Source organism: Prosopis cineraria, unplaced genomic scaffold (genome assembly GCF_029017545.1).
Source record: "Prosopis cineraria cultivar Desert tree isolate PC_DT_omini unplaced genomic scaffold, ASM2901754v1 PC4, whole genome shotgun sequence".
NCBI classification, from domain to species: domain Eukaryota; kingdom Viridiplantae; phylum Streptophyta; class Magnoliopsida; order Fabales; family Fabaceae; genus Prosopis; species Prosopis cineraria.
In genome coordinates this window covers 17900499-18044677 of record NW_026555335.1, presented here as the reverse complement: position 1 = coordinate 18044677, position 144179 = coordinate 17900499, and the positions used below count along the sequence as shown (strand labels likewise).

The 144179-nt window shown below is 30.2% G+C and overlaps 3 protein-coding genes across 3 annotated transcripts; 1 reads left to right on the top strand and 2 right to left on the bottom strand.

Annotated features, from left to right (window-relative positions):
• Nucleotides 1-104896: 104896 nt before the first annotated feature.
• On the top strand, nucleotides 104897-111730 carry LOC129308786 (pyrophosphate-energized vacuolar membrane proton pump-like). The gene is made up of 8 exons (XM_054950150.1): nucleotides 104897-105215; nucleotides 107191-107765; nucleotides 107855-108234; nucleotides 109502-109588; nucleotides 109675-110005; nucleotides 110101-110511; nucleotides 111075-111134; nucleotides 111260-111730. Exons 1-8 carry the CDS (start codon nucleotides 104960-104962, stop codon nucleotides 111461-111463), a joined length of 2304 nt encoding a protein of 767 aa, XP_054806125.1. The 5' UTR covers nucleotides 104897-104959; the 3' UTR covers nucleotides 111464-111730.
• A 3315-nt stretch (nucleotides 111731-115045) lies between these two features.
• Nucleotides 115046-121080, bottom strand: LOC129308081 (codeine O-demethylase-like). Its single transcript, XM_054949077.1, has 4 exons — nucleotides 120762-121080; nucleotides 118123-118370; nucleotides 116413-116737; nucleotides 115046-115521 (listed from the first exon to the last, which is right to left on the bottom strand). Exons 1-4 carry the CDS (start codon nucleotides 120984-120986, stop codon nucleotides 115279-115281), a joined length of 1041 nt encoding a protein of 346 aa, XP_054805052.1. The 5' UTR covers nucleotides 120987-121080; the 3' UTR covers nucleotides 115046-115278.
• Nucleotides 121081-133615: 12535 nt separating this feature from the next.
• LOC129309449 (jasmonate-induced oxygenase 4-like) lies at nucleotides 133616-137693 on the bottom strand. Its single transcript, XM_054951031.1, has 4 exons — nucleotides 137400-137693; nucleotides 136161-136408; nucleotides 135031-135358; nucleotides 133616-134043 (listed from the first exon to the last, which is right to left on the bottom strand). The coding sequence occupies exons 1-4, from the start codon at nucleotides 137682-137684 to the stop codon at nucleotides 133801-133803; spliced, it is 1104 nt and encodes a 367-aa protein (XP_054807006.1). The 5' UTR covers nucleotides 137685-137693; the 3' UTR covers nucleotides 133616-133800.
• Nucleotides 137694-144179: the final 6486 nt, after the last annotated feature.

Here is a 144179-nt window from a genome sequence, read left to right as displayed (position 1 = left end):
TTGAAATTTTAAGTTGCCTACTGTGCCGTGCGCCACAGCGTATGCCACAGCTCATGACGCAGCAAGCAACAAGTTAATTTGACTACCCTCGATGTCTCTCAACTTGATCCGACTTTTATCCTAACTCAATTTAGAGCCAAATATGACCGAAAAATCTAATTTGCAACCCAAAAACATAATTAAATAAATTAATCATATTTTTAACTAATTTATCCTTTAATTAATCAATTTTTTTAGATTAGAAGTTTTTCAATATTACAGTAATTGTGCATGTTTTGTTTTATTTAGCCTAAGATATGTGATTAGGAATGTTTGTAAGGGGAGACACTTGCTTTTGTGCATGAAGCATAAATATTGTTTGGGCATTAAATGTTACATGATCTTCATTTGGTACCGAAATTGAATTACAATTGGTACTAACATGTTGTATATAAATTGTCTACATTTGGACTCTTAGATCTTCTTAATTGGAGGTTTGAGTAGTTAATTATGTGGGTTGGAAGTTAATTTATGCATGATGTTCACTGTGCTGATAGCAAAGGTTTGTTGTGGCGAAAATCGATCTCCACCATGATGAAAGTGTGTGGGTATGTTGGCTATGACGAGTAAAGTCATAGGTGTAACCTCTCCCAATATCTACTTGACATTAGGAGGGGTTAACATAATCACCATACTTACAAATCCAAATCGTACTAAAATATTTTGTTTGAAAAGCTTGGGCCCAAGACTTGTTTGAAATTCATCAAAATTTGCTACATACTGATACAAAATAGAGCATAGCACAGCAGAAGGTAAACTTAGCATTCATTAGAGTTCATGCATGCTCTTAAAACAAAGAAATAAGGTAAAAAATGTGCCATAAAGCCACAAGATACTCTTTTCTATGTCATGCACTGCAGCATAAGCATGCCATGCATCGCGGTGCATATTATAATTTCTACAAATGTCATTTGACAGCTAACAAAGCAAACTTTCAACATATGCCGTTTCCTCATACGACGTCTAATGGGAGTAGTTTGAGCACCCACATGAAGCTTATTGCATAAGCTAGCTAATGAGATAAGTTTGGACATAATACCACAGTCTAATCAAATTTTAGACACCCAGGGTGCAAAAAGTTACTTTTTCTAAAAATTTAGTACACCCAAGTGCTTAAATTAACCATATTATTTTTAGACCATTCTAGGCCTTGAACTAAGTCTAAAAGGACCTTATGCACCTGATTAATCACAATTTATAACATATATACACACAAATTAAGATTTGGCAGTTCAACAGTTCATTTCCATAAATATAAATTTTTTTCACCACCAAGTGCAATAATGCACAATGGGCCATAATCACCACAATTTCACTACTAACTTACATGTTTTTACATTCACAACATATTTATAAATCAATCTTAGCCCACGTTACTCATTTCACCACTTATTCACCCATAAGGGCTAGGATTCACAAAATCATTACTTATATCATCAAATCACAACTCAAAACATGCATGCAAATTCTATGACAACTTATATACATAATATTCATATTAATTCGAGTTCATTACACTAATCTCTGGGATGCATGGCATTATCAGTACTAAACCAACTTTGAATCTTTCCCTTTGCCTCGATCACTACTCTGATTTGTAAAAATATAACCACGAGAGTGAAATAATAATCTTAATAATAAAATAACTCTCTACTATTAATTATCACATGTAACTATAAGCAAATATAGTATAACATACAATTAAACATAGCATATAACATATGTTTCATTTTAGTAAGATTATATTTCACCATTGGTTACAATTTTTATAAACTATTTTCTCATCAATTCACTACTAATAACATATAGCATGATCACTACCATCCGAACTTTCAAATCACCCTAACTTGAAACTATAAGCTCACCTTAGACTAACACACACACTCATTGGCCTTAAGCTCACCTTCAGTTGTAAAATACCCAACCAAAGGTGTTCTATCTCACTTTTGGACTATGGTTTCTCCCATTTCATGCAATAGGGTGTCATTGACTTTAACACCACATCACATTGATACTAAAGAGTTTGAATCTCCAATATTGCACATCATTAGGCATTAAGGAGATAATTTCCAATTCCACACCTCAATAGGTACTAAGGAGATACCATTCTCTAACACCGCACCTTACTGGGCACTAAAGAGAATATGTCATATGATCTTTCAGTACCTCTCCTTACAGGTGAACTCCCATCCCTAGGATCATGCTTTCATACAGATCACAATTTCATACATATAAACCATTTATATATGTATATGTATATATATATATATATATTCATAAAGTATGCTATTTACTAAAATCAGTTCTTTAAAAATCCATGTCATGCATTGAACGTTTATTTGACAAATGTGGTTATTTTAAAATATTTTCATGCATTATTATTCATACTTTCAAACAGTTATAAAAGATAATCAATTAGAGAAAGTTATTTGATTACCATAATTCTTTTGTCACAAAAAAGGTTACCCATTGACTTTCTCAACTGCTAACCATATGTTACAAGCTTTCTTTCTCACTCTACACGTGAAATATACCAATGTACATACAATTGGCACAATTAGTCAATTAGTCCAATTGACTAAAAACATGTAACTATTACTATAAACCACCTCTAACCATTCATTTACTGTCACTTATCCAATTTAGGTCTATCACCACACAAATACCACTTTCTATCACTTTAACAATCCCATTTTACCTCTACTCTATTTTCACCCCATTTTTTCTTTTGATTTAGGGCTAAATCAAACTTATAGATTCAAAGTTCTATCGTTCAACTCCAAATTAGTTATAAAGCTTTAATTTAAATCTCGAAAACAATTTTATTACTACAAGGTAAGAAATAAACTTTGAAATTTTCTTGATTCAATTTTTCTATAACTCATACCAAGAGAAATTATTGTAGAATTGGAGGTAAGGGCTGTACCAAGTTTATTCGATAAGTTACTAGTCGAAAATGCCTTACAAGCTCCCAAAAACACTTGCCCTAGTTGATCCTTTCTTCTTCTCTCTTCCCTTTAGTGATTTTCTCTCTTTTCTTTCTAAGCTCAAATGTTGATTCTCGACTTTTGAAGTTATTTTTTAGTCTATGTGTTATGATGCAAGTAACAGTGAGGAGAATCCTCACTGCGCATACACGCTTCATCCTGAAACGCGATTCTTCCACTCATATCTGCCCGTTTAACACTCCAATAAGCCAAAATATCAAGTAATCTTTCAAATTTCTAATCATTTCATAATTATTAATTTACCCCTGATTAGCAACTAATTATAAGATTAAAAAATCAGGATGTTATAATGGGCCATGGCAAGTAGGTTCTTGTGTCATGACAAACTTGCAACAAGATACGATGAGTGTGTCAACTCATAGTTGGAAATGACGAATGTACTTTTAAATGCAGAAAACTAGTACATTTTTCCCTTTAGCGTCCAATTTGGGGCCTAAACTATTTTTCCCTCAACTAGTACATTAAACTTAAAAGTCATGATTGATCCTTAAGGTTAAAGGTTATTAGTTAATGGAGTTAAATGTGGTTAATGACAGAGGTCATTACACCTCTCACATAGATCTGTCTAATAGCCTAAGCTACTGAATTTGTTGAAGTCACACGTCAACTATCACAAAAAATGAGGCCCATAAGACATTGTTCCATGTTTGTGAGGATTGAACCTCATGGTAGCGGATGCTCTAAGTGAATAACTTAATGAGTGAAAATGCTATGCGAAATATTTTAAGACACTGGATGCTTCTTAAAAAAAAAGTTTTAGGAGTAAAAACGCACCTTTAATTTAATTATTTAAAGTTTTTAAAATTGGAAAAGAGAATAGACAATTAGATTGTAAGGGCAAATTAATAATTTTAAAACTTTTAACATAATTACAAATAAAAATTAATTATTTTAGAATCTTTAATGGAATATTCTTAATTATGGTAAAAATTGGACTAAAGTATAAGTTTTCAAATATGTAATTTTTATGAAATAGAAGGGAAATCTCTTTATTTTATTCTAAAAACAAATAGTTCAGATCTAAATTTCTATTTGCAAGTACGAAAAGATGCATTCTATTAGCCCGGGCAAAATGGTCAACTTGTTATTTCCACTGTTAAAGATAAAATGAATTTTTTATTCTTGTTGATAAAAATCAAAAGTTCAAACTCAACTAGTATTAGTGGGGGAAAAAACTCTACGAGTATAAAAGAATACTAGATATAATACTAAAGAAAGTTAGTTAAGAAGATATGATTGATTGTAAAGCTAACTCTTATGCTCATGATCTATTTTGTAATTATTTCAGGGCCCCTTCTACATAATAACAATTTTTAATTTTAATTATCTATGATAATTAGGGGAATGGATGGACAAGCTTAAATGAAGTTGGCCAATTTTTTAATCAGAAATAATGAAGAATAATGTATTGGTCAAAATTTTTTTTTTGGCCAACGTATTGGTCAGTTACTTATATTTATTTTTATAAAAAATAATAATTTTAAATTTTTAACTTTCAGTTCACAATATAGGATATCCGACATTGGCAACTATTTCCCATTCCAAAAAAAATAGTTAAAATGTTAATATTTTAAAATTTGTATTATTTTTTCAATTTTACCTTTTTTAAACTATATAATAATATAAGTACTTTAATAATGACAAAATTAAAATTTCAATGGACCATTTTGTTAAAATAAATAATAAATGAAGTAAGGTTATAATTAAAGAAAGAAATAATACAACTCTTAATCTCTTAAGTTTGGAGAACTTATCGATTTGGTCTCTTAAATTTAATTTCTGTCATTTCAGTCTTTTATGTTTTATAAACTTGTTTAAGTAGTCCTTAATCTTATGAGAAAAATTAAGGCCATTAAATTATTTTGACATTGCTAATACAATGATGATGTGGTAGCCATATATATTAATAATTTGATAAGCAAGAATCTTGACTTGGATAGTAAAAAATGTCACGCAGATTAAATTAGGAATTATGAAAAAATAAAAGTAATAACACCTCAGCAATTAGGTTTAGGAGTGGAGAATTGGCTTATATGTATCAGTTAATCCTTGTATATATTCAACATTACCAACCTAATTTACAAATCACCTTTCTTTAAGATTAGTTTGTCTTAAAAAACTTAGAAAATTAATTTGACAATTGAAGCAAAACTTAAAGACTAAAATAATATAAATTAAACTTGAAGGCCAAATCAATAAGTCCCCCATACATAAAGGATTAGAAGTTGCTTTATTCCTTAAAAAATTATAAAAACTACCAAATACTTTATATTTTGAATTAAACATTACTTTTAAAAAAATGTCATAGGTTGTGGTTTTAGTACTGTTTTGTATGAAGCCATTTTGTATATTTAGCTTATGAATAAATAAGGAAAAATGACAATAAAATCATATCAAAATATATAAATGATAATCATGTCTCTCGAAATATTATAATTCTTTTAAAGTCTCTAGATACCTTTCTGACATTAATAATTTTAGTTAAATGACTAAATTTTTCTTTGTTTGAAATAAAAATAATGGGTCTAGCTATATTTTTTCAATTACAATTTTTGTTCTATGAATCACAAAAATTGAACGAGAAATTATAACTTTCTATGTGAAATTTCTTTTATGGTTAATAATCAAGTTTTGAAATTAATCAGTTACAACCACAATTTTTATTTAAGCAATCATAACTTTAATTTTGTGAATCATAAAAATTAAATAAGAAATCACAACTTCCTATGTGAAATTTCTATTATTGAAGTCAAGTTTTGAAAATAACCTATCACAATTTTTATTTAAGCAATCTCAACTGTTATTCTATGAATCATAAGAATTGAATAAAAAATTACAATTTTTCATATGAAATTGCTTTTATCACCGAAGTTTAAGTTATGAAAATAACCTGTTATAATTTTTGTTTAAGTAAATATAACTTTTATTTTGTGAATTATAAGAATTGAATAAATAATTATAACTTTTCATGTGAACTTATTATTTTTTATTTTAAACAAGGAACAATTTAGTTATTTAATCTAAAATTATTAATGTCAAAAAGATACTTAAGGATTTTAAAGAAATTATAACATTTTGAGAGACCTGATTGTTATTTATATATTTTAGTGAGATTTTATTATTATTATTTTAATAAATAATGTTTGCCTGAGATATGTCGCTTGTCTCAGGTTTTATGCTCCTTTTCTTCTATTATTTTTATGTCTTTTTTTAAATCTAATTTTGTAAGGCTTATAAATTGGTCAAAATAATAAAAACTATCACAATTTTCAATTTCTGCTTTTTTATTTTCAGGTATCATCAAACCTTTTTATACAGCATTGATGACATTCTAGTTGCACCAAAACTATATGACTAAAACACAATCCTTCTCTTTTTACTTTTTATCTTTCTCATTTTATCTTCACTTTTCTAATTTAATATAAAATAAGGATATAAACTTAGTTTATTGTTTAGTTGATGGAAACATAAAGTATAGTAAACTTTCTTTTTAAAACAAATAATATATTGAAAGGGAAATTTGACAGTAGCACTGAAGGATCAATTATCAAGTTTCATTGCACACCCATGGAACAACATAATGAAATTATATTTGATAGTAAGAAGACCAAACTACCCCTTTTATGACATATGAATTGACAAGCACCCATGCATGTTTTACCAAATTTGACTTCTCCTCCACTGATCCCTCCTTTGTGCATATGAACAGTTTAAATTTAAAATTTTTAATTTTTCAATTTTATATTTATTAAAAGATGAAATCACATATTTTTTTTTTAATAAATTTGCTAGATCACTAGTCTAGACACTCTAGATTTAATGTTAATGATCTAAATTTAATATTAAAATACTCCTTCTATTTAAAAATATAAGGCATTTTTTGAGAAGTTGGATGTTAAAAAATATATGGCATTTTTAGTCTTGCAAGGTGTAATTATTACCTTTTTTTCCTTCTAAAAGTACCCCTATTGATGACTGACTTTATATTTTTGGTTTTTGAATCATAGACTTCAGGCAGTCAAAACTCAGATGAAAAGTACTGACTTTATATTTATTGTAAGGTGTTTAATAGAAGTAAATATAAAAAGATAAGGTTATTTTAAAAGTAAATAACTACTTTATTAGATGATAAGATTCGATTAAAAATTTTTATATTTTTTAACGGAGAAAGTCTTTTAAAATTTTCATAAATTAACTGTACATATTGACTTTAAACAGTTCAAACTTAAAATTTTTAATTTATAATTTTTTAAAAGATTATTTTTGGAAAGTTCATGATTGAAGATTATATTTATTTTTAATATTGTATTATTAAAATAAAATTTTATAAAAATTATTAAAAAATTTAATATTAAATATGCACTATCCAAAATAAATTTGTATAGTTAATTTATAAAAATTATAAAAAAATTAATATTAAAATTAAATCAGTCGTATTAAATCTAGTCTATTCAAATTAGTAATTCAAAACAATTTATAATTTTTTATAATTTTTTATTTTAATAAATAAAAATAAGAATAAAAACTTTAAATTTAGTCTGTCATGATTCGCAAAGGAGGAGTGGCAAAAGGAAAGTTAGGGAAGGAAAGCTAATTACACATGACACACACCACTTCTCTCTCATTTTGTCTTCACTTTGCTATTGTTAGGAACCATTCGATGGGCCACATAATGTCTAGTTTTTTTTTCTTTTTTTGTTGGTGAGGGGAGGGTAACATTAAAACAATGTTACGTACTTACGTTACACATCACATGATTCAACAGCACCAAACAGTTAGCATTTTCATTCATATTTATCTATGTCTATATCTATATATTCGTATATAATAGCAAAATAACAATAAATTAATTGCTCTGAATTGGCAATTAAAAAAATTATCTATAAGTCTTATGAAATAAACTTATCTATAAATAAATCTCATAAAATTTAAAAACTACAATCAGGTCTCTTGAAACTTAATTGTAATTTAAAATTAGGTTATAAAGACAATAATATCTCAATTAAACATATATTACATTAATCAAATAATTAATTTATAACTATTTTGTCAGCAATTTATAATTATAATTTTAACTTTTTACAACTATAATTTCACATATCCAACATTTAAACAATCATGTGTTACTAACAAAGTTTAAAATTAATTATTTACAATTATTTTATTAATATTTATAGCTATAATTTTAACTTTTTATAATTATAATTTTATATATCTAATAATTAAATAAATCAGTTTAACTATTAAATATAATAAAGTATTTGTAAATTATTTGATTGATATAATAAATATATGTTTAATATGGGCATTATTATCTTTTTATACAAACTTAAAATTACATTCAGCTTCCAAAATACTTAGTTGTGATTTTTAAATTTTGTAAGACTTATTTATAAATAAATTTACTCTACGAGAGTGATATGTAATTTTTTCTTAAATAAATTAGTAACAAATTTGGTTAGAAATACAAAACCAATATAGTATGCAACACTAGATCGTGACGGAAAGATGCTTAATCAAATGACCAAATGAGTGTAATATTGACCAAAAAATGGAGTGAAAAAATTGAGGGAGAGGAGAGAATAATTAGGGAAGATGCCGAATATGTGAGGGATTATGCCGAAGATGTGGGGCCATGATGGAGAATGAGTCAACAAAGTTGGTCATTTGATAATGATTTAATTCATAATTCAACAAAATTATGGGATCAAATTTTTTAATATAAAAATTTTATTAATAAATAATATATAAATACATATATAAATACTTTTTAAATTTGGAGGCATATGCTTTGACACGAAAAAATTCCCACCCAACTCACCCAAGCTTTCTCCTATTTAAAAAAAGGGAGAATGAAAAAAACAAGAAAAATTAATCATTTTGTTTCGATGCTTTTTACTCGATTATATTTTTATCTCTAAATTTTACCTTAGTACAATTCACTTAGGCACTGTTTGGATAAGGGTTATGACCTTAGATTTTAGTTCCAAGGATGTGGGCTAATGATCCTCTTTGTTCCTCTTACAACATTTAGGCTTTTGTCTCCATGTGTAATTAAAAAAAATGAATTGCAACAATTTTGAAATATTAAATGATATATTGTTCTACAATTTTTTCAAGGTGGCTATAATTCCTTCAATAATATTTTTGAAATAAAAGTGCATTTTAATGCTACGTGGAGTTTGAAAAATAAGTCATATTATTAATGGTTAATAAATAGGATGGCTTGTTAAGATTTTTATATTTTATATAGATTATTTGAGTGTAAAAAAGATGAGTATTTTGGTAAAATTAGATTATGATATCTATAATGATTTATGAATAATATAACTTTTTATCTATTTTATATTATATATAAATATATAGAAGTGAAAATAAATATTAAAAATAAAAATTATTGATTTATTTGTCTTGGAGTGTTTTCATTAAAAAGATCATAACTAAGTTGGCATTTCAAAAATATTTAAATTATTTTTTTTCAATAAAATCTTATTTTTGGGGGAAAGAATGGAAACCTCAACAAAGTCTTGCGAGGGGTGACTTCATAGGAGTGACAGAGCAATGCGATGGGAACCATCCCACCATTCTTAAACGAGAAAGCAAAACTTCTCCATACTTTCTCATCTTAATTTATAAAATATTTTTAAAAGTGAAGGGATGTTTTAAAATATAAAATACTTTAATAAGAAAAATAAAATTTTATTAATTATATTTTTTCAATGTTATCTTTTATTAAATGAGAGAAAAATGAAGGATTAATCACAAAGATATTTTAATTCACACTTTTTAACTTCAGACGCAATTATTAATATTAATTAGCATTTTTTAAATCATGTAGATTGATTAAAATTTGTTTATTTGAGTTTAACGAAAAGGATTAGTTCCTTACAAGTTATAATATAATGAACTAAAATTTGAATCTCATCGAGGTAGCTACATTTAGTGTGCCCAATCATATCTCAAACAAAATTATTTATAATAGAAGAACCTAGCTAGCTTGGGATGTCAAACCTCTCCATTTCTTTATTATCATTTTCCCTTCACTATTTTAATCATAATCATTGATATCACTGCATTAAGTAAATCTATTTTAACCATAGATTTGATGAACGGCTATAATTGAAAAAATTGAGGGAATAAAAGGAAGGTAATTAAAGGAAGAATCACATCTAAAGATCTATAAAGAATGTTATTAATAAACAATGACCAAGAACAAGTCACTATTTAAAAATAAATAAATTCATGCTCTCACGTAATAATAATTTATTTTATATTGATTTTTATATGTCAATAATTTTCTTTATAAGTTTTTAGATATAATTTTTTTATAATTAGAGAGATGGAGGGATTTCACATCCAAATAGCTTGTTGGAGGAGCTTGGAAGTGTAATAGTGAAGTTCTACGATGGCGAGACAGACAACATGGCATATAAGGGTTTTAGTTTTGGTGCTCATCAAATGATGAGAATGACCATCTAGATTTTTCATTTGAGTGGTCCAGATTTATTGATTTTATTTTTATTTTATATCTTAAAAAATTATAAAATTTTAATAAATCTTTTGTATCATTAATTTGGACAATGTAGATTTAATTTGAATTTTTCAACTCAATATTAATTTTTTAAAATTTTTATAAATTAATTATCTATATTTATTTTGGGCAGACTTGATCCAGAGTATATTTGAATAATTAATTTATAAATTTTTTTAAAAAATTAATATTAAATTGGATAATTATAATTAAATCTGTATTGTTTAGAATAATAATAAGGTAAATTCATTAAAATTTTATATTTTTTATTTTTATAAATGTAAAATAAAATATAAAATAAAATTGATAAATTTGGACTAAAACTCAACGCGGCATATAAAATAGTAGACTAATCAGACAGATTAGCAAAGCGTCACGTTTCCCGCCTCTTTCACTACTCCCAAGTCACAAGTCACAACAAAAACGTAGACCAAAAATCCAGCACACGCATTTCGCTATTAGGTTTGGCTATGGGCCCACTCACCCTTTTCCCAACTGCTTCCTGCGAACCGAAATTTAAAAGTTGTTAAAACTTAAAACTTTATCATTAAAATTTAAAGTTTATATAATAGCCCTATAGTTTAAATTTTATTAAAACTCTCCCAATATTTTTCAAAGTTTGAGGAGTTAGTCCTTGCAATTTTTGGTTGGAAGTCCTTGAGAGGTCCAGATGGCAACATCGAATTTTTTTTTTTTTTGCCTAATGTAGTCAATGGGAAGGTGACATCAATGCTGTTTACAGGTTAATTAAGTTTTGAGTAGCGGATTTACAGAAAGTTTGGACATGATTGGTTTACACGCGTAAGTTTTATCCTATAAAAGGTTAAAATATATATATTTTCCCAAATTTTGAAATAGTTGTACATTCACTTTTAAAAATTAAAATTAACCTTCCAAATTTTTTGTCTTTTTTTACTACAAACTCTCTCATTATTATTTGTTAATTATTTTACTAATAAAAGTTGTAATGTCATATTAAAAAAACATATAGTACTTATGTGGCATCCTAGTAGGTAACTTTATAAAAAAAAATTATCCATAATTTTTCTATTATTAGTGGTGCATATTTTTCTTATTTTAAGGGATAAATTTTTATTTATATAATTCCTCCTTAATTTGTGTTGAAAAATAATTAAAATATTGTTCCCATGTCAAGTACCATGTGTACTCGCTCCCAATTATAATATAGGATATTTTTTAGAAATCTTATTTAGTTCAAAATATAGACATTTGGTAACTTTTATAATTATTTTTTCAAATATACTCTATCTCATTTGTTACTCTTTTTGAAAAAAAACATATTAAAATTTTAACTATCATTATCAAAGCACTTATATAAAGTATTTAATGAGAGTTAAATTAGAAAGATGTACTTTTTTTTTAAGAAATTAAAGTTTCAACCAATATTTTTTTAGAACCGTAACTTAATTATTAATACCCTATATTTTAGTCTAGAAGGAGCATCCCATTAATCTTTTAATGGAACATTCATAACTAATCTCTGAAAATGCCATTATCTCTTTATAATGGCTTTTTCATCCTCTCTATTGAATTATACCAATTAATAAAAGGTAATTTTGAAAAGTTGTAAAAAATTTTAACATTTAACCACTTTTTAATCTTAAAAAATAGTTAATAGAATCTTATAAAATAATCCCAACTATGTGTAAGATATGCTGGTCATCCAAGAAGGGGTGAATTACATGACCTTTGATATTCCTCTCGTAGCACTTGACCCTAGAAACTTGGCATATGAATGACGAGAGAATAAACAAAGTTGATGAAGGTGAGAGAGATAAAGAGATATATATATAAAGAATTTATCTTGGTTAAGTTCAATTCACTTAGCCTACATTCATTTTCCAAGAACCTCATGAAATTTTTTACCATAACACAAGTTTGATTCAAGCACTGTGAAGCATGTAACATCCTATTTTTTTTATATAATTGTATATTAATTGGTTAAAATTTACAATTGATATGTTTTGGCATTAATGGTTGACCTTGCCATTTTATTCTTGTGGTGGGTTTTGAACGAAAGAATCTACTGAGATTTTATTAATCAATTGGGATATTAATGTGTTGATTAAATAGATATATGCATGTAATCCCAAGCGTTTGTTTTAATGATGTAAAGATCATGATGGTGAATTGTTTAATGTAACTTCTCCCAGTAGCAGTTTGACACCAAGAGGGGGTAACCTACTCATCACATTTACATACCAAACTTTACTTAGAAAATTTGTTTGGAAAACTCAGGACCCAAGACTTATTTTGCAAATCATCAAAATCCATAAGACATCAAACCAAAGCACAACGGAAGGTAAACATATGTATTCAACACACCTAAGTCATGGTTTAAAAATAAGGAAAACAATGTCAAAATTTGGGACGTGCATCGTGGTGTGCACCATATGCTCTGTGACATGTGGCACAGAGCCATGGGCTCCCCCACTTTGTACCATGTGCCATAATGTGACGCGCAGTGTGCCGTGATGCACATGACAAAAATTCCTACAATCATGTGACAGTTCACATAATGAACTTTTGACGTGCATTGTTTCTACTTATGACGTCTGGTTGGATTAGTTCAAACACCCATATGAAGCTTATTTTATAAGTTAAATAATGAGATAGGTTTGGTCTAATCAAGACTTGGACATCTAGGTGTCAAAAACTACATTCTCTAAAAATTTTGTGCACCCAAATATTCAAATTAATCAATTTGTCTCATTAGAGCATTTTGGGCCTAGAACCAAGTCGAAAATGACCTTGTACACCTAATTGATTATAATTCATATTACACATACGCATAATTCAAATTTGGCTATTTAATAACCCATTCACACATTAGGCAACTTTTCACAACTTAATCTAAAAACACAAGTTTGGCCACATTTTCCACAAGTTCACAACAATTTCACATGTTTCTACATTCACAATATGTTCACAGCTAAACGTTAGCCCATGTTACTCATTTTACCACATATTCACACATATAGGCTAAGATTTACAAAATCACTACAAATCACAACTTTAGACATACTCATATCATCTCATAGCAAGCTTTTAGTTCATAATATATTTGAGTTCTTGGTGATGTCATTCCAATTGATAAATGCAAATGCAATTTTCATGGACTACATGAACCATATATTTCATCCCTTCTTGGATCAGTTTGTTGTTATGTTCCTAGATGACATACTGGTATATTCTAAGGATAAGGAAGAGCATGAGAGACATTTGAGGACCGTGCTAAGGATTTTAAGGGATAATCACTTGTATGCCAAGTTGAGTAAGTGTGAATTTTGGCTAAGAGAAGTTTGATTTCTCGAACATGTAGTGTCAGCTGATGGTATCTCAGTAGGCCTTCACAAAGTAGACACGGTATTGTAATGGGAATGACTAGGTTTGATAACTATAGTGCAAAGTTTTCTAAGCCTAGCTGGGTATTATTAAAGATTCATCCAGGAATTTTCACAGATTGCTATCCCTTTAACTTAGTTGATAGGAAAGGGTTAGCTTTGTATTTGGGATGAAAAGTATGAAGTTTCTTTCATGAAGCTTAAAGAAAAGTTAACCTCAGTGTCAGTGTTAATTATTTCTGATCCACAGTTGCCTTGGGAGGTTTGTACAGACGCTCTTTGAAAGGTCTGGGATATGTATTGATCTAGATAGTTGTGACCTTACAAGGAGAGTTATCCAACACATGACTTAGCATTAACAGCTGTGGTGTTTGATTTTAAAATTTAGTGACATTATCTCTATAGAGTATAGTTTAATGTGAGCAGTGATCACAAGAGTCTGAAATATCTTGTAGATCAAAAATAGCTCAAAATGAGATAGAGGTGATGGATGGAATTTTTGAAGGACTACAACTTCAAGTTTAAGTACTATCTAGGGAAAGCCAATGTGATGGTAGATGTGTTGAGTCAAAAGTAGCCATATATAGCTAGGTTCATAGTTCAAGAACACCAATTATTGTTATCTTTATTATATGTATAGCTTGAGGCATCATATTATTCTCTAAATGTAGTTCACTCTACTTCTATTTCTAATGAGTTTTGCAAAGAGATACAAGAAGCTTAGTTGAAAGATAGGTTCTTGTTTAATATTTGAGAAGATATAGAAGATGGTCATACCACTCTTTTCTAGTTCAGTGATGATAGGTTCATCATATACAAGGACAAAATTTATATACCACTTGATGAGGGAGTTAGAAGAAGATTGTTGGAAGAAGCTCACTGGAGTAGGTATACGATACATCCTGGTGTGACTAAGATGTATCAGGACATAAAGAGGCATTGACGTGGCAAGGCATGAAGTAAGATGTTATTGAATTTGTAAGCTAGTGTCTTACATGTCAGAAAGTGAAGATTGAGCATCAAAGACCGGCCAGGATGCTTTAATCTTTAGAGATTCCTCAATAGAAGTGAGATAGCATATCAATGGACTTTGTGTCTAGTTTTCTAAGGACTCAGTCTAGATATAACTCTATGTGGGTTATTATGGATTAGTTGATGAAGTTAGCACATTTCTTGCCAATTAAAGCCACCTATGATGTAGGAAAATATGCAGAAGTATATGTGAAAGAGGTTATGAGACTACATGGTGTACCTAAGGACATAGTGTCAAATTGAGATACTTGGTTTACTTCAAGGTTTTAGGGAGCACTACAAAAGGCTATAGGAACTGAGTTAAGTTTAGTACCTCCTATCATCCACATGATGATGGATAGACTGAGCATACAATATAGACTTTAAAGGATATGCTTTGATCATGTGCCCTTAAATGAAAAGGTAGGTGGGACAGTCATTTTTCTTTGGCTGAGTTTGCCTATAATAATAGCTTTCACTTAAGTATTTAAATGGAACCATATGAGGCATTGTACGAGAGAAAGTGTAGATCACCCTTGTATTAGGTTGAGTTAAGTGGGAGAAGTGTAATTGGTCCTGATATTGTGGAATAATATTACAAAGAAGATTAAAGTTATTTGGAAAAAGTTTCTTACTGCCTAGAGCTATCAAAAGAGTTATGCTGATAAGCAGTGTTAGCCATTAGAATTTGAGGTCGGGGACTATGTGTTTCTCAAAGCTTCCCCACTGATCGATGTTGGTAGGTCCATGTAGGGCTAAGAAATTATTACCTCAATATATGGGACCATATTAGATTCTGAGTAAAGTGGATCTTGTAGCATATCAAATTGCTTTACCTCCACCTTTATTCAAGAAAACACAGTGTGTTTCACATATCACAGTTGAAGAAGTATCAACCGACTTCGTCACATGTGATTGAGGTAGAAGAAGTTTAACCATAAAAGAATCTTACTTATCAGGCTGAACCGGATTGAATAGTAGATGTTAAGGAAAAATATTTGCATAACAAGATCATTCAATTAGTAAAAGTATTTTGGCGAGGAATGGCTCTGAGTGATGCGACGTAAAAGATAGAGGAGAGCATGAGGATGCAATACCCTCATTTGTTTCCATGAGGTGAGTTTATAGTTGCATTGAATTTTAAGGACAAAATTCCTTTAAAGGATGGGAGAATTATAACATCCTGAATTTCAATCTAGAAAAACTAGTTGCTAATCAAGAGTAAATTAATAATTAGTGGATTGATTATGGTTTGAGTATTGGATTAATATATGGTGTTAGTTGGTTGTTATGTTAATAGGATCAAAGGGTAGAATGGAAATTCGAGTTGAAACATGTGAGCATAAGCGAGATTAACCTCACTGTGCCATACACTATAGTGGGAATTGCATGTGCCATGGTGCATTACACAAATTTTACTTAAAATTGATGTGATTAAGTCATGAAATTAGAAGAGGGAGTAAAGGAAAACACATCTGGAGAGGAGAGAAAGTTCATCTCTGCTAAGGCAAACATTATCTAGCTATTAAGAGTTTTCTTCGGCTAGTAACTTGTTGAGTAAGAATCATACAGCCTTAAGCTACATTTCTACCCTATTTTCTTTAAATTTGATCGATTGAGAAATTGAATCAAGAAGTTTTTAGGAATTGGAATCTAAAGAAAATGTTTAAAAGGGGTTTTTAAATGTTAAACTAAGGTTTTGTGATTGGTTTGAAGTTAAATGATTAAATTTTAAGGATTAAGGCTTAATTGACCTATGTTATTTGGTTAAAATAGAGAAAAATTGGTAAATAAATGGACTAGGATGGTGTGATGGTCATTTAAATAGCCTATAGGGCCAATGATTGTAGATAATGAACTTTATGAATTTGAAAGGTGATAATTGAACTACTTTGTGTATTAAAGGATTAGGTTTAGTCAAATTGATGCCTACGTTAGGTATTAGTAAGTGATTGGAAGATGTTCATTATATAGATTGAGCATTTGAAGGTTTCTTAAGAAAGTTGGACTGATTTGAGAGTTTCAGTGCGAATGGTAACCTTTGATAATAAGGTTAAAAAGGTAACTGGAGTAACCTTTTACTTGTTTGTTTGTGAAATTGTTTACAAGTATGTTATATAACTGTATGCATTATGATTTATGAACTGATAGAATAGCAATATTGTGAAAGGAATATGTATGTGGGTGTGTGAGTTATTTATGAAATGAATGTGAAGAGATATATGCATAGATATGTGCATTGCATTCATGAGTATACATTAGACTAGGCTAAGGGGTTACGGCCCTACTTTGTGTAAGGTTAGGAAGTCTTAAAAGTCTTAAGTAGAGAGCTTGACTCCACCAAGAAGGACCTAGGAGATCTTAAAGGTCTTACGTGTAGAGCTTGATTCTATGATGACAAACCTAGGATAATGATCTATAAGTATACCTTAGACTAGGGTAGGGGGTTATGGTCCTATTTTATGTAAGGCTAGGAAGTTTTGATAGTCCAAGCTTTGAGAATACTCTGTTAGGAGGGACTTAGGCGACTACTTATATGTGAAGAGAATACCTGGTCTAAGACAAAGGTATGGTGGGCCCTATTTTGTGTAAGACTGGAAGTCTTAGTTTGAGTGTAGAGCTTACTTCGCTAGGTGAAACTGGGATTACATGAACATGAGCATAATGAATGGATGAATATGAATTCGTGTATATGCATATTATACTATTTTATTGAAATGCATGTTGCTTTATCTCTTGTTTATGATTTTACTTACTAACTGGTATTTAGGTTATATCCAAATTACTGGGATGTATGTCTCATTTCTACCTTTTTACATAAGTGAAGAGAGCATGAGAAAGTTGAGAATGAAAGCAAGGAAAGAGTAGCTTCGCTTGGTAGTGGTATGACTACTATTGTAAATAATGAACGTATAAGATGTTGATAGAGTTTGAGTTACCAACTAGGATATATAAGTGTATGCGAAATGAATATGTGAATGTGTATATGTTTTGTGATTAAAAACTTGCTTGTATATGTGATGTTGTATTTCACAGAGGGTACCACAGCAGTGGGTAGGCCTAGATGCAAATCAAGCAAGTGTATGTGATTGTATAACTTATTCCACTATGTATTGATGTGATTTTATTATGTGAAATTATGTGTGTATATGAGAACTTGACACAAATGGTGAGGCTAAACCCCATTTGAAAGAGTCTAGTATATTTGTTATTCCTGATCATATAGTAAGGCTTAGCCTCATATTGTAATGACCCTAAATTTTTAAATAAATAATTCTCCTAATTGATATTTTATTTAAATCAGTTTTATAGGAAAAGGAGAGTGGTGGTTTATTATAACTTATGCTTGTACCTTATTTGAAGGTCTAAAGTTCAAATTCTCTTGAGTAATAGGTTAATTTTATTTTGTTTTAATAATGGTAAAATTACAAAAGTACTCTTGTCTTTTGTATTATAAAAGAAAAAAAGTTAGGGGTCATTCTTGTAATTTTTGTAATTAATCTTGGTCTAGATTTTTTTTCTCTTCTTATGTGAAGAACAAAGCACCGTAAGCATATATTCTTTTTCCTTCTCTCTACCGACAATGAGCTCCTTTGAGTCCTTCACCATCGACTTGCTCCCTTCACGCCGTCAGCCTACTTCTTCCTTCATCATGGTTGTTTCGCAACTGGAAGTGGTGAGGCTTGGTTTATTTTCTCCTCTCCTCCCCTATTTTGGCTATCGCACAAGTTCAACACTGTGTGTGAGAAGTTGAGTTGCCAGAGACAAGAAATCATTGCCTTTCCTCTATCCTTCACGTCTCCTCCTCTATTCGTGCTTCTACTACGGTCACCGCTGTTTTGGTGGCTGTGGGTTGCGTCAATTTCTTTCTCTCCTCTTTCTCCCTCAATCTAGCTTTGCTCGTTTCTCTTGTGGGTTTTTGTTCATCTATATGGCAATATATTATTGGCCTGCAAAATTTTCTTTCTTCTCCCTTGTTTATGTCGCTTATCAGTATAGGAAAGAATTTCATTTTTCTCATTCTTCCTCTACTACGTTTTAGTGTTGATTGCTTTTGTGTTGTGTGTTGAAATTATGAGTTGATTATTGTTGCTTTTTTTTTTTTCCAGTTGTTGTGCGTGATATATGGGAGAAATTAATAAGATTGAGCAAGCTGAAATTTAAACATGGAGAGCATGTTTGATAGATGATTTCACTAAAATTGTTACGATTACTTGAGGAAGATGAGAGTGGGTTGAATGTTAATCGAGCTTAAATTGATTCTTGAAAGGGAATTTGATTGGGACAGTATGATGAATTTAAGTATGAATATTTGGGGACTTGTTGGGAAAGGGGTTGAAGGTTAAAAAAGTTTAGTTGAATGAATTGGAAACTAATGCATACCAATTGTTTGTTAAAATGTCCAATAGAGAATCAAATCTCACTTAAATTATTAGTTGTGGCTAACCCTCATAGAGAAACTATGATAGAAATTATGATGTTAGGGAAATTTTGAATTATTTAAATTGATATTGGTGGTGTTAATGTTCGAAGGGAGTCTATTAAATTTGTAGAAAGCCTTTTAAAACCTTATTATCATATTTTATAGGGTATTTGGAAGAACATAAATTTGAAGGATTATATCTTTGGATTTGGGGAACCATCAGGTAAGTGAATAGCGTCCTAATGGTTCGTTATCAAATTTGTTTTATTAAAAAAATATTATTTAACCATATTTATATGTTACATACTCTTTTTATATAAACCTCTTGATTCCTTAAAATTAAATGATAAATTATTTTTAATTTAGTACTTAATAGTTTATTATTTTAATTTTATCATCGATAGTTGAATTTGGAAATGTTTTCTACATAAATGAATTTTTAGAAATATTTGGAATTATTTTCTTCAAAGGAATATCCGAAGGCAATGGCTATGTTGACCTTCATGTAAGAGAAATTATGTTGATTTGATATCCATGCATGTTTGATTTCAAATGTGGGATTTAATCAAAATGCTGGCTGCTAACGGCAGTTTTCGTTAGCCCTTAGCACGCCATGGTACACACAGCTAGCAGGGTGTATTGGAGGTGCTAGCCTCGTGTGCCGGCCAAAACAGTGGAATGGAGGATGTAGTTTCGTGGATATAATTCACGCTTGTTTTTCGTGTGCTTTGTGCTTGCGCCTGTTTTTCTGGCTTCTTGCCACACCGGATAGGTTATTTATCCTCATAGACTATGTGTCTACGCTTGTTGATTGTTCTGATTTAGTCTTGCTAAAGAAAGAGTTTTTATGCTTATTTTCTTTAAGTTTGATTTTGAAAAGCAAACGATTATTATTTTTATGGTATATGGATTTTGTATTGAAAAACATAAGTCCCAAGGTGTTTAAGCATATGAGGAATTTGAATTTCTAATAATTTTAATTTAATTCATATCTTCATACTTTATATACTTATATAGTTGTTAGTCCTGATATTTACGAAGATGCATTTATATTATCACAATTGATTACTTTAATAAGTTTATATTGACTTATTGATTTTACTTTCTATTATTTATTTCAACTGTAAATTGGGACGTTATTCACTGAAAATATTTTTGGTCTCAGATAACATAGTTGGTGACATACCTTCTATTGACCTCTAATGGGGCTCATTGCTGAATTAATTAAAAGATCATTTGAGGACATCTTGTTTTTTTCTGTAAATGTTTAATTATATGTTATATTTTGAAATTTATGATTAGGTGCTCCATGTTAAATGTAGATAGGATCCTGACCTGTGATATATTTATTTATTTATTGTGGAGGAGCAGAGCTCCGCATTCCTAACTTGGACTGTATATTACTGTTATAAAGATTTCAAGAGATCCTATTTACAGGGGAGGTTCTGCCAAAATTTTTACAAAAAGATTTAGAAATCTTATGTGTATATGAAAATATTATAATGACTTCCTATCCTATTTCAAATGGATTAAAATATTATATTGAAGTTTCCTTGATTAAGGCCTAAGAGATATATGCTTGTGCATATATCCTATGCTGATTATGTTCAATTTTTAGGGTGTGACACATATAAGGAAGTTTGATGATTGAAGTAGAACAAGTATATATATATATATATATATGCATATGTAGCCTCATATAAATCTATAATGTGTAATGTGGCATTGAGAGGTCAAAAATGAATAATTGATGTGATATATGTGCTTTGATGTGTTAATTAAGTATATACAGTCCTTTTGGACTTAGTTTAAGGCCTAAAGTGGTTAGATGGGAATAAAAAAAAAATGAGAATTGAACATTTAGGGTGCAAGTTTTGAAAAAAAAGTAGCTTTTTACACCTAGATGTCCAATTTAAGATTGGACTATTAGATTGAGTCCAAACTTGTGGTGGAATATATTATATGCTTTGTATGGGTATTTGAATGACTCCAATCAAATGTTGGATGTGGAAATAGCACACAGTGGAAGTTCATCTTCTAAGCTATCATGTTGTCATATGCGCCATGGTGCATGGCATAGAGAAGAATAGAGCACATTGCTCTATTCCACATGCCACGACGTATGGTGGTGTACACCGCAATGCATAGCACTTTCGTAGGAAGAGATGTGTTTCATTGAATTATTGAATTGTGCTTATGCTTTCATTAGTCCTCTTATTTGAACATGTTTTTTATGAAATCAAGATCCTATATTTTGAGAACAAATTGAGGGCTATTACTTTGATATTACATGATTATTGTTTGATGATTGTGTGTTTGGGATGGTAAAGTTTGGATGAGATAAGGACTTTATAGTTTACCCATATTTGTTTACGTAGGTATGTTTATAAGTGATTTGTGAATTTTAGGGAAAAAATTCTTAAAAGGAGGGGAGAACTATAACATCCTGATTTCCTAATTCTAAAACTAATTGTTAACTAGTGAATGATTAGGATTTTGGATGACAATTTGGTATTTTGACAATTTGGTAAATGATTAGGATTACATTTTTAAGTGAAGCAAGTGTGTACGATAAGGAGTTTCTTCATTGTGCCACTTGCCACGACACAAGCTATGCGTGCTACAACACACAGTGCAGAAAGTGGGATAATATGATGCATTCAGCTCGTGATTTCAGAAAGGAAGGGGCTGAAGAAAACGAGAGGAGAGTAGGAGAAGATAATCTACTCAAGCAAGAAGAATTGAGACCTTTGGAGATGTTTCTGACTAATAGCTCATTGAGTAAGTTTCATACCGCCTTTAGCTTTAATTCTACCCTAATTTCTCTTAGTATAAGTTATAAAAAAATTGACTTGAGAGGTTTTAAGGGGATTAATTCTTACCCATTAGTAATGAAAGTGTTCCTAAGAATCAGATTGAGGTTTTGTAATTAGTTTAGAATTAATGATAAAGCTTTGTGCCTATATGCTCAAATTGACCTTAAACAAGAAGAAAATGGAGATGATACTGTGAAAGAGACGTGATGGGATCAATGGAATGGCAGAAAGGGGTAAATGGGGTGTAAAGAACTTAAATTGCAAGTCAAAGGAAAGGAATAATTAAATATGGTTTTAAGTAGTAATTAGTACTCGTAGTTAATTTGATTAATTGACTAATAGTACTAATTATGTATAGATTGTCATGTTACACATGTATCGTGAGAAGGAGAGATAGTGTGGTGACCATAAGTGTATAAGAAATCCATGAGTAACCATTTCTTGTGATGAAAGGGTTGAGGTAATTGAATAACTTTTTCTATGTGGTTATCTATTGTAACTATTTGTAAGTATTATAGCTATTACATGAAATTACTTTGAATTGTGCATGTTTTGAGGAAAACAAGTGGTTGTGCATGAAAAAGGATTTCCAGGAAATGAATTTCAAAGGAATGGGTTTTGTGGAAATATCTGACTATTTGGCTATATATATATATGGATTTAAAATACAAACTACTAGGAGGGGAAGAGTTTACCTATAGATAGAAGTAATGAGAAGTCTATACGGCACTATTCACCTTAGTGCTTGACAGGGTGTGGTGTTGGAGAATTTCATCTCCTTAGTATCTATTGAGGTGTGATGTTGGAGATTATCTCCTTGGTGCTCATGTCAAGTGCAGTTTAGAGACAAGAGCTCCTTAGCATTTTTGACATGCAATGTTGAAGTAACGAAACTCCGATTATTGTGGTAATAGGGGGAAACTGTAGTCTAAAAGTGGGAGAAAATACCTTTGGCCGGGTGATTCTACCACTAAATGTGTGCTCAGGTGAATGAGTGTATGTTGGCCTAATAAGAGCCTATGGTTTCAGTTAGGGTGATACAAAAGATTGGATCACAGTGATCATGCTAGTAGTGATGATTTGTTGTAAAAATGATTTTATGAAGTGAAAGTATGTTATATACTTTATTTGATTACATATATGCAACATTTGTTTACAACTACTAATAAAAGTTAGTAGTAATGAGTTATTCAGTTATTGAAATTATTATCCACTATTATGGGATGGATTTTTAACAACACTTATTTTGGATTTTTTATGTTAGTTATAAGGGCATTGCAAAAAAGAGGAAAATGGGAAGTCCACTTTCCATGTTGGTTAAATGGTTATTGTAGACAATTGACATGAAAATTAGGTTATTTCTAGAAAATTGAAAACCAATATTAAAAGTTTTTAACATCGGTTTCTATATAACTGTTGTAAAAAGTTTTTTTTTTAATTTTTCAGTTTTTCTTGACATCTAGAACTTTCAACCTATAAAATGTATAATTTATACACCAATACAAACAACCAGCCAATAAAATTACAATCACTATACAACAAATTTTTGAGTTATAACTATAATAACATAACATTTTTTCCATATAGCTAATATGTTATAATATATATATATATATATAATTATTCAACTATTAAAAAACTATAAAACTTTGTTCAACCTCTCCACTTTGAAAATGAATAACATAATATTCACATTTTGTGCTTCCTAGTTGCCTACAACATTGAAATAAATGACAATTTAAAATTAAACCAAAACACGTGACGAATAATTAAATATTAAAATTAAGGGTTCATACTTACATTCGGAGAAACCCATTTCACCAATGATTTTTGCTTGCATTCCCCAAACGCAAACAAGAAATATGTCTCAAGTGCACAATGATCATTTACAAATGAAAAAACATTAAAAAAAATAAATATCTCAAGATGTAAAGTTTTGTATAGACTAAAAACTTACTTGTTGAAAATCCATGTTAGCTCCTTACTTGGTTTTCTACCTAGAGAACAAAACCAATATATTATACTTTGATTTAGGCAAAGAACGCAAAGCAACTAATGATAGCTGTAATATATAAAAACTTTAATAGATATTAAATAACATGAATATATATACATGCATACAAATGCATGAATGAAAAATACTTTCTTATCAATAATTGGACTAGATAAAATGGCATTCTCCTACTTGACATATGATTCATCACATATGTCATCATTCTATGTACTACATTGTGAGCTTTCTGCATAGCTTTTAGGCACAAAAATCTAAATGTGTTTTGTTTTCTCATTGCACAACAAATATTGTGGAGGTACCTATCATTAAAATGATATCAAAATATTAGCGGTAACAAAATGAAATGAAAAAAAAAATGAAGAAAGTAGGAAGAAAAATTACAAGATTCTCAATTTAGCCCATCATATATCCATCTCCTTTAAATCTAAGAACTTCTTGAGATCTCTCTTGTCGAACCTAAAATCATAATCATTTTCCATAGCTATGAGCCTTAGTGGCATTTTAACAATAATTCCTTCTTTTATGTCTTTATAAATCTCATACAATTGTGCTAGGCAAGAAAATTTAATAACATTTTTAGGTTCCTATTACAACATAAAATGAAAGAGTTAAATAAGCAATTGACTAACTTACACAAAATAACATAATATTAACTTGTTATTTACATCTGGTGATATTGTCTTGATTTCTAACACAAGATGTTTAGGCCATAGAATGAAAGAACCTTTTGCTTGGCCTATTGTTGTAATCTCAGATGTGGAAAATGGCACGTGTTCATTATCCTCATCCTTTCGAACACGTATAATTGTCATCCTAACTTAGTCTGCTTTAATCTTCTGATGATGAATTATGGACCTAAGCTTGTATACTTCATCTTAGGAAACAACATGTTTTTTTAGAATTTTCAAATAAAGATAATAAGAAGTTCCTTTATTGTTGTCTAGTACGAGGGGATCAAGATTAACTAGTGCCAATGTAATTGTCCTTGGTGGATTATTGCTAATTTTTGTGCTTGGTATAAAAGGGGACGTCTAGATGAAATACATATCTCTATTAAATTAAATTAAACACAAACTATGTTAAATTAAATTAAATACAAACCTGAGGTGTACAATCAACTCCTAGAATTGTCATGCCATTTACTATAGATTTCATCCCTTCATGAAATTGGGCCATCACATCTTCTCAAAATGATTCATGAAACTCCTACTCAACCTCTTGTTGAACCTCAGCTCGAGTATCATGCCTAACCTTGGCCACTGACTGATGGATCTCATCTTTGGACATACCTCCTTGAGAGTTTCATAGAGCTAGTCTAAAGTATTGCTTAAGACCAACTCCTCTACCTATGCCTCTAACTACACCAGGATGTTCTACCTTTCCAATTGTAGTTGATAGTATATCCATTCTTCTACTTGGAGTGAAGGAACTTTGGGAAGCTTGCTTCTCAAGTGAATCCTACAATATATGAGACAAGTTATTACTTAATCTTAAAAAAATTAATCATAATTATAAATTTATTTAACTACTTACAATCTTTTCAGCAACTGCAACAGTATCTGGAGTTATATACTCCCCCCTCTTGATCCTCCTAGTCTTCTATTTTCTTTGATAAGTTGGTCATCATAGGGGCTGAACAACAATTGTGGGGTCCAATTTTATTGCTTCCTCTATTTTTTATCTTTCTTAATCAACTTATACTTAACTTTTCTATATCTCCCACAAGACATATAATGAGGATATAGATTTTGTGATTATATTGCATTATTTATGGTGCTTATTTTATATTCAAATGAAAACAAATTAAATCAGTGAATTATATAAAACAACATTAGATAGAAATTAAGTGATAACTTATCACATGAAATTCAGGGTTGTTCTAGGATACCATAAACTATCTCCAAGTGTGTTGATTAAGAAAATTGTACTCTTGACAAGAATTCTGACTTACCTTCTTTGTATTTTCACGGATGTACTCTCTATGCAGTGTTGACTTGAAATCCTTCCATTACTTAGCAACATTCCTTAACTAATGTTTCTTCATATCACTAGTAGCAGGAATATCATAAGTTAGCTACGAAGTAATTAAGCATTAAGTAAGTTAAAAGTTTCAAAAAATACTATAAAAATAATAATAACAAATGTTTGTGGTATTGACTAGAATTTCTTTCCAAACTTGATCTTTAATAGCTTATGGCACTTGTCTCCAATCCTTGTAAAGGATACTAAGTTTATCACGAGCTTCAAGGCCAATAAAACTGATAAATTGATCTCCCTTGGTGCCAAGTGGAATGAAATTAGGGTTAAGTTCAACATGTAACCTCTCTGTAATCCCATGATGTATAGCTAACTCTCTTAATTTTGTTAGGCCTCTACCCTTTTATTACCAGGTGAATTAGTGGTATCATCACCCCTTCTAGAACCTTGATCCATGTGCCTGTTGGAAACAAGATAAGATATATGGATCATAAATATAAAAATTTAAGCAAAAAAGCAAAATCAAATATAGAAGAAAGAAATTAAATTAAAATAATAAACAAAATAAAAAAAATTACTTTATTCATTATCCCATATTCCTTCACAATGAGCATCTCAAAAGGTATATTCATTGTCTGTCTCATCTACTCTACTTGATTGAAGTGGATTTGTTGTGAAAGGGGGAGTCTCATCAACATCAAAACTAGAGTCATCATCACCATCAGTTGCTTCAATAGTCTATCTTTTTCCTTAAAGAATAAACAATCACATATTTGCTAGATCAGTCAAAAAAACATCTGTTTTACTTTATTTGCTAATAAAGGGCTCATCAATGTGACCTAATCTAATGAGATCCATTAAGGTAAATCCATCAATCTTATCTATTTGGATGTCATTCCCACAAGCCCACTTACATTTGAATAATAAAATTTTGAATTTGATATAGTTAATCTTCCAAATCTCTTCAAAGATTTCATAATAAGGCATGGGTGGCCATCTTGGCTTTTTATCTTTTAAACTAAAAAATTGGTGAGCTTCAGCCACCACCATTAATCCGCTATTCTACATAGTGTTTTTTTCATCTTGGGCTTTCGTATAGAATAAATATTCATTTATGTCAAACCTACTCCAACATACAACCTCAAAATGATGCCCCTCAGCTAACCATTTTATCGTATTAAACACATTGGGCTTGTTGCAAACCTTTTCCTTAAAGCACTTGTAGAACGTCTTGTTATGGTTATTAGCTAGCTATATATCCTTCTTTTTTGGATTTTTGCCCTTTAACATCTTCTTGTGAGCATCTAAGTAACACCGAACATCTTTCATGTTATTCAAGATGTAAAGATGAGCTTACAATACTTCTTCATGACACATACTCTTCACTTTAACCCCTCTTGTTCCCTTACCTTTAAAACTACTTCCCTTATGGTGAGATTTTAGAATTCCAATAGCCTTAAACCTATTTACATTTTTGGTACAAAACTCAATAGCCTCTTCTTGTAATAGATATTTCAATAATTGAAGCTTTAGGATGATATAGATTCTTTGAATATCTCTTTAATATTTTCATGTAATGCTCAAATGGATACATCTATTTAAGATAGGTAGGACCATAGAGCCCTATTTTCCTCACTAAGTGAACAATTAAATGTATCATAATATCAAAAAAGTTAGAGGAAAGTACATCTCTAGTTGGCACAAATGATATAACCTTCATTTTCCAATTCATCTAACTTATTAGGGTCAATGACTTTATTGCAAATAGAATTGAAGAAACTACATAGCCTTGTAATTGTATGCATCACATCATCTTTCAATATGTCTAGAATAGTCATCGATAATAGTTGTTGCATCAATACATGACAATCATGAGAATTTAAGCCTATTAGTTTCAAATCTTTCATCGACACAAGATTTTTCACATTAAAAGAATATCCTTGAAGCACTTTAATACCATATAAACACCCAAATAAGCTTACTTTCTGCTTTTTTAAAGTGTGTGGCCCAAAGGAGGTAGATGAGTCCTCTTTCCCTCTTCTTGTCGAGAAAATAATCATTCTCTTATTCCCATCTTGACTAAATCTAGTCTAACATTTATCCCATCCTTGGTCTTTCCATTAATATGTAGGAGTGTATCGACAAGACTATCATAAATATTTTTCTTTGCATGCATCACATCAAGACAATGTCTCATATCAAGACACCGCCAATATGGAAGATCAAAGAAGATAAACATCTTTTTCCATAAATTATTCTCACTTGTAATCTTTTGATTCTTACTAAAGGTTACATTAATCCTCTCCACTTGTTGGTAAACTTGCTCCCTAATTAATGCCTTGAGAACTAATTCCATATTCTTGTAAGCTAGCATTTTTTAAATCTACGATAAGGGTGGTATCGACTAAGAAATCTCCTTTGACTAAGATAGACCATCTTCTTTCCATGTTTCAAATGTTAAGTGTGCGCCTTCTTTATAAATAAGACATGCTTTACGCCCCTTGACACTATAGTCGGACAAGTTTTCATATGTAGAAAAGTCATTTATTATGCAAAAAATCATGGCACATAGTCTAAAGAATTGTTTTTGGCTTTATAGTGATGGTTGGGAAGTGTATTACTATCAAGAGACATATCAACCAAACATTTAAGCAACTAAGTAAAACTCATATCAGTCCACCCATATCTTGCCTTCAAGTTAAGCAATCTCAACAATCCCGTCAAACATGTATACTTTTTGCACCCTGGATACAAAGGCTTCTCTGCAAGCTCTCATATGCATGTGCTTGTGCAAAGGACTCCATTGCCATATTACGAATCATATTCTCTATTCTATTATACTTGGCATCTTCACCTACTTCTTTCTCTTAGAACATAAAACTCAATCCATTAGTTTCACCATGCCTTATTCATTTCCTATACCTTAAATTTATCCCATCACAAAGTAAATGTTCTCTTATTTTATCAGTACTTAATCGGCTCCTATTTAAACATTTCACACATGGACAAAAATATAGTTGATTTTTACTAGGAACATTTCTTTTGGCAAATGCAAGAAAACATTTCTCATATTATTCACTTGTTCTCCTAGAATTCATCTAACCATGATCCATTGTATTGACTACCAAAATATAAACTTTGTAAATATTAAAAAACATTTGACAGAGCTTCCCTTTAAAATAGGATCTCACAAAATTTTAACAACAATTAAATTCAACTCAAATCTCAACAACAATGAAGTTCAAGCCTATAAATATTAGCAAAAAAAAAATTTACAGTAGAGTTTCGCCTTAAAATAGGACATCCTAAAATTTCACTAATTACAAAATTCTATCTAGCAACAATAGGAAATATAACAATTCTCAAACCATACTATCATAATTATATATTTTATCAAGTATAAAGAAAATTCACCATAGTAAATTTAATTCCCCAAAATTAACATAGGCTATATTATAGTGAAAGAAAAATAATTGAAAATTTTGTGATTATCAAAAAAAATTTTAGCAGAGTTTTCCCTTGAAATAGGACCTCTCAAAACTTTAGCAACAATCAAATTTAACTCAAATCAACCCAAATCTCAACAACAATGAAATTCAAGCTTATAAACATTATCCAAAAAAAAATTAGCGATTACAAAATTATATCTAGCAACACAATTTGAAACACAAAAATTCTCAAACAAAATTCATCATATTAAATTTGATTTCCCTAAATATATTCCTTATTATAAAAAATAAAATAATTAACAAATTATAAAAAATAGTTTTAGTAAACAAATAATGAATAAAACAATAAAAATTCATTCTTACATACATACACCCAACTAATATAATTTTCATAAATAAATAAAAATATAAAAATATAAATGAGAGACTTATGAGGAATCAAAGAAGAAAATGCAACTCAAAACCTACTCCAATGTTCAACACATTGCAATGGAAGAGGAGGAAGATGAAATCACATAATGGAAGAGGAATAAGATGTATCTTAAGAAGTTTTAATCCCAATGGAAGAAAAGGGAACAAGGAATCACGTAAATGAAGTCTAAAAACTAAAAAAAAGAGAGAGATTAAAGGAGGAAGAAGACCCACAGTGGCAACATTGGCGTTGGCAAAGTCAATGGCTCAAATAGCTTCATGGGATCAGTGGTTGGCTTTACAGAGGATGGCTTGGCAGTGCTTTGACTCACGGACAACAACAATGGCTAAAAGAGGAGGCTTTATAGTGACAGAGAAAAGCTACAGAGGAAATCGAATGCCGAAATTGCAAAATAGCAAAACTAGATGACAGTACAGTTATTTTAAAAGAGGAAACAATGTCATTTTTGAGAAAACTAATGTTTTTTCCCATTACTACATCAGTTACAATTGTAATCGATATGGTAAGTCAAAAATAAAAAAAAATTGTAACTTACCACATTAATTACAATTGTAACCGATATGGTAAGTTATATGTAGATACATTTTTTTACCTTATTATTTACTAACCAATACAAAAAATCTTCAACTTTTTTACAATTTTGCCACCTTCTTTTTTTACAATAGATTTTTGTATAACTGATGTAAAAAGGTGACATAATTTGCTATTTTTATAGTAGTAATCTCACCCCATGATTACATTGTTATATGTCAGAGTAGTGAACTGGATAAAGGAAAAAACTCAAGGCCAGTGTAGTGGTGCTACTGCTGTGAAAATCAAGAGATTTTGTAATGAATTTATTGTTGTCCATTTGTAAATGAATAAGTTGCCATAGGATCTGTGTGTATATTTTGTGGTGAAATATGTTAGCTTTGTGAGTCTTAGTCTAATTGTGTGAAAAAGTGGTGAAATGTGATTGTGGGCTGAGATTGCTTTATGTGTGTATGTGAATATGTTGATAATGGTGGATTTATAGTGAAATTATGAATTGATTGGCCAAGAAAACGTTATTATGTATAATTGTAAAAAAAAAAAAGGCCTGTATGTTGTCATATGGGTGGCTTAACAACCAAAACTTGATTTATGTGTTTATATGATGATATTGTTGTTCAATCAGGTGTGAATAATCCTTTTGAACTTAGTTCTAGGCCTAAAATGGCCTAATGAGACAAGGGGGTGATTTGAACACTTTGGTGCTTGAATTTTCAAAGAAAAGTAGCTTTTTACAACCAAATGTCTAAATTTAGATCAGACCATTAGATCGTATCCAAAACTAGCTAATTAGTTAGCTTATAAAATAAGCTTTGTGTGGGAGCTTGACTCTTTTTAATCAGATATCATATATGAAAATAATGCACATTGAAAGTTTACTTTTATGAATTTTCATATGATAGTAGAAAAATGTCATGTGCACCATGGCGCATGACATAGAGGAAGAGCCTGTGGCTCTATGCCACATACCATGGTGCATGTGGTGCATGCTACGGTGCATGACCCTTCTTTTGGTTATCTTTTTTTGAATTCAAATCTTATGTTGAGTGTGATGAATGCATGAGATTGTCATTCATTATGTATTATCTAATATGTGATTGACTTCAAATGATTCTAACAAAAAAGTATTGGGTTCCTAAGCATTTTAAACTAAATGTTTATATAGTTGTGTATTATATAGTGTGGTGATTTCATTAATCCCTTTTTATATCGAATTTGTAGCAAGATTATAGTTTGGTATGGGGAAAGGTTACATTTAAAGTATCTTGTTTTTGTTTTACAATCGCTCCATATATTTTATAGGTAGGATCCTAGTTTTTAAAGTATTTTGGCTTGTATATATATATTGTTGTAGAGTAGAACTCTGTATGATAGCTGGATTTTTTTTTGCAGGTTATAGAGATTTCAAAAAATCTAACTTTTAGAAGTGACTCCTAAAATTTCTACAATAAGTTTAAATATTTTGTTTCTATTAGCATATACTTATCAATATAAATCATGATAATATTATAAATTTGTAATTATTATGATACGTGTTTTATGAGATAAGGCTTATAAACTATGAGGTTGCTTGTATTCCAATCAATCACACTTTGAATTTTCTAGCTATGACAGTGTGAAAGTGTGAAAATGGTGTTTGGGTATTTGACTCCTTTGTATGAAATTTTTTAGGAGAGAAACCCATGGCATTAACTAGATTATGTAAAGAGCTTTCTGTAGATACCTATATCACCTTGATCAAACATCAAAAGAAAAAATGAGGCAAGTCGGAAGTTTCCCTTACATGTTGTCAAAATTTTGTGTAGCATGCTATGATGCATGGCACTTGCACCGCAACATGTGACATAGAGAGGAACAAGCTGTGATGCATGAGCACATACTGCAGCATGTCCCTCTGTCATTTCTCCTACTTGATGTTTTTCCAACTAAATTTGGGAGTTTTGACTACCAAATGGTATCTCATATTTGTCCAATCAATTTCTCCCTCTGTACTTATTTTTATTTTGTTTTAGACTTAATAAAGTCATATTTGAATTTCTTTTATGAATTTTAACTCGGGATTCCAATTTTTGAAAGAAATACCTTTAAATTTTGAAATACTTCTAAATGGTTAACCATTGTTGGGTAATCCTTTTGGATTAATTCCATAATTACTAGTGATGTCTTTGTTAAGTATTGAATTAGTAAGGATGACCTTACATCTATTAGACTCAATATTTTTTCCATTAAGGCTAATTCTTCATTGATCAAAAATTTGAATACTTTACCCAATATTTAGCTCCAATAGAGGAAAGAAGTTTTTCCAATTGGGTTACATGTTTTAGACTTAAAGCAAGTTTATGTTTTGATATTATTACCATTGAAGCAAAAACTTTGAGCCATTTGAAGAAATTTCTAAGTATGTAGTTTTTAAGAAAATATGGATTAAAGAGATAAAACTCATTTAAGGCTTAATCCAAAGTTTAGAAGCTATTAAACTGAATACAAATAAGTTTATAAATAATAAAGAGTGATTTCAAATTAAGTTTGAAGGATAATCATAATGTAAAACAATATTCAAAACTGACAAAATTTGATCAAGGTAGAAATTTCAAAGTTTTAAGTGAAACTTTGAAGTTTTTCAAAGATAGATGGAAACTTTTAAACCAAATAGTGAAACATCAAAGTATTTAGGATCAATTGTCAAGTTTGAGTGCAGAACTTTGACATACAAGAGAAACTTTGAAGTATAGGACGAGCTTTAAAGTTTGAAGAGGTTAGATCAAAAGGCTTCAAACATTCATAGCAAGGAAACTTCGAAGTGTAAAGTCAAATTAGGAAGTTTTTAGGAGAGATGCATAGAGGCTTCAGAAAATTTGAAATTTTGATTAAACTTTTAAGCTTGAGAGAGGAAAAGTTAGGAGTAGTAGAAACTTCAAAGTTTTCAAAGAAAAATTTGAAGTTTTGAGAAACTAAAGCAGAGTCACAAAAACTTTGAATAAATTCCACAAAACTTGGAAAGAATGGACAATAGCACAAGGACGGAATTTTTCGAAGTTTTAAAAGAAACTAAAAGTTTTGAAGTTGCAAAAGGAAAAATTTGAAATATTGAATAGAAACTTCAAAATTTTTAATTGAAACTTCAAAGTATTGGGGAAATTTTCAAGAGATAAAAAGAATTATGGGCTTAGACTGTGGGTCAACTTATAAACATCATAACTCTTTCATTTTAAATCTAAAGTAAGTAAAAAAAACCTATGGTTGAAAAGCTCTGAATGTTTAGTTTTCAACGAAAGATGACCCAATTGAAAATTCATCTAATTCAAGAGATATGATCAAAATAATGAAAAAAAGTCAAGAACTTTTTTCTGAAGTTCTGGAAGCTTCAACAGCCAACTTTGAAAAATCATGTTTATTTCATATAAAATTCATATTGAATAAAATATATGTCTTTGAAAATATTTATAAGTCTATTTGTAAATGAAAGAATTTTTACAGGAAAAAAATTCATAAAATAAAACATATAGTGAAAATAATGATTCAAAATTGAATATCTCCAAACCTTTTAACTCAAAGCATAGACTTCAAATATTAATAACATAACTACACTTTGAGTAAATATAATTTTTAAAAAACTTTAAGGAATTATTTTTCAAATAATCTTTATTAGCAAACATTTTTTAAATCTTGTGAGATACAAATAATTAAAAACAAGATTAAGAATTTTATATCTCACTCTTCAAATTAGAACTAAAATGCATGTTAATTATGATTTAAATTAAATGCACAAAAAAATAATGAATTTAACAGATAGATTAAAAAGCCTAAGATATTATACTTATTCAGTCCAAGGCAATGATATATTCAAGCTTGTATATTTTCATTTCCTTGAGCTTTTCTTAGATCATTTTTCTCTTCATCTTTATATTCTTCATTCTTGAGTGAAGCATGCTAATAATAACTTTAATAGCTTTCTCTTCATATTTACTTTCATTTCTACTTTGAATAACTTTTAATAATATGTTATAAATGAAGTGGTTAGTTTGAGTATCAATATACATTGAAATAAATATAAAAAGTTGTTATGCCTTGCATACGAAAAGTCTTATACTTTATAATGGTCTTAGATGTATAATCATTTTTTGATCAATACATAAAGGAAAATATGATTTAATAAAGTATAAAATATATTTTATGCACATAAATTATTTTTTTTTCAAAACTCATATTGTAATACCATACCTTACTAACCTAAAATTTAACCTAATACCATGTTATGAAAGTTTAAAATCTATTCCCAAATTTATTTGTTATTTTTAGATAACCATAGTAGAAAAAAGTTAAACTTATTTTGAAGAGTTGCTATAGTTATAAAAATATTTGCATAATAAAAAATTACTTAAAAATTAACTTTGGTAGAAAATAATTGAATTAGTTAAAAAGGCTACCAAAGTTATAAATATTTAACCTTACTATTTAATTAAAATCATAAACAACACCCTACCATGGTAGATAGAAATGAACTTACAAATAAACATTCAATTTCACTAAGTCTAGGCTTACTAAGGCCCGTAGAAACATATGTCACATCCTTTTACAAAGACTCAAATATTTATTTCAATAAAGGTCTTGACATTAAAATTCAATAATAAAATATTTACTTTAGATAAATTAGTCATGCAATTCTTAAGGCCTCTAGCCTCAACTAACTTCTCTTATCAATTGTCAATAAATAATAAACAATTTAACAAAATCAAACCCAAATTAAGAAATGAGCCCTAAATTGGAAAATAATTATTCTACAAATTAAAATGAGACTTAAGGCTTACTCAAGCTTTCAAACACTTTTCTTTTGCTCTGCTAAGCTGACAAAACATGTTGAAGAGAAGGATAAGCACTAACAACTTAGCAATTCAAGATTTTACCTTACACATACAACTAACAACCACATAAGATAACATAACATAGGCACACATTCAATTCCATTATGATTATTCAATTATGAGCATAAAAGCTTAAGGGACATAATTCATTATCATTAGATGCAACACATGATCATATGCAAGAGAGGTGAACCCCTTATTACTTCATTCAACTTTATATCACTAATTGGAACCATATCCTTATATTCATGATATAGCTCACATGCTAAATTGACCAAAACATTTCTAAAGCTCGAGATATACCCAACTGAAAGCATAGAGCCATGCCCTAGACTACAGCTCCTCTCTTTAAAAGACTTAACTAGGAGGTGTTATTATTCTATGTTCTCCTTTACAAACCTAACTAGATAAGCATTGTAGAATGGAGCACTAAATAAGGCCAACCATTATGCACAAAGCAAAAGAAAACCACATGTTTATTAAATCATATATATATATATATATATTAACATCAATAACATCATCTCTTCAGCCCATCACCAATGCATGTCATGTATATCCAACAATCACAACTTACATGAAGGCTTTAAAAGAAACATGTACCTCACTAAATCATGGCTATAAGTTACAATCATGCTAGGAAGGATTGAAGTAACTCATTAAATTCTATAATCACATTCTTTATGATTTCTCAACAATTTATTGCACACACATATATAGTCTATTCTCTATATAATGGTATCATATTCAAATAGATAAAATTATACATGAAATCACCAAACCAAATGTAGTTTGCATACATATGGAAAAACCACGAGTTACTTGTTCTTTTTAAGCTAAAAAGGAGCGACACAGCAAATCCAATCAAAAAGAGCTCTCAATGAGTGTCTACAAAAATCACATATATATGAAAACATATTAATATAAAATTCTAAGCTACTAAAATTACCCTAAAGCTGCTCCAAAATTATTCTACAATCTTAAAGCTACTCAAGAGAGCACAAAATTCTCTTTTAAATTCATATCCTATTATAATTATTATTTTTTAGTTACAATATTAAGTGGTGTGTTGATATTAAATTTATAGAAATTCTCAAAATTTCCCATCTTTATTTATAGTCTAAATTCATGCTATATCAATATATGCATGTGTGAGTTTATCTATGCATGTATTTATGTATACCCTCACATGACAAAAATAAGAGATAAGGAATATTAAATTTTAATGTTTATAACAATCTAATTTGTCATTGTAATTTTGACTTAATTGTAATTCAATTCCTAAACTTTAAATCATTGTAACTTAGTCCCTAAAGTTTTTACTCAATTGTAACTAAGTCCCTAAACTTTGACTCTTAAAACTCAATTCTTATATTTTTCATAATATAAATATTAGTCCTTACATCTTAAAAAAATAAAACTATAAAGATTAAAATTATGTTAAAATTTATTACTAATATTTTAAATTACTAAACCCATTTAATTTTTATAAATATTATAAATATTAAAATTTTAAAATATTTTTAATCTTTATAATTTTATTTTTTTAAATATAAGGATTAATATTTAAATAGTTGAAACTATAGGGATTGATTTGTAAGAGACAAAGTTCAAGGACTAAGTTACAACCGAGTTAAATCTATAAAAATTAAGTTATAATGAGTCAAAATTTATAGACTAATTTATAACATAATTAAAATTATAAAGACTAAATGATTAATTGTTCTTTTTTTCTCTAGTGATTTATAGGTGTAGCGAATGGAATTCAAAGCACTAATCATAGACTTATGTATTTAGTCTCATTCAGGGGCGGATCAATAGCCCTCCAATTTTTTTAAAAGTTTTTTTTGTAAAAATTTTAAAATTCATTTTGGCCCCCCATTATTCACATAGCTTCCCCCCCCCCCCAAAAAAAATATGTATAGTTTTAGATTCATTCTTGATTTGGTTTGGTGGGGACTTTGGACCTCCATAAGAGACTATTACTTTTTCAATGAGGATGTGAAATTTTATCACTCTCACTAAAACCAAAGAGAAGTAGTTGAGTTATTAATCTTGTCTGAAAATAAAATAAGCTTTTAATTTTATCCTTATTTAAATGAAAAATTTTAAATTTGCATTGCACTATCTCTTATAATTAATGAGTTTAAATAGAGATAATGTTAAAAAAATGTATTTAATACCCCTAATGTCTCTTACGTTAAAAATTAAAAAATATTTTAAAAAAATGTTTTATAATAGGGATGAGAAAGAATACTTTTGTACCTCACGTACTAGAAGGCTCTTTTAGCACGCATGTTGTGAGGGAATAATAAGTGATATGTTTAGTCCCTTATCATGTAATTTTGATTTTATTTTTGACTCAATTTTCTTGTTGCTTGTAGATTAAAAAAAAAAACAAATGGAGATAGAATATTTCTATTGAATATGCCGATGAACATTGAGGTAACACAAATATTGAATAATGGAGTCGTCTCTTCCATCCGCAACCTTCTAGAGGAAAGTGAAGGTCCCTACTTTTACTTCAGTCAACAGAATGAAGTGAATTCAGAGGCGTGGGAGGTGACTAGGCCGAGACATATTCCCTCCTTTGCGTTGTATTTGTAAGACATTTTTTAAAAAATTATTTTTTTATTCAAAATGAAGGATATTTTATAATATTTAAATTATTTTTTTAATTTTATTCTTTTTCAATTAATATGAGGGTATTTAATGTATTATATCTTCATTAAAAGTCAACGATAAAAATAAAAGTAATTTTATTTTTTTAAATATAAAAAATTAATTTTATTTAATATGGATGAAATAGTTAAAAGTATTCTATAATAATAATAATAATAAAAAAGAGTGAGTATGTTAGTAGATAGAATATGAAAACTGAGTATTACACATGCGCTAATGTTGGACTCACAAAATCCAATGGAAACTTGAATTAAACCATTTGATTTAACTATATATTTTTTGGCCAATTTAGTGATATCAAAAACCAATGCAAACAATATTAGAAGTCAGCTTTCACAAGTTGATGTTGATCTCAAGATGCTAAAAATATTAGATTGATCATTAAATTCATTGAAGTTATGAGTTAAGGGTCAAGGATTTAATCGCAAGGTTATTAAAACTGGACTGGACCGGTCGGTTCGACCGGGAACCGGCCAGGTATCCGATCTGGAGATGATGCAGACCGGGGGGGAGGGAGAACCAGACAGGAATCGCCTGAATTGGCTTCAAACCGGACTGAACCAGGAGAACCGGTGGTTTAGGCGGTTCAAGCAGTCCAGTAATTATTTTTTTTCTCCTTCCCAATTTCACAAAACAGCACCGTTTTATCCTCAAAACGCCAAAAGCCCAAAACCTAAAATCATTCGATGGTGTCTTCTTCTTCTCCCTTGAGTTCTCTTAGCCGTCAGCCAGTCTGAGGAGAAATTCAAAGCTTGAACGCAAGCTGCCATGGAACCCTCCAGAGCGCTCTAGTCTAAGAAGAAATTTGAAGCTTGAACGCAAGCTGTCGTGGATCCATATTAGTCGATTTGCTAAAGAATCTATCTGGTGAGCTTCCACAGAACAAGATTCGGCGAGCTATCACAAAATCAGTCCAACAAGCTTTCGCAGAACCAGTCCGGCAAACCTCATGAGCTCTCACTTGGTCATCTTGTTCGCGTTCCTCCCTCTCCTCTATTCGTCACATTTTTGTTGGACTTCGGCTCATTCTCCAGTTCGGCTAACCTCTCATTTCAGCATTTTCCAGTTCGATCAAGTACATTTCCAACCTCTTTTGCCATCTTCAATCCTCATTAACAAGTTAGAGCTCTTATTCTTGAAGCTCAATCAAATGATAGTTTAATAAATAATTGATTGTGAATCTGGACGTCTGGTGCTGATTATTGATTGCTGATTGCTGATTTAATAATTTTGATTATATTTTGATTAAGCTTAGTTGTTTTTTATGGATTTGGAACCTACCACTCTTGCCACCGAGCCCAATGTGCAAGTTAATAATCCTGATCCTACTCCTCCTATTGTTGACACTCCCTCTGGCTCAACTCCAAATAGTAATAGTACCCCACAAACTACTGTTGTTTTGAATAGTAATGATGCCTCTAGGGTTCAAGTATCATCTACACCATCTCTTCAAGGGAAAAGTGATCCTGCATGGGAGCATTTTGCTTTTAAAAAAGAGGGGAGAACCTGTGTGTATACTTGCCTTCATTGCTCCTCATCATTTAAAGGAGGTAGGATCAATAGGATAAAGTAGCATCTCGCAGGTGTTTTAGGAAATATAATTTCTTGCAAGAAGGTTCCACATGATATTCGCCATAGAATGGTTCAATCTTTAAAAGAAGTGTCATTAGTAAATAAGAGGAAGCTTGAAGATCTAGACATGCTTGAAGAGTTTGTTGATAACTCAGAATGTGAAGTAATTAGTCCAAGCCCAGAGCCAAGTAAGCAAGCTAAGAAGGCAGGTTCTAACAGTGTTGTTGTTATGAAAAAAAAGGAAAAACTAGCAGGGTTGACAATTATTTTGCCCCAAGGTCAACTTCTGGCTCCCAACCAGGGCTAAAGAGTGCGTGGTCATCTAAAGAAGCTCAATATAAAGCTAAATTAGCCATTGCAAAGTGGTTATATATGAATTGCATTCCATTTAATGCTATAAATTGTCCATATTTTTTGCCTGCTTTGGATGCAATTGCTACAATTGGCCCAGGTTTTAAAGGTCCTTCATTTGAGGAGTTAAGGGTTAACTTGTTGACTGATTGTAGAAAAGAGTGTCAACTACTTATTGAAAGCCATCGAGCCACTTGGAAAGAAAGTGGCTGCACACTCATGGCTGATGGCTGGACTGGCAAAAGGCAACAGAAATTAATAAATTTTTTGGTTTATTCTCCTGTTAGCTTGGTTTTTGTAAAGTTTGTTGATGCTTCACATATAGTCAAGGATGCCAAGAATTTGTTTTCTTTATTTTGTGAAGTTATTGAGTGGGTCGGTCCTACAAATATAATGCATGTTGTGACTGATAATGCAGCCAATTATGTAGCTGCTGGCAGGTTGATTCGTGAAAAATATAATCATATCTATTGGTCACCCTATGCTGCTCACTGTTTGAATCTTATTTTGAAGGACATTGCAAGTATGCCCCATGAAGCTGACCTTGCAACAAAGGCATCAAAAATTACTGTTTTTGTGTACAATCATGTGGCTTTTCTTTCATGGCTTAGGAGAAGAGATGGTTGGACAGAAATTGTGTGCCCGGAGTGACCAGGTTTGCTATACCTTCATTATATTGAAGAGTTTGCATGAGCACAAGCATGACTCGCAAGTCTTGGTCTTAGATAAACACTTCCATGATAATAAACTATTAAGGACTAAAGCTGGGCAACTAGTTGGTGACATTGTGTTAGACAAGAAGTTTTGGGATGATTGCCATCAAATTATATGTCTTGTGGGTCCTCTTATCAAGCTACTAAGAATTGTAGATACTGATGAAAACCATCTTTAGGTTATGTTTATGAGGGTATGCAGAGAGCAAAAAATTCAATCAAAAATTTCTTTCGTAGAAAGAAGGAACAATACAAGCCTTACACAAGCATAATTTAAGCTCGGTGGGATAAGCATTTGAAGTGTGATTTGCATGCAGCAGCTTATTTTTTAAATCCTGCATTCTTGTATGATCAAGGATTTATTGAGAAGAGTAGAGTGACAGAATCAATGTTGGACTATTTTTCAATATACAAGTCTACCTATAAATATTCTGACATGATTTCTGAGATGCAAATGTACCGCAAGCGCCAAGGCTCTTTTAGCGAGAAGAAGCTCATAAAGTAGCAAATGAAATACAACCTGGTAGCTTCTTCCTCTTTTTTTTTCTTTTAATATAATTTTAAATATTAACTACTATTAATTTATTTGAATTTGATGTAGATGTCTGGTAGCAATGTTTTGGGGGTAGTACTCCAATATTACAAAAGTTTGCAATTCGCATTTTGGGACAAACTTCTTCTTCTTCAAGATGTGAAAGAAATTGGAGCCTATTTGAAAGAATTCATAGCAAAAAAGAAATAGGCTAGAACATGAAAGATTGAATGATCTTGTGTTTGTTACTACAACTTGCGTTTGCTAAACAGGTGATCATTAATCATTACTCAAATTTGAAATAACTCTCTTTGGCTTCAATAATTGAATGATTAGGGATTTGATTGTGATTTTTTATATATATGTATAAGGTCAAAATTGAAGAAGGTGAGCTATGATCCTGTTGATTATAAATCAATTGATAAGCTTGAGTATTGGATAGCTAAAGAAGTTCCAACTCCAAATCTTGATTTCACTATTGAGGAAATTCAAAATGAAGATTTTCTAGGTGGAAATGCATGTCCCTCTGAATCTGGTCCTGAATTAAGGGAAAATGAAGGTTGCACCTCTTTTTTTTACATTAAAGCTTTGTTTGATTTATAGTTTATGACTTTATTCATTCATTATTTATATGTCAATGCTAATTATTTTTTTGCCAAATATATGTCTAGGTGTTGTTGAAGATGTCAATGTTCTACAATCTCCTATTTTGGATTCATCAAATGCTATAAGAGTTGAAGGAGATGTTTGTGATCTCCAACATGATTTTGGAGAGTTTAATTTAAAAGATTTATATGGCAATTGAATGTTATAGTTTTTTAGTTGAATTTGAACCATTGGATTGTATGAGAATGTTAGACTATGGTGTTGTGTTGTGCATGGCCATGAATGACTTTGAAGTATGCCGCTGAACTTTGAAGTATGATGAAATTATCACTTTATTAGTAGTTAGTTATCTTTAGTTTATCATATTTCTTATAATTTTTAATGTATAATATTTAAAATATATTAATTTAATTACAAACAATCCGACCCCGGTCCGACCTTTGAACCGTGAATTAGTGCCTTGACCGGTTCAATATCCGGTCCGGTTTTAATAACCTTGTTTAATCGAGAGTCAAATCAATCATGATAAAATAATATATTTTAAATAAAAAGGCATTAATCCTTAAAATATTTATCTATATTCAAGAATTAATATCTCATATAATATATAATCAATGTTTTTAAAACTATTTTACTCACTGTTAATATTAATTCATTTCAAATTTTGTTTCCCTCTAATTTTTCCCACTTAATATTGTCATTTTCATGTTCGCAAGTTTGATTCCCCAAATATGATTTTACATCACATCTCACCACTCTCACCTTTTCTTTTACTCTTTCTTTGTGCACACACCATTCCTTTCTCTTTCTCTGCCTTCACTCCTCCTCCTTCCCTCACCTTTCTTTGTCTCCTCCTCTCTTTCTTCTTTTCATATCACATTTTTCTTTTTCCATCCTCCATTTTCACACCTTGGTTTGACAAATCCTTCTACCTTTAGGTTTGATTTCAACTTCCTTCAACCTTTAGAATTAAAGCTGCATTGAATTGAACGGGGAGGGAGATAGAACCAAAATATGAAGAACGTTGAGCACATTGAGAACACTAAAGGAAGGAGAAGATTGAAGGTGAGAATGCTAAAGGAAGCAGAAATGCAAAACTGGTTAAGAGAACACGAGTAATGAGAGTAAAGAATTGAAATTGACTCAAACTTAAAGAAGCATAAAGGAAGTTGATTCAGGACGTTAGAATTTTCTTTTATTTTTTAAAGCCCAAAACTACACCGTTTCGGGATTCTAGAGAGCAAAAATAATTAACCCACTTACACCCTCCTGACCCAGGGGTTGAGCAGGTTAATCTGAGTTATTCCCAAGTCATTTGAGTCAACCCTAAGTCAACTAGTTCCTATAAAAAAACCGGACAGAACAAATGGGTGATTCACTGATCTAATTGACCAGTTTGATCTAGTTTTACAAACAATGGTTGATCTCTATCTGGTGTAATTAGTTTAGTTTAATTTTAAATTTTTTATGTGGATAACACCCAACATACGATCATTAAATTCAAAGGGTTTCAAAGGTTTCCTTATATAGATTAAATTCCATTTTTGGAAAGTGGAAAAAAATATGAAAACGAGAAAACTAGAAAAAAGTTAGGAAAAAAAATTTCTTTCCCTAATACAAAATTTTCCCATTAGTTTTTGTCTCTATAAAAAAATTTCTTGAAAAATATAGATAAAAATATTTTTTTGTTTGATTTTTTTTTAAATTTTCTCATTCCCATTATTTTTTTATTAAAAGTTGAGAAATCATAAAGTTTTTGAATGCGAATATTTTGAGTCACAACATAGTATAACTTGGGTGGAAGAAATCTTGCCACTTAACTTTTTTGGGAGAATTGCTAGAAAAGACTTGTTCAAAAAGGCAATTATACCTAAGGACTAAGGCAAAGTTGAGGACTAGGGTAAATATTTATTCATAAAATAATCTTTGCAATTGATTGAAATGCCCCTCTATGTTAAGTAACAAAATTAAAAAAAACTCACATAAAATAAGTCAATACCCCTTGATTACATGTAAATTATCAAAGGCTACATGAAAACTTAATAACTAGGGTAAAGTAAATACCAAAGCTTATATTTTTGCACCCCAAGTCTATAAGCTTGCATTCAAAACTTATCACATTGCAACTTGCACATCAAGCCTATAACCTTATACCTCAAGCCTATCATCTTCCACCTTACACTTTAAACTTATACCCTTGTACTCCAAGTCTATAAACTTGTATACAAAGCTTATCACTTTGCACCTTGCATCCAAAACCTATACCCTTACACCTAAAGCCTATCACCTTGCACCTTATACCATAAACCTATTGTAACACCCTAAAATATCATACCAATTTTTCACAAATATTCAATTTTGTTTACATGAATCGGAGTTATTAAACACTTTGATAGAAAAAGGTTTCCCATATAATAAAAAGTAAAACTCATTTTTTCAAGATACTATCATGGTAATTAAAGAGCTACCCTAGTAGAAAAGATAAAACCTAATAAATTGAAAATCCTACCATAGTATAAAAAGAGGCTATTATGATAATTAAGAATCAAATCACTTTTCATAAAGTTTATCATATTAGAAAGGGTTTTCCTTACTATACAATATTTCTCAAAGGAATATCATGATAAAAAAGGATCTATTATGGTAGAAAAGAGTTTAATATAACAAATAGCTCTACCATGGTAAATAAAAAATATGTAAGTTCATATGTATCTTATGGGATCCCATTAAAAATGATTATTTAAAACTTAACACTTGTTGAAAAATCAAAAACACTAATGAAGCTTGGTTCCCAGAACAAAACAATCTCCATAACTTAATACTTTTAGATCATTAATCAGACAAGTGACTCAAGTGTAAACCACTACCTAAAGGCTAAACTTTGGCTACGTAACCCAATACTTTACAAATATTATTTTAATTATCAATTCCCAATTTGGAGTCAGACAACACTTTTCTCAACAATGGTTACAATCTAACTAAAGCCCTCACTATGACGTACACTTGATCCCAACATCACACTATTGATTTTCACATTTCCACAAAATAACTTTGGATTGTATATATGCAATCAATCTAATAAATTAGGACCATGAGAGGCAGATAGAAGTCTCATGGTCAACATGTGAAATATTCAATCAAAATATAAAGTATTTAACATGGCCATGAGTAATTAACAAAAATCCTATGGCCAACCAATGAGGAGTTAATCAAAATATTTCCTAGGTTGGCACATATACATATAACTCAACAAAAGAGGCCAACAGGGCTCAGGTCTGCCAATACACCAAGCTACTCTTTTGGTGCTTCTATGGTTAGACCTTTCTCTATAAAAATGTTAAACCATAGGGAATGAAACACAGGATCCCAATAACCAAAATTAATATACAATGATGCATGTGATGCAACTAACCATGCGATTGCTAAGTGGGGCATACAAAATTTTTTTCTAAATAGAAATTATCCAAGCAATCCAAACAAGTATTAAATTGCATGATTATACCTTATATCCCTTTGTACGCCATGCCCAAAAGCCAAATCACCCAGCTAAAGGTGCGTTGGACCAACATACAAGCTACTCGTTGGGTCTAATAAGGGCTTACCATATGGTAATTAAGTTTTTAGACAAAATCCTAACACCAACAATATTTCATAATAACACAACAAGTCATGTATATTTCTACAACAACCAAAAAAAAATTATAACCAAACAATTTTCATGTTTGCAAACAATATTTATATCAACATAATACTCATATAATTCATCTCACTTGCCAATATTTTCTAAACACTAAACATGCTTTCCAAACACAATATAATTTTTTGAATAAGATAAAATCACACACAATCAATTACAACACATACATAATCACACATTAACAGTGATTACCTTGTAGCATGGACAACAAGTTCCCCTTCACAAATCCTCTTTCACCACTCTCTTATTTAATACAATCTGCACAATTATTTCATAATACTAAGTATTAATTTCACATTGAAATCACTAAATAACTCTAATTTTGGAGCAAGAAAGTTTAGGCCTAAAAATTCATATTAACACTAATTTAATGTTAAAGCCTCAAATGACCTTTCCAAACTCCTGTATAAAATTCTTATACATAAATAAATCATAATTAAGCCTCAAATAATTTTTAGCATCACAATTTTATCAATTCATATTCCAAAAAATTGTCCAAAAATACACTGAAAATTCCAAAAATTCCTCTCAAACCTCAAATCACCATTCCAAAACCTTAGAATCATTTATTCATCCTCAAATAAACATTTAGTCATCATAAAACAATCCAAAAATTTGAATTAATCCTCAGAATAAACATTAAAACCTAGGGTTTCAACCAAAATCTCTAATTTTGAAATATGACCTCAAGAAGATGTTTCATAACATTTAATAGGCTCCCGATGACATCAACTAAGATAATAAATCACTACAACTTTGGATTAATCACTATTACATGATAGGCTTTTAACAGCGAGTAAAAATACTTTTAACAGTGATTACAAAACCTTTATTGTTTCAGGGGATCTTAAAAGTCTGGGACTTTCAATAGCGATTGTCCAACCACTGTTGAAAATAAACTTTTAGCAGTGGTTCCAATTTTGTGATTGAAAGTGAACTTTTGACAGCGATTAGCTGCTGTTACTTTTAACAACAATTATTACTATAACTGTTGTTAAAGGTGATTTTTTTAAAAAAATTAATTTTATTTCTACTTATTTTCTCAATTTTTGCAAATAAAAATGTTCTATACAATTTAGCGTTGGCCAGCTAGTTCCAGTACATATAAATAATCCAAATTTCAATATAAAAATTTATATGAATTATACAAAACTCAAATGGTCAATACAATTTCTTAAAAAACTATCTAAACTTCACATACCATTTACAAAATATTGTGCTCAACGTGTAAGGATGTCGTTAACCTCTTCCTCGAAGAATGGATTCACAATGCAAACATATAAATTAAAGTATAAAATTACAATTAAAACATTAGATAACTAATTCAAATAATAATAAAATTAGCTTTTCAAAAATACATTTATCATTTGTAAATTCAATCATTCCTAATGTGATGATGTTGAGCATGTGCTTCATCACATATACACCGCACAAGCTAGTCTTCTGTGATTGCTTATGACTCTGTATAAAAACATATATATACATATATACAATCAACAATAAATCTTAATAATTGAATGAGTTAATAAAATGTTAGTTTCACTTACCTTTGGCTTGATCTATATAGGATCTTTGAGTTCGTGTGCATGTTTTTTTAGGACCATTGTTTGATATGTTTGTATTGCCCTATGATCAACATCACAAGATTTGTAACTAATATATCCATAAAATTGATGGTTTTTGTACAAGTACACTTACGAGTTTATCGTCCTCTTTATGTTCTTATTTGGTTTGTAATAGAGGGAGCATAAGAAGAGGATTGTGTTACTCTTCAATGAAAGAACAATCAACTATCAGTGGTCCTTACAAAATAAGATGAGCTATTAAAAGAAATTCACATTTAACAAAAACTATCAATTGTAAATTGGTCGTTATGAAAACATTCTTTTTGACTTCACATATTCATTGCTGGAGGTACCAGGATCTTATTTCTGTAGTACTTCCTTTCTCCTTCATGTGATGAGGGCAAAAAAAAATCCAAAATTATTACCTTTGTATGATGTAATGTATAAACAATAGAGGTACCTGTGATAGTGCAATCATGTTAGTTGACTGAACTTGATAAGTCAATTATATTCAAGTAAAACATACTTCCAGCATAAATAGCTCAATTGACACTGTGGTAAGCTGACTTAGAAGCCAATTCAAATCTTTCCGTTCAATCATCACTAGATTCTTTGTACCCACAACATCCTTTTCCTTTACAAATTTTTTTCTTTGAATGATTTATCATAAGATAGTAAAATTATTTGTTAGAGAGGAGTCAACTATGGTGGCTACAGTTGCAACGGGGGTTGTGGAAGTTTCGATAGGGGAAGATTTGGTGAGGGAATCTAAAAAGGAAAGAGATAGTTAATTAAAAAACATGATAAAAAAGGATATCTAATAAAATGCAAGAATGTTTGATAAAATATATTATAGCTTGAACCATACTCACAAGTCTCTTAGCCACATGATAAAAGTACCAATAGCTTTAGACATAGTCTTGACTTTATCAGTAGGGAATGGGATGAGCACCTCTACTACTTTTACATCTGCTACCACTACTCTCACTTGATCTTGTTGCATTTACTTGTGGTACACAGTTTGTTTCAAAGAGTAAACACTGCCAAAAGCGACCAAGCTATGAGGATAGGATGGGACCCAAGAGAGGGTGAATTGGGTGACACTTTAAAAATTTTAAAAACTCACAAAGAGTGAAGAACTAAAGAATGAAGGAAGAAGATAAGAGACATGAGATTTATAATGGTTCAGCCATAAACCTATCCTACGTTGAGTCCTCAAGATCACACTTGATATTTTCAACTAAATTCATAAGCTTCAATGGGTGCTTGCCACATAGTACAACTCTCAAGACTAAACTTGTCTTAATTCACTCAACAAACCTTGCTACAATCTAGCAAATTATTACAAATACTTGAAAAAATCCCTTTTTAAGATTTTTGAGAAAATAAGATAAGCTTTTGTAGAAAACTCTCTTAAAGAGTAGATGAGAATACAATTGAAAGCTTATAAACTTATAAGAAATTTTCATAATTTTTTTCAAGAATAATGAATGAATACAAGATGTAAAAGCACAATTTAAAAGATCTTTAAATGCACAAATAATAATTTGTTTGCTCAAGGATTATTAGTTCTCCTTTTAGTTCAAAATGAATCACTTATATAGTTTTGAAAGTTAACAGACTGTTGGAATAGTGATTCTATTTGTTGGTGCATTTTCTTGTGACTAACTGGTATACTCATGTGTGAATTTACACTAGAATTGTTACAGAAATTCTATGTGATAAATCATGCATGAACATCTTGACCTCTCACATGTGGTTTTGCACTTCTAAATAAGCCTCCAGTTCTGTGTGCTAAAACTCATGTGATTTTACACTTATGAATATACATTCAGTTCTGTGTGCTAAAACTCATGTGGTACCATATTGCACTCTCGTGTAGTTTTGCACTTATGAATATACATACATATCATGGTGCTAAAACTTACAAGTGCACAATTGGCTCTCACATGTAGTTTTGCACATAAAAAACTATCATTAGTTTTGTGTGACAAATCATGCATAGAACCTCTTCTCTCTCATGTGTGAAATGGCTGGTAGAATGCCAAAGCCATTTTATGTGATCAAAACTTGCATAGAACTAGAATATTACCACGCGTGAAATTGAAAGCATTAATGCATAAACTTGTTTGCTGCATTTTCATGCGTGGAACTACACATAACTCAAGCAAGATTTTGCATGATCAAGAGATATAGATTTGTGAATCAATGATTATACATGTGAATAATTTTAGCTAGGCTTGAGAGGACTTAAGACTTAACAAAGTAAAATGCAATTGTGCAACAAGAGACAAATCATGCATGGTTTTGCACTTTGACATAATACAATAAAGTATAGATACTAAAACTTACGTGAACAACAAAGGCTTTCACGAGTGGTTTTGCATGCAGAATTGATGAAACCCTTAAGTTGCTTTGGGTCACCAAGTTTAACTAGAATGTAGAAGTCAGCATTTTAGGTCATTTCACTAGAGAGAAAGGCAAACAAGTTCTAGGTTCAAATACTACAAATTAAGAAGGTTCAAGTAATCAAAACTAAGTCTATAAAGCAAGAATAAGTGTTTGTAAGTTTCTGTTTTAATTGGAATGAAGTGAGTAATGATAATGGAGAGCCCAAGTTAGATTCCCAAGCAATTATCCTTGAATTTCATATTTGAATAAACAGAAGCAATCTCAATTAACCTCATGTAGAACAATTAAAAACTTTCAAATGTAGTAAATCATTTGACTTAATGTTTACCTAAGAATTTACACCAAGTGAACACTTAAGTTAATAATATGATTAGCCTTGTTCTTAGCCACTTAATTCAAACCAAATCAAGTGTAGGAAAAACCTCTTAAACTAAATTCATACAAACTCATATGGATCTCACTCAAGCTGAAATAAAAATCTGAACAAGAAAAGCAAGAACACATGAACAAACTTAAGAACACTCAAATAAGTTCATGAATTCCAACATTAAAACACATTATCAAACTTAAATTCAACATCCATAATCTCAACTAAACATGCAAATGGAATCAGAATCACTAACTTAACTAGGATAGCAATATCAAAAATCCAAAAGAAATAAGAACAAACTATGAAATTGAGAAAACATATAAAGAGAACAAATATGGAAAACTCAAATTGCTAAGTCATCATCTTTGGAGCTCAATGTTGGACCAACCACTCAAGCTCCTCTTCATCACTTAGTCGAGCTCTTGAACTTGAGAAGCATCCATGAATGAATGAAGATGAAGAAGATTAGAATCTGGAAATCTAGACAAGTAATGGATGAAATGCAAGCTGGATGAAGAAGAATCAATGGATGAAATCTAGATTAGGAAAAGGAATGTTGCTGGACGTGAAGAAGATTATTGATGGAAGAAGAAGGAATAAATTTAAAAATGTGGATGAACAGTGATGGACGAAGATTATGAATGAAAAAAAAGGTGGAGAAATTATGGAAAAGTCTGAAAGTGAAAAGTGAAGAATGAGGCTGAAATGAAAAAAAAAAAAAAAGGCTTCTTATGTGTGGAAAATGTGGATAGTGATAATCACAATGAAATCCAGATCTAAAATGGTCAACTAGGTGAGCAGGAAATTGGATTAATAAGCTGGAAATAAAGTGTAAATTGGCTGTAAATAAAACTGAAGGTATGAGTTGGAAAATGAGCAAAATATGGATGGAAATAAAGCTCAAATATGGCGCCTAAATGATCCAAGGAGCTGAGCACACTAAGCATGGACCATGTGACATAAGGTGTAAGAAATGTGATTCATTTAGACTCCTCTCCAGCTGCCACCTCATCCTCCTTGGGATTCAACTTCAATTCACGCACAACATGCTGATTTTTAGCCTTGTGATGATGTCATCCAATGCTCTCCTTGGATTAGATTTGAATTTACGCACATAATACTTTTCCTTTCTTATGATGATGTCATCCAATGAATTCTGAAATTCACCCACAAAATTCACGCACAGCATCCTTATATTTTATTTAATTCCTCCAAATAAATTCTGAAATTGATGCCACAATCCTTCCTTTCTTCATCTTCTATTTATTTATCATCTCTTTAATTCTTCCAAGTAAGTTGACTTTGATCTTTGATTCTAAGATTGCCCTCACAAAGTCTAAAAATAAAAACACAAGATTAAATAAATTCTAAAAAGAAGGAAGAAAAGAGAATTAAAGCCCAAGATCTCAATTAAGGTATGAAAGTGTCAAAACCATCATCAAATTCATATAGTCAATAGAGAAAAGACAACTCAAAACCAAGAATTAAACCCTAATATGCACAATTTGATGTCAAAAATCAAGTGTTTTAATATGTAAAATATATGATAAATGAAGAACCAAAGCTTAAGGCATCATATAAAATAAGTGCTTAATCATGCATGAATTACTTCTTCACACTTGAGTGATCTAGCAGTTGATGTGCCTAACATGCAAAAACTAATGAATAACCTATAGAATCATGCGTGATCTTGCCTCTCACAGGGTAAACAACTTCTATAAAATTCAACACACAAGAAAGACATTGTTTGCAAGCTTTAACATAGTTAAATGAGTCTTAATGCTTATAAATAAGATATATGATGCATTCATTTAATAATTATGAAAGGTAATTAAGCTTTCTAAGTTTTCACATTGAATCTAAGAGAATTTAAATAACTTATCCTAAACTTCTTCATCTTCTCTTGATTCTTCATGCTTTTGAGGTTTTATCTTCATCAATGATTCTTTATATATATACACATAATAAATATCTCTTCTCTTAGTTTTGTAATCATCAAAACACATGATCCAACACAAGCGTCTATCAAGATCCTCTAGATATTGTGTAGGGGCATTCATTTCTTCGAGCAATTTTTTGTGCTTTTGTTCATTTTTCCTGTTAATAAAAAGTTAACTAATTAATACAATCGATTGAATTAAATTACTACAATTAAATCAATTAGACATCATTAAGGCATGCGCATATCTTTTTAAAAGTCATATCCATTAGGCACAAGATCTTATTGGCATCATAATAATGATTTGGTAGTACATTTCTTTTTAGAAACATTATTTGGAGTAACTCTAGCAACCATGTAAAACTCTAGTCACTCTACCCAGCTCTTGCCTTCTACGTAACTAATTTTAACACCCTGGACAACAAATTGAAATCAGTACACTCCGAGTATAAAGGCTTCTCCTCATTAGTGTACAAGTTATCATATGCATATGCTCATTCAAAGGCCTCGTCCTTAATATTAAAAGTCATGTCCTGTAATCGATATTCATCTATACATACTTCATCATCAAGATTATGATCAACTTTCACATATTAAGATGTACGACTATGATCTTTCAATCATTCACTATGCCAAATCCATATCATATAATTCTTGCACATCCCATCGCAAATAAAGTGTCCTCTTATTTTAGCAACACTTAATCTCCTCTCATTTAAGCAGTTTGCATGAGGACAATAGAATCTTCCACTATTATCAACAACATTTTTCTTAAGAAATTTCAAAAACTCTTTCACCCTATTATCATACATATCACTTGTTTATCTAACATTCATCCAACTATGATCCATATATCAATACTTAAAAGAGAATAAAACTAATGTACATTTTATTATCTTCAAACTATTTTAAAAATTTAAATTCCTAATTAATCTAAGATTTCAAGTAATTTAGGAAAAATAATAAATTTAAAAAATTTTGACAGAGTCTTCTTTAAAAATTAGACCTCCCAAAACTTTTAAAAAAATTTACAAGAGAAAATTCATAAGTTTACACTAAATAAATAATCACATGCAACAACCTAAGGCCTTTTGAAGTCACTAAGAGCACTCATAGCAACAATTAATATCAATAAAATTTTGACATATTTTAACAACGAGTGGTTGGCACAGTGGAGGTGGACCACAACCCTTAAAGAAGAGAACTCAGGTTCAATTCCTTGGGATGACCCTCTTGGGAGGTGGCAACCTCCAGGGCATAGCCCTCTCGACTATGCTGTCAACTCAAGGATTAGTCCCATAGCTAGCTTAAAGAGCCGAAGTCGTGAGAACAGCTTAAGGGGCCCCTCAACTACAAAGCGGCAAATTAGGGTGAGGTACCAATCAAAAAAAAAATTGGCATATTTTCCCTAAAAATTAGACATAAAAAAAATTTATAAGAACAAAATAACAATTTTATACATAAAAAATTCAAACAACAATTTTATCACACATGCAACAATCTAGGGAAATAAGCCATTATTAATAGTACTCTCGATAAGCAATTATACATAAAATTAATAATAAAAGTAATTAAATAATAATTAATATATAAAAATTAAAAATTAAAAAGAAAATAAAGGAAAGGGAGAATCTATAGAGGAAAGAAGAAGGAGGAGCCAAGAGGGGAGGCCAAGACGCTAAGGGAAAGAGGAGAAGGGGGAGACTAAGCGACAAGTGGTAGGAAGGAGGAGGGGGAGGTGAGGAGGTTGGGAGTCAAGGAAGGGGGCTAAGACGAGGGGAGTTTGAGGGAGGGGCCAAGACTGAGGGAGGTAAATAGGGGGAGGGGGCACGATGGAGGGAGGCAAGGGGAGGGGGCCGAGATGATTCAGATAGAGGGAGAGGGAGGGTCATAACGGAGAAGACGAAGAAGTAAGGGAGGGCAATTTTTTTTTATATCTTTCGAAATACATTCAATAGCAAGTGCCACGTCACCCTTTCATTTTTTTAAAAAAAAATTCAACTTTCAACGAAGAGTGATGTGGCACTTGCTGTTGAAAATGTAAAATTTATTTTTTTTAATTTTGAAAACTTTTAACATCAGGTTAAATTACACCAGATGTTAAAAGTATTTTTTACATTGTTTTAATTTTAATTCGATGTTGAAAGTTCTACAATGGCAATGAATATTACAAAAATGCTATCACCTCTGCTTTTAACGAGTGCCTTTTAACCAATGTTCAAAGCCCCCAGTAAAAGACAGTGAAAATTACATAGATCAACCAACAAATGCATTTAAAGAGACTAAAATCAATGACTAATTGATTTTCATAGTGCAAAAAGAAAGTGGGATGGTATATTGAGTGTCAAGAGCCCACAAAACTCACATATAAACAATTATCACTTCTTTTTCATTATGCATTGACTGTTATAACTATGCAAAAAAGAAAGAAATAATGGAATATAATAAACACTTTAGGTGAGTAAAAAGACATTTGAAGAAAAATTATCAAGTAGTTGAATGTATTTTGTTGAAAATGCAGCATATTCAACATAGCCAATAGTAATTTATAAAGGCAAACAGGTAAACCAACACTGAAGAAGAAAGAGCCTACAAATATCACAATTGTAACTACTATATGTTCTATAGTTGAGTGAATTACAATGACCTCACAAACTTGAACCCATAAAAACCCACTTCTAGTTTTATTAAAGAAAAAAAATCGATTTACCTAATAAAATGCAAAGGGATAATAAACATCGTAATAACCTTGTAAAAAAGAGAAAGAATAAAACCTAGAGGGAAGGATACACATGACGGCCTTAGAGATAAAAGGAATAGCTTGGCCACGTACTGGGTTTGAAACTTCAAAAACCATTCTTCCTATATTCAATCAAGGTTTTAACTCTCAAACCTAATCCAAGTTTTAAAAGGCAATTAAAATAAGAAATAACTTTAATATATCGAGGAAAATACGAAAATCACGACAATGCAAGTGACAAGAGAGAACCAAAGTTTGGGTTCATTTTCATTTGAGTTTAAAGTTAATGGTAGAAAAATTCAAAAAGCACATGAGAGACAAAGAGAAATGCCTCAAAGCAAGGGTGTTGGAAGATCGAAGACCATGAGTCTGAATGCCAAGCACAAGCAGATCTAGCATTTGAATGGTGGAATAGTGAGTATAGATGTGAATGATAGTCAACATGATGAAGAGCGACGATGGCAGAAGCAAGGAAGACAAGGGGCAACTTCAAGAGACGGTACGATGGTGAAAGGTGGACTGGTCGAGAGCGAGAATGGATTTCCTTTGCCAACACCATCGACAATGAATAGTGAGGAAATATCTTGGCTAAAGGCACAAGGATATTTCGATCAATTGAATTGATTGCTTTATGAATAAAATATTTGACTTTGTCTCTAAATTTGATTTAATCTTTGGGCATAATTTCCTTTCTAACCAAGTTCTAGCCCCTCCCTCCCTCTATGCTGAAGGGGTGTATGACTTTAAAAAAATGTCTCTGTCATGTTGATGCTTCCAACTTATATATATATATATATATATAGGTTTGGAATTTCATGTTACTTGTAACACCTATCTTGGTTTTTTGGGACAAATAACACCTATCGTGGTTAATTAAAAATTTATTTAAAGGTTAATTAATCCATTGTGAGGCTCAATTAAATGATAATTGATGTTTTGAATTATTAGAAGTTGGCCTTGATAAATAACACTAAAGAGAATACTAGAGCAGTATTCTCTCCAATATTTAATATGAGACAAAGTAAACCAACTTTGCATTTATTAAAAAAATGTTAATTGTCACCTTAAAATTGTAAATGAAATATCTAAATTTTTAATTTTACCTTTCTTTGCAATTAATAAAATAATAAGTATAACAAATTGTAAACTATAAATTCAAACCATAATAAATAAATAAGGATCAAATTAAAAAAATAAATTAATTATTGAATTTTGTTTTATATTAAAAATAAAAAAAATCAGACCTTTTCTTTTGGACGGGGAAGGAGTAAAATCTAAGGCACCGGTGACCATTTTGAATCAATTTATTGGTTTGAAGTTAATTTGTCATTTATAATTTTGGGCCACAAATCAAACTGGACTCGAGCCCAGATAAGAGATACGGACCTGACCAAGGAAGTAGGCCGAGGCCCAATGAACAGTACTAAGAGAAAGCCCGTATCAAGATTACTAATGTTCACCAAAAAACAAATATTTGCATTTCTGATCCGTAATTTTTTCTATTTGATTTAATCCTTGATTTCTTGGAATCATTATTTTTTTTTTGTCTTCTTCCTTTACTTTCGACAAAGTCATGGGGTTGAACTGCTAAGCTGTTGCATTTCTTCCCCTATACTCTGTTTCTACCCATTAGAATTGTATCTGTATGACATATTATGTAATGTTAAATTTTGTTAGTTTAATTATATGTATGTTGATGTTGCTGTAAATCATTTAAAAAGACCTGGTTACTTATTTGAAGAGCTGTAGGGAAAATGCTTTTGCATTATTTTTTTTATTTATTTATTTTTGGAAACAAGGGAAACCCCTGAGGAGAACTAATAAGGTCCAAATAAAATAAATAGTTAAATGAAAAATTGGTCATAAACCTTGTGTCTAAAAGCAGAAGATCCTAAACTCATTTTTTTATTTAATGTTTTCTTTCAACATTTTAAAATGGTATAATAGTATTCCTACAAATAATAAATGTTAAGTTTAACCATTGTTTAACAATATATATATATATATATATACACATACACACAAAAATTACAGAAAAATATCAAGAAAATATTCTTGATCTTTTTTATAAATTTTTTGGATGCTTGTCTATAATTTCCTGGCTTTTACTGGACCTATGAATTAAGACTGAAATTGTCATTTAACCATTAAAATAGCAGTGTAATCAGCACATGAACTAGCTTCCTTGTATATGTGCTTGGCCTCCCAATCTTTCATCAAAAGATTTCTGATTTTGCAGAAACAATAGCTATTGAAAATTTGAAATGGAAATAGAATCTAACTTTTTGGAAAGGCATATAGTTTATATGAAAAAATATTTTGATAAAAGTATTAGTGATGAGATTATATGCACATTCAGCTAAAGATTCTGTTAAATTTTTATATTCATTTTAGATCAAACTATTTCTTTCATTGAAAAACGATTATTTTCAGAATAAATGAAACTTTTTTTGATTTTTTTTTACTTGAATCCAAAAAATTAAAACTTTGGTGAGAACAGATTGAAAAAATTTTGTATTAATTTTAAATGTTGGCAAGTTTTAATGACCGTTGTGATATTGTTAGACCCAATTTATTTTCAAAATTGAAAGTATCTAGATAAATGTTAATAGAAGAAATTGACACTCCAGTTTAAATATCAAACTATATCTATGCCTTTACAAATTCATGCATTACTTATAGAATATTACTGACCATATATGTGACTGTTGATATTATAAAAAGAAGTCTTTCAAAGTTACAATTACTCAAATATTATTTGTAATCAAGTATTTACTCCCGTCTCTATTATAAGACACATCTAACTAACTTATTAAAATTAAAAAAATGATTAAATTATTAATTTTTCTTGAAAATATAATATATTTTTAATTTTACATCTATTTAAATAAAAAATTTCAAACTTGCATTACATTTATAGTTAAAGAGTTTAAATTTGAGTTATATTGAAAAAAATTGTAACTAATACATCATCAAGTGTTTTATATTAAAGACTAAAGAATCTTTCTACAAGGCATCATATGATAAGGACTAGAGGAAGTATGTTATAATATAAATTGAATGAGTTAACTTTATTATTTTACTAAAAAAAATTATTATTTATTGAAAGGAAAATGTTAAAAATTACTTTATCACAAAAATTGATATTTAATTTTGTAGCTCAAAAAGTTAGAAAAAATGATATAAAAAATGTAAGGATTGATAAATTACAAGTTTATAACACCCTATGTCTTTTTAATAATTTTGTTTTTGGCTTCAAAATTTCTTGACACTACCTGGTTAGTTTATCCCACTCTTGGTATACATAATATAGTGTATTAGAATAAAGTAGAAAATAATTTTCAAGATGAATGAGTGATTTTTGTTTCTCTACATATAATTGAAATAAAAATAATAAATTATTGAGTAATAACTAGACAAGTACATAAGGGAACTCATTTACTAACATCCTGCTTGTTGAATCTGGAAAATTAGAGAACTGTGTGAAAATGGAACTCACCAAAAGAGAATTATGTGAGGCTGGATATTGATAGCTCAGTACATGCAAAGGGTAAATATTATTAAAAATGAAAATTAATAGAGAATGACTTGGAGGTTTTTGTTGTAAATTAAAAAATAAAAAAAAATTAATCATTTAGTCCTATAATTTTAACTTAATTGTTACTTAATTCCTAAACTTTGACTTAGTGTAAGACACAATCACTATAGTATTGACCATTTAAAATATTGGTCCTTGTATTTTAAAAAATAAAATTATAAATATTTAAATTATTTTAAAATTTAGAGATTAATATTTTAAATTACTAAAACCTTTAATCTTTTATTGAAATTGCTAGACAGTATATTTGAGAAGGGACTGCCATTTTTCTTTCAATTTTGCATATAGGGAAGCTAATATATGTGAATTTATATTTTCTCAATTATTAAAAAAAATATTTCATATGTTTTAAACCTTTGATCAATAATCACTTTCTTGTATAAAGGAGGTGGATGGTGAGAGGAGAAATACTATTTATACTTAATCCTTTGGGTTGTTTTATTAAGGTAGTTTCAGTTTTTTTTTTCCTCTTTGACCAAAAAAAGTATTTTTGTTAAATGACAAATTTATCTTTTGATAAACTAAATATAGAAACTACTCCCTTTGTTTAAAAATATAAGATATTTTTAATCAAATTTTAACCTCCAATAAATTAATTACCTACTTTCAAACTAACCCTATTTTTCTATATTTACCCTTATTAAACACCTTACAATAAATATAAAGTCATTATCAATAGTAGCATTTAAAAAAAAAGGTAATGATTACATCTCAAAAAACTAAAAATATTTTATATTTTTTAACATTCAATTTTTTAAAAAATATTTTATATTTTTTTAACGAATGAAGTATCATCTTGATAAATGATGGCCGGGGTAGGAGTCCTGAGCAACTAGGAATTGACAGTATTAAAAATATGGTTATGAATAATTTGGGCATTTCATGCTATCTTCTAGTTTGGATTTTTAAAAATTGTAATTATATTTTTATTTTTGTGTGACTTTTTTATAAATATGCACCGTACATATTAAAGAATTGTCTCATCGTATATTATTTAAAAAATAAAAGTATATATTGACATTTCATATACAAATTTTATATTCACTTCGTAAAAAATAAAAAGTATTTTTAAACGAATCTCACCATCAATAAATTAATTAATTGTCTTCAAACTGATATTATCTTTTTATATTTATCCTTATTTAATATGAATGTTTCTCTAAAAAACTATAAAAGGATTCATTTATTAAAAGTATTTTTTTAAAAAAATATTAATTAAACACCTTAAAACATTAAAAATACCAAATATTTTTTAATATCTAACTTTTAAATAAATGCCTTACATCTTGAATTAATCCGTTTCTACATCAAAATGGCACGTGGTGGCATTGATGATAGGAAATTTTTCAATATGCTTATAGTCTCCATTTTCGTATGCTTTAAATTCTTTGAAGTTGATATCTGTAAATTTCCATCAAGTTTGACTTTTTAATAAAGAAAGAAAATTTTATATTTTATAGAAAATAATAAAATGAAAAAATTACAAAAAAAGGAAAAAATTTCACTAAAGTTCACATATATCTATTTTAAAGTATTTAAATCCATTTTCGTACATGGAGGAGCAAAGCTGAAGCAAAATAATTTGTGAGCATCACAGAGTGAATATAACGCCCTTCCGGACAAGATCCGACCCGAATCCGACCCTGAACTGAAAATGGCAGAATAAGACTACGTTTGGCAGCTGGATGGGACATTGGATATTCCTCAGACCTCAATGCGACATCAAATTCAAATACGCTGGCATAAAAACCTCGTCCGACCCAACCCGCCAAACATGGAAAACGACAATGACTTGACATAATTCATCCAACAAATTAAACCAAACCAGGATTAGGATTATGGATCTAATTCTCCAAACAAAGCAAAGCAAAGCAACATGGTAACTTCAGCCAGCTAACTACGCTAACGTCCTCTTCCATGACAGCACACTTCCATCTTAATTAATTTACCACCCTCAACCATCTCTCTCTCTTTCTCTCTCTCTGGGCTTGTTCTATACTATTTTAATCACCAAAGTATATAATTATTGATTCTTGATTCCATATTTTAAGGATTACCTATTTTATAATCACTATTAGCATTTCTTTTTTATATAAAAAAATTTGGTGAATTGAATTTTGAGAATTCATTGGATTTTAGGTATATTTTTAAGTTTAAAAATACTTACAAATATAATTACAAAAAGTACATTATTAAAGTCTTTACATCAGAAATAAAATTTTGTTTCTCACATGAAATAGTGACAAATTTTTAGGGAAAAATGTTGTGTCATTATTATTATTATTATTATTATTATTATTATTATTATTATTATCCAAAAGTTTAAGAATTAGATGGTACACCAACAAAGTCATCACATCAACATGCTTCATAACTTAGAATACTTAAAGAGGTATTTATAAATTATTCACTAATAAAATTGTCACATTGATAATGAGATTTGAACCCATAACCTTATGGATTATATGTTAAATTTTTACTAACTTGATCAATATTTGTTATAATTATTGTTTTTACTCTAAACTTTTTTTTTAGATTTTTACCTTTGAATTGAATTTTGAATTTTGTTTTTCTTCAAATTGAATTTTGAATCTCACAGCTCAAATTTTATTCAAAACAATATATCGTTTAGTCAAAAAGTTTCTACCAAATTATTATTTTCCCACTACTAATTACTACATCTAATCAATTTACCATGTTAACATAGGATTTGTTTTAAAATTTTTGTATTATTATCAATTCTATTCATTCTTTTTATCTATAATGGGGGAAATGAGATCAACTTTTTTTAAAAAAAAAATTGTTGTTAGTCTTCTAAACTAGTAGTATTTGCTAAAAAGTAAAATCAGCGATAAGGTATAGGTCATGCCAAATGCCTCCCTAAAATAAGAAGAATAAAAAGAAGAAAGAAAGAAGGATGCTTAAGAGAAGGAAAGCAAGAATAAGTTAACGCTTCAAAAGATTCCCTCATGCAAGAGACTTTGTCAACATCATCTAAAATCAAGAACAAGAACAAATGCTTCCCTGTATTTATTTATTCTGATTCCCCTTCACATTTTTGTGACTATAAATAAAAAATGACAAAAGAAAGAGAATATATATAAATAAAAATGTTAGGAGGTGAGAATATAATTTGGTGGGGAGCCACCAGTTTGGTGAATTCAAACAGAATGACCGGGAAATTTCATCAATCTGAGTTGGCTTTTTGGAAATGAGAATTAAAAATTTTGACAAAAAGAGAAAGAAAAAGAAAAAAGTAAAGTTGAATTTGAATGGGTCACGAAATGCGTTTAAAATTAAAGCCCGCTCTCTTCGCTGAACGAAACAAATTTTCGGAACAGGGCTCCAGCTCATCATCTAATCACAACCCACAGGCATTCTCTAAACTTCAATCTAATAGCTATGTTTTACTCATAAATTTGATGAATGATGGGAAATTGTCAAAAAAAATCTCACAGGAAAATTAATTGCTAAAAGGGAGTTGGATAGTTTTGAAAAATGAGGTCCTTCTGTGGCATTTTTGTCTTGTCATTAAAAGACTAAAATGCCCCCTAACAAATTAGATTTGAAAATTTGAAAAAAAAAAGGTTTGACCAATATCTAGGACAGGTGATGCCATGGACAAAGGAAGAAGAGGAAGAACTAATAGCATCGACAGCCTCTAAACTTATTTGCAACTTGAGGAATAATCAAGCGATACCAAGGCAATAGTGATACCCAAGTGACATTGGCAGCAACATTGGAGCTTTTGCAGCTTTGGGTCTAATGTGCATTATTTGACACCCTGAATCTATGTTTATCAAGTTGTTTAATTTATTTTGAAGTTTGTATGGCCACTTGTGGACATTTTATCCTAAAACTAGTAAGTAACAATTAATTTTTTAGCAATGTTGAAATAAGGTATGAATTTTGGGAAGTTTAGGTGGTAAGAAAGGATGGTGAAGGGGAAAGGGAAAGGGAATGAAGAAGGGAAAGGGTTAAGGGTTAATAGTTTGCACAAGTTTAAGCAAGAGTTCTAGTCAAGGGAAAAGCAAGTTCAAGGGAATTCAAGAGGCTGATAAAGTTGCACAAGAGGCATGGAAAAACTTGTTTGAGAAATAAATGAGTAAGTATGCTAAAATGGTAAAAGAGAAAAAAGAGAGAATAGGAGGAACTTCTTTAAGTAAAAGAGGTGAAATGTTACATGGTGCTCACCAAAACAATTTGTGGAAGTGGTAGAGCATGTGAGGAATAATGCAACCTTGAAGGAAAGGGTTGAACAAATTAGGTCTGATAGGATGTTAGATATTAGATGCACAAAACTACAGTATGCTGTCTGTACAAAAATGATTGGATGTATTGATCCTATAACTTCATAAATATTCATAAGAAATGTGAGGCTAATGAGGGAGTGGATGGCTAGTTGGAAATTTATTGGGATTGCCTAATAAGGGAATGGATGTTATGGAGGAAGAAGAAACAAATAAGAAGATATATTTTGTATTGAAGAAAAATTTTAACAAAAAACATTTTAGTGAGGTGAAGACCATGATCATTGTAGGGAATATGATGAAATGTTTGAATCCATATTTATTCTTTACACTTTTAGGATATTGTTGTGCCCTCTTGTAAGTGGAAGTGCAACCTAGCATTTGTTGAAAATGATTTGCTATGAGAAAACAAGGTTAAGTTCTTTCAATTGATCAAATCTTATGGTGAGAATTGATGAAAGAGGTTGAAGAGTAAAATTACTATGGATAGAGGCAAAGAAAGGAAATACGTTGGCATTGCCTTCATTTTTTAATGGAAAGAATGTGAAATTTATTTTAAAATTGTGCATTTTGATTAGTTTCTATCATGTGTATTTTTTTCAAGTCCTAATAGTTTAAATTAATGTACTTTATTACAAGCATTGTTATTTGAAAAGTTTCCCTTGCAAGGTAAAGTGGCACATTTAATAGAGGAGACACTTTCGTTTTGGAAGGATGAGAGTGAATGAAAGGATTCAATTAGAGAAGGATATAATAGAAGGAATTGTATTATCTTCTACTACGACTGTGCAAAGCAAAGAGCCTAAAATAAGCTTGATTGTGAATTTAAAAGCACATGTATTGCCTTTAACAGTTCCGCCTGAGATAATTTTTAGTCATCTAGTGAGTAACCATATATTTATGTTTGTGTGTATGGTAGAATATAAAACATTTTATTTGACATTACTTATGTTATTGTTGCAGAACTTTAGACAAGTTTATTCACATATTATGAGATTGGTTTTTCAGAGTCTTGCAATGGAGCTATTAAAGATTGAAAAAGATTTGCTTCAATGTGAGACAATAGTATTATAAGGGGAAGGAGAAAGATAATGGGAAAGGGAAAAGGAAGGACAAGTTGCAAGGTATGTATTAAGGGTTGTTTTTGAGGATATAAGAAGTAAAAATATGTTAGAGGACATTAGAGATCATTATATAGGAGATTTACCTATGGGAGATCATGGTAGGGTAGATCATACTATTAATGTAGAAATAATTAATGTAGACTTTGAGTCAATGGTGAATGTGAATGAACCAGCCAATCTAGAAGGAAATGAGAATCATGAAGACACTGAAAATGACTTCAACTTCTAGAATGGCTTCAAGTACTTCACACATTGAGGAAAGTATTTACCTAAGAAATTATTAAAGCTTACCTAATAGCTATAAATGACTAGCATGATTGCATACTCCTTAGCATATTTGCTACACTTTGATTCAAGAATAAGGTTTTCTTTGTTAATGTGTTGCAAGCTAGATGCTTTCCCTTAGTGTTTGTCACTTTTACTAGCCTTCACAATCTAAGTATCTTGTTTTCCCTTTCACTTTTGGCTTTTGCTATCCTCCATAATCTACTTGGTTGAAGCTTTTGTCTTCTGAGAACCTTGTGAACCCTTCTAACTACCCTTTACACCCTTCCTTGCACGTCAAGCAGTATTCTTAGTCCTTGCCATTTTTATCATTGTCAAAACATAACATTAGGGTTTTAGCAACAATATGTGCAAGTTATGGACAAAAATCACAACGTGGGTAAGGTAGTTTTGGTGGTTAAGATTAAAAACAAAGAATAGTTCCCTCCATAGTTAAAATTCTACCTCCATTATTCAAAAAACTACAACGTGGTACCAATTTTTTTAGGATATACAGAATATAAATTTTGAAAATGTGTCTTTATTAGGTATGTTTTGCATTATGCAAGAAAGCGGTTGCACTTGACGGCAAATAAATTACATTCATAGAAGAATTCTATATATGTGTGGTTCAATTGCATACTCATAAAAGATTATTACATTTCATGGATGATGCATGCATAAATTTGGAGACCACCTGCATATGTTTGATGGTGTTTGAACTCATAAGGAAATGGACCTAAAGAAAGATAAATTGTATCTAAGGACTAATTCTCTACATATAAGGAAGACTTTTGCATATGAGGGAGCCTCTAGCATCAGAGGAGAGACCTCATGCATAAGCATGGTTTAGTTGCACTTTCATGAAAGATGATTGCATTTTACAAATGATACTTGCATATGCTTCATAACCATTTGCATATGATTGATAATGTCTGCACTTGTGAGAAAATCAACCCAAAGGAAGATAAATTGTATCTAAGAAATGATTCTATGCATATAAGGAAGACTTTTGCATATGAGAAAGCCTCCTGCATTAGAGGAGAGACCTCTTGCATATATGTGGTTTAGTTGCACACTCATGGAAGATGATTGGTTGTCATGGATAATAACTGCATATACTCAGAGACCACCTACATATGCTTAATGTTGTTTGTACCCATTAGAAAATCAACTTGAAAGAAGATAAATTGCATCTAAGGATTGATTCTTTACATATAAGGAAAACTTTTACATATAAGAGAGCCTTTTATATAAGAGGGGAGACCTCCTGCATGTATGTGGTTTAGTTGCATACCTGTGGAAGATGATTGTATTTCATGGAAGATTCTTGCATATACATGGAGACCACCTGCAAATGCTTGATGATGTTTACACCTATAAGGAAATCAACTTGAAAGAAGATAAATTGCATTTAATGATTGATTATATGCATATAAGAAAGATTTTTGCATCTAAGGGAGCCTCTAGCATTATAGGGAAGACTTCCTGCATATGCATGGTTTAGTTGCACACTCATGGAAGATGAATGCATTTCATCAAAGATTCTTGCATATACATGGAGACCACATGCATATTCTTGATTATGTTTGTATTCATGACAAAATCAACTTAAAGGAAGATAAATTGCATCTAAAGATAAATCAACTTTTACATATAAGAGAGCCTCCTATATAAGAGGGGAGACCTCCTGCATGTATGTGGTTTAGTTGCACACCTGTGGAAGATGATTGTATTTCATGGAAGATTCTTGCATATACATGGAGACCACCTGCAAATGCTTGATGATGTTTACACCTATGAGGAAATCAACTTGAAAGAAGATAAATTGCATTTAATGATTGATTATATGCATATAAGGAAGATTTTTGCATCTAAGGGAGCCTCTAACATCATAGGAAAGACTTCCTGCATATGCATGGTTTAGTTGCACACCCATGGAACATGAATGCATTTCATGAAAGATTCTTGCATATACATGGAGACCACATGCATATTCTTGATTATGTTTGTATTCATGACAAAATCAACTTAAAAGAAGATAAATTGCATCTAAAGATTGATTGTCTGCATATAAAGAAGGTTTTTATATATGAGGGAGCCACCTACATCAGAGGGGAAACCTCATGCATAAGCGTGGTTCAATTACACTCCCGTGGAGCATGATTGCATTTCATGGAAGATTTCTACATATACATGAAGATCACATGCATATCATTGATGGTATTTGCACCCATCCATCACACATATGGTTTTTTTAGAATATCATCATTAGATATTCAAATGAATGAAGGAGGTTGTGTTTTTTCTCAATAAAAATCAAGGATATTATGAAAAATGACAATCATTAATGTTACAGAGGCTCTATAACCTAATTTTTTCAGGATATCATGATTAGATATTCAAATAAGGGGAGGAGCTTAAGTTTTTTTGAGGAAAACCATTAAGGATATCATGAAAAATGATAATTCAAAATGTTGTAGAGGCTTTGTCATTGATTTTTTTCAAGTTATCATGATTAGATATTTGAATAAAGGGAGGATCTCGAGTTTTTTTTTTCATGAAAATCATCAGTGATATCATAAAAAATGACAATCTTAAATATTACAGAAGCTTTGTCATCTAACTTTTTTAAGATATCTCAAACAGTTGTCATAAAAAATAAAGGTCCCAAATATTACAAAGCTTCTACCACCTAATTTTTCAGGATATGTAGAATGGATATTTGAATAAATGAAAAGTTATAGTGAGAAAATTCTATTAAATATGAGGTTTTCATGAAAAAGAATTTCTATATTCTATTAAAAAAAATTTGGATGCAATTGCATTATACTTAAAACATGGGTGGTGCATGCTCATTATCTTTGGCAAATATAACAAACTGTGTATCCATGAAAACCTAATACATACTTTAAATTATGAGCCCTAATTTTTTTGAGCATAAGGCATAAGCAAATGGCATATATATTAAGTTGTAAATTATCACCCATTTTATTTTTGTAGAACGGGTGTGGGCATCTACTACATATTTTATTATAAATGATTGTCAATATGATCAATATTAATTTCTACCAATGAAGAAATTAAATTGTGGAGTAATGGAATTGGTGCTAACATAAAAACTAATTTGAAGGAGTATGTATTGTGTGCAAAAAGGATGATGCTTGTACAATATTCAGAGCATATATTTGAGATTGTTATTGAAAAAGTTGATATCAATCTTGCAACTAGGATTAGGCTTCCTTGCATTGTAAAATCTCTAATTACACCTCCATCGTATGAATATATGCAAGATTTAATTGTTTCTCCAACAATTTCAATGCATCCTCCTTCCTTATAGCAGTATTGTGTTTGGCACCTTAACAAGCTTTTCATGTGCCTATAACAAACATATGTTTCTCACTCCTAAATATAGCGCTCACAGCATGTATTATGATATTGTACCTATCAGATACTATTATAACTTTCACATTACCCACAATGTCTTTAATATTCTACATAAACCAAATACATTTCTCATTGATCTCCCCTCTCATAATGGTGTATGTAATATGGAAAAACTCATTATCAACATTATGTGCAGATGTAGACAATATAGTACCTTAATATGGACCACTTATGGGACATCCATCAATATACAATACAAGCTAACAACTATTCAAGAATCCTTCTATACAAAACTAATATGTTATGAACAACGTTTTAAATTTATGGTCAATGGATGTTGCCCATTTTGCCATGGTTGTTAGGTTAACTTCAACTAGTCTTTAGTAAAACTAAAGAATTAGCATGTAAAATTAGATAGGAGATCCTTACATATCTGCCAATGATTGCTCTTTTCCTTTCTATGCTTGGTCATAAGATAATAAAAGATCATAATCCCTATACAAGTCCTGCCTTATCTCATTTGGTGTTTTATCCCTTAAACACCTAAAACCACCTTTCATGACAAATGAAGCCTTCATGATAGATGAAGCCAATGTAAAAGTGAATTTTCAACAAACTATAAGATTACTTGGGCTAATGAATGTGCTCATTCTTGAAGGAACGCACACTTAAGAACTTTAAATCACGGCTTATTGCATAAATAGTTATTTTCCATGAACATCCATCAATTATCCACTTCATTATCATACTTCTTGCATGATTCTTTATATATTTGTACACAAACTTGTGTGCCAAACTATACTTGTATAATGATGCCTTGAATATGCCTACGTTGTTGAATGTTTTCCCTAGGCCCAAATCAAGTCCCTCCACTTAGCTGCACCATGCTCAAGAAAAGGAGCAAGTTTACTTTAAATTAAACATGGAAGCTCTTGACTTTCCTTGCTTGATGAAGATCCAACAACGGATAATCCAAATGAAGTTTCTATACATTCTAACCTTTGTGAATTTAGCATAGGTTCAAATTCATTTATATACTCATTTACAGCTTCAACTATATTAACATGTGCATATTTTTCATTAAATTCAACTAGTTATTGAACTCCTTTATCATTTTTCAAGTCTATTATAGTGGTTTCATCTTATTCTTGTAGTGTGCACTTCAATTCCAATCCTTTTTAGTTCCCAATCAAAACAAGAATATTATTCTTCTTAACTCATTCATTGACATTAAAGTACTTACTATTCTTCCATTTGTCCAACCACTAACATATTGTATCATTCCTTTATTAATAACAATGTTTCCCCTTATATGAGAGAAACATAATTTTTTTGTTTCCTTACTCAAGAGGATGTTATATACATCTATAATTTTTAACATGGAAGAAAAAAATTAGTCAAACAAAAATTATAACTTGATTCTATCAAATTCTATGTTACGTGTCACTAACCTTTATAATGTGAGGCAATACACTTATGGCAGGAGCAAGTGGCAGAGCAAATACTTGGTTCAACCTCTTTTAGAAACAATCTAAAACTCAAACAACTAAAACTCTATGGTCACTAAACAAATACTGAAAATCAAACAATAACTCACCATCATCATTGAATACTCAACAAACTGACCTAACAAAGTTGTGAACTTGATTGTCATATGCAATTGAACCTTTATTAGGCAAAATTGAATGTTAGGTCAGAGACGATCACATACTTAAGAAGAAGAGCTTCATGTGCTTTTTTCTTTTAAATGTAATAAGGAAAAAATGTTTATTATGTAGGTCTGATTTAATGCCAAAAAAGAACCAATTTTCTCAAATTTACTCAAGTCGTTATGTGCAAATCAAATCCTGGTCAAGTCTTTTTGAAAATTTTCTCAAAGAATAATTATAACCAGGGAAGTGAAGGAAAAAAGATGATAAAAAATGAAGAGATTGAGGTCCCCTCTAAATACATTAATGAACCTACCAGCACTAGCACTCACATAACACGTAATTCAATACTGAACTAGTAAAGTACACATGTAATGCATGTAACATTCGAGAAAATTTAATCTTGATTTATTAATCTAATAAAGGTAATTAGTGAGTTAATGAGGTATGTGGCCAAAGGGGCTTAACTTGGTGTATTTGTGGTGATTTTAATCCTAAAAGTGGTTCTGGATCAATGGCAGGCCACCTGGGTAAGGAAACAAAAAGAAAAAGTAAAGAATTATCCTCTTTGCCACATGTCGCGATGCGTGGTCAGTCCACTGTAGCCTACATAAATGAATTTCAATGTAATATGCTCCTTTATGCCATGCATCACAGCAAAGGGCAGTATGCACCGTGACACATGAGCAAAAATCTGATAAATCAAATACGTTCTGTGTGCGAAAATAGATGAAGAGTAGGAGAGGAAAATGAAGAGCTTAACTTAGGCTTTACTAAAGCACAGCATTGGCTTCCATTGTTGGTGTTTTGAAGCTCTCAAACACTTAAGGTAAGTTTATGGTGCCTTATTCTTCCTTTTTCTCCCTCATTTATGATAAGTTATGGTAGGGTTTGAGTTGAAAGATGAATTTTCAGTCTATAGAACTATGGGTTTAATTCCATTAGTTAAAATGAGTATCATAGAAGTGTTTAAGGTATTGAAACACTACATTGATGATTTTAAAGTGATTGGTCCTTGGGAGCATTTAATATTTGAAAATTAATATAAATATGGTAGTTGGGAGAGGTTTATATACATTAAAGATGATTTAAGGTATTATTAATCATAATGTGCATTAATAGAACCTAATGAGCCCATTGGGTATGAACGGGTAGTGACCATGGGTTGATAAAATAGAGTGTGCGGCGTTATGTATTGATAAATTTTAAGATTGAGACAATGATGATATTCTGGTGATATGATTGTAGTGTGGTTCATTTTGTGATCATTCAAGCTTGTTGAAGCTTTGGGAAGTTGGTATAGTGAGAAGTAAACATTTAACCTCTCAAAAATTTGAGGTAATTGGGGGGAACTTAATGTTTATAGTTGAATGTTATGTATTTGTGAAATGTGATTTATGATTTAAATCAATGATGCATATTTGCAATGTGTTTGACTTGCGAAATAATTTTGAAAAGATAACCTTGATTATGCCGCCCTTAATGTTTTACAAAATTAATTGTGATTTGTCATTATGGGTAGAGAATTGTGATGTATTATGTGTTGAGCTTGTGGAGTATTTGAGTTTATGTGAGTTAATATACTATAAATTGATTGTTAAAATGCATATTATGTGAGAAATGTGCATAGCATGATCATTGGCGGGAGTTCGCCTAAAGAGAGGAGCATATTAATTTAAATCCACATGGTATTAGCAATGATCGTTGAAATTGAGAACTAGCTTTAGTACCGACCGTTAGAATCTGGTAGCCTTTGTCCCATGGTCAATTTGGGACTGTCCTACTGGTTCTACGAGGGAGTTAAACTTAACTAGTCTTCACCGGTTTATGAGGAGGCTAGATTAGTAATAGGACACCCCATGGTTGTTAGTATTGGGGGAAACCAGATTATATAAGTGAGTGAGTTCACCCTAGCCTGATAGCTCCTTACAAGTGGAAGGTTGGATTAGTTCATGAAAGACATAGCCACATGATAGCCACAGTTTTTGTGTCGGAGATAACAGGAGGATATAAGGTTGGCATATGATCATACATATAAGTCTGGCTACATGGTTGTTAGTTTTGTGGTTCGGTATGTATTAAGGGCACACAGTTGTTATTTTTGTGACCCCGTATTATGTTTTATGAATTAACATAATAAATTATGTTGTGGTAAGCCTGATCATATGATTGTTAGTTTTGTGAACATTGGCCAAGTGTTATATGTGATATTTGTGTTTTTGTCTAATTGCATCTATTTACAATTAATATGCAATTGTATGGGTTAGGTGAAACTTGAATACTGAGTAGTTGTATTCACCCCTCAATTCTCAATATTTTTAAGACTTAGCTCATCAGATCTGAGTCGAGGAAAACATACAGAGGCCTAGGATTGTGGAGTAACCCTCTATATGCCTCTCTTTTGTTACTTTCATGTGTATTTGTTGATGTAATTGCTAACTAGGATCATTTAACATAATTTATGCACTGCTTACATGACTTTATGTATTACTAGTGTATTTTGTGCTCTAGGTTAGAGAGTTTTGGTTGTAAACCTGTGGATAGGGCCAAATACTTGTGCAAGTAGAAACATATATATTTTGAAAGATTTGGGATGAAATTGATGATTTTGTGTAACATTTCCTCTCCTTTTATGTTTTATGAAAATTGCGGTTGAGTGGTGATTTTATAATATAAGTGTTACTGATTGTATGTGGTTTGCATAGGTCCATTAGAGTCTATTGGGTGTGGTTGGATGGTTGGTGTGAGCTATTGGCACGAGTAGTTGAGTTGGGACACCCATTTTTGAATTTTTATAAAAAGTGGTCAAAAGGAGTTTTGGTGTCTAACTTTTTATAGAAATTGAGTTTGAGTATGAAACTAGTGCCATTAGCTAGAGCTAGGAGAAAGCTTCATGTAGATACCAAAACCACCTCAATCAGACGTCGGACGGAGATTTAGGACATGTTAGAAATTTGCTCCTTGTACTGTCAAATGACAGCATTGATACTATTAAATTCAAGCAATGTATCACAGCGCATGGCATAAAGAAGATAAACCGTAGCGCACATGTCGTAAGTCACAGCATATGTGCCATTTTCTATATAAAATTTATTTTTGAGTTTTAAAACTCATTATTTTGGGTTCTAATTGATTTTCAAACTTGCGTTTTACTTTCAAAACTTTGATTTGAGATCATTAAATGATGTTGAGATTCGACATGTTGAATTTGGGATTTTTTTCAAACGGATTGGAGAAATTTCTTTTTATAAATTTTACGATTGGGTTAGTATTTAAGGGTCAATCCCTTAATTGCTATGATTTGGAGTTAAATAGTAGATTAGTAAGGGAAACCTTACAATTTAGTCTCTTGGTTCTTACAATGCATGGGTCATATATAACAATTTTTATAAACAAGCGACATCTATTGTTTTTGATGAACTTTCATAGGAAAATCTTCTTTTTAGGAGAATAATTTGTAATGGACACATTTTTTATATTGTTCTACACATAGTAGGGATATTTGACTGTTATCAATAATGTTAATAATGTACAAGTAGAGCATAACATATGATAAAAACATATGTTATAAATAGATATAATGAGAAGTAGGCTAAAAAAATTATAACTCTTTTAGACCAAATTATCAAAGACTTCCTTGCGGATATATGCACTTCATGTAAGAATAATTACAATATATAGGGATAATTTTCTCTCTTCTTTGGACAGCTTTTATGTCTCTTTTCCTTGCCCTGGCCATCTTCTACCTTACTTCTCTTGTCCCAACTATCTGCTTTTCATCTTTTATCAAAGAGTTTGTCTCTTTTCTCTTTATCCTTCCTAATCTATCTTTTGGCAGTTCTAATTCTTCTTCTTCCCTTGTTTCTTTCATCTTTTTTATTTCCCTTTTTCTTAACCTATCTGCCTTCTTTTACTGTCTCAATCGCTTTCTTTTGCCTTTTCTTTTGTCTTTGTTTTCTACCTTACCCTTCATTAATCATCTCATTGTCTCAATCGTTGCTTCCTTTTCTTTGTCTTGTTCTAATTTTGTTGTCTTTCCTTTGTTTGCAAACCCACACTACCTTTTGCTTTCTTCAACCTATACCACCTTTCTCTTTTTTCCTAAAGAAAATTAAGAAAAACTATCTTCTGCTACTCCCCTACTTCTATTCTCTTCTTTAGCATCTTAATTCTCCTTTCCTTTCTTTCTCCTCTATTTTTAGGTTTTCAATTGTTTTTTGATTTTGGATTTATTGCTTTTCTTAATCCTCTTCTCTTATTGATTGATAGTTTATTGCTTGTTCTTGGCTTCCTTGGTTTGACTTTGCATGAAATGGGTATTGTCATGCTTTCCCTTACTATTCCAATTACTCTTCTCTTTGTTTTCTATTTTCGTTACATGTCTTTAGCTTTACTAATAAATTTTCTCTCAATGCTCTACTTATGGAATTGTGGTCGTTAGAGGGACCATGGTCTTTAGATCAATGGTTATGGGTTGTTTTCTAGCTTTATGCCTTTTATTTGAGAATTATTTGATCTCATTTATATGCCTTTATGGCATTTTTATGCATGAAGACAAGTTTTAACTATTTTTGTAGATGGTTTCATCTCACACTCATGGGTCTTCTCTTAACTAGTAGCCATTTTTCTTAAGTGATCACTAGTTCATGCTGGGGCTTTCTTCGGGAGTTGTGTGCTTTAGAGTTATTTTTTATTTCTTTCCCTCAAATTAGTCTTCTTTATTTTTCTCATGTGATGGAGACATTAATATCTTTGTGATATTTAGTACTTGTTGCCAGCCTATGGCTTTTCAACCTGCCCCTTAAGAACTGTTGGTTCTATTTTTAGTACCTTTTTAACTAGAAATAAAACTTAGCCTATATGCAAGTTATGCATTTTCTATTAGAGATTGTGTCCTAGGCTAATCAATTAGATAGAGACATTATATTTGATTTAGTTTAATAAAAAAAATTTATTAAATATTTTATTATATTGTTTTGCATGTTTTCTTTATAATAAAGATCCATGAATAATTAAAGAATTATTCTAAATGTCTCTGGCCAATTATTATTATGGGAATAATAATAAATTATGACTAGTATGACTTTGATTAACGATTTTGTGATGATCATGTGTAGAGATACAAATCAAAACCATAAAGGCTTATTACAGACCAAGGTGCTAGACTAACCCATCATAAGATAGTGATATAGACTAGGTCATAATCATATCTCATTATAGCTGTGTCATTGAGCCCTTAGACTTGATATTACTATAGATTCTTACATGAAAAACACTATACTTTTACATGATCAAAAGTCACTTTTAATCGAATGATCATAAAGATTATGATCGAACATAATGGAATCCATGTAGAGGAAAATGAATGATTAAGATGGGATTTGTTCCTCTCATATGAGATAGATATCTTTGGTGCCCTTAATGAGTAAAACTAAAAAAATGCATGGCTGTGTTAAAATAAAATGAGTTTCATTTGTCTTGTTAGTTTAATTAGAGATCTAGAAAGTATGGTTAGGCAATATGAGAGTAATGTCTCCATATCTCGTGCTTGATCTAGATATTATGTGACTAAAGGGACTTAACAGAGTTGTAAGATAAGTTACATTGGATCATTGATCTTTATATAATTTGGGTAGTCATAATATCTTACTAGATGCCACTTTATGACTTGAGAGCCAAAAGAATATTTTAGGCCAACTACCAACATTATATAAGTCTATAAGGTCGCACATAAGAATGGGTTAACACGGACTAAAATGTCCAGATTCATTAAATCTAAAATGTATTTAGATTCAATGAATATAAAATATCCTCATTTAATTTAGAAAGTTTTCTATTTTTTTAGGTAGAACAAATCTAAAAGATCTTCTAATTTGGATTAGAAGAATATAATATTATTTATAGTTAAATAATATTTTCTTATTATTATTGAGAATAATAATATTAAGTTTAATTTAGAAATTAAAATGTTTAGAAAATTTATTTTGAAATATGACATGTTCGGGAAATTCATAATTCAAAATGAATAACCTAAATAAAATAATAAAATCTTATTAAAGATATTGTTTGCTAAAAATTAATGTATATATGATACACATAATTTTTCAAACAAATATTTTATAAGAAGAGAATGATCATATCCCTCTTTAGGTGGTGGAGAATGAATTGTATATATTTAATATATAAAATTTGTATATAAAATATTATTTAAGTTAAATTAGGGCTTTTTAATGAGACCCAAGAGTCTACCTTTATATTGACAAGGATACTAGGGTTTTTGAGAGGATGAAAACCTTAAAAAACCACCTACAAAGAGAGGAAAACTTAAGAGAAAAGAAAAGAGCATTTTTCACTTAAGTCACATAATGAAAATTCATGCAGACTTTTGGGTAGTAATGACTAATTGTAGTTCAATATAAGGTGTTAGCACATTGCTAAATGAAGATTGAAAAATTAGAACTCTCAATCAAATTAGTAAATTATATCTCTCTAATTCGATTTAAGCAAAGTTGATGGATCCTTTTGGGGTTTAGGAATTTTTTTAAAATTTTATTCCGCTACATATGTGCCTGAAAAACCAAAAATGATATCAAAGTCACATCATGCATTTACTTAAATTAAATCTTGTTATGGATTATTGATAAATTGTTGTCTTATGTTATATATGTGATATATTACATGATTAAGTTGTGAATGCTTTATGTGATATGATGTATAGTATTTTATAAGAATTTTGAGTTGTGTGGTAAATGTACATATACATATAACAATTAAGAATTTTTAACATAATTAGAGAACCAAATTCAAAAGTTTTTTTTATTATATATAAAAACTTATCAATTAATTGATAAATATTTGAAATAAATATAATTTTTATATTTGATTACCACATTTATTTATTTTGAGCAAGTAATATTCTAATTGAGTATTAAAATCACAAATTTTATCTTTTATTGATTTAATAATCATGGCTAATGATTCTTGTGATTTGTTCGCTTGATTGGATAGGTATAGTGTATGGTATGGCCCTTGGATATTTTATTTTTAGTTTGTATATTTAAATATGGCCTACATGTTGTACATTTCTCTATTTTCTCTTTATGTACATTCTCTTCTCACCTAATTCCCCTTGAATGTAATTCAAGATTTCTTCATCAAAATTAATGTAATTTTTGAATGAGAATGCAATAAACTAAGGCGTGACATAAGGAAAGATATTATCAAATAATGCTCATATGAAATGTGCAATCCAAGAATTTGAAGACTTTTTTTCACTTTTCTTCTAGAAAATCCTTTTATTAGCTTGAAAGAATATAGGTTAGATGGATCATACTATGACACATTTATTTTATGCATTGTTATTTCTTTGTGTGTGTGATGCATTGATAACTTAAATAATTAAATAAATAAAATCCCTTAAATAATTAAAAGTCAAATGCCACTTATTGATAAACACCTGTCAAGAATTTGATCACTACAATTGTGTTATCTTAGTAAGGCAAGTTGTAACACTTGCCCCAAGTATTATCTAAAAATTACCTAAGTCAAACAAATTAAGTGTGGTTAAGGAGTTAATCCTAAAACTAACTTAGGAAACACACTATTTAAAACACTAAACAATTTACACAATAGAAAAATACACATTTAAATTAATATTTTTTAAAGTCTAAAGAATTATAGTATAGTGCACAAAAACAAGTTAGGCAAACAGGGGCATTTAATTGCTGTCATGACAACATTAATCTGCTGTCATGACAGCCCTCTAGGTAAACTTCCAGGAGGTGCCAATTCACCATTTGGCCTTCGATTGAAGTGATTTCAAAGCTCACACGTCACTTCTAATGTGTATTAATAGTGTTCTAAATTTTAAAAATATCCAACGATTGGATTAAAATTTGAACACATTACAAAATTGGACATTTTTGTTGTCATGACAACTTTATTGCTGTCATGATAGTACCTCCAAACCAATTTTTAGAGTGCACTATTTCACCATTCGACCTTCGATCAGAGTGATTTTAGATCCCCCTTGTACTACTAGTTTACCAAATTTTAAAAAAATCTAATGGACAGATTAAAATTTGTGCATATACCAACATCAACGCTGTTACTGTCATGACAACATCTACGGACCAAATTCTAGAGTATGTCGTTTCTTCGTTCGATGTCCAATCAATGTGATTCCAGTACCCACACGAAGCTTATAAAATTTTTTACTTATGACCAGAAATTTAGGAAAATCTAATGGTCGGATTGAAATTTGGACACCTAAATGTAAAAGTGGAGCTTTTTGGTAAAAAATTATTTTCAAAATTGTCCAAATTTCATCCTAATGGTCAATAACCTGTGGGAACACTTTGGACACATCAAATAGGACTAAGAGTAACTAATAGAATATTTAAATGATGGAAAAACCTCTTATATCAAAATTTGACCACCCGAGTGCTATTTCTCAAAATGGACCCTATGCTCTCAAAATTTACAAATTGCACAAGAGTCGCCAAAAAATCATTTCAAATATCATATACACATAATATTATATACACATATGAATACACAAGCTAAATATTTTTACTTGGCTCAGAGATCTCCATAGGGCCCATGCACCCACTCTATCTATCTAAGGTACATGTTTGCCCGTAGCACACCATTTGCAATACAACCACTTTGCATTTGCTTGTCGAATTACTTATATACCAAAATAAATATTTTCTTATAGTGAAAACTTGGTCTACTAAATAAGTCCATCAAAACCACACACTATAACCAAGTTTCTTAGCTATAAGTCTACAAGAAGACAAAAATTCATACACAAGCCATACAATCCACACATATTCACACACACATGTACATAATTACATCCTACTGGCACCCTAATCCTAAATACATTACAATAGATTTGCTCAAAAGAAAGGGGTTGTAGTTCTTTATAATCCACAAATAACCCCTAGCTCTGCTCCTTTCCCCGTCCATCACTAGTTCCTTCACCTGGACTTGAAAATATTGAAAAGAAAAGGGTGAGACAACCACAGTCTCAGTAACAGAGAAATCAATATTCCTTATTACAAGGCAAGCCATAGCCAAGTAAATAAATAATAGATTCAAAATAACATATAATTAATCAATTAAAATGCTTGAATGTAAGAGATAGGCCGATATGGCCTTTCTTGACTAACAAAATGCCCCCTGACACTCTTTAGTTTGTAAGTAAACCTTATACCCACTATACTACCAAGACATAAAATATAAACTAAGGCATGATCTGATCTCCTAAACCGCCTGTGCTCTTTCGACGTGAATCTTGAGCAGTCAAAGCTAACTCCCTCCTAGAGCCAGCCCAACTTACTTTTCATATGAGGGCTACCTTGGCCAAGGCACTTAACCTTATACATCATATGCCAAATTTTCTCTCCCACTGAGAGGTGTCGAATACTCAATCTACTAACCACTTTAGTGTACTGAGCCTACAATATAAAAGGTAACATTGAGTACTAATAGTGAATCATAGAATATCACAAGACCACATCTCCCCATTAGTAAACTCCCACCGAGATCATGCCTCCTACCTTTTCTATCTTTCCCGAGTATTGACCACTTCAACACTCTAAGATAATATAATGCTCATAATTTATCCCTTAAGTGGTTCTTTAGCCTTTCCGAGGTGCCAAAATCTAGTTGCACTCCTTAAGTGCAACTCCTTGTTTTTATGACCATAATGCATGCTAATAATCTTATTTTTATAAATAACAATATTAAATAGATAGTAAACACAGATGCATTATTATTAAAGTAATATCCCATAAACCCTTATAAAACATATTTTATTTGCATTCAATTATTTGAAATATGTAATGCATGCTAGATAATATTGTCTACTCAAAAATAGCTAAACAAAGTGATAAGAAATATAAATTTTCCTGTTACCTCAACCCCTTTGTACCAAAAGGGTTCCCCTTATACAAAAATATGACATGTCTTGTCCTTTAACTTCCAAATAAATTCTACCAATAATACCTGCAATATATAAGTAATCTACATTACTTATCATGGCAAATAGCATAAAAGAAGACTATAACTCATACCACACAACTTGGGCTAATGAGCTATAATCCATCCCCATGGTCCATATATTAAATCGACCAGTCACATAGCATTACTTAACTACCAAAACCATTTATTAGCCACCACTAGGCCAATTTTCAAACTGTGTAATTTTTAATCAACCAAAAACCTTCACTTAATATTACCAACTTTCACAATGAGCCCTTATAATGAAAACTAAAATTTAATTTAAATCTTATTGGCTTCAAATATCATGATTATAACTAAATCAATAGGCTTTAACCATTAAAGAGAAAAACTCAATCTCTCGGGGTTTAATTTGTACCAAAAACATCTCTTTTCATCCAATTATCCACTTAAAACATTATAGCACCATATAGAAACTCAAAACATCCTTTCTAGGACCCAAAGAAATCAAAGCTTACAAGAATAGAGGCTTTAGGATGAAAATTTAAAATTTACTATTAGATAGGGAGGCGTAATGGAAGATTAAAATTTTAAAATTCCTATCCTGATATGGACCGAACGAACTCGTTTAAGTCAAGGTGAATAGAAGAGTTATCTTTTAATTCTATGAAGTTGGTGCACGTTTAGATCTCAGGAGCTGACAACGTAGATCTGCTCTCTCTATTGGTATCTACATGAATAGTTCTCTAACCTGAACAACGTGCTAGCACTCTCAGTGTCCGTTCTTCTTTGAACATTAATTTTTTTTATAGGGTGTTTCATGGCCCTTAGAGTGTTTTTGCCATCAGAACCTTTTTAACTCTCTCATCCTTCATAAGGACGTCCCTATCTATATATAGTATATAGATAAGAGTTTTCGTCTTCCACTTAAAAGCTCACAAAAATTTAATTAAATTGTCTCATAAATTTAATCCATAATATCATATCTAATTTGAATTTATCATATAAATTTAAATTATAAAACTAACATGATATTATCTCTTATCATGTTAGTTATCAAATTTAATCTATCATATAAAATTAAATTTAAAACTAACATAACATACATAACATAACATAACATAATATAATATAATATAATATATATCACATATACATATTATATTTTATATATATATAAATATACATATAATATATGAATATATACACACACACACACACATATATTTCAAATATATATTATCTATATTTAATTTTATAGATCATATACATATATCATATATATCTGATATATATATATATACATATATGGATGTATATATATTTTAAAAATATATATATATATACATATATATATAATCATATTTTGAATTTTATATTTCATATAAATATATATATAAATATTTATCAAATAACTATTGAAATACATATATATATATATATATCATTCATTCACCCTATATTACATTCATTAAATCTAGACATATTTCAAATTCAACAAACTTGGACATTATAGCTCGAGTTGGGCTATTCTTGTATGTGACCTTGTAGGCCCATATAAAATTGACAGTAGGCTAATCATGCTATTAGCCCATAAGTCACAAGTGGCCTTTAGCAAGACATTGCAACTACCCAATTCACATGGGAATCGATAATCCAATGTAACCTATCATGCAACCATATCACATCCTTTTTGTCACGTGATATTTCAGTCAAGTATGAGACATGAAATTGTCATTCTCCTTTACTTGACTGTTATTTTCTCAATCTCTAAGTAGACTAACAGTAGCAATGAAAAAACCTTTTTCATTGTAGTATGGCCATACATTTTCTCAGTCTTACTTATTAAGGGGTCCAATAATATATCTCACTTAATGTGAGGGACAAATTCTATCTTGACTACTTATATTCCTCTGCATGAATATCACTAAACTTAATCATAGCCTTTATGATCATCCGATCAAAGGTGACTTTTGACTAGGTCAAAGTTCAGTAGTCATCATGTAGGAATCCATGATGATCTCAGGTCAAAGGGCTTAGTGATATAGTTACATATGAGATAAGCTTATGACTTATACCATGCAGCTTTCTCATAGCAGGTCGGTCTAGCATCTTGTACTCTTTCAAGTGCATATGACTTTAATTTGCATCTCTATAATTAATCAAAGTCATACTAATCTTGTTTCATCTATGATCCCGCAAAGATGATCAACCAAGGACATTTGGGACAATTACTATAGTTTGTTTAAGGATACAATTATCATATTGAACATACAATTGTTATGATAACAAAAGAGAAATTCATTAAATAACAATGTGCATAGTACAATGATTGGCTCTAGGGCACAATTTCTAACATTTACCTCTTCCAAAAACTCAAGAAAACCAAGAAGGAAGGAAGAAGATTGAAGTAAGGAGTTTACCTATCGTGTAGCCGAGCTCACATAACGGCTACAAAGCCTTCTAGATACGAGCCTATGTCCCTTTCTTCCTCTTTTCTTCTTCCTCTTACTCTCTCGTTTGTGCATTTCTGCATGCTATTTTTCTTTAAAAAACTAATCTTAAAACATTTTGGAAAAAATTACAAGAAAGGGCCCAAATCTTTTTGTTATAACACAAAAGCCCAAGTCAACTTTTGTAATTTTTCTCATAGTTAAAAATAAAATAAAACTAAACTTTTGCTTAGTAAAATTTAAACTTTGAACCTCTATCAAATTATTCTTAATTTTAATTTAATTGTAGATATTTTATTTTAAAATAAATTTGAGTCTTAAAAATTTCGGGATGTTACACAAGTTTCTACCCATATGTTCAAAATGGTTCAACTTTATTAAGATCATCAAAATGATTTTGGGTCTTAAGGCATTAGATGAGATTAAACATGCCAAAATATATGATGTTAGAATCTCATAAAGGTATAAGAGTTACATGACATGTAATTGATAAAAAGTTACCTACGTAAATAATTTAATTTTAAGCTTCTTACAAAAGTAGACTTAGGCTTGATTGAAATATGAATCTTATCCTAATAATTTAATATATTTTGATGATTATTAATTTTAGTAGGAGTTTTATTAGACTTTTCATATATTGATCAATGAATTCGAACAATGCTTTTACATTATCCTTGTGATCACTCAATGAGAAGGATAAATTCAATGGGACCAACTTTCTTGATTGATTTCAAAACTTGAGAATTATTTTCAAACAAGAAAGGAAGTTTATGTCCTAGACAAGCCCATTCCTAAGAAGCCTCTAGCCAATGCTCCAAGAGCTCAAAGGTAATATTATGCGAAGCATGCCAATGACTCTCTGGATGTCGGATGCCTAATGCTAGGCACCATGGTTTCAAATCTTCAAAAAAAAACTTGGAACATATGAAAGCTTATGAGATAATTAGGCATGTTAAAGAAATGTTCTAAAAGCAATCTAAGAAAGAAAGGTATGAGATTATTAAGGCCTTGCATTCTTGCAAGAAGACTGAGCCTCCTAAGGATAGAGTACTCTTCTTTTGTAATGAACTTGGTTATTAGAAGAGAAATTGTAAACTCTACATGGAAGATTTGAAGAAAAACAAGAAAAATGGTCAAACTACTACTTCTGGTATTTATGTTATAGAAATTAATCTTTCTACTTCTATTTCGTGGGTATTAGACACTGAATGTGGATATCACATTTGTATAAACATGTAAGGGCTTAAAAATAGTAGGAAGTTAAAGAAGGGCAAAATAGACTTGCGTGTTGGGAATAGAACAAGAATTGTTGTCTTAGCTATGGGAACTTATGAACTAGTTTTGGCCAATGAGCTTTTATTGGTTTTGAACAATTGCTATTATGTTCCTACTTTGTCTAAAAACATTATTTCAATTTCTTATTTAGAATGTTAACATATGAAATGATAAATGTTTTATCTTTTTGTGATGACATGTTTAATGGAAATGATGATTTATATGATAGTCATTATTTTAAACATGGAAACATCAATTGAGAGAACTATCTATAACGTATCTACCTAAAGGATTAGGTCAAATGATTTGCATCTAACTTACCTATGACATTGTCATCTTGGTCATATAAATGAGAAACACATATTAATGCTCTATTAAGATGGACTTCTTAAATCATTTTATTTTGAATCATCTAATACATGTAAATATTGTTTATTAAGAAAGATGACTAAGTCACCTTTCACAAGACAAAGTGAATGGACCACCAATTTATTAAGCTAATACATTCAGATGTATATGGTCCATTAAATACTACTACCAAAAAGGTTACCAATACTTTGTTATGTTTACAAATAATTTTAGTAGATATGGCTATGCTATCTAATGAAACACAAATTTAAGTCAATTAAAATGTTCAAGACTTTTCATAATGAAGAACAAAATCAACTTGAAAGAAATTATTAAAAAGCACTTCGATTGGATTAAGGTGGTAAATATCTTAGCCAAGAATTTAATAACATTTTAAAAATTATAGGATCATCTCATAATTGACTCCACTAAGAACATCACAATGGAATGCCATTTTTTAAGGGAGCATTCGAATACTATTAGACATGGTTCAATTTATAATAAGTGAAAATGATCTTCCATCGTCCTTTTAGGGCCATACATTAAAGGTAGTTAAATTCACACTAAATCATGTTCCATTTAAGATAGTTGAAAAGACTCCATACAAGATATAAACTGGGAAGGAGCCTAATTTGTCTCTCAAAATTTAAGGATGTGAGGCATATGTTAAGTAACAAACCAAAGGCAAGCTAGCACCCAAATCAATAAATTTCCTTTATGAGGTATCCTAAGGAAACAAAGGGATGTTACTTTTATACTCCTTTTGAAAACAAAATGTTTGTTACTTGGAATTGTATTTGTCTCTGAAAAAAACTAATAGAGTAAGATACACCTTGAAAAAATTTTACGAGCCACAATTAACTTGAATAGGAAATGAAAAACTGAGAAAACCCACAATAAGTTATTGGACCTACTCAAGTAATACAAGGCCTATAAATGTAATGTCCTCCACCATTAACCATACCATAACTTAGACTTGAGAATAACCATAGTGATTAAAATATTTTTATTAATTTAAATAAGATACAGTAGATAATAGGATCAGCTATAGCTAGTTGAAACCCTTATAGTTAATGAATGACTTTAGAATAAAATGGTATCTTGAAATTAGATTAAATTCAAAAAACAAGTAATTAGCTCTTCAACAACATAAAAACCAGAGTAGAAACAATTTAGGAAGCATGAAAATAAGTCAAATGGGTTTGAAAATGTCATTTTTGCAAATATAGAATTGTATGCCATGGCCAAGAGTGCATTCGTCATGGTACAAAGACAATTCGTCATGTCCAAACACTCCATTTATTATGGCTAGCACTCACTATGCCATCTATTATAGCCAACAACATCCTCCACTACAGCCAACAAGCATAATAGCAACAAATAAGGTAGCTTTTAAACCTTAACTTTTGGAGCATCTACGTTTTAGTTGAACCTTCTATCATAAGGTGATCCAAGCGCCCACATGAAGGTAAATTAATAAGTTAGCTAATGGCATTGTATCATAATCTGGTAACATATGGGAATTTTAGACACTCAGGACCAAAAGTGCACCACCTCATTTCAACTAAGAGTCCAACACCCCAAACCTAAGCCATTAGCTAATAACTAACATAAGCTTATCATATACACAAACTCAAACATGTTTAAACCTTTCATATTCCTAACATTTAATAATAACCTAAAAAAACACACTTGCATGATTAACCCCATACTAAAACTCGAGGGGTCAATAATAAAAAATGCTTAAATCAACAATTATACAACATATAAGAGATGATAGTTAAATGTATGCAAAACAATCCCAAGTGTTGGTGAATGTATGTTCAATTATACATAAATAACCTAGAGACTTTACAAAAGTAGTCACGTGTCTCTAGCACCCAAGACTTCTCCTTTGCCCTTATCCTAAGTATCACCTAAAAAAGTATTAACAAACAAGAGTAAGATTATACAATCACAGTAACTAAGCAATTTAATCAAAGCATATAAGAGTGTGACAAAAGCAAGCAATTAAAGTATAGATTCAAACTTGTCAATTCACATGTAAAAATATGCAATAGCAATAATTATATTGCATGATCATATGCAATCACTTTATTTCTCTCCTTATATTTTTAGACCAAATTCAGTCTTACTCACTTTATTTCGGATCAGCCCTACTCTCTAATTGTGAGAAGTAACCTGACCAAAAGATCCCATACTCACTTTTGGACTATGAATTTCCCCTTCTTGAACTATCAGGGTGTCATAATTGCCTAGCCCATACTGTTCCTCATAGGAAACCAATGATACTAAGCATTATGCCTAACCCATGCTAATTCTTATAGGATATTGACAATACTAAATACTTTTATTTATTAATAGGAAAAATAGCAATCAAGGACCTCTATATGAAATTTATATCAATCAAGCATCAGTTGTTATCAAAACTTAAATGAAAAATAAGCCCAAATGAACTATTGTTAATTTAGAATGAGTTATTGTTAAAACTTAAATGGATACTTGTTGATAAAAGACTAATCTAAATTAATAAATATCCATTTAGATTTTGACAATAACTAATCCTTGACTAATATAAATTTCATACAAAGGTCCTTAATTACTATTTTCCCTTATTAATAGACTAACCATTATGTGCAACTCTCAATAGGGCCACACCACGTGAAATTTTTACATATCGCCCTATACTCTTTTGGTGGACTCCCACCCATCCATAATTATGCAAAAGTCAAATCATAGACAATAACATACTCATTGCCATCTCAAATCAAACTAATTCATAAGTACAATTAAGCCATTAACATAGACTACTCAACTCATCATATGATCAAACTAAAGCTTATCTATTTATATTCTTATTATCACATAACACATAATTGCATGCTTATCTCATTGCTATATATCTCCTGCCATAGACATTCAAGCTCATTATTGCAAACACAAGTATATACTAAAATTAAACTCTTGATTACCTTAACCTATGGGCTACTATCATAAAAGTATAATTTGGATTTCTGAAGGAGTTTTCCAATAACTCAGTAGCTCTAATAGTAGTCAATCTACAAATTAGATTAACAAAGATCACTAATGATAAACCATCATTAATTAACCTTTAATCACGATTAAAGCTTAACGCTTTCATTAATGGTATTAGTTATAAACAACCCATTTCTAGCTCTTAATAACTTATTTAACCTTTACTAAGCTTAACTAACATTGTTAAACCACTTTATTAGCTTAATCTGGCTTACTTAGTATTAAGGAACTTTAAACCTATCATTAACATCCATAACCTTGCCATTAGCATAAATCTAAGATTAGAAATGTAAAACAACACCCTTAGACTCTATTAGAGTCACTAGAGTTGATAAAACATGGCTACATTTTATATAGCAACTCCCATACCCAAAAAACTTGAAGAAAATGCATGGAGAAGAGAAGAGGAAGCTTACCTCATGATTTGGAAGCTCAAACTAGTATCCAATGGCAATCTACTATAAACCCTAGCAGATATTATCGCCAACCTTCACTCTCTCAACCTCCCCTTTCTATTTTTATAACATCCATGACACATTTCTAGATTTTAAAATTTCAATGCATCCTTTATGGCGCATTGCGACATTCACTGTGGTGGATTGCCCAAAATGGGGACCCTACTGAAGTCTACTAATTTAGACTTAATAACTCCTAAGGTCCCATATAAGGTTCAATGGACACAAATGGCCATTGAAAATCCTTAATTAACTCCCATTTACCATAGTTAATTAATTAAACCCCTTAATTAATTTAATTAATTTTTAGATTAAATTTTGGGATATTTGATGATTGCCTTAGTCGTGTCAGCACTCAATTAAACTAAGATTAACTTAATATAGTATAAGCCAACCCTAGGTCATTTTTTAAAGGAGAAATTTAAGGGTTATCTTAAATTGATTTTAGGTATTTAATTACTAAAAAAATATAAAAATAAATGTTAGATTTCTACATTAGCAATTTATGCCACTAAAGCTACCTAAATGGTGCTAATACTAATGTTTAACAACTAAATTCTATTATGCAATACATGAATTCTAAATTATGATTGGGTGGTTTTGGTTTAATGAAAATGAAATGTAAACTAAAGAAATTAATTAAGTGACAAAAGGATAAATTAACCAAAAACTAAGAAAAGTTTAATTCAAATGTGGTAAATGGATAACTTAAGACTTCACATGAAGTTAACTTTTCTAGTCCAATTCAATTAATTAGACCAAAAAGAAATGATAGGAGAATTAATAAATTTAATTACCTAATTAAAGCAAAGAAAACTTAGGATCACAAAGTATAACACTTAATTCACTAGAAAACCCATAGTGAACCAACTACTAGAACTTGAAATTAGGAAAATTAAATCCATTAAATCTAGTGACAATTAATTCAAAATAAATCTGAAAAATATATTTAAATTATATAATTGAACAATTAGACAAATTATCAACTCAATTGAACAATTAAGAAGTAAAAGGAACAACTCAAATTTGCAACAAATACTACAATGACAACTAAATCAATAATGATAACTCAATCATTAATTTAATTGGTGAAGGTAAATAAACATAAATTTTAAAAATTTATTTAACACAATCAATCCAAATATCAATCCAATCCAAGATTCAAAATATTTATAACCTAGGACTAGATTGTATTCAAGCATTACAACTTAAAATCATTTAAAACTAAATAATCCTAAGCTGTTAAACTAAAAAAGATAAATAAAAAATCACTCCCCAATAGTCTTTAAGTGTAAATTCTAGGCCCTAGTGTAATGCTCTTACTGACATTACCATTTAATCTTTCAGGCTATCTTACTAAATATTTAGAACCATTTTCTTTGAAAGGTTGGGATCCCAATATAAAGCATTTGAAGCCAAATCTTTGAATTACACATGTTATAAAAGCATAGCACAACGAAAGCATTGCACTCAAGTGTGTGAAAGTCTAGAAGAAAACATAATTCAAAAAACAAAACTCAACCAAAATATGAGTCATGCACCGTGGCTTGTGCCACATGCACTGTGGCATGTAGTGCAAAGGCACTAGCTCACGCACTGTGTTATGTGCCATGGCATGTTAATACATGTGCCGCAGTGCATATATCATATTTTACTGTTAAGACAGCAATTTTTAATACAAACTTTGGACGTGCACCCACATGAAGTTTGTTTCATAATTTAACCAATGACACTGGTTTCATTTCAATCTGATATCTCATTTCAAAAGTTGGATACCTGATTGCATTTTGATCTAATTAAGTTAAAATTCACCACTTGAGCATCACTATTTGAAAGTATAAGTCATTGGTCACTTCTTGTGTCTGAACTACATTCAAATGATAAATTATACCTGATTGAATAGTCATATATATAATTTTACACCTACACATGCATTTGTCCTATAAACCGCTCATTGCATACATTTGGACATATTCACAATTTCATTTTAAACCACAAGAATGGCTAAACTTCACACATATATCATAAGTTCAACACATCCACATGTATATATAGTAAGTTATTAGCCTATACGGTCATATTTACTTCATCCACGCACATATATACACAAATAAGCTAGGATAACAAAATCATACACACATATGCAATCACGAGCTCATGCACTATGATGTATTCCCTATGGCAATTTATATTTACAATACCAAACTTATATAAAACAAGTTCATTATACCAAGTCTTTCAATGGATTCTAACAAGAAATTTCTAGTCTTTGCCCAAGTCCTTCACTTTAGCTCTACTAATGTTAGAACCTGAAAAACATTAAATAACCACTGGTGAGATCAAAATCTCAGTAACTAAAATAGCTCATTAAATGTCATTAACAGATATAACCACATATAAGTAAATAAAATAGAAGTAATAGTTTATATATCAATTATAACATAGTTTTTCCCCTTTATCAAATACATTACACAATAATAACCATTAGTATGATTATCTATCTACTGATCCTCCAAAGCTTCCAACACAAAACCATAAGCTCTACTGGCTCAATTGCATATTGACCCAAATACACCTTTAATGGTAGAAACAATTGGCCAAATATATTCTATCTCACTTTCAGACTATAGTTTCCCTCATTTCATATAGTTGAGATATAGGTGTCATTGACTCCTAACCATACCCTAATGGGCACTAAGGAGTTACCAAACTGCCCGAATGTCCCATGGTGCTAGCCCAATCATATGGATTTAATCACTCACATCTCCACACACACACATCTATACATACCCAAGATGAACTCCCATTCCTATAATTATGCTTTTTACACACATCCATCACTACTTTCACATTCTCCACTATATGTGTGTGTGTGCACACATATTCATTACAATTTGAAATCTAATAGTGGTTCAATAAGAATTTTAAAATCACATTGCATGCCAAAATCAGTTATAATGCAAAATCATGTACCAAAAACTCACAACCATTAAAATCCTAGTTTTTAACATTTACTTCTACACAGTTATAATAACTAACAAACGTAACAAACTATATGGTTACCTCAATCCTTCTATTCACAAGAAAGGGTTACTCGTGTTATACTCTCTTACTCAAGTCTCTTTCGCTACTTAACACGTCACACACAAAAATCTACACAAATATAAAAATTGGCAACCAAAGTCAATTATCTATTAACTAAAAGTGCCAATTATAGCAATCAAATACCTAAATGCTATCATTTCTTCTATTTAAATTCATCTTCACCTTTTACACCCAATCACTTCCCAACACATGCACTAACACACTCTTTCAAAATTTCACCTATTTTCCTCTTCCTAATTTAATCAATTTAAGCCAACAGCTTCAAAACTTTATCATTCAAACTCAAACCAGTCACAAAGTCCTAATTTAATCTTAAAGAGCTTTTTTATTACTATAGGACAAGAAATTAATTCTTTAAAACTTTCAAATTCAATTTCTCAGTGGTTTAAACTAAGAGAAAATAGTATAGAATTGGAGGTTAAAGCAATACAAGACTTACCTGATAAGTAACAAGTCAAAAACATCATCCTTTCTCTTAAAATCAATTGCCCTAATAGAGGTCCTCTTCTTCTCCACTTTCCTTTCTATTTTTCCTCTTTTCTCTTTTATTTTCATGAGCTGAGCCATGAACTTAGCCTAAAATTCTATGCCATGCATCATGACACATCCAGCACTAGCCACAGCTTGTGGCACAATGAGGAAACTCCTCACCATACTCACACGCTCTATTTTACAACAACGTTCTTTCTCTCCAATCTATTCATATAATATCTCAAAGAGTCAAAATAACATTCTACTATTCAAACCTTAATCTCACATTAAATTACTAATTCACCCCTTAATTAGCATTAATGCAAGAGTTAGGAATTCAGGATGTTATACATAGCTTCCTCCATGCTCATCACAAGTTGTCTCCTAAGCTAGCTCAAGCTCCCATAAATGGTGCTTTTCCTCCAAACTCCAAACAAGTCATGGCCATAAGATTATTAAAGAATGAGGTTGATTTGTGCGTGTATGAATAATTGTGAATGTGGTGAGGTAATGTGAAATTTTTTTTATGAGTAGAGAGGCTTTGATTATTGACTGGAGAAGAAAAGAACACATATAAATATTGATAGAGAGGGAGAGATCAACAAGGATGTGAAATGAAATGAAAATGAAGAAATGGACTAGAAGATGGAAAAAATAATAATGGAATATGAGGTGGGTTATGAGATTAATTGATCTAAGTGAGTGATAAGGAGTTGCATGAAGAGGGAAATGAAACCAGAAAGAGCAATCTAAAAACTTGACGATGGCGGTTGTGTAATAGTAAAGGGAAGAGAGGAATTTTAGGGAAAATATCCAATCTAGAAGAGTGGGTAGAGAGTTTTGAAAAAATCCCAATCATTAAATTCAAAAAGAGCCAATAAGAAAAAAGATAAAAAGAAAAGTGTAAATTCTAAGTTTTTTAGTTAGAAATGTCTGTTGTTCCTTTAATGAACCTCAAAAATGTCTTCAAAGCCCTGACCATTGGTTGTCTTTTGGAACCTAAGAATTAATCTTTACCATTGAATTTTATTAATTGTTCTTCCATAACTTGAAAAGTCAAAATAAACCTACTAGTATAGGTTATGTTAAAAATAAATCCCATATCTCATGAAATATTTCCAAATTAATTTTTCCAACAATTAAAATTTTCCAACAAAATGGCCAAAAACTCAAATAATGTATAATAATTCAAATTAAGCTCAATTAAAGATTGACAGAATTAAACCATGTTAAAAATAAGAAAATAAAATACTAACAATTTAAGCCCAAAATTCATATAATTAGTCCAAAAATATATTATTCTTTAAAATTAACTAATAATTCAAATAATATCTAATAAGCTCAAATGAGCCCAAAAATCTCATTAAAATGTATAGAAAATGTGGGATAAAATATATAAAAATTATGATTTATCAATATTACAACTCTACCCTCCTTTAAGAATTTTGTCCCCAAAATTGGACAAACTTAGCAATCAAACATATCACAAGTAACTAGATATTACCAACCAAAACTATCAACATTTAGTTATTCAAGCAATAGATACTCAATTAAATAAAACAACACATCAATGAACCACTCAATCATACCTAAGAAAACAAATGTATATAGTATTGCCACATCTTCTCCTTGGTCTACCAAGTATCATCACCAAGTATAATGTCCCCTAACATTATCCACACCATAACTCAAATTAAGAAATAAACATGGTAAATAAATTTATTCCAAATAATATTTGAAACAAATAGGATCAACCATGGCAATTTGAATTCCTAAGGATTAATTTGAAGACTTGAGAGATAAATGGGATCCTAAAAGATTAAGAGAATCAAGGCCCTTAGAAACATTTGAAATTATAGTATAAATAGTTACAAAAACATGAAAAATAGAATGAACATTAAAAGCAAGTTAAATAGGGTTAAAAGAGTTAATATCAAAAATTTAGAGTAATCCACCGAGGCCTACTGCACTAAGGCCATCTGCCGCAATTGACACCCACTATATCATCCACTATGGCTAGTTAAGTAGTTCTTTGCAATAAACAAGCCATATTAGCAACAACAATGATAATTTCCAGTTGAACTTCTACAGAACTTAATTTTCATGTCAAACATCTAATTAAGGTGATCCAGGCATCCTCATATAGAAAATCAAGTAATCAAACTAATGGTTTTGGTCTCACCTCAATCTAATATCGTATAGGTATTTTAGATACTTAGGGCTAAAAGATACATGTCATACTTTTCCCCAAACGAACCAAGTGGCACAACCCAACACTTAGCTATTAGCCATAGTAACCATTACCAACATAAGCCATAACCATACCAAGCATGCTTAACTACTCAACAAGCAAATTCAGGTAACCATTAGTCATTAAGAACATACTTGCATGGTAGACCTCATTAACAAAAACATCATGCAGGCCAATACCCAAAACTACCTAAGTCTATGACAAGCTCATGAAAATTAAATATAGTCTGATATACAAATCCCCTAATGTTAGAAAGTGCACAATTCAATTACACAAATGCTAAACTAACTAGAGACTTTACTATGCAAGCTATGTGTCTCTAGTGTTGGATGCTTCCCTTTGTTTTTGCCCTTATTGTCTCTTAAAAAGTATTAACAAAAGGGGTGAGAATATACAATTTTAGTAACTAAGCAATTTAATTAAACCATATCAAAGTGTGGTAGTCATAAGCAAGTAAATCATAATTTTTACACTTGGCATTTCATATGATGACAATAATGCATTAATAAGAGATACTACTCATGATCAAATGCAACCATCTTATTCATTTTCTTATATCTTCTGACTAAACCCATGGGTTGTTAACTTATATAGGATCAACCTGTGTGACTAAGCGAGCCTTGTTCTCTAAATGTGAGGGATTACTTGATCAAAAGTTCCTGTACTCATTCTTAAACCATAAATTCCTCCTTCTCAAATTATAGAGTTGTCATACTCATGCCATACTCATAGGCTAATGACATAGTAAGCACATGTAATTAATAATATATGCCAACCACTACGTGTAACTCTTAGTAGAGGCCACACCACATGGATTTCCACAATGCCCTTTTCATTTAGGTGAACTCCCACATATCCATGATTATACAATTTCATGCATATGCAAAGGCATACTCATAATCATCTTAATTTAACCTGAACAGAGTAAAAACTTGCACTACTCAATTCATCATTTGCTCAACCTCATATTTAAAAATTCATACTCAAACCATTATATAACACATTTTATTACTATTCATAACTTCATTTCAATATATTCAAGAATCAGTACTCATGATAATAACCCATCCATGCAAAGGATCGTGCTTAATACATTATCACATATTTCATGACACAACATACCAACTCATAATTTGCAAACACAATTATATACTAAAATCAAACTCCTTGAACCTCAATCCTTAGGTTTACTGCCCCTAAGAACACAATTTGAATTACAAGGGAGATTTCTAACAAGTACAACAAGCTTTGAAGCAATCAATTTAGAGATTAAGATTAATCATCATTAAATAATCCTTAATCATAATTAAGGTTTTAATCCTTTGCAAAGTGTGATTAACTAAAATCAACCTCATGTCTCACTTCCATAAGCTTATTTAACCTTCATTAAGCTCAATCAACACTGTTAAACCATTGTATTAGCTTAAACTTAGCCAATTAATACTAGGGTTAATATTAAGCCCCTCTTTAGCACTCATAATTAAAGCCATTAGCATAAATTAATGATTGGAAGCTTAAACAACACCCTTATACTCTATTAGAGTCATTAGAAAGGTAAAAACTAACTATAGATTTAGGTCCTACCTCACTTACCCCTCCCCCAATAACATACAAGAAATGCATGAATGAGAGTATACAAGGGAAGATGACCCTTATCTAAGGGTTTTTTTAGCCCCAAGCAAGCCTCTCTTAATTAAAAATGCAAGCCCTAGTAGAGCCTCCAAGATCTCTCTTCAACCCTCTCTCAAAAAGCTCTCTTCTATTTTAGTTTTAGAATGCAAACTCGAATTTTAAAATTTATCATGTTTGCCACAGCACATAGCACCATCTGTCACAATAGATAGCTCAAAATAAAAACCTTACTTAGGCCCAATGATTTAGGCCTAAAGCAACCCAAAAACTCCCTAGGCCTTATTCTAATCTCTATAAAGGGTCTAATAGACTCACATAGTCATTCAAACTCTCTAATTAACTCCCAATTATCATACTTAATTATTTAAACTTCTCAATTAATTAAATTAACTTTATTTTAAATTTTGAGATGTTACATCAAATGTCATGCCCTTCCACATTACGTTCACCAACTAGATCATCATATTCCTTAATTGCTTCTCCTTAGTATCCATAATTTGCTTCGGCTCATTCTCGAATGTAAGATTCTCACATAGCTCCATATCCTCTAGCTTTATGATGTGTTATGGGCTAAGATGATACTTCTTTAATTAAGAGACATAAAACGCATCATAAACTCCTGATAAATGAGGCAGTATTGTAATCTTATAAGCAGTTGGCCCATGCTTCTCTAAAATCTCAAAAGGATTGATAAACCTTAGAGTCAACTTCTTTGAATTAATGGATTGTCCAATATTGGTCATTGGCATTACTCTTAGGAAAATATAGTCCCTAGCTATGAACTTTAGTAGGCTTCACTATATATCTACGTGGCTTTTTGTCAACTATGGGTGATGAACAACTTTTACTTAATCATCTTTATCTTCTTAAAGGTTTGATTAACTAAGTTTGGCTCTAATAAGCTCCTCTCATGTAATTCTATCTAACAAATCAAAGATCAATTCTTCCATCCTTATAAAGCGTCATATGGAGCTATCTAAATGTTCAAATGATAGTTGTTGTTGTTGTAGGCAATCTTAACTAATGGCAAATGACTACCCCAATTACCTCTTAACTCAATTGCACATGCCCCTAGCATATCCACTAAGGTATGTATGGTTTTCTTTGTCTAATCTCTAACCATCCATCTGTAAGTGATAAGCAATGTTAGAATTTAACCAAGAACCTAAAGTTCATTGCAAGGACTTCTAAAAGTTTAAGGTGAACCTCAGATCCCTGTCTAAAATGATGCTCTTAAGCATCCTATAAAGTCTCATCATCTCCTAAATGTAGATTTATGCCAACTTTTTGAGAGATAAGAGATCTCAATAGTCAAAAATTGGGTCAATTTCATGAGTCAATCCACAATCACTTATGAAGAGTTATTCTCAAATGACATCCTCTGTAATCTTATAATGAAGTCCATGAAGATGCTATCACATTTCCACCTCAGGACTTCCAAACTTTGCAATAACCCTTCTTGCTTCTAGTATTTAATCTTTACCTTCTGACACGTCAAGCACTCGTGACAAACTTAGTGACCTCTTTCTTTATACCATGCCACTACCACCTCCTCTTCATATTGTGATACATCTTGGTGGCACTAAGATGAATAGTGTGCTTATTCCTATAAGCCTCCTTTAAAATTAGCTTCCTCTACTCAAAATCATTCAACACACAAATTCAATCCCACTTGGTCACAAAATATCATCATTAAACTTGTACCCAGAAGTCTTCCTTGCCCCAATCTCTTCTCTTATCTTCAATAAAAAGTCATCCTTCAACTAAGGCTCCCTCAAATCCTTCCATAATTGATTGGTGACTTCCAACATCTGCACTGGTGCCATTAAATTTGAGATGTTAATATCTTTTTTCTTTTGTATTTATTATTGCATGATAAGCTAATATTGATAATAATTAGTGTAAATAATTAAAAGGATAAATAATTTATGAAAATCAAGACCTTTTTTTTTTACTATTAACTAATTTACCTAATTTTTTCAATTCATGTAGATTAATTAACAAGTTCTTACATTTATGACCAAAGGAATGAAATATATTCTAGATTAAAAGTGTGTTAATATGGAAGGAGAATTGTCTTCATGATTTAAGTCATAATAGAAAGATAGAAAAAAAATTTTATGTTCCCCATGTCATATGGGCCATACAAAACTTGTTACTTTTTCTTTTTCACTTGGATACTGCTTAGTTTGGTTGGGGGCAGTAAGAATAAATAAAAAAAATTAGAATATTAAGATAAAAATTATCAAAAATAATTAAAAATAATTAATTTATTATTTTTCTTGCTAATATTCTCTTCTGCTTGTTTTTTTAAGGGAAAACATAACTTTAGGTTCTTTCACTTTGCTCGATTTTTGCTATAGGTTCCTATACTTTTTTTTAGATATTCTAGGTCCCTACACTTTTATTTTTTGATATTTTAGGTCCCTCTTGAGTAGTGTTATAAGGATTTAGAAAACCAAAAAAATAAAAATGTAGACCTAAAATATTAAAAAAAGTGTAAGGATTTTAACAAAACTCGAGTAAATTGTAAAGATTCAAAGTTATGTGTTTCTTTTTTTATTTAAATTAAAGATAATTCTATGCGAAAAGAATACAAATACTTGTAATCTTTGACATCAAATCAATCTCATTCACATCTTATTTTCATTACATGAACTAGCATTATTACTTTAAGTGATTCTATACTTCTTTCTTTTCTCAATGAAGTGTTACATTCATGATTTTGCTATAAAATAAGCTATATTGTTGAAAAAAAAAAGGTTTTGCATTCTAGCAAGGGGTGAAGGTAAGGGAGAATAGCATGTAAAGCCTGTAATTAATTTAGGTTGATTGGATTTATTTGGGCTGGTCTTATTAGGATTGGAGCTTAAAATACCCAAATATATAAAAAAAAAAGCTTATATAACCAAGTATAATCCTAACACCTTGGGCTTTAAGGCTTATTCAAGCTGGTTTGGATACTTGAATTGATAAATATTATTTTTTTTATTGGGAGAATGACATTTATAGCCCTCTCGAGGAAATTTATCACAATAAGGGCCCATCAGTTTTGTATCAGATATTGTCATGTGAAACATGTATATGTTGTTGAAAGATGAACATTAACTTACTAAATTTCTATGGAAACCCTAACAAAAAATACAAGTTAAGGTTCAACTTTTAGCAATAACATATACGTGTTTTCACAATACAATATCTGATGCAAAATTGATGGACCTTATTGCAATAAATTCCCTTTAGAGGATCTTAAATGTCATTCTCCCTTTTTTATTATTTTTTTTAGAAAATTTCAATTTTCATCATAAAAATTATGATTTTCAATTCAATATTATTTTAATTTTATTTTATAAATAATAAAAAACAATTTAGGTATTTAAGCTAAACCCATTTAGGTTCAAGCTTGGCCTAGTTTTTTTAAGCTTGTTCAAACTGGTCCATTAGGCTTGGTTCGAATTATCGACTCTACCGGCAAGGGCCACATTCCCTTGCATTTTTAATTTTTTTAGTATTATATATATGTTATATACTTTTAGCCCCCCAAAATTTATATATGAAAACTTTATAGTATATATGTTTTATAATCTTCGCCCCCTTATAGTTAATCTTAGTTCCACCCTTGATTCTGGCCAAAACAAAATAACAAGGTTTTATATTTTTATGTTTCAATGTGACATTATTTGTGTGTTTTATAGTTATAATATGGTTTTATATTTATATGTTTCAATTTTGGTCATTGACATCAGTTTTTTGTTTGAGAATTTTGGTATGTACTTTAATGTTTCCCAAGAGAGATCTTACTTTCTATCCCCTCTTCACTTTATAGTTCCTCATTTATATAATGTAAGCTATTTTCATTTTATTTACTTGATCTTTTTATTTTTTTAAAAAAAAAGAGTAAATGTAGTTTGTATAACTTGTCCGTGTGCTAGGCCAATAAGCCTCATAACTAACCTAGATTTTCTCTTTTATGCCACACATTTACTTGACATAAATATTGAACAAGTTAGGGAAAATACCATTCAAGGTCTGTTGGGGGTATTTAATATCCATAAAGGATCAAAAGACTTATAAATGTCATTGCTCGGTAGGAAATTGATTTAAAAATAATTTTAAATTAGAAAAGACTATAATCTCCTTGCCTTTTTTTGATATGTAATTATTTGTTAATTAATAAGTATCCATTTGCACTTAATAAGAAGTTATTCACTAACTGATAAGTTTAAAAATATAGAGGAGTTTGATTATAGAAAGGAACAAGTGTATGTTATGTTTCAATAAGTAACCATCTATTAATTAACAAGTATCTATTTGCATTTAAGAAGAAGTTATTCGCTAATTAACAAATTTAAGAATATGAAGAGTTTGGTTGTAGAGAGGGACAAGTGTAGATTATGTTTCAACAAATAATCATTCATCAATTAACAAGTACTCATTCTTATTTAATAAGAAACTATTTGCTAATTGACAAGTTTAAAAATCTGAAAGAGCTTGATTATGGAAAAAGAACAACTATATGTAGATTATGTTTCAACATGTAATCATCTCTTAATTAACAAGTGTCTATTTAACTTTAATAAAAAACCATTTGCTGGTGGATAAGTTTTAAAAAAGAAAAAGAAAAGCAAGTGATTTTCATCTGAAATTATTTTCAAATCAATCTCCTAGTCTTATAGTGATTTTTTAGAATCTTTTAGTTCTTGTTTGATATTAAATTACCTTAGCTCCTTGATTGATATTTTCCTAACATGTTAAGACTCTTTTTATTTACTTTCCTCTATTAATTGACCTAAAATGCTCTCCATAATCAATTTAGATTGTCTTCTATGTAGTGACATCTCATATTTCAAAAGGGTCGATGTAGATTTGAATGCTCTTATTTGATGTGAAGGCCCCCAAAACATCCAATTTATTTAAAGGAAAAATAAAAAATAAAATCTCTTCAAATTATATAAATAATAATTTGGTCTCTCAAAATATCATAATTTCATTGAAGTCCCTAGAGACTTCTTTGTTAATAAATTTTAAAATAAAAAGATCATTTTACCCTCATTGAAAATAACAAGCCCCAATTATAACTTTTGTTTAAAGAATCATAACTTTTGTTCTGTAAATTGTAAGAGTTGAATAAAAAATCACAACTTGTCAAGTGTAATTTCTGTTATTGAAAAACAAACCTCAATCTTAACTTTTGCTTAAGGAATAACAACTTTATTATGTGATTCGCAAAAATAGAACAAATAATCATAATTTATCAAGTATAATTTCTATTATTGAAAAACAAATTTTAAAAATAACAAACCCTATTCACAACTTTTGTTCAAAAAATTGTAAGAATTGAACAAAAAATCACAATTTATCAATAAAGATAAAATGATCTTTTTTATTTAAAAATCTATTGACAAGGAAGTTCCTAGAGACTTTAGTGAAATTATGACATTTCAAGAAATTAAGTTGTCATTATACAATTTGAAGGGATTTTATTATCATCTTATCATCTTCCCTTATCTAAATTCCTTCATATAAAAAATATTATAGTAAATAATATAACTAGTGGGGGTTTCATGTGTTTAAAAATTATTAACTTATATTATTCATAACTCATGCGTGTTGTAATTTTTATGTTAAATATAATGATAGTAAACGTGACTTGAGTTTGAAGATTTATTTATTTGTTTTTTTTAAATGTGCAATAAAAGGGCAAGCAAGAGCTTGAGGGGGGAAAAAACAACTAAGTGGCTGCAAGCAGCTACTAATCATAAGATAGAAATTCCCTGTCTTTTCTAAACATCTGCACACATCCGCTGGCATCTCTTCCACTAATTCCACCCTAAACTCACTAGTATGGGCTTCATTTGCCATAAAATCGGCTCATCAAATGGCTGACCTGGGCGAAAAAATAATCTTGGCATCCCAGTGATCATTTTACCCTCTCTTGGTGGTTGATCAGAAGAGACATCTCTTAAAAAAAAAAAGATTAACAGCATCTAGTGAATTTGTATAAAGTTAAATCTTGGTAAATTCAAAAGTTCTGCTCAATTCCAACCTTGTTTTGATGGCTAATGCTTCTGCAGGCCTAGACAACCCAAATTCATTTTAAAGCCCATAATCCAGGCTCCTCTTGCATTTCTAATTACTTCACCGCACACGGCATGATTCTGGTTCCAGACCGACCCGTCCACATCCACTCTAAGGTCACGTTTGGTATGATGGAATAGTTTTTGATGGAATTAGAATTGAATTGGAATCAGAATTGGAATCAGAATTGGAATAGAATTGGAATATAAAAGTATGTTTGGTATGTCAGAAAAATTAGATGGAATCCTTGCATTACTTTTGTTTGGTATGCAAGACATGGAAATTGAATTATACTTAAAAGACAAAAATATCTCTATATAAAAATTAAAATAAAACATAATAAAAACTTAATTGTGTACCAATTTTCTTATGTATTTTATATATTAATGAAATATTATATAAATCATAGATTATATCTGTAACTATTATTCACTAGCTTGGGCCAAACAAAAAGTTTTATCATCAGAGGGAACATTTTCTTGAAAATAAAATTGACAATGGTTCCCATCCCTTCTACTTTAAAATAAATACACTAACATGTAGATTTAGAAGAAAAATGTCAAACAAATCAATTCTACTTCTTATACCAAAAAAATATTATAAATATATAAATTATATACAAATATTATATATAATACTATCTTATGTATATATTATAACGCTTTATATATAATGAGAAAAAATATCATTCACCCTTTTATACTCCCTTTTTCTTTTTTTTTGCTAGCATATGAGGGTTTTATTTTTTTTTGAGGGCAAATTTGTCTTTTTGGAATTTGTATGAGGGCAAAAGTGTTTTAAATATTACAATTCCATAGAATTGCTCCCAATTTCATAGATTTATATAAGGAATCAAAATTAGCTTTTTTCCATAGAATTAGGATTCCCAGGAATTGTAATTCATATCTACCAAACATCACTTCATTCAGATTCCTATCCCAATTCCATTTCCATCTTCACAATTCCAACCTACCAAACATGGCCTAATTGTTTCAGGTGGTGGAGGTGTCCAGCATTTAGTTAACGATGACGTGGAAGTTAATCAAGTAATTAAAAAGTTAAGAATCATGAAACGTGACTATTCACCGATGAGTTAACGATGACGTGGATGTTAATCAAGTTGCCAACTGTTAGCTAGGAAGGTGGTAATCCCACTTCATATTTGGTGGCCTTTACATTATTTAAAACCAACCTTTATTTTATCTTTATTTTATGCACCCCTTGATGACTTTTATAATATTTGTTTTCCAATTCTCTGACCTTTTTTTAAATAAATTCAAAAGAAAACTAAGGCCCACTAAAAATTAGAGACTCATTCATGCACACAAACATGTTTAAAAAAAAAAAAACCTTTGTATCTTGAACCTCTTTTAAATAATGGAGATAATTGTCATTAGAAGAGTTAGTCATAATATCATTTTTCATTTTTTTAATTGATTGTTCCATATAAATTTATCTTTTTCCTCTTATTTATAAAATTATTTAATTCTAATATCTCGAGTTTTTTAGATTTTAAAGAATTGAATCCATTTAAAAGTATTTTATCTTCTCTCCCTTTTTCCCAAATAATCAACATTAATGTTAATAACATATAAAATATGAGAAAAAATATTATTTATGTGTCAAACAATAATCGTTTCAAATTTCATATAGTTTCTTTTTTCATTTTTTGTTTTATTTTTTTTAATTTTAGTGAACTCTACTAGTTAATACCCTTTTAGTATTTTTATATGTTATATCAAGATTTAAATGTCGATGAATATATGTAACTTTGCAGAAATACATTATTATTTCTAATTATGCATTGTATAAAAAACTAGTTTAATTTCAAATAATTACGTACATACATGTATAATATGATGTATAATAGTGTAAAAAATGTGTTCCTTTTATTAAAATAAAACTGATCTTCGATGGAGAAACATCAAAAATACATTTAAGTTGTAATGAAATCGAATAAGGAAAAATTTTATGTCCTGTTTATTTTTTTCCATCTAAGTATATATGGATTTTGGCTAAAAAAAATAAAAATCTAAGTATATATGGAGGATAAATTATAAAAAATTTATGTCTGAACTAAAATACAAAATATTTTTTTATATTTAAAATACAAAATATTTTATTGTTAACTTGATTATCATGATATGGAAAGGCGTGGGAATAACAGTCTTTTTCAAAATAGGGTTAAAGTTAGATTCTTGATGTAGGTTAAAGGTACTTATAAGATAGGCTTACTTTATTAGATTCACCAATAAATGCATGTATTTATTCACCAGCTCATCGTCAATAATTAGAAAGTTTACCTAATTCTTTGTGGAATATGTACCCTCTTTTGATAAAAATTGTAATGTTTTGTTGATAAAAAAATTATTTTTTGATAAAATTGAGCTTAATAGTTTAATTTAACAATTGAGACAGAATCCTTTTTATTCGAATGGAACAAATTTTTATACAAACTGGATCTCATTCAATACACTCATTATTCTAGTACATGTTTAAGTGGATTATAATTAGAACCCTTTAATTTATATTGTATTAAATTATCTTATAAAATTATAACAAGAATAAACTTTCCTTCAATGAAATTATTCATATAATGCTACTTTTTATGGAATTTTAATTTTTCAAAATAGTAATAATTTATAATTCCATTTGTTGTGTTTAAATCAATAAGTTGCTGTCAGGTCCAAAAAATAATAAGTTGTTAGATACAATGATTAGTAAGTAGTTTAGCATATCAAGTTTTCAAATATTTTAAATATTAGTAATTTTGAAAATATTCTATTCATACACGAAGAAACGAAATTATTTTTGTTCCTATTTAATTAAATTGTTTAATCCATGAACTTATTGTGATTAAATATTGTTTATGTGTATAAAGGCACGTTTTTCATCCACTTTGTAATTAAAACAGTTATTATTCTAGAAATACATGGATCAGCAAGCAGTCAATTGCCGAACACATATGGGACAGAGAAAATCTCAATATAGGACCACCAATATTACATTGCTTCAAATCAAGATCAATGAATTTTCAGAAGGCACTAAATTGAAAAAAAATTTTAAAGAGAAATGACCACAATGCTCTTTGTATATTATATTTTCACAAAATTTCATTGAGCCCCAGCGCTCGACCGCTAGCCATGAGAAAATAAATATCCCAAGGTAGCCAATGATGGTTTGAATCTAAAAACGCTCGGTGCATGCACCAAAAAGTAATAACCACTAAGCTAACAAAGCTTACTAATTGTATAGTATCAAATATAATATATATAATATAAACTACACTTCTAAGCCAAGATTAAGTAAACTCATTAATAATAAAACTTGTTGATAATACCTTATACATATTTAATATTAGTGACTTGTTAAAATCTTAACTTTTTAATTTACAAATGTTACTTATTAATTCACTAGTAAAACTTATTGACAATATTTTTTACACATTCAGTCTTAATAACTTGTTAAAATCTTAACTTATTAATTCACTAATGCTATTTGTTAAGTCTAACAAAACTTGTTAGCAATATTTTTTATATATTCAATTATGGTGATTTGTTAAAACCCTAAATTAACTTGTTAATTTATTAATTTTTTTGTTAATTCACTAACTTAATTTGTTAAATCCTCAACCAAAAAAATGTCTTCTTTTTATAAAATCTTTTCAAAATAAATATATTTTTATAAAATCTTTAAACTATTCAAAAATAATTTATTTTTTAATTTTAAACAAACGGGCTCTTAATGTAATGAGTGATAAATTAGTTAATTGGTAATATAATTTATATTTATTTTACTTAAAATATTATTAATTTTAATATTTTCTTATTTTTTTCAAATTATCTAAATATTTTTATATTTAAACTGTTTAAAATAGATACCAAAGGCTTCTTGTCTAATAGCATCAGCATACCTCTTCGAGAGAGGGGATGGTGATTTCAAATTTCAAGATGATAAACAGATAAGTGTGAGCGTAAGTGTTTACATTTTATATAGGGACTGGTTTTAAAATGTCTTTGTAATGTAACTTCAGAAAAATTGAAGAAAATTCATTGAATGGGCATGGAATTAAATAATATTTGATTGATTGATATCATTGATATTTTTATTTTAGTGATATTTTGATGATTGAATTTGATACTATTGGCCATTAGGCAAGAAAAAGATATGCAAACTAATTTCAGATCTGGCACAAGGAGCTCGGTGACAGAAGGCTTCAGTGCGTCGCAATCACAATCGTTTACTTTTTTTTTAAAACGATTTTCTTCTTTTTAATTTAAAAGGCATTTTCATATAAAATCATACATATTAATAAAATTTATCAAATTTATTTTATAATATTATTTTTAAATAAAAAATATATTTTTTAAAAATATTTTTAATTTAATACTCTATTTACAAAAAAAATTTAAAAGAAAAAATTATATTGAGAATATAATATTAAAAAAATTATTAATAAAATTTAGAGTTAAACATAATTTTGGTTTCTAATTTTATATAAGATTTTAGTTTAATTTTATAATTTTATAAAGATGATTTAATTCTTTATTCTTAATTTCATTAGTTTTAAGTATTTTTTATATCAATTATTATTATTTTAAAAAATTAATTTTAATATATCAACATGGTTTATAAATATTTAAAAGTTAAATATAATAATTTTTTATTAATAAAATTAATGATTTCATAATTATAAAATTAATAAATTTTTTATAAAATAAATAAATTAAAATAATATCTTACGTAAAGTGAGAATATTAAAAATACAGTGTAATTTAAAATTGAGTATTTTATACATTTTGGAGTGTTAAATTTTTAAAAAATATTTTATAATATAATGTTGGCCACGACGCACTTTCCTCTCACTTCGATTTATTTATAACAAGGCCATGACCGGCTCATTCAAATCTCGTTCATTTCTCTCTCTCTCTCTCTTTCTTTCCCTCCTTTCTTCTTCGGTACAGTGATTCACCGCCATGGGGGCATCCATACTCCCAGATCTCGGGACGGAGATTTTGATTCCGGTATGTGCCCTAATCGGAATCGGCTTCGCCTTGTTTCAGTGGCTGCTTGTTTCCAAAGTCAAGCTCTCTGGTACCGAGAGGGATGCTACTTCTGCCAACAACGGCGTCAAGAATGGTTACAACGATTCACTCATCGAAGAAGAGGAGGGTATCAACGACCACAACGTCGTCATTAAGTGCGCCGAAATTCAGAACGCCATCTCCGAAGGTATGTATCTCTTTGTTTCCCAAATTGGCCGGCCAGTGTTGGACCTGATCGATGTGCATGCACATTTTAGATTTTTTTTTTCCTGCGGATTTTAGTCATAATTCACTCAATTGATTTCCCAGCTGCATCAGCGAACAATAGGTCCATTTCTAGATTTCAATGGTTGTTGACTTGTTTCACCTCGTGTAGTTCGTAATTTTCGTACTCTAAAGCCGCCTTCTTGCTCTTTGCTCTTATTATTTCTGCTTGGGGTTATATTATAACTAATTTTCTCTGGGCTTGTTGTGATCTCTGCTGCTCATTGAATTTGTAATTTCGTATTTTTAAACCAGTCGACTAAAATTTTCCTTCTAAAGCTTTCCCTGACAGGAAGCTTTTCTGGTTTCTGAAATGTATGGTTTGTTTTGATTTTACGGTTTAGGGCGAAACAACAGCACGTTAACCAAATTATCTATTTCCATTAAGTTGGAATGACACGGTTTCGTTCACATGCTGCGGTCCCCCCTGCCCCCGGAGGCGGGCGGCGCGGTGGTGAGGGGGAAATTATTATTATTTTTTTTTTCCGGTGCACTTGATGCATATTATAGTACTATTCCGTAACTTATGTTTCTCGACAATGTCTTTTAAACTAGAGTAAAGCCCTTTGTTTTCCCACACATGTTATATTTCTCAACTCTCACTTATAAAATTATTTTTATTTCTCAAGTTGACCTTTTGTAAATATGATTTACTCAATTTGTCTCCCATTGGTGGAGTTTTCCCCTCCCTTTGGTAATTTGGCTTCTCATAGATAAAAATATTACAAATATTTTTCTTCTATTATCAAACTGAGAAATGCCCTTACAAGGGAGAACATTGTCGAGGATTTTTTTTTTTTTTTTTAGGGTGAGCGATTAAATTGGAAAATACTTAATATGCAATAAACCAAACCGGGAAGATGATTGTCTAAGGAAGAGACCAAATTGAGATGGTATTCTATAAGGAATTAAACTGATAAATACGTCCTCTGTGAGGGATCAAAATAAGCTTTGAATTCATTTTTTAAATATTTATTGTTTTGACATATTAGTGTACGATGGTCAGAAACCAAAACCAATGAACTATGGTTTGATTGGGTGGTTCCTTTAGGACTTTTCATGCAGATCCCAAAGTTTATGAACCATCGAGGCTGGTTGGTTCAAGGTTAACCTTGGTCTGAGAAAGGCTAGTATGTAGACCCTAAATGCAATGTTCTACTTGACTTGTTTTTGAGTCATTAATAATACCAGTAGTTTATCTGGCTTGATACATTTTTTCTAGACTGAAATTGATTATGTTTTTTCCTTTTGCTAATTTTTTTTTAATCTTTTTTATCCATCAAATCTGAAACAATTAGAGCTAACTTGATTACCTCTATTATCACTCCCATAAAATTTCAAAGGCTTGCATATAACAAATTCTTTACTAAAAGAATGATGCCCGTTTACTAGTTTATTTATTTTTTGAACAGCTTCTGGGAGCAATTTTTGAAAGGATCTTCTCAGCAGTTTTTGTAAACTAGAAGAAATACACTACTATTTACGTGTGACATGTCATCTTCGTTATTTCACTATGTTACTATTGTTTGACATTTTTTGATAGGCCTTTATTGTGGAAATTGGAAAATAATGACATTGATTTGATCTTCCAATCTGGTTGTTGGCTTCCATGCTCAGTTATCTGACGTTTCATGTTACTTCGGCTGTAATTTTTGTTTCCATAATCTAGCCTTTAGTCTGTTAAACGTGAAATGTTGAAAAGTTGGAATATGTTACATTTCACTATGCTATTTTCATGGTTGGTTATTATAGTCAGGCTGAGTCAGGGATATCCTTGGACTTAATATGATATTTTTTCAGCGACTGGTCCTGCTATGTCTTCTTATTTCAAATTTAATGCTTGGTGGTGGAAGCTTTGTATAATGGTTCAATTATTTATTGTTTCTTAAACATTACAGGAGCAACTTCTTTTCTTTTCACCGAATATAAGTATGTCGGAATCTTCATGGTGGCTTTTGCAATCTTAATATTCTTGTTCCTTGGTTCTGTTGAGGGATTTAGTACAAGTCACCAGCCTTGCACCTATGATCAAACTAAGATGTGTAAACCAGCTCTTGCCACAGCATTGTTCAGCACTGTATCTTTCTTGCTTGGTGGCATTACATCAGTTGTTTCTGGTTTCCTTGGAATGAAAATCGCAACTTACGCAAATGCAAGAACAACACTGGAGGCCAGAAAGGGTGTTGGAAAGGCTTTCATTGCTGCATTCAGATCTGGTGCAGTTATGGGTTTTCTTCTTGCTGCAAATGGTCTCTTGGTTCTTTACATTGCCATCAATGTGTTCAAGGTTTACTATGGTGATGACTGGGGAGGTCTTTTTGAAGCTATAACTGGTTATGGTCTTGGTGGGTCTTCTATGGCTTTGTTTGGAAGAGTTGGTGGAGGTATTTATACTAAGGCTGCTGATGTTGGTGCTGATCTTGTTGGCAAGGTTGAAAGAAACATTCCTGAGGATGACCCAAGGAATCCAGCTGTAAGGAAGCTAGTGCCTTCTCCCCTGTTTGATTAAAATTTTACTCGTATCTACTTTGTTTGTATCTGAATGAATTGTTGTGTCCACAGGTGATAGCTGATAACGTTGGTGATAATGTTGGGGATATAGCTGGCATGGGATCTGATCTTTTTGGTTCATATGCTGAGTCATCCTGTGCTGCTCTTGTTGTTGCTTCCATATCTTCATTTGGTGTGAATCATGAGTTTACAGCAATGCTTTATCCTCTCATCATTAGTTCTGTGGGCATCTTGATCTGTTTGCTGACAACCTTATTTGCAACTGACTTCTTCGAGATCAAGGCTGTAAAGGAAATTGAGCCAGCATTGAAAAGGCAGCTCATTATTTCCACTGTTTTGATGACTTTTGGAATTGCAATTGCAACTTGGATTGCACTTCCATCATCCTTCACTATCTTTAACTTTGGAGAGCAAAAAGTCGTCAAGAATTGGTAAGTTTCATTCTTTAATAGTTATGTTTCACAATTTCAAATGAAACTTTTTTTGAAATAATTAGCCTTGTCAATTATAAATTAATAAAGCAATTAACATGCAAAATATTTTAGATTTGATTAAAAACAAACAAGAAAAGAATTCTAGATGTGAGATATCATTTTTTCCCTAGAAATAGTTTTTGATAAGATGAAATCAATGTTTTGAAACCCGAAGCGAACATCAAACCGGAAAAAGCAATAGGTTGTAGTTCTTATGGTTCCATGGGCGATCAAACTAGTGACATAAAAATTTAAATAAAAAATAATATTTATATACATAAATATATAATTAAAACATTAATTTGTCAAAAAAACCATAATACATCAACTATCAAGTAACACCACCATTGCATAATTTGTTCTAGTTACCCAAACAATGACACCACAAATCCAAAATATATATAAAATGCCAACAATGATGTTGTCACGTCACGACTCATGAGCTTCTGATCTCAATGCCAAAGGTTGGATTGTTGAGGTTGGAGGCAGAAGCTGGAGGAGAGATTAGAGATTGAGCCTGGGTCATGGAGGAGAGATCAGAGATTAGAGAAGAGAAGACAAAAGAGAACTAGAGATTAGAGAAGAGAAATTATGAATCTGAGCAATTGAGCCTAAGTTTCCTTTTTTTCCTCCTTTGGAGACATTGACTTACTTTGACCTGCTTTGGTTTTTGGGTTGAATCTGGTTCTTTTAAAACCGCCCGGGTCAACCCGGTTCAAATGCTCAAGTGGTCCAAATGGTTGAATCAAACTATTTTGTTGAACGGTTGATGGTCGGACCATCCGGTCTAGTTCGGGTTTCAAAACACTAGATGAAATAATTATTAAAATAGATAAAATTTGTGTGAAAATAACTCTAGATGAGATTATCTGCTATGAACTGTAGGATTTTTTTTTTTTTTGGAAAGACAATGAAGCTTTGTAAAATAAAGAAAAATTATAAATAGAGAACTACTCTTGGACCTAATGAAGTGGGAGGGCTTATAGATTTGCATAATCTTTGATTAGACCGGATGAGATCAGTACGAGAATATTCATCAGACTTTGTAACCTATATTTGAAAAAAAGGGGAAAACAACGGGTGTTGAGGGCATCTTAAGCAAATTTCTGAATGATAAGATGTCTGAATGCCCTACAACATGTTTCAATTTAGTCATCCCTGACAGCCTAATCCCTAGTGCTTATTTTCCTATCTGAGGACTTCTGGAATTGATTTCCTTTTGCAGGCAGCTGTTCTTGTGTGTTGCTGTTGGTCTGTGGGCAGGGCTTGTTATCGGATTTGTAACTGAGTATTTTACCAGCAATGCTTATACGTGAGTGAATTGGGTTCATTTTACACTTTCATCTCTTTGCATCTAGTTGCTACCTAGGACTTAACTCTTTCTGTCGGCTTTTGCAGCCCTGTGCAAGATGTTGCAGACTCCTGCAGAACTGGTGCTGCTACTAATGTTATATTTGGCCTTGCCTTGGGATACAAATCTGTTATTATTCCTATTTTCGCTATTGCAGTGAGCATTTTTGTTAGTTTCAGCTTTGCCGCCATGTACGGTATTGCTGTTGCTGCACTTGGGATGTTGAGTACCATAGCCACTGGATTGGCCATTGATGCGTATGGTCCAATCAGTGACAATGCTGGAGGTATTGCGGAGATGGCAGGTATGAGTCACAGAATTCGTGAGAGAACTGATGCCCTTGATGCTGCAGGAAATACAACTGCTGCTATTGGAAAGGTCTGGGTTTTATCTCTTCTTTCCTTCTGTTCTAATTTTTTTGGGTTCATGAAAACATCTGTCTGACGCCTAAGATTTCTTGCTTAATGTTGCAGGGGTTTGCAATTGGTTCTGCTGCTCTAGTTTCGCTGGCCCTCTTTGGCGCTTTTGTGAGCCGAGCTAATATTTCAACAGTTGATGTGCTCACCCCAAAAGTCTTTATTGGTTTGCTTGTGGGCGCAATGCTTCCTTACTGGTTTTCTGCGATGACAATGAAGAGTGTCGGAAGTGCAGCTCTGAAGATGGTTGAGGAAGTACGCAGGCAATTCAATACCATCCCTGGATTGCTGGAGGGCACTGGCAAGCCTGACTATGCTACATGTGTTGAGATCTCCACTGATGCTTCTATCAGAGAGATGATACCACCTGGTGCTCTTGTTATGCTTACACCGCTTATTGTTGGGATATTTTTCGGCGTAGAAACACTTTCTGGTGTCCTTGCTGGATCCCTTGTGTCTGGGGTACAGGTAATGTTTTTGTATCCTTTCTGGGAGTATGGTCGGAGAAATATCCTGCTTTTGAATTTCTTTCAAAATTTGAATTTAGATTATTGTGTGTCTTATATATTTCCATCTCCTATAGTTCTGTGTCTGCATTCTGCATTCCCATGGTAAAATGCTTGTTGGTTTTAATGATAATCTCATCTTATTTGCTGTTAACATACACTCCTTTTTAGCCACTGATTGCATAAATCCCTGATTTTTAGCCTCCAGATTTTTTTGGGTCATTGATTTTTCCCTATCATCTTCTATCTATTTTAATGTTATCGCTGATTTTATGGGATTCTGTTAGCAAACTTGTTCTCATTGTCTCTATAATATTCGTCCATTTCATTCAAATAAACCAAGCTATCCTAAGTCTTTATGATTCTGCTATTCTGCAATGTCATAACATTATTGATGCTGCTATTTTCTTTACTTGTGTTGCATAAGTTCTTCATGAGATTATTGCACCTTACAAGCTTCTTGTCAATCTTCGCCTGTTGCCCTTTTATCATTGCTCTGAACATGTTTCTGTACCATCTTTCCAGATTGCTATTTCTGCATCCAACACTGGCGGTGCGTGGGATAATGCCAAGAAGTACATTGAGGTGAGTATTTTGCTGGACATGTCTAGTCAGCAGACATTGTTAAGTATGGTCATGATCAAAACTAGGCATTGTTAAGCATGACCATGATCTAATGATGATTTTGTCCTACATATTTGGTGTGATAGGCTGGTGCAACAGAGCATGCAAGAAACCTTGGTCCCAAAGGGTCAGATCCACACAAGGCAGCTGTTATTGGTGATACCATTGGTGACCCTCTTAAGGATACATCTGGACCATCTCTTAACATTCTTATCAAGCTGATGGCTGTTGAGTCTCTTGTGTTTGCCCCATTCTTCGCTAGACATGGTGGTCTTCTCTTCAAGCTGTAATTTCCCTTCTTCATTGGAAGGACGAAAAAAAAAAAAAAAAGGAACATCCCAGTGTCTTTTCTTTTTTACTCTTAAAACAGCTGTCATGCAGATGATTTTTTTTTTTTTCCTTTTCAAACTCTTTGTCTCCAATTAAAATATGCTTAGTTTGTTGTTCTTAGCTTTGAGATACCTACCTCATTAAGCCTGTTACGGGACAGAAAATTTTCCTTGTAGAGAGGTCGACAATGATTAGGTGGTGGTTATGACGACGACGATATTTTCCAATCTCTTTTCCAAATATTCTTGCTTTTGGGCATGCTTGACTGTTTTAATTACTTTATGACCAGTCTTTGTTTGGGCTTTTGAATATTGTAAATGCTGCTCATACATGTTTTTTTTTTTTTTTGGTTTACCTTTTGATGAGCTTCGGTGGTTAAGAAAGTGAATGAGTAACAGGAAGGCTGTGAGGACTGAGGAAAGTTGGGTAATTAATCCTGACAGTAAGAAGGGAACAAGTTTGAGTGGAGATTGGTAGCTTCTAGATGTACTAGTGATCCCTTATTGCATATTCCCCAACCACCCCCCCCCCCTTTTAAATTAAATGGTTTCTATTTGATATTTTAATCGTTTTGCTTTTAGGCTGTTCCAGTGATAGCCTTTCTTCCATAAGACACCGTTTATTTCTTGGTGGATTTGGGTTCCTTTATTTTGGCAACACATATCCTCAGGTATGATAAATACAAGGATAAATAGGAGAGAATGTGGATGATTTGGGATTTGGAAAAGAGAGTGTGTCCCTTTGATTTTCTGTCGATACAAAATCAGTTTGTTAAAAATTCATTTGACAAAATTAGTTTAATAGTCATTAACAAAGATTACTAAATATAAGAAGATAGAGAGCTTGTTAGGTTTTCACTGGAAACCATCAGAATCAGAGTTTTGATGGGTTTTTGTGGAATGTTTTTAGTGCTTTTTAGTTCAAATACATCTAGAAATAGTGTGCAAGCCTGATTGATATGGGGATTCGGAAAATGTGGGGACTAGTGCCTCTGAAACAGGACGTGACCAACTAAAATCCCCTCCCTTGCCAAACTTTTTACAAGTATTGTTATTGTATTTAGCATGTTTCATAGTTCTAGATATAATTCTTGATGTCACAAATAGACTATTCTAGTTGGTACTGAGCTTTGTAACGATAAATTTTCCTGTACATGTCTTTTCTTAATAATATGCGGGGAAGAGAATTGAAAAGTTTAAACCTTGCTTCTTTTTTAATTTCTTGGGGGACCTGCTTCTTGTCCAATGAAGCATAATCGTTCGTTTTTAAATATTAGATAAACTATTCTATATTTCTTTGTTTTTAATTATAAGCAAAACTACACATTTCAAAAAGTATTTGTTATATTTTCTTAAATTGTTCCTTATAAATTGAGATAGAATTGGATGCTTTATTTCCATAACCTCTATTATCTTCATAATTTTCCTACCCATAAGTTATAATAAGTGCTTGTTATCTTTATAAGCTCCCAATAAGTAGTTTTTAATAAGTACTTTTAATTCTTGTAACCTTTCATTTAGAATTAAGTTTTTTCATAACGTCTCCATTAGCACTAATTTCTTGTCTACCTGAGGTTAATATATATAGCACTCTTTCCATTGTATTCAGAACTATGAAAGAATAATATAATTTTTTTTAATTGAAGTAGGAGTGCTTTTTTTTCCCCCTTGGTTCTTGAATCATAAATGGATAGTATCATTAAATTAAAAAAAAAGTAAATATTAAGTATAAGGACGTGTTGGTCTAAACATTTTAATTTCAGGCATAACTATTAGAATTAACTAATTATCTTGAACTAAATGAATTAGTTGGAATTCTTTTATATTTGAAAATAGAGGGATTACAATTTAAGCTCAAGAATACTTTTGACAGAGATGCCAACTGACAAGGGGTTGTTTTATACTATTTCTCTTGCTTGATAGAAGGGACAAAAGCGTAACATTTGACATTTCTGACTTGGGTTTAAAAAATTGACTTAGAAAGATTTTTGACAGTATGTTCACAGGATAATCAATGGTTATTTTATGCACATACATATACTTATACATATACATATATCAACAAAACAAATGGTTGAGATTGCAAAGATAGAAGGGCAAAAAGCTTTGAAGGTCCAAATTGCTACTCGTTTCAAGTTCACATAATGTAGTCTAAGATTTATAGTTATTTTTGCCCTTTAACTTTATCCAAAAGGTCCCCAAGCACCTTAAATTCAATTAAGGGTTAATTTTATCCTTGAACATATGAAATTTGCTAATTTCATACCTTTACTATTAAATTGTCTAACTTCTGTTTGTGAGTCCCACCATTTTTGTATTTTTATAATAAAATATTAAATATGCACCACATGATACATTTTTTAATATTATTTTCTTTTTCCCTCTCCCCTCTCTCCCCACCAATTTTTTTTCCCTTTCTTTTGCTGGTTCCTAAAGGAACGTGGGGGAGGGAAGAGATCAAAGGAAGGGAACCAGATATGGGGGGGGAGAGAGGATAGGGGAAAAAACTTAAAAAAAATGTCATATGAAGTTCATATTTAATATTTTATTATAAAAAATATAAAATAGTGGGACCCACAAACGAAAATCAGACAATTTCATGACAGGGTATTGAGTTAGCAAATTTCATATGTTTAGAGACAAAATTGACCTCAATTGAATTTAAGGTGCCTAATGATTTTTCGAATAAATAGATGCAAAAATAATGATTAATCCTATAATCTACAGCCCTTTGTTCCTTGATATTAATACGTTTCTATCAATCTGGATCACTTAATGGGGATTGACAATCAAGAGGAGAGAAATAAACATAATAAGGATGGATCCTATACAAACATACATAGACGTACGTACATACATACATACATACATACATACATACATACATACATACATATATATATATTTCGGTTTATCTCATTGTCCCAAAAATACTTGTCAAAACTTGCTTACAAACAAAAGATCTCAATGACTATGTCATTAACCAAGTGCTTCTAGCCCAAGTAACATAATCGTTTCACCTTGATACAAGGGGTTGTAGAATCAATCTTCCACGTAGTTAAAAAGAGGAAATTTGCACGTGAAAGTGATGCGTGGGATATACCGTGCATGTGTGGGGCCCCATTTTTTATGGGAAAGTGTTAGATGGAATAGAAAAAAATTATTATGTCATTTTGATGCATGATTCAACTTATGAATAATATTCAAGAAAACTTTATCTAGTAGAATTAACTACAGTATAAGGAGAAGATAGTGCTAAGAAATCAACATATTTAACCTGTCTATGATTACCCACAATCAAATATTTTTCATCTAACTTTTGGTAAGAAGTCAATATATATTTAGGAACTTGTACTCATTACAGGCTGAGATATTAAAGGATATTGATAATTTCAAACATATCTAACTTAATTAAGAGGTCAATTGGTGTAAAATAAGAATGAGAAAAGGAATGAGAATGAGAAAAAGTTATCATTAGGAGAATGGCACTGAGGGCCTGGGGAAAAAAAAAAAGAAGAAGAAGCAGTGGGAGATCAAAACAACTGAAGGTTAATATATATATATATATATATGAGTCGATGAACCTCTAATTGTGTAAAGATAAACTTTTAGTTATTTTCACCTGTCATTGCTATTTTTTCTCCTCTGAAGGCCCTCATTACCATTCTTTCAAAGTTTTTCGCCACAGATATAGGAAACTCCTTCAAAGAAACCACCCTATCATCTGGTAAACACAATAAAAATAATTTCCCTCCTTCTACATGCCAAGCAACAGTCTAAGTTTTAATCTTTACAGCATCAATGGCTCTTCTATTTTTCTGGTAGTATTGGAAATAGGTCTGAACATAGTTTTTTATTGATTTGTATAACTTTGGCCTTGACTCATCTATTAGTTCTTTAACCGGTTCAATCTCTGCTTCTACATCAGGAGCGCAGAACATAGCCAATGTGAGCCTCTCTTTATCTGAGTTTATCACTGCTCTGTGTACGGGGCTCTTGAATATTCCATTGCTCATTATCTGTTCACATATAACAAATTCCTTCAGTCAGGTTTTAAAATATCACATGAATATGTAAATTTGAAATAGTTTGAGTTAAATATCTGTTTTACTTATAGCTCCAATAGTTTTATAACCTTTTTAAATAATTGTTATGATTAAGGTGACATTTGAAAAAAAGAAATTTTGGCTTAATTGCACTCATGGCTTTCAAAAACTTCACAATATGAACATTTAGTGATGCATACATGGTGATTTCATATGATTGTACATCTTTGAAATAAAAATTATGGAAAACTCAATTGATTAAAACAAATCTTAGAATAATAATAAATCATATTGAACTTCTCTCTCCCCATCCTTCTCGTCCAATCACCTGCCTGTCTTCCCACCCGTATGAACAGTTTCCAGAGTTGCTATAAAAATTCTAACAAGTTAAATTATTTATAAATTATGAATAATGCAACTCATTTCTTAGAACTTTGTGTAATGTGCATGACTCGCCGTAGTGTTTTTTTTTTTTGGCTGATAAGGCTCACACAAGTTTTGACTTAGAATTAAGGTGAAAAAATGCCCATAAATTTTTTCAATAGCATCTGGTCAAATCATTAAGTCAATAATGGTACACCCATTAACTTTAAATAAGAGACCAACCTTCCTCAATTCATTAAGTTCAATCTTTAGAACTTAACGTTAACGTCAAGTTACTTTAACAAAATAGGGAATGTTGGCCTTTTTTTTAAAGTTAAAAGGTATTCATATACCATTGTTAGCTTAAAAATACTAAAAACTTTTGAAGAAAAATTTTATAGGTATTTTTTCACCTTAAATCCTTAACTAAAGAATTGAAAGAATTGACTAAAATGAAAAAATAAAGTAAAATTTAAGACATTAATGTCAAACAATTGTTACCTCAATTTGATCACCAACGTTAACAAGAAGAGCCTCAGGGATGATAGGAACTTTAAACCAATTGTTGTCTCGGAGGATTTGAAGACCTTCAACCTCGTGATGCTGCAACAGGAAAGTGATGGCGGATCCATCTGCATGAGGCTTTAGCCCCAACACGAATTCAGGTCTCTTGCATGGAGGATAGTAATTGAATCTTGCAAACATGTTTGTTTCTCCACATTGCTTCAAGAAGCTATTCTCTTCCAAGTTCAGTGACTTAGCCATGGCCTTCAGAATCACTTCATTCAGCTGCTTTACCTTCTCTGTATAATCTATCAGCACATCCCTAATGTGCCCATATCATAATTAATCAGTTAATTTAGGCTTTATTGTATTTTATTCTTTTAATTTTTATGACTCATATTTGTTGAAAAAATATAAATAAGCTTATCAATATATATATATATGTGTATGTATAATAAATTCATAGCGAGGCGCATTTTTATGAATTATTTATTGTGGGTCATCCCCTTTTTTTAAATCAGTAAAAGTATGAGTGAGTTGAATCATGAGAACTCACTAGGATTAAAACATGTCTCTAGACATTAGAGTGTGTATAGAAATACTTATAAATTGCTCATTAACAAAATTTTTATATCAGCAGTAAGATTGAACTCATGATCTTATGGGTTATGAGCTAAATTTTTAACAACTCGATTTTTATTAGGGGATCATTCTTTTTGTTCAATGTAATGAACAAAAAAAAATATACCAAGCAATTATTAATTTAAAATTAATGGTTTTTAACTGAAGTATTGATGTATTTGAAATTTAAGATAAAACTTATAATTGAAATAATCTTATAACTGTGCATTGAGATGGATTTTTTCTCCAAAAAAAAATTGAATTGCTCATTAATTAAGTTTAATAGTTTAGATAACATCTAAAGATAAGCATGTTGCACCTATTTTGCTTCATACTAATAGATATCATTTGTAATAAGTTATATTATTTATAAACTATATACGATGTATACTCTCAAGTGAGAGTTCATTCTAAAACACTAGTCTATCAGGAAGAAAAGTCTCTCACATTTATAAATTTCATTTTACTTGTAAGATTTTTCGATGTAAAACTCATGACAATACCATTCCATTAGAGTGTTGAAGTCCCCAACTGTTCTACTCTATAACACTTTACCATGCCTCCTGCTAGTCAGGAGGGTTTATGGCTAGCCCTCTCTCTAACATCAAAATCTCGATAAAAGCATCAATGTGATGACCATTAGTCAAAAGGAAAACACATCATAAAAGACTAGTTTATTGAGAGAGAAAGTCTCTCATATCATACTTATAAATCTCACTTTACTTATGAAGCTCCCCAATGTGGGATCATAATACTAAGTTTGATCATTATAGTTGTAAAAACAAACTTGAAACAACTTAGGGGTGCTTGGTTTGATTAGTTGAGGGAGTCAAATTAACTTATCTTGAGGTATTAAATTCAAGTCTTAAGATATGCAGTTCCATTAAATAAAAATGCCAAAGATATTCCAAAGGTACTATGAGGCCATCGTTATTAATAACAGTCCTATATAATGAGGATTCGAATTAGTCTAGACAGGTAGTAATAATGCCCTTAAGTTTTTAAGATAAGGGATGATGGAATAAAAAAATAATAATAAAACTTGAAACGGACAAAATTATTGGGGTATGATAGTTGAGAAAGTACCTGAAATCATGGGGAAGTTGGGGCCAAACTTTAAATTTTCTCTGGTGCTCAGGTTGCACTTTAAGGTAAACACGATCAGTCCAATCAAGCCTTTGGTCTTCTGTGAATATTATGTCACTTCCATATCCTTCATGATCACCTTCTTGTCTCTCATATTTTTGCTTTTCTTCCTTTGGAAGTTCAAAGAACTGCTTTGACACTTCCCTCACTTTTCCCAGAAACCAACTTGTCATCCCATGGTTTATTGCCTGAACTTCCAACAAATAATCCACGTCATCGTTATTCCCTCAAGACATTAAGGCATTGAATCTATACAACATATGTATCTCTTCAATCTAATTCTATCTAATATATAAGTCAAGAAACATATAATTATTAATTCCTATAGTTTTGACGTGTTTTAATATAGGTCCATACAATTTTTTTCATTGCTTCATGTCATGTCCCTCTAATTTATTCTGCCTCTAACGTTAGTCTTTCCATTTTTGAATATATCCAAAAAACAACAAGGTGACGCTAGCAATGTTAAAGGGAAAAACTTATGGGCAAGACTTGTGCCATTTGAACTTATACATTTAATATGCTTTTATTTAATCAAATCAAAATATGTGGATTTTAATATGTTAATAATATTAATAATAATAATTTGTTAAAAATTAAATAATCTATAAAAGATATGCACTTCTTGATTTAATTGAAAATAAAAATCTTAACTATATAAGGCTACGTACATAAGTTTTGGGCTTGTATTAAGTATACAAGGCTAAGCATTTTATCCATTATGTATTCTATAATAAATTTTTGTTATTAATATTATTAACACATTAAATCTACATGTTTTGATCTAATTGGATAAAAGTATATTAAGTATATAAGGCTAAATACTTAAATCTTGCTTAATGTTAAATATGCTAACTTGTAACTAATGCTATTAATATGTGCTGAGGTGGAATTATAATTCAACAAATTTAAATATGAAACAAAATAGGATGGATGTTGTTAATCTGCTAAATCATAATTCCATCTCCATATAGATTAACAGCATTAGTCACAAGTCATCATATTTAATATCATTAGTCATCTCATCATCTTTCTGGGTATATTCAAAAATAGAAGAGCTAATATTACAAATGGAATAAATTACAGGAACCTAAAGCAATGAAAAAAAAAATTGCAAAAACCAATAGTTATGTTTTCATAAATAAATTTCTCTATTCGAACTCTATTGAGTGTAGCCTCTCTTCCTATGGAGAAAGCCCTAAAATTAGAAGCCATTACGGGTCTCACTTAAAATGGAAGCTTGTGAGTGAAGGAAGAAAAAAGCTATTTTCACAGATTCATATAACAATCGCTGCAAGATTTATTCTATTAGCGGATTTGTTAATAATAGGCATGCGTGGGGATAAATAAATCTTCTAATTGCAAGAACCTATGAGAAACAATTAAATAAATGTGACAAAAATTAAATAGCACAAAGATATGGAGAGATATCAGGATTTTGTGTGGACTAAATTTCTTAATCAAGTAGTTAACAAATCCAGTCTACCTCTGAAAATGAAAGACCATCTTTTTCTAAGACCGGTTGATAATTTTTCAGCCTGATCTAACATTTAACAAATCTACAAGTGAAATTTTGTACTGACTGCCCTTTGATTGAAGAATATGTTTTTTATTATTTTTTTGTTTGTTTGTTCTCTCTCACAATCTGCCTTTCTGACTCTACTTTATTATGATGGGCTTTTAAAACTAATTTTGAGAAAATGGCATCCAAGGACTCATGTAAGATTTTATTTGCACAAAGGGCTAAAGAAATCTGATATCACTCTGTAGTTCTACAGCACCCAAGAAAAATTAATTCTGATTATGAAAATATCTAATTGCCCCTAAGCTATGGAATCAACCAGTTTGCGTGAAACAAGTGTGGTGCTTTGTTTAACAAGCAAATATTTGAAAAATAGCAACTACGCAATACATTTTAACTGAAAAAATAAGTGTAAGTTTGAGTGAAATGACAAGTGAGGTGCTCTGTTCAACAAACAAACATTCGAAAAATAACAAATACCCATTACATCTTATCAAATGGGAGGTTAGAAAATAACAAGCTTAAGCAATAAAATTATTAAGTTTGAGTGAAATGACGGGTGAGTTGTTCTGTTTAACAAGTAAGTATTTGAAAAACAACAAGCATCCATTACATTTTAACAAGCGAGAGGTCAGAAAATAATAAGTTTAAGCAATGAAACTGGGGTAATAAGTTGGAGTGATATATCATATTTCCATCCCAAGGATATTTTCGTTTTTTTTCCCAACAATATTATTTACAGTTCACAAGACTGGAGAGTGATGTTTGATTTCTTTGGTCTTTTTATGCAAAAAAAGTCATACAGGATACTTGGATGCGATTCTCCTAATTTTGTTTTTAGGGGTCTATGTTCGGAAGGAATCCACTCCACTGAGCACAAAGCTGAATCCTAATTCCAAACATGAACTAACTAAACTAAAGAGAATAATTCAAAAATTGAAGCCTGATAAACTGAGTGAAGTATCAAGTTATGTAACTGATGCTGAAGGGAAAAACCAGAGAGAAATAAGAGACAGAAAAAAAAAAGAAAAGAGGCATGATTGCATGAACAATAAACCTGGAAGCAACCCCATGTAGTGAGTGCTGAGCGAAGATTGTTCAACCCTTGCTGGTGTTGCTGCAGTGAAGGAGATAGCAGAAGAGCAATATCAATGATTGGAATCTGTTGTAATGGAAGAACAAGAGCACCGACTTCACCATCTTTGTAAATATACTGTTCTGGTAATTCCTCTGACCCCAAGAACAGTTCTTGCACAGATTGACCCACTACAGATCCACTCATAATTAATGTTCAAGCTTTATTAGGACCTTCAACTTGAAGAAGATGAGATGTATAGGAAAATGAACTTGATCTGCTCAAGATATGGTGAGATTTATATATATTTTCATAGAGAAATAGGTTTGAGAGGTGGCTTCTTTTGACTTCATCGGTGGCCACCTATAAAAAATAAAAAATTAACATATTTAATTATTAAATTTTTTTAAAATGACAATAAAATATAAATATATAAATTATAAATACGTATCACTGATAATATTTTCTAGTTTTCAAGACTTTTCTGTGATTTTGGTTTTTTAATAAATGACATATTTGCCATTTACAGAGGGGGCCGAAGCTTGCCTTCATAACCGTGAAACCCTCCAAAGCTCGCCGGCACCACCGGAGCCACCAACTTCTTCCCTCTCCGACTTTGAGACATTTCGATTCGACGACAACACATTCCATGTACACCTCAGAGAATCTACTGTTCTTCTTCACCTGAAAATGCTCTCTTCTTCATCGAACGATAATGCCAAAAAGTGCATATCCCACACGTGCTTTGCCATCTCAGCGAATGATGCGAAGCAGGCAGAATCTGGGAGCCCCACAGAGTTCAATTGCTTCCACTGGTTCAAATTCCCAAACATGGAACACTCCATATTGGCATGAATATACATACAGCACAGCCGCATTCGAAATTTTTCCATTTTAAGGAAGGATCTGTCTAATTCAATATCACCTGATATAATTCCTTAAAGTGTTCGCATCATCCACCAGACAAAGTAGCATGATAATCAATTCTCTCAACTATTTATCTTCTTTAATCATTTAGCTTGAATAATCATTCTCTTGTCAAAGTTTAGTCCAAATCACAAGAGGAATTCATTAATCTTCACTTTGTACAAGGTCTCGGGCCTATCAAAGAAATCCATTACTTAACTCGAGTCTTTAAACAGCAAGAATCATTCCATATTGGTATTCGTGGTCTTTGTTATTTAAGAAAAAATCGAAATCCAATCAACCAATTTCTGCAAACAATCGTATGGAAATCCATTGAACAAAAAGAATCACAGAGCAAGAAGCATTTGCAAGAGGATAATGTCAGGATTTCAATGTTTATCTCTGCCTTTGAACTTCGTCTCTGACCCATCCACTTGTGTAATTGCCCAAAGAAATTGAAATTCCGATTCCCCCGAACCCATGAACGTTTCCCAATGGCGTATCCTCAAGTTCTCCAGATCGGAATTGAGCTGTTGTTCGCTGTGTGTCTGGTGAAAAGAAACGGTAACAGCCATGTTCGGATACAGAGAGGAGAGAGGAGGGAAAAGACTAGGGAAACGGTTGAGGGAGGGCAAACATGTCATTTCGCAGGAAATCAGAATGTCAGATAAACCTCTAAAAACTAGAAAATAATTATCATATTTTACAATACATATATAAGATACCAAATCAAAATAAAAAAAATGGTAGGAAAATTGATTTGCTTTGGCGTTTAACTTTATTTGGGTAACCAGTGACGCATCGATGGTGACCATAAAACAATAAAATATTTACATAATATTTAATTATTAAATAAGTTTTCTCTTTCTTTTGTTTTTTTAATAAAAAAGTCAAATACATAAGAAAAAATTATCTATAAATAAATTTCACAAAATTTAAAAATCACAATTAAATAATTCAAGAATATTTTAAAATTACAATATAAATACCATATTATTTATATTTATTGTATTGGATATGTAAAGTGATAGTTAAAAAAATTAAAGTCATAATTATAAATTACTTTTATATTAATTGTGAACAATTAGCATTAAATTTTGTTAATAAGGCATAATCAATTTAATTATTAAATATATAAAATTATAATTAAAAAATGTTGAAGTAATAGTTGTAAGTTAATAATGAGATAGTTATATACAATTAGTATTATATTTATAAAGCTTTATTAATTTAATTATTGGATATATGAAAGTATAATTATAAAAATTTAAAATAATAATTATAAATTATTGATGAAATAGTAATAAATTATTTTATTAATATATTTTATTTTTAATAGATGCATTTGCACTCTAATTTCACGTTACATTCAAATTTTAGAAAAGTTGATTATAATTTTTATATTTCATAATATTTATTTATAAATAATTTTGTTTCATACATAATTTTTTCAATGTATAATGCGTCCTTCAAAATTACAAGATTTTTTTAAAAATAAAAATTAATCCGAATTTTAAGGCAAATATTCAAAATGAACGCGATAATACACACTGATAATATAGTAAACAAGTGGGGAAAAGGCTAATATTTTAAACTATGGAAAACAATTTCTTTTCCATGTACAGCTTGCGAAACGAGAAATACAATATTTTATCATAGTTCCTATTATCATCATTACTTAAGAAAGCCATGGCATTTTTGGCCAAAAAAAAAAGGCTTGGCAATCGGTGCTCACCGCCGCTTATGATCACCGCCTGAAAGCCGATCTTAACCTTTTATTTTGATTTGGAAACGATTTTTATTATTCATTTTAAATTGATTTTTAAATATTTTTAAGTTTGTATTTATCAAAATAAAAGAATAGAAAAATGAGAAAAATTTTAATATAAAATCTTAACTGTATAGAGTACATTTAGATAATTAATTTTTAAAAATTATAAAATATTTTAATATTAAATTGGACTATTCAAATTATATATATACTATCCATAGTATATCAGAATAATTAAATTGTAAAAATTATAAAATTTTTAATATTAAATGAAACCGTCCATATTATACATGTATTACTGTATTGTAGCATCCTAAATTTTTAAATTAAGAATTATTTGCAAAAATTGAGATTTTATTGAGAATTTATAATTAAGATTGATATTATTTTAAGGTTTGATTTGAAGAATAAATCATGTTTGAGGGTATTTGATGTTAATCACTTGTTTATGCATTTAATTCTATTTTAAATTTGGGATTAGAAGGATCTATTTGGGTTAAATAGGGAAAATAGATATTAGACCATACTTGGCCCAACAATTGTGGACTTAAGTGGGAGGGCCGCATCTGTGCCATTTACAGCAATGCATGATGTGTATGCTATGATGCACAAATAAAATTTTAAATCACTCATTTTGTTATCCAATAGAACATGAGAGAGGAAGTTGGGTGAGTTGGGCATGCGAACAAATTTATGAGGCTCTGATAGGGCAATTAATTCTTAGAGTTTGAGGCTTGATTTTGGTGCATTAAAGGCTAGAGATAATCTTGTTAACCTTCCCTCTACCTTCGACTCTCCATTCTTAGCTAGATTATGCAATGTGTGAGTTAGGATTTTTCATTTTTGGAGAGACCTAGCCCTTGGGTTTAAATTGAATGAGTGTTTTGAGGTTGTATAAGCATTATTTAGATAGTTTTAATGTTGTTTAAGGTTATGAGAAAGTTAAATCTAAAACCTTAGACATTGTTGGGTGATTTCAATGATGATATTGAGATATTGAGGTTAAATGAGTGATTAATAAGTGCAATGATGATAATTATGAGTTTGTTTGAGGGTTTAAAAGTTTATAACAGCTTTAGGATAATTAGGTTAATTAACATATCCTAAGATTAGGGTGTGATTAGTGTATAGACACTTTATTGAGCTATATTTAGCATTATATTAATGTTTATTAGTGTCATGTTATGTGTAAATTGTGATATCAACGCTATTTATGGTGATAACTCTCTTGTTTGAGGAACTTCATTGATAGGGAGTAAAGGTAACTACTTCTATTATGTTATGGTGTATGTCTTGTAGTTGATTACATGTATTTTTTTTTATTTGTTATGAAATAATTGTATCTTGGAAATCAATATATGGGAAATGAATAATAAGTGTTTGAGAAAATGTATTGTCAAGCAGGAATTAAACCTTATATAAAATATGTTTGTTTTATAATGTGTATTTTGAAAACATGTTCAATTGCTTATGTAATTTTGTGTATGAAAATTTGCTACTAATTGCATGACTAGTTAGTGTAGGGATCAATTTTTACCATGTGGTATGCTCCCATTAAGTCTAATGGGTGGCACATGTGGCTTGGATTAGACTAGTTTACCTTTAGTCGGGCGAGCTAGAGTATTGAATGTGGTGTATGGAGGAGATAAGGTATTGCTCATGCATGTTTGTATTTCTAGCTTGATTATATTTTTGTATAGAAATATGTTTTATTTGCCTATTTAACAATCACATAATTGATTACATTATATGCATTATGGCATTCTAGATTTGGTTATTGGAACCTTGTGTCTCATTACCCATGGTTAAAATTTTTATAGGAAAAGGGTCCATCCGGGAAGCACCTAAGGCACAGTTTTGATTTGTACAGGACACTAATGGTCCAATTAGCCTCTTTATTTTTTGGTTATGTATATTTGCCAACTTTAGGGTATTTATTTTGTAATGTGAGCATGTGACTCCCCTTTTTAATGACACATGTATAGGATTGCCATGATTTGGTTTTTGGTGACATTCATGACCTTTTTTATATGTTAAAATGATTACTTACATGCTAGAAATAGAAAAGCATCTATGATTGCAAGTGTTATTGTGTTTACCTATATACATTGTATTAGGTGACTGTAATCCAACTATGAATATTGATGTTGGATAAAATGTGTGTTGGGAGGAGTCCTTGAGTGTTGACTGTATGTGATTAAATGTCCTATGCATGGGCTTTTAGCTTTGGATTGTGGTTTGGAAGGTTGAATGTTTTTTGGAAGTATGTTTTTGACCCTTAATGGGTTTTAGTAGATAAAATTTTCATATAGAGAAGTTTTTATATCCAACTAAAGTTATTAGTTATATCTTATAAATTTCTTGTGAACATTTAAATAACTCGATTTGGATATGTGTGTTGAAATTTATGTCCATCTAAATTTTAATTTCACTATTTATATTGTCATAGATGTTGTTAGGTGCTATGCACCGCATCACATGTTTCATTGGCCCTGGCGCACAGCACAAAAAAAGAAAATTTCTTTTTTGTGTCATGTATTGTAGCACATGGCATGTCCTGGATAGAGATGCCCTTGTTTTTTATTTAAAATATCTTTTAGACCTTTTTACCCCCTTTCAACTTTTTTTTTTTTGCTTTTTAATTATCATTCTTATCATTTTATTGGTTTTAAACTCTTCTTGTAAATGGGATTACATTTGGTGCACCTAATTTAATATTGTTTTCCATCAATATGTACCTATTATACTTATTTAGTTCCTAAAGTCCATTATAGGCCCATTTTTGTTATGTATAATTTTTTTTATCATGGTATATCCTTTTCTATTATAGTAATCCATTTTGAATAATATTTTGTAGCAGAAAAAGCCTTTTTTCTACTGTGGTGATCTATATGAAGTAATTTTAATTTTTAATTGTTATGGTGGCCCCTTTTCTACCATGATATGGTTTTAAAATGATATCTAAAATCATTTTTATCATGATAAACTTTTATTTACTATAATAATGTTTATGAAAATTAAGTTTAACTCTTTATTACCATAATAAATACTTTTTTATATATTTAATGAATAAAGTTATTTGTTAAATGATATTTTTGCAAAAGCTAGGTGTGAGATTTTAGAGCTATCATGTTTTGGTATCAAAACTTCATATTTCGAGGCTCTACATTATGATACCAATTTAAGGTATGTTTGGTTAAACTTTCAACTAAGGTTGGGATAGTCCAAACTTCAATTGAGAGAGAAAATGCTCCTTGCCTCATCTGAAATCTTGTTTGGGAAGAAAAAATTTTAACGAGTGTTGTTCCTAAAGCCAGAATTTAGAGCTTTTCAACGGGCGTTAGATTTCCTTCTCCTTTATTCTCTCATCCCACCCTTTACCCTTTACTTGGTCTTCCCTTCAAGCATGCATCGATTTGCCTCCAGCACCTTCTCGTGGATATCGCTAACCGTTTTGTGCTAGCCGCCACCGCCGCCGTCGGTGGAAGTTGAGAGTTCCGGCGTGTCTGCTTCATTCTTCTGTGTCGGGACTCTGTTTTCTGGGTTTATCTTCTGTGACATTAGAAAATTTTCAAAAATGGAAAGGTAGAATATTGTTTTGGAGCTTGTCTCCTTCACCTCTTCGTGTTTATTTGGGTGTGGAACCACCAAATATACCTAAGTTTCCATATAAATGAAAATGGAGTTCCACTTTCTTTTGTTTTTGGTCGAGGAGTTCCAAATTTTCCGTTAATAAAAAATTGTCACGAACAAAAGTTTTAATATTTTAAGTTTTAAAAAATTAATATATATATATATATATATATATATATCGTTTTGAGAGTTGAATCCGGCTTGGAGTCCAACAAACTCCTTTTTTTTTTTTTAAAAGGTTTCTCCTCATTTCTCGGTTAAGTTATATGTGTGCTTGTGTATATTCTAATTTTTGCGATTTTTTTTTGGTGATATAATTAGACACCAAATTGCACATCACATGAGACAAAATTAATTGTACATTGTTAAAATTGAATCTTTTATCATTTATGAATTTATTTTATCCTTTTAGAGTTGAGTATTTTGTAATTTATAAATTCATAAATTTACATAATTAAATATTTTATAATTTATCATTTCATTCTACCTTTTTAAAAATTAATATTTCTTATTCATAAGCTATTTTATATTTTTAATATACTTTTTAAAATAATTTTATGTTTAACATTTTTTCTAAAAATATCAAATGAATCACAATATATATATATATAAAAGAAAATTTTTTCTAATTTTGTTATTATATATCTCAATTGACTTTTGAATTAAATCATTCAAATAAATTTTATTTTGTCTGACTAACTTTTTTTAAAAAAATATTTAAATATAAATCACGTTAAAATCACAAATTTTTTTTTAATTTCAATTGATTCTAATCTTAATTATAAATTTGTTAATCCAAATGCACACATAATCATATTGTTTGGACTTTGTGTAATATTTGGAGCTTGTGCACTGCATATAGTGACTGGCGATATAAATTCTAGTACGTTGTATAGTTTATTTTATCTTTTAATTTTACAACTTCTAAACCAGATACCACCTCAAATTCTAACTCATCAAAGCCCAAGCTCAAAAAATATTAGGTCCAGGTTGTCTCCTTGTCTTCTTTTTTTTTCTCCTCATACCATCTTTACCATTAAATAATATAATGAATGGTTTAGATTTTACTGTTTTATAAACTAATTATTATAATATGATAGAAATAAATAAATTTAAACTATTAAAATTTGGTATGCACGATTTACAATTATATATTGTTATTAAAATAAATTAAATATTTTTATATTTTATTGTAATTATAAACTGTGTAGATAAGAATTTAATAGTTTAAAATCATTTGTTTATTTTTTAAAATAATATTATGATAATTATTTTATAAAAAAATTAAATCTGAACCATTTATTCTTTAAGGATGGAGATGAGGAGAAGAAAAAGAGGACGGAGGATGAGGAGATGATCTCGTGTTCGCTTCCTTACCTATCTTTTAATATTATGGTAATCAGAAATGTTTGCACGTGTCAAAGCTTCAATGTTTAATCAACATCACACAGAATTCACAGTGAGACTGCTTGGAAATAAGATCGGTGCTTTTTTAGAAGTTTGTTTGGACAAGTGCAGCTCATCACAATGTTCTTTAGTTTAAAGTTCACTTATTAAAATCTATTGATTTTTCTCAGTTTCATCTATTAAAGTTGCACAATGGAGACAGACAACGCTGACATCTCCGTTCATGTTAGTAAATGTAGGTTGTTTTCAATTTCAAAAAACACTTACAAAAATATTTACATAACCCAAAACAATTACATGGGGGCCAACATACAAAATTACATGATAGTGGGGGAGTGATAATTAATTTAAGTATTTTTTACTAGTAAAAATTAAGTAATTTATACAAAATTTTTATGACATGGGTGCTTGCCTCTCAAATCAATCCCTGATTATGGAATAAATAATTATTAACTGGATTAACTTTTATTGATAAATGGTAAGTACACTTTTAAAAAAGGGTAAATGGAGTTATTGTAAAGTCCAACTTATTTAAGGGAGAATAATCGCATTTAAGGATCACTCAATTACATTATTCATAGATAATAATTAATAACAAGTCTCACTTAAAAATAAGTTATATTTTTATTTTAATAATAATCTATTTCAATCTTTATTTATAAATAATTTTCTTACGTAATCTTTAAATGTGCTTCTCCCTTTACTTAAAGCCCAAAACAAATTCTTCAAAGGTTAAGGATATAAAGCACACAATATTGTTACGTGGAGGTTTGCAAGAAACAAATGTGCTGCATTCTTGTCACAATGCCGCGAATAAGGGAAAGACTATCATAACAGGCACGAATCAATTTCAAAGGAATCCTCATGGGATGCCACGTGACGTGGTTATGAGAAGCCACGTGGTGTTCTGCATTAGTAAGATTGCGTGTTTCTGGGATGCACAAGAAGCGCACACGACACGGGATCCAGGATTATCATCTTGGACCAAAAAAAGACTAAAAAGATATATTTTACGTATAATAAAAAAATTATATCACACAATTTAAAAAAATTATTTAACCATAATAATTATGTTTAAAAATAAAAAAATTATAATAAAATATTTGTGTTAATCGACATAAGCATGTATCAATTGTTTTTCATTAATATAAATTATGAGGAGTAATTTAAAAAATGTGTAATAAATGCTTCTTAAAATATGTAATTTTACTTATATAAAAAAGTAAAAATTAATAGTTTCTCTTATAAATAGAAAATGAGTAGTATTTAATATCCTTAAGTAAACAAAATATAAGAATACTCATAAATTTATTATAATAAATATAACAGTCATCATTTTATTAAAAAATTAATCATTAATTCTTATTATTTTGACCCAATTATAACTCAGTTATTAAATTTTAACTCGTTATGACTAAGTCTTTGTAGTTTTAAATTTATTATAACTAAATCCCTAAATTTCACCTCTTATAATTCAATCCCTATAGTTTCAACCACTTAAATATTAGTTCCTATATTTTGAAAAATAAAATTATAAATATTAAAAATATTTTGAACCTTTAATATTTATATTATTTAAACATTAAAATATTAAAATTATAATATTTTGAACTTTTAATATTTATAATATTTGTAATAAAATTATAAATATTAAAATTATGTTACAATTTATTATTAATATTTTTAATTATTAAACTCTTTTAATCTTTATAAATATTAAAGATTTAAAATATTTTTAATATTTATAATTTTATTTTTTAAAATATAGAACTAATGTTTAAGTGGTTAAAATTATAGTGACTGAATTACACGAAAAAAAATTTAAAAATTGAGTTACAATCAAGTTAAAATTATGAAAATTGAGTTACAATAAGTCAAAATTTAAAAATTAAATTACAATTTAACCAAAAATACAGAGACTAAATGATTTTTTTTCTTTTGTTAAATTTGACTAATGTCTATTAACATTAACAATTAAAAAAGGAAGCAAATATAAAATACAAAAATGTCCAAAAACCTTTCCTTAATAATAACTTTTGGTATCCTTTAAGTTAATAAGAGTGTATGTCTACTCATTAACTTTATATAAAAAGGCCATATAAACTCTAAACCCAAAATCCAAATTCAGCTACAAAAATTTGGACTTTTAAACTAGTCCAAATACAAGAATTATTAAATATTATATTATTTTATTTTTTTAGTCGATTTCAATTTTTATCTTAAAAATTAAAATCTTCAATATCTAATTTAATTTTAATTTTAATTTTATTGATAATTAAAAGATTAGACATTTGAGTTTGGCTTAATTTTCTCCCAACTTATTCGAGTGGCTTGAGTACGGAAAATTTTAAAAACATCCCAAGTCCGATATTAATAATTAAAAAATTAGAATTATTCAGCCCGTTGAGCTTAATTTAAATTATTGACTCTAACATTTTTCATCTCTTAAAATAACTTGCGATGGACTGATCCATCTATCTCTTATACTTCTTTGTTCATTATTAAAGTCGGACAACTTAAACTTGAAATTCTATAAATAATTAATAAATAATGCACTTCTTTGTCAATTGTGACAAAACTTACTATACACTTTCTTTTCCAGACAAGACTATTATAAATGGTTCAATTAAGCTTTGTGAGAGAATTATCAGTCTATTAATTTGATTTCCTTTTTTATTTAGTATTCAACGTTAACGAAAAACTAAAAACTTTAGAAAATGGATCTAAGATTAGTGATGTATTAAACACTTTGTATCAGTTTTTTCTTTTTCATATAGAGATTGTCATTTGTTTTTCAAATTATAGTTTTTAACAAAAATTTAAAAATGAGAATAAGGGCTACTCTCATGACAATGATTGACGTTTTAATAGTATTTCGGTCCACTATCATAACACTGAGAATTAAGGGGTACTCTCATAACAATGAATGACGTCCTAAAAATGGGTCCACTATCAGTGTTCTGCATGAGAACATGGCTTCTAATAGCATTTGGGTCCCCTAAAAATGTATTTTTTTTTTAATTTAAAAACTTTTTTACAATATTTCTCTGAATTGGAAAAAAACGTTTAGTTCATATTACAACTCATCACATTTGGTTGTTCCGCATGATGATTCCTTTTTAAATGTACACTAATTAAAAGGCACACCTTTCATATACAAGTTATTGCAATATAGTTCTCCAAGTTTTATGATTTTTTCAAAATTAAATCAAGAAATCCATGAAAATTGGTTTTTTTTTTTTTGGTCCCGTTTAACATAACATAATATCATTTGCTCTACTACATTTTGTTTCGTTCATTTTTAAGATTGAAGTTAAGACATGCTACTGTTTCATATAAACCCAAGCAACGCGCGCGTGAATCACGCTAGTTTTTAATAAGAGACGTAGAAAAATTGGTTGCTTTATTTCAAGTCTTTTAACCCACCATTTTGTCCTTGCTCAACGTTCTCTGATGCTTCTATGTTATATCTACGAGTTCAAGAGGATGCATCTGATGATTATGATGGTGGTCAATCGAGCTTCACACCACTAACGGGGAATCAGTTTTTTCCTATTGCATTGCATCCAACATTGGTTCTTCCAACTACTCATTCAAAATTTGCAGACCTTGGATTTGTTTCTGTTTCAGCCACTTCTCATTGTTCATATCAGAAGTGAAAGGTTACCCTGTTAGCTTGTTTTCAGAGACAGATTATGAGTTTCATGGGGTTTATGCCAAAAAATTAAGTGAGAGTGACAAAGAAGTACTACAAGAATTAATTAATTCAATTTAGATTTCAAGTGTTAACTTTCAGGAATTTATAAGTTCAGCTTTTAATTTTTTAATTTTATTGTAATGAATTTACAACTTGTGTTCCAAATTTTAATAGGGAAAACAAATTTGTTTATTTTTCAACCATATTAAAATTTAAAAAATAAATTGTAAATTCATCATAATAAAGTTGCAAAATTGAGAATTAAACTTATAAATTCTTAAAAGTGTACCTAAGACTTTGATCCTTTGAGGACCTGCTTGTCATTCTCCCAAAAATTAACCTTGTATAGTTGCATGATACACTTGGGGACCTTCATGCATTGCAGCCGTGTGGAGGTCCTGTTAGATATTTTAATTATATATATATATATATATATATTATTTATAAAAATTGTTTTAAATATGTGAGATATCATTAAGGATAATAAAATATCATAAGTGTGGCTCCAATCAGCTGCTTGTATTTAGGTTTAGGAGTTTGCTTAATCAAAAATCTAAATTAAATAATAAAAGAACCTTGATGGTGGGTTATAGATAGGAGCCTATAGACTGAGTTAGTGTACCGTAAATTATTACCCTCTAGGAGGGTTCTTTAGTTACCATTACTGTGCCTGTATCTCTTGTGCTTTTCAGTTATGGTGAGACTAAAAGGACTCTACATCAAATCATCTAACAATGGCAAGAGGGAACCTTAAGTCTTCTAATTTATTTCTCTAACTTGTAGGAATTCTGTATAAAGGCATAAATTTAGAGTTTGCGCAACATGTCCAACAACTACGGTTGGGGGAAAAAAATACTGAATTGATTCTTGGAATCCAATTTAGTCGACCGCTCACTGCTCTTCAAATTGATAGATTCAGACTGGTCTTTGGACTGGTTTTATATGTTCTTCATGCGGGTTCTACTGCACTTCATCTGCTTGTTCTGGAACACTACAACTTGGTCATTTTGGAGTGTTGATTTTTGCTTCTCGAGTTGTTGTATCTTCGTTTTGTTATTTTATGCTTTGTAGTTTGTGTTTGTATTTTGTCTAAGCCTTGTCATGAGCCTCTAGGAATACTTTTCTAGGGAACTTTTTATGTGTAATAGTTTTACTTTTAATGAAAGTTTCCTTTGTGTGTCTGTGTGCGTCTAAATCAGAGCCCAAGCTCGAGTTTGGATGCGGAAACTGCATACTTGAAGAGTGGAAGATGCAACAATGTGTATGTGTCTGATTTCTTTTTCTTTTACTTTTTAATTTTTTTTGGGCCAACAAAAGTGCATCGTGTTTTTAACATCGAATAAAACATATTTCAATGTCAATCTATATAATGATATTAAAAAAATCATACACGATTTAATATTTTAATAAGAAAATAAAACCTTTAATTTCAAATTTAAATCTAATAATTAATGCATTTTGTAAATTCATATCATATGTAAATAAGGAGCATGATTGAGATGAGATACCCAGTAGGCTATCCTGCTCCAAACACGGGGGTCTTATTTATTTAATCACTACAGTGACTTGTATCTAAAACAGAGTCATTTCTGATTGACCGGAATTAATCATGTGCCAACTCTAACAGTCTCAAGTGCTACCTTACCTTCCTGATAGCACTGGTAATTTATGACACCATAATTCTTTACATTTCTGTACATTTTTGGCCTTGTCTCATCAATTAGGGCTTCCACAGGTTCTATTTCTGCATCTGGATCTGGCTCGTTAAACATGGCCACTGACATCCTTAACTTCTTTTCGTTTGTCAAAACCCTGTGCATTGGACTCTTGAAAATTCCATTGCTCATTATCTGCAACATATACATTAAGGGGTAATCATTCAGGAAGGTCTGATGGACTCTTTACAGAAACAATATAATTTCCCATTTGCTTAAATTCTTTTTGAAAAACAATACCTCCTCTTGTTTTTTTTTTGAGACTAAGAAAATTAATTAAAATTAGCTAAATGTAAAAAAAATTTCAATATCATAAATCATAATTTTAAAACTTATTAAATATAGGTTAAATCAAGTATGAGCGAGTAAGATCAAAAGTATCCACATTTGTAGCTATAGCTATTAACATCTTTTTAGAAAAAAGGTCCCAAAAATCATATATAACGTGAAGGATCTAAAAATGAATTGGCTTTTAGTAGGGTTTAATTCTTGATTTTTTTCTAGTTTTTTAAAATTTTGCAGTTTTTTTTATATATATATATTATGGTTAGAGCCACCCGCTTTTTTGAAAACCGTCTTGGTTTGCTCAGTGGAAGCTTAATTTTGGTCCAACCATGAAAGCGGTTTTTAAGTCCAAACTGAGATACCATTAACAGCTCTAGTCAATGGTTTAACCAGTCCAACTGTTCTATTTGGTTCTTAAAACAATGGTTGGTTGGTCCAATCAGCAAATATGCAACTGATACTTTATAAAAATGTGGTTCTAATGTGTGAGGATCTCGTCGGTAAGTAATCTAGGAATATTTTTGCATATGCTTTGAGCCTCAAGACCTACTAAAAATGATTTTTTAGTCCAAACTGAACCATCTAACCGTCTAGTCCAATTTTTAAAACAATAGTTCGTTTGTCCAATTAGCAAATACGCAACTCTTACTTCATAAAGGTCGGTTCTAATGATTTGGTTAGTGAATAATCTATAAGAATTTTTGAAGACGTTTAGAGGCTCAGTCTATTTCTGTTTTTGGTCAAAAGAGCCTCAAAGTCTACCCTAAAATTTATCAACAATTTGTTTCCCGCTTAAAAAAGGACCTTACAAGTTATAAAAGCAGAGGATGTACTTACCTGCATTTGATCACCAAGATTGACGACAAGAGATTCAGGTATTGTGGGGACATTAATCCAAGCGTCATCAATCAGCACTTGAAGGCCTTCGACTTGAGTGTCTTGCAACAGAACTGTGATTCCTGATCTATCAGTGTGAGGCTTCACGCCAAGAACCATATCAGGTCTGCTGCATCGAGGGTAGAAGTTAAACCTTGCCATCATCATTGCACTGTCCCCAAACTGCTTCAAGAAGCTGTTCTCTTCCACCTTTAACGACCTTGCCATGCTTCTCAACAGTTGATCCATCATTGCCTTTGTTTTAAAGGAAAACTCCTCCAGTGTCTCCCTGAATTGTTTAGCCACAATTAATTAAAAGGGCACATTTGGTTATGAAAAATGATGAGAATGAAATAGACAAAATCAAATTAAAAATAAATTAAATTATCCTTCCTCTTAGTAAGTACAGTAAAATCCAATACCACACACTACAAATATAAAAATTAACATATCCTCCACAAATCTCATGAATCATGACCCCAATCTTATCAATTAAATTACTCTTCCCCTTCATGAATATGGTATCTCTCAATCACATTTTGATCATCTTATTTTTGCTTCTATTTTTTTTAATTCATTCCAGACTCATCATTTTTAGCAACCAAAAGGTTTCTAATTGATTTCTCAACGTCAACATAGTTGATTATTTGAAGAAATCTTTCTTCTAATAATACATCATCTGTCTTACATGGCACCTATCAATTTAGTATGGTCAACATTGAACAATCAGATATTATCATTAATTAATCTCGGTAATAAACTCAGAATATTATGAAATTGTTCAAAGTAAAGGTGGATCAAACTTTAATAAGAAAATTGTTCACAATTTTTTAAACTATTCATCATTCAGTTTAACTTTTACGTAGATAGCTTTGTTATAATTTGAGTGAAAATTTTCAAAATGTAATAAAGTGTATCACAAAAAAAAAATAGAGTAACAGATAAAAAAAAGAAACAAATCAAAGGATGGATAAACTATTATTTAGCCAAAATTTATTTGCTTGCTTTTCAGGATTCGAAAATCTATGATTATGCTGATTATACTAGAGTGAATGTTGAATTTTTTTTCATTCTTTCTTGAAGTAGTATACCTGAAATCAACAGGATTTTCAGGCCAGAGAGCAAGCCTTCTGTTGTTTGCTGGAAACACTTTAAGAGTTAGGCGATAACACCAATCTAGGACCTGCTTCCCTGAAACTATTCTGTCATTGCCATACCCTTCAGATTCATTCACAGCTCTTCCATACTTCTCCTTCTCTTCCACAGGAAGTGCAAAAAACTGCTTTGCAACTTCACGTACCTTATCAAGAAATGAGCTTGACATTCCATGACCTACTGCCTGTCATAGAATTTCAGTGATCTACACAGTTCATAGAACTGAAATTCCTAATATATTTGGATTCTCAAGCTGAAACATATATGTAATTAAGTGAAAAACAACTTATATACCACTACTGTATATGTATCATAGGAAGTTAGCAATGTTGATTAGGAGAGGAAAAAAAATTTGCTTCATCAACCTGGCTCAGAATCTAGAGTAAAATACTAAATGCATCATATCAAGTTTAATCTTCTTCTTTTTTTTTGGAACACGTAATTCTCAAAAGATGTTCTGTACTTGAAACGTGTAAACTAAACAGAACCTATCATGTCGTCCTAATACCTTTAGTAAGAACCACTATAGCTACTTTAAATTGTCAATGAAGTCTCAAGTAATTTTACCATTAATCAGATTCTTGCATTAACATGGAGACACATAAAAGAAAGTAAATCACACGGTTTGGGGGTTAGGATCTGGTAACCAAAAGGAAGAAATGAAAGGCCTCAGAGAGAAGTTTCGGCACCAACAGTTACTGTGAACTTGAACATCCAGCAACTTCATGATCATATCTCATGAGGTGAAAGTCACAACTTAGGAGATACTAAGAAGACTTCGTTTTAATAAATAAAGCTACATTTCGCATCGCATTCGCATCCATAACAAAGAGAATCGATCCTATTTAACATAATTACTAAAGCAGTCACTACTAATAGAAATGATCATAGTAATCAAACATTAATTCTTCATTTCTTAATAGCTACAAAATCAGACGTGCGAAATAAAAAATTGTGCATGATCTTAATTATTTTATGACTTCTGATAATCAATCTTTGATAAAACCTTAAAGGCACAGCAAAATTGACGATTGAAGTGGGATAGAGTAGCATTGTTGATCTAATTCACAAGGAAAGTCTAGTCCAAAGGATTGAAGAGACGAACAGATATATCAAGTGAGAAGTAACAATCTGGACAGGAAAAATTGAGTGTTGACAGTGGAAAGACATAGCACCTGGAAGCATCCAGAAGAGGCAAGAGCAGATCTAAGCTTGAGAAGCTCTTGTTCTGAAGATAAGAGGAGACTCACATCGATGATGGGTATGAGAATCGATTCAGAAGAAGAATCATGCTGCTTGGAGCCGAAGGTATGCTCCTTCACAACAAACTGCAGTGGAGGTTCATCCCCATCCATGGACATCTCTTGAATGCTTTTCCCCACTGATTTTGCCTCTGAAACAGAAAGGTTTCCGGCCATCTCTCTCTCTCTCTCTCTCTCTCTCTCTCTGACTTCGAGCATTTCGTATGGAGGATCCGTGCTATTATTTTATACACATACCCACAATGCAAGAAGAGCCAAGAGGGCTCATGGCCAACGCGGCAACGCCTATGATATTTATTCAGAAAATAGGAATTAGAGAAACACTCAATTTATCAAATAACTCATTAGATTTAATTTACAAAGGAGTTTGTTTTCTCTCCCGCCAAATCCTGTCCAGCCTGCCATCAAAATGTGTAATTTTTTAGTTATCCATAAGTATCTTTTTAGGATAAATTCTTCTACTTGCCAAAAAAAATCATGTAGCTACAAAATATGAGCTAAATTTTTAAAAATTTAAAAGTGTGGTCAATTTACATTGATATATAAAGAATTTATTATTAATATATAATAAGTTTATTATTAAAATTAATAAGAGTTTTATTATTATATATAACGATATATTATTGACAAATATGATATCCCAATTATAATGCAAAATATAATAAATGTTGAGTTATTTATTTGGTTTGATCTTATAACATGCATTGTTGTCAAACGCTCAAGTTAAATCTACAAATTTATCATTTTTACATTTTGAGTTTACAAAATTGTATTAACTCGTTTATAAACTCGGATTAAATAAGATTCAGATAAACTAGCGAATTGACTTTTCAAATTTATTATTTTTATATTTTTAACTTATAAAATCATGTTAATTTCCTTATAAACTCGTTGAACAAGATAGGTATATATTGTGTAAAACTTGATTCATAGAAGCAGTAGGATCTAGTTCAATGAAAAATAAATTTAAAAAAACAAAAAATACTAAAAATAAATTTCCCTCTTTTAAAATTTTTATATTGAGTATAATAATCTATGAATGTTAGTTATATTTGAAATATATTTAAATTAAAGTATGGTTATATTTTATATTTTAATTATTTAATTATGTATTTTTAAAGACTATTTAATAATAAAAATAAATTCTTACAAGTTTATGATTTAAGTCTATATTTTGTGTTTATATCTTGTCATGAATTTATTTAAATTTGTGAGTTTAACAACCTTAATAACATGAGCTATATCTGCAAAAACTTCTTCTTCTTCTTTTTTGGATGTGTTAACCTCTTCTTTTTATTAGGCAATATGTTTGAATTAAACGTGATGTCGTGGTATTTAAAAGATTAAAAGATAAGAATAAAACATAAATATGAAAATTTTAAAATTATTTTAATGTATTCAAAATTTGTCATTTTATGTAAATTAAAATTTAAAGAAAAATTAATTCTATTTTAAAATTTGTAATTGATACATGAGATTTAGAATAATAGAGATAATTAGTGGAATTAAAGATATAAAGGTTGTTTCAGCATTTAATTATATTTTTTATAATTAAATCTCTTGGTTGTAACGAGTAATTGTGAATGAAATTGTTATTTTTCTTTCTCCTTCTTTCCCTCGCACCTCTACCTCGGTTAGCTACATCCATGCATATTAAAAATATAAATAATTATTTATTTTATTTTAGAACTTGTTACTTGGAGTAAAATAGAATCTGCACAACAATTTCTATCTACAATGGGTTACTCTCATGAATATTTTAAAAATATAAGCAAATTTTCAACTTTTCATCTGTTACAAATTTAAATATAATTAACTTATTCTTTTACTTAATTCATTGGCTCACGCATCACCCTAGAAAAAAATAAAATATGTACTATAATGAATCTTATAATATAATTTATTCCCTCCATTTAAAAATATAAAATATTTTTAACTGAATCTCACTTTCAATAAAATAGTTATCTATTTTCAAACTAACTCTATCTTTTTACACGAACATCTTATAATAAATATAAATTAATTCATTTAATAAAGGCACTTTAAAAAAAAAGACAATAATTACACCTCAAAAAATTAAAAATATTTTACATTTTTTAACATCCAACTTCTTAAAAAATATTTTATATTTTTTAATAGAGAAAGGATATCTTGATAATATTTTTTGCTAGATATATTATAATAGCATTTATAAATCACAATTGTAGACCAAAAGTAAAAATAGATAACAAAATACATATATATTAAATAATGATTTTCAATTAAGCAAACGGCATAATCAATAGTATTTTTTTTTTGTCAGAATATAGTATAATTTTATTTACAATCACATATGCGCCTATGACATCATAATAAGAAAGATAACTATTAAAGAAAAATTTTGGGCGTGTATAATAGAAGATAAGATCATCAACATTATATAATAAACTTAGAAATACCTAATTGCAAAAATATTTTCCATGAGATTTCAAGCCATAGTTTATTTTTTATATATTAATATTAGATTTTCTACTTTATGCATTTTAATTTTTAAGAATATCAACAATAATATTAGATGAAAATGCTTTCTTTAGCATGTAGTATGTTCGATCTCAATGATCTCCCGATCGGCTTGAAATTCTCGCTAAGGTTTCTTCCACCTCAGGGTTGCTTGACCACCGCACCACCTCATTGTGGCGAAGATGCCCTTAGCTGTTACAGAATTTGGACCTTGGTTCCTCCACACTGTTTCAAACTCGACATTTAAGTTTTCAAATATTAGGACACACATGGCATTCTTGCATGTTCCTTTTCGGTGCAAATATTGGTCAAAAAATGTTTGTTAATTCAAAGTGGATAGCAGGTGCTAAATGCTGCGATTTTGTTATTAGTTCTTGAATTAATTTGTACCACCTTATAATATAACATAACTAATGTTATTTGAAAAATAGTGTAAAAGTAACATTGGTCTTTAACTCAATTTTTTTTAAAAAAAAACTTGTTTATGTTAGTATTTTGAATTTAAAGTTTTCAAAAATGTTTTCATTCTTTATTTTTAAGCTAAAATATACATTTACTCATTTAACTTTATATTAAATTTTATTTTGGTCCCTTAATTTTATAAAGTATATTTTCTATCATTTAATTCTAACATCATTAGTTTTATTACAAAAAATTTTGACACTAAACTTTTAAATATTGATAAAAAAATTTCAAATGTTGATATAATAAATTTATTTTTTAAAATAATAATAATTGGTACAAAAATAATCATTTAAAACTAATAGTGTCAAAGTTAATGGATTAAAAAGATACTTTATAAAATTAAGGATGAAATTAAAATTTTATATAAAGTTAAAGAACTAAAAGTATATTTTAGCCTTATTTTTTTACACAAATAAAAACATTTTAGAGTTGTTTTCTTTCTTTCTTTCTTTCTTTTTTGGTTAAGCACAATTATTTAATTATTGTAAATTATATTTAACTATGGCCGATCATTATCATACCCCACAGCTATTAACTACTTACAACCACAAGTATTGCCCAATTTTTTGAATTCAATTTTTTTTTTCAAATTAACATAACTAAACAAATTTTTTATTTTGTTTTGAAAAACAATTTTTAAAAATTAATTTTTAAGATGAAATAGAACCAAACAAGCCTTCAAGGTCATCACATCTCAACTCAAGTTTGGATGGGAAAACTGCATGCCAAAGGATGCAATCAAATAAATGTACTTGATTTCTTTAGTATTTTTGTGGGCCATCAAAAATGCACTGAGATTTTAATATTATATATACTCTCTCCGTTCAAAAATATAAATTATTTTTTAAAGAATTAGATATTAAAAAATGCAAGGCATTTTTAATCTTTTAATGTGTTATCATTATTTTTGTTCAAAAATACCCCTATTGATAATGACTTTATATTTATTGTAGGATGTTTAATAAGGATAAATATGAAAATATAGGTTTAATTTGAAAGTAGATAATAGCTTTATTGAGAGTGAGATTCACTTAAAAATATCTTACATTTTTAAACGGAGGGAGTAACTAGTAAGAAACCCGTGCATGCACGGGTGTAAACAAAATAAATAATTGTTAATATACACATAGGGCTTAAGGTATATTGAGAACTTGTGTTTTCAAATTAAAATAACTTTTAAATTAAAGTTACTTTATTGGTGGACTAAAGTTATTTATTTTATTTACATAACAATATTAAGTTAAAGTTATATTATATAAAGAGTTTCATGATTTATCTTGTTTTTATTTTTACCTAAGGTATCCTCACCTTTAGTAATAATGAGATTAATCTCTTAAGAAATTTAATAGCCATTTAAGGGGTTGTCTTATCCCAATGGATGCCTTAGTTATGCTTAAATTGAACTTTTGAATTTACATTAGTAATTATGTGTACCTTTTTTTCTTGCCAATTATGTGATTATTTATATTTACAGCAATAATAATAATAATTTGCAAATATTATTGTCCTTCATGACTAATTTACATTTGCAAAATGATACATACAAGATACAACTATACAAGAACCTCTCTTAAATTTATTACAACCACTATATATCCTATCTTATCATCTCAAATGGCTATTAATTATGACATATTTTGTTCACTTATCAAAAAATTTAAATAGAAGTAATCTAGACAAAAAGAAATGTTATTGAACATAATAACCTCTTAGAAGAATACAACAAATGAATTGGTGGATTGTAGCATAGAAGAATCTACAAAGCAGTAAAACAAAAGCCATAGAGAACATAATTGATTGAAGCAACTTGGATTAATACAATCTCATAACCCATCAACTACATTATCTCTCTAATTGTCAAAAATAGTTGGCACATGATAATCCATTTGTTGAACCAAATAATAATAATAATAAGCTCTCTTGACTTCATTTTTTCAATTACACACAAAAACTATGCTGTAGTTAGAGATAATTAAGGATGATCTAATTACATAGACTCCATAGACATTAGGTTTAACATTTAAGCAAAGCTGTGGAGCTAAAATTTATGGAATGCAATACCAAAGCAAGGAACTCACATAAAACTTCAGTAAAAATTCTTTTTAGTTCTTTTTCATTTATGGTTCAATAATGATCAATATTCAAAATGTAAATATTCATTGTGAACTCACATGTGAAGAGAAATAGGTTAAATTTAAGGGGGAGTTGTATAAATTCAAGCCTTAGAAAGAAATCCCTCTATTTAGTTCTTTTTCATTGATGATATGGACTGTGATATTTTTGTCATCAACAAAATTTTCATGATTGTCATTCATGTGTTCTATATCTTTACTTCAAGTTGAATAATTATGCATTCTTATTTGTTAGTTATCCCATATCAGTTTAAAGGGGAGTTTTTTTATTTAAATAGAACTAAGAACCTTGATCTTAAAGTTGTCATTATCAAAAAGGGAAAGGTTGTTGGATCATGTGCTTTGATGATTACAAAATCAAGAGAAGATGTATTTGTTATGTGTGTAGATATAAAGAATTATGAATAAAGATAAAACTTTAAGAGCATGAAGAATCAAGAGAAGATGAAGAATAGGATAAGTATTTTAAATTCTCTTAGATTCAATGTGAAAACTTAGAGAGCTTAATCACTTTTTTTAATCATTAAATGAATGCATCATATATCTCTTTTATACAAATTAAGACTCATTTAAATATGATAAAGCTTGCAAACAATGTCATTCTTTCATATGATTTTTCATAGAAAATGTTTGCATGGTAAGAGGCAGAATCATGCGTGATTCTGTAGGTCACTCACGAGTTTTTACATGTTAGGCATACTGACAGCTAAATCACGCGAGTGTGAACAAGTGCTTCATGCATGATTAAGCATTTTTATTGTATGTTGCTTTAAGTTTTGTCTTTACATGCAAAACCACGCGTGAAAAGTTTTATTGTCCACGCAAGTTTTAGCATCTATACTTCATTGTATTGTGATAAAGTACAAAATCACACGACACTAATGGTAACCACGCGTGAATTGTCACTTAGTGAACAATCACACTTTGTTTTGTTGAGTCTTAAATCTTCTCAAGTCAAGCTAAAATTGTTTACATTATGATCATTAATTCACAAATTTATATCTCTTGATTATGCAAAATCTTACTTGAGTTATGTACTGTTCCACATGTGAATATACATCAGATAAGTTTATGCATTAATGCTTGCAATTTCAAGTGTGATATCATTCTAGTTCCATGCAAATTTTAATCATATAAAATGGCTTTGGCATTCTGCTAGCCATTTCACGCATGAGAGAGTAGAGGTTTCACACGTGATTTGTCATACAGAACTTATGATAGCTCATTATGTGCAAAATCACAAGTGAAAGAAAATGGTCCACTCACAAGTTCTAGCACTTTGATATGTTAATATATTCATAAGTGCAAAACCACACGAGAGAGCAATATGGTACCACTCGAGTTTTAACATACAAAACTAAATGTATATTCTTAAGTGCTAAACCACGTGAGAGAGTAATGAGGTACTACGTGAATTTTGACATACAAAACTGAAAGGTGTTTTAGAAGTGCAAAACCACACATGAAAGGACAAGATGTTTACATGTGATTCATCACATTCAGTTTTCTGAAACTTCTTTAATGCAAAATCATCCATGATTATACCAGTAACTCACAAGAAAATGCACTAATGAATAGAATCACTGTTCCAACGGTC

Coding starts and splice junctions, on each gene's coding strand:
- LOC129308786 (XM_054950150.1), top strand. CDS start 104,960: ATGGGGGCATCCATACTCCCAGATCTCGGGACGGAGATTTTGATTCCG. Junction 105,216..107,190: donor TCAGAACGCCATCTCCGAAG/GTATGTATCTCT, acceptor TAAACATTACAG/GAGCAACTTCTTTTCTTTTC. Junction 107,766..107,854: donor ATGACCCAAGGAATCCAGCT/GTAAGGAAGCTA, acceptor TTGTGTCCACAG/GTGATAGCTGATAACGTTGG.
- LOC129309449 (XM_054951031.1), bottom strand. CDS start 137,684: ATGCTCGAAGTCAGAGAGAGAGAGAGAGAGAGAGAGAGAGAGATGGCC. Junction 136,409..137,399: donor CCTCTTCTGGATGCTTCCAG/GTGCTATGTCTT, acceptor ATTCTATGACAG/GCAGTAGGTCATGGAATGTC. Junction 134,044..135,030: donor ATCTTGGTGATCAAATGCAG/GTAAGTACATCC, acceptor TATATGTTGCAG/ATAATGAGCAATGGAATTTT.
- LOC129308081 (XM_054949077.1), bottom strand. CDS start 120,986: ATGAGTGGATCTGTAGTGGGTCAATCTGTGCAAGAACTGTTCTTGGGG. Junction 118,371..120,761: donor CTACATGGGGTTGCTTCCAG/GTTTATTGTTCA, acceptor TTGGAAGTTCAG/GCAATAAACCATGGGATGAC. Junction 116,738..118,122: donor CAACTTCCCCATGATTTCAG/GTACTTTCTCAA, acceptor TGGGCACATTAG/GGATGTGCTGATAGATTATA.